Source organism: Muscardinus avellanarius (genome assembly GCF_963383645.1).
Source record: "Muscardinus avellanarius genome assembly, chromosome: 14".
Classification (NCBI taxonomy): domain Eukaryota; kingdom Metazoa; phylum Chordata; class Mammalia; order Rodentia; family Gliridae; genus Muscardinus; species Muscardinus avellanarius.
Genome location: NC_137800.1, coordinates 85,716,826 through 85,861,004, shown reverse-complemented (window position 1 = coordinate 85,861,004; position 144,179 = coordinate 85,716,826). Strand labels below are relative to the sequence as shown.

General features: G+C 46.0%; 1 protein-coding gene across 2 annotated transcripts; it reads left to right on the top strand.

The window, feature by feature from the left end:
* Positions 1-64,612: 64,612 nt before the first annotated feature.
* Positions 64,613-129,807, top strand: DUSP22 (dual specificity phosphatase 22; the record flags this gene model as incomplete). 2 transcript variants are annotated; one of them, XM_080709978.1, is made up of 8 exons in its annotated part: positions 64,613-64,633; positions 77,907-77,940; positions 85,541-85,623; positions 109,922-109,971; positions 122,710-122,784; positions 127,148-127,319; positions 127,698-127,770; positions 129,761-129,807. In XM_080709978.1, the coding sequence occupies 8 exons, from the start codon at positions 64,613-64,615 to the stop codon at positions 129,805-129,807; spliced, it is 555 nt and encodes a 184-aa protein (XP_080566104.1). The 2 variants fall into 2 exon arrangements, with proteins under 2 accessions (XP_080566104.1, XP_080566103.1); XM_080709977.1 differs by lacking the exon at positions 129,761-129,807 and having other exon boundaries at positions 127,698-127,880.
* Between the last annotated feature and the right edge of the window lie 14,372 nt (positions 129,808-144,179).

Here is a 144,179-nt window from a genome sequence, read left to right as displayed (position 1 = left end):
GGCACTGTTCTGGGCTCTGGGGGGCAGGGGAGCACAGGAGAGCAGCAGTGTCTGTTCTCTGTCTCAGAGGGGAAAAAAAGGAGGTGTGCAAGTCTGTTCAGTTCCCGGAGCCTCAGTTTCCTCCCTGATCAAATAAACAGAAGAGGCTGGACTAAAAATTGCCTGTTTTTAGAGCTTGAGAAAAATCATTTAAAATACTTATTTGTCATAAGTGGAAGCTTCTCATCAAGGCTCTGTTTTTTTGGGGGGGGGTGTTCTGGGGATTGAACCCAGAGTCATTCTACCTCTGAGCTACACCCTCATCCTTATTTTTATTTTGAAACAGAGTCTCATTAAGTAGCTGAGGCTGGCCATGAACCTATGATCCATCCTCCTGTGTCTGCCTACCAAATACTGGGATTACAGGCATGTGTTACCATAGCTGGCCAAGGTTCTTTCCTTTCTTCCATCTTTAAAAATTCTAATAAGCTCTGCATTTTACTTCTGGGTATACCCAAATGTTCCCAAACATGAAAATGTTTAAAATGATTTATCATGGAGTAAAAGGGATGCTCTGGAAACATATCCCTTGATGATTTAGTGACCTTACATCCACTAATTCCAGCTGAGGGTCGAGAATCTCTTTTCTGTCTTTGCTTGAACATGAGTATTATGTTGACTGATGATTTTTTGGTAGGCAGGGCAGGAGGCAAGATGTAGAGACACTTGATGCCTGATGTAGACAGGAGAAGTCACTGAGGGGGAGCAGATCTTCAGAAAAGGGAAGCTGGAAATGAACTTCCTAGCTGTGGCTCCGACAGGCTGTGTGAGCTGAACGTCAGTCTATGGTAGATGAGAATAGCTCGTGCCTGGTTCACAGCTCCAGATGCTTGCTATGATCTGAGGTAATTCTCATGGGTGCTCTGTGAGGGCCAGGCTTTGGTTCCTGTTGCATAGGTGTGAAGACGAGATCAAAGAGGGAAGGCAAAAGGCTGTGCATCTTCCTCAGTGACAGAGCACTGATGTAGCATGGGCAAAGTCCTGGGTTCCATTCCCACAAACCCCATCAACACACACACACACACACACACACACACACACACACACACACGCTGCAGAAATGCAGAAGGCATCGTGCTCACACAAAACTGGAACTCAAACAATATACCCTAATACCAAATTGGATGCTTCTTTTCCCATACTATGTTTGCTTTCTGAGACCTCAATTCCCTTGAAAGTGTAAGCATGGTAGAAGGGTGACAAATAGCTTTGTGTTTTGCTTGTCATCAAAAGATGAAACCAGGTAGCTAATGGAAACCAAGGGTCCAACTGGGAACCAACACATCCACTGCCCCATGATGCTTTGTTGAATAGCACCTCCTCCCCCTTGTGGTGTTTTGTCCAGTGTTGGCCTGCTGAACATATGTCCTTTCCATGGTACCCTCAGTGCCACACCTGTCCCCACTCAAGAGATTTATATGTCAGGCTGCAGAAGTCGTGACATCGTCAGCATCAGCTTGCTTAGTTTGCTTGTAGGAGCGGCATCCCAGGGAGCAATTGTCTTGGTGTGCAAGCCAGAAGGTGGCTGTCTACGAATAACACTAGCTTGCCCAATTCCCAGTGTGCAGGACGGAAAGACAGTGGCCTTTCAGATAACAATTATCTGGACTTTCTAGCCCAGGATTGTTCTCAATATACCCTTAATTTGGCTGGGTTTTGGGGAACAGAAAGCGGGCAGTTAGGGACATGATATTTTACCCTCCTTCCTTTCTTTAGTGTCCCACTGCTAAACACACGTTGCTCACCTAGCTGATTATAGCTGACCTGGCATACCCAGAGCCAGTTTCAAAGTAGCCCAAGTATGTGAACTCTGCTGAGAGTTCTATCAGAAGAGAAAAAGGAATGCTTGAGTTCTAGAGAAAGTCCAAGTGTTCCTCATACAGTGAGCCCTTTACTTTGCTGACAATTCCATCCTATGGCTGCTGGGTGGGGCATGTGGCCCCTCAGCAGGACCTGTGGAGACAATTCACAATATTCTACCCTTTCTGTCAACCATTCCCTCTCCTGCCCTTTATCTCAGGCAGAAGAAGCATCAGTTTACTAATCTGTAAAATGGGAATATTACTTGTAATGGCTTGGATTTAGAAGGTCCCCCTAAACCTCATGGGGAGTAGGCAGCAATGTATGAGGCGGGGCTTGTTTGCTGAGAAGGGATCCATAGGGCCATAGCCTTGGGGATTATATATTGTCTCTCCTTCCCTTATTCTTTCTCTTGCTATGGTCTCCATGAGGTGAGAACAGGGCCCTTGCTTTATCCTTTTCTCTGCTTCCCACTGTCAAGCCCGAGCTCTACAGACTTGGCCTGACATGGATGGAACCTCTGAAATCTCCAGAACTGTGAGCAAATAAATCTTCTAAGCTGTGTGGTCAGTTGTTTTCGATTATAGCTGTAAGAATGTTGACTGAGACAACAACCCGGCTCAGTGGTTTTTACTTTGCATTTTGAGAATGGAGCCTAGACTAACTTTAATCCTATTCTCCTTTACTGGTATGTCCCTATTTGAAATAGAAATTAACAGGTAGTTCCCAGAAAAAGTCAAGTTTGGGGTATGCATGTGGGGTGTTGGGGGTGAGGCCTACAGTTTAGATTTTTGTGACAGAAAAGCCAGCAGCTTGGCATTAAAAGCCTGTGAACAACTTGACCGCAGACTCCGGGACCACACAGCTGGTGAAGGCAAGGTCATGCCCATGGCTTTCTTATCAGAGAAGTCCTGGACTGCTCTGAGAAAACTTCCAGTAGCACAGGAAAGAAAATGACAAAGAGAATTCCTCTTAGGCACACAAGGGAGCCTTTCTCTGGGGAAGGGAAGATCATAAAATTGACTGCTGTGTAAATGACTCCATGGCATACCAATTTTGAAATAATGTCAAGGTCAGTAAAAAGAGAAAGGGAAGGGGGTAACATATATCATGAAACCGAGCCATAAATAATGAAAGTACCAGTTACCCCCTGAGAGTATCTGTTTCTAACTGACTTTTATTGGTGGGGGAAGGAGGACTAGTATAAGCAAAAACAGCAAGACTAAAGCCACGGTGGGTTTGCCTGAGTAAGAACTGAAGATTAAAAGATATTTCTACATGAATATATAGGAAGAGCCAACTACCAGCTGAGGCCCCCCTCCTTGAAGTTGAGTAAAGGCTCTATTCCGTTGTTTTCTACCCTTCTGGAAGGACAGAGCTCTCTGGATGTCTGTGGGTTTCTCAGAGGCTGGGTCCCCAGCCACCAAGACTCCCTGGGGTCTCAGTTCCCATTCTACCTTCCTCTCCTCTACACAGACCTAAGTGTGGAACTCATCTCTCTTGTGGTTCAAGCATGAGAGGACTTCCCAGTGGACAGTCACAGGCTCACTCTGTGGCTCACTCCCCAGCTCCTACCTGTCTCCTGGGCCAGGCTACTCTCCTTCTCAGATGCCATCCCTCTCCCTAGCTGTGTGCCAGCCCCGCTCACTCATTTCTGATTCAGCTCCCCATCCAGCCTCTTTCCCAGTCTCCTGGGCCCAATTTGACTCAGGCTCTCTCTCTCTGCTTATCAAGAACTCAATAAAATCCCTGCTAAAACAAATGGCTTTGCCCATTAGCAACATGGAAAACCTTGTGTATAGAAGGTTCTGGGTTTAATTCCCAGCACGCACACACACACACACACACACACACACACACACACACACACAGAGAGAGAGAGAGAGAGAGAGAGAGAGAGAGAGAGAGAGTTGTGTATTTTTTTTTTGAAAATTTTCACTTTTTATTTCCCCTCTCTCCCAACTGTTTCTGTCTTTGCATGAGGGAAAGAAAAGAAAATTTCCCCACTGGTAATGATGTTTGCTATGCCCCCTTCTCCAGATTGCAGATTATATAAAACATTGCTAGTTTTGAGCTCATCAAAACTTTTTTGTTCCTTTGATAAGTGAAAATAATGACTCTTAATAATGTGCTGATAGCCAGGCATGGTGACACATGCCTGTGATCCCAGTACTTGGGAGTCTGAAACAGGAGGATCACAGGTTCAAGGTTCAACCTTAGTAACTTAGGGCTGAGGAGGGAGAAGGTGAATAGAAAGACCTGAGTTGGACTGGAGTCTCGTCTGTGGCACTGTGGAGGAATCAGCCAGGAAAGGAGAGTTGATGGCTCATGGTATGGGTTGGTGCTGGAGTGTCTCCCTAAAGCTCCTGTGTGGGCACCACATCAACTGTTGAGAGTTGACACGATTGAATCATGAGAGCCCTAACTTCATTAGTAATGAATCAATAATTTGATGAACAAATGAATTAATTAATTGATGAATTAATTAATTGATGAATTAATAATTTGGACTGCTGGGTGGTAACCATAGGCAGGTAGGATGTGGCTGGTAAAGCAGCTCACTGGGAGGCATGGCCTTGGACTATATCTGTCCCTTACACTCTGCTTCTCGACTGCCATGAGCTGTCAGCTGTCCTTTGTTATACCCACAATGTTTCTGCCTCGGAGCCAGCTAACCAGGAACTGAACCTTTGAAATCAGTAATCAAGGTAATCTTTTCTCCTCAAAGTAGTCCCTGACAGAGCTGTAGTCACAGTGATGATAACACTAGCTAAAACAGAAATTGGTTGGGGAATGGGGTCCTTGCTGTGACTCACTCGACTGTGTAGTTCAGAAGTCTTTGAAACTGGTTTTCAGGGGGAGTTTGGAAAGGTTGGAATATGCAGGTTGGGAAGCCTTAGACTGTTGTAAGCGGAGGTGAATCAGTGATTCTGATGGGAGCTTAGAGGACCAGAATGCCAATGAGGACGTGGACAGTAAAAGCTATGCTCGTGAGATTTTAGACGGCAAATAGGACTTCACAGGTAACTGGAGTAGAAGCCACCTGTGTTACATTCTGCAAAAGAACTAATCTGCATTTTCCCTAGGTCTTAAGATTTTGTGTGAGGCTGAACTTAAAGGCAGTGGACTAATCTGGCAAAGAAAATTTTAAGGCATCCATTGAATTTGGGCGGTGGCATAGATATGGCTAGTGGCTTTTAGCTAGGTTTGCTGTGATAATCAGGAGCAGAAAGCAGAAGAGAAAGATATTTTAAAACTTCTAGTTTGGGGGGGCACAAAGAGCATGTGCATATATGTCATTGTTAACATGATTTACACTATGATGTGAGACTATAATGCACCAACAAAAGCATGCACACACACACACACACACACACACACACACACACACCCCTTCTAGTTTGGCCAGAAGCTTTTGAAAAATTGAGACCAAGAGCTGGGCACGGTGGTGCATACCTAGAAACCAAGTACTTGGGAGGCTAAAACAGGAGCATCACAGGTTCAAGGCCAGTCTCAACAAGGTAGTGGGACCCTCAGCAACTTAGCAAGACACCATTTCATCTCAAAATAAAAATCAAAAGGGGATGGGGATCTATCTCAGAGATACACAATCCCCAGTTTAAAAAAAAAAAAAGAAAATCGGGGCCAAGGAAGGCGTGGCTGCTGAGGAGATGACGACCACAAAGAGAAGTTAAGAACTTTGCACAAAGATAATAGGAAAGATGACTTGAGGGCATTTCAGGAATACCACCCATGGCAGGTTCAGGGGCCTAACAGTGGAAACTTGTTTGAAAGAGGTTGCTTTCAGAAGAGGCCTTGGAGATCTGTTCACACAAGGACACCTAAAAACTTGTTCCCTGCAATATTTTTTACCCAGGCTCAGAGGCCAATGTAGCCACGCTTGAAGGGAACCTGGCTACTGCTTGAGTTGGCAGCAGACCTTTGCTTCATTCTCATGTCCTGACTCTATAGGAATGCAGGATGCTGGGGTGAAGGGGTCATGGAGGACTTCACAAGATTTCAAAGGAAGACCTGGGGACCCAGGCATGATATAAAGGTAAAAATCTCTGCTGGCAGTCCCTGAAGGGCAAAGCATGAAGATGTGAGAGTGACATCAAAGGTCAGTGGGGACCTTAGGAATTAAGAGATACCAGGAGTGTGGAACATCTGCAGAGGAAGGCTGGAGGCTGCAAAGGAGCCAGGCTGGGAGAGAAGCCACAGGGTTGCAACCAGCAAGGCCATAAGGTGGGGCCACCCAAGCCACTTGGAGAGCACATCTACTGGCATGTGCCCTGGATGCTGGACATGAGGTGCTAGGACTTCATGTTTACCTAACTGGATTTTGGTCTTGATTTGGTCCCATTCCTCCCTTTTGGAATGGAAATGTTTACTTGGTAGCATCGTGTATTGGAAGGACATAACTGGCTTTTTATTTTTCTAGGGGATCATGACGAAGAGTTTGCCTTGAGTCTCAGAGAAGACTTTAGACTTGGAGTTTTGAGCAATTTGTGGCACTGGTAAGGCTATGGGGACTCTTTGAGATAGACTGAATACATTGAGAGATGGAAATAAGAATTTGGGGTAGAGGAGTGGAATGTGTGAATCTAGTGTGTCCCCCCAAAGCTCATGTGTTGGGGCCTAATATTTATTTATTTGTTTGTTTATTTTTATGGTACTGAGGATGGACCCAGGGGCACTCTATCTCCAAGCTGCACCTCTAGCCCTATCTTTTATTCTTTATTTTGAAACAAGGTCTCACTATATTCAAAGGGTCTCGCTAAGTAGCTGAGGCTGTCCTTGAACCACAATCCTCCTGTCTCAGCCTCCCAAATGCTGGGATTACAAGCATACACCACCACACCTGGCTGAAACCTGATATTTAATGCAGCAAGATTCAAATGTGGGGCATGGCTGGAGGAGATGAGTTACTGAGGGCATAGCTTTGAGGACTAAATCTGTTCCTGGACCCTTTCTTACTCTTTCTCTCTCTCTCTCTCTCTCCTTTCCAGCTTTCATGAGCTGAAAAGCTGCCTTCTTCCATAACCTGTTTTCATAATTTTACTGCCTTGGTGTCAGCTGGCCACGGACTTAACTTCTAAAATCATGAGCCAAATAAGTCTCTCTTCCTCTAAGTTGTTCTCATTAGGTATTTGGGTCACAGCAACAAAAAAGTTGACGAGCAGAGTCTGGCCACAAGAGAGAGGTGAGACATGGAACAAGGACCACTGGGAGGATACGAGAGGCTCATTGCCAACCCACTTCATGTTGAAAGTACGGAGTTGATTGATTCATTTGTTTGCCCTAAAAGAGTCTTGAGGTGCTCAGCAGGAAAAGACAAGTCATCTTCAAGATTTTAAGATTTTAACTCACCTAAAAACATATACATCAGCACTGACAAGTTCCTGGGCAATGACTTCATGGGTCCAAGCATCAGTTACCTCATATGTAAATGGCAGCGAAAATAGTACTTCCTTCCCAAGTGATGCTTGTAGGATTAAATCAGAGTACTTTTCATAAATCCAAGTAGTGTTGACAAATGGGAAGGCTTTGCCAGATTGCAGCTTTTCGTATGCTTCAGATGATGATCAAGGCAGGAGCCGTGGCCTGGACCAAGATGAAGCACAACTGGTCAAATTAAGGGAATAACAGGTTAACTAGGCAAAGGGACACACACCAGCCGAGGAAGCCATTTGAAGTACCCTGGATCAGAAAGCAACTAGCCGGCCATTAGCTTGGCTTTTCCCCCTTGTAGCCTCTGGTGGCAAGTGTGGGAGATCCTGCCGTCTTCCAGGAGATTGTTCTAGCCACTAAGGAAGAGCACACAGAGTCCTTTCTGCAAAGACCACTCTGGTCAGCAGCAAAAACAGAAATTCATAGTGCCTGCCAGCTAGGTTTTACTGCAACAAAAATACCTGAGAAAATAAACTTACGAGGGGAAAAGGTACATCTTGGCTCATGGTTTCAACCCATGGCCACTGGACCCTGTCATTCTGGGCCCATGATGGCACAGTACACCGTGGTGGGAACCTGTGCTGGAGGAAGCATGTTTACCTTACCTTTCCCAGAAAGATGGGACGCAAAGAGAGAAACAAGAAGGGATCAGAGACCCGGTACCCTCTTCAAAGGCAGGCCCTAGGGACCTCATTTCCTTCACCTGGGCCTCACTTCTGAAGGTTGCAAGCTGGCAACTGACCCTTTGAAACTTAGGCCTTTGGGCCTAAGTAGTAGTAGTAGTACTGTAGTAATCATGGCCACTGCCCAGTCCACTGGCCAAAAGAGACAGAAGGGATTCTCCCAGGGATCATTGTGCTTCCCCAAATCAAAAGCTTGCTCAAGGGGCCAAGAGGGTAGACAGGGGCCTCTGCTTGCCAACCTGTGGCAGCCTGGCTACATTTCAGGCTGCCTCTCACTATGAGCCTCTGCTGTAGCACAGGCTGGCATGTGGCTCCCTCACTGACTCAGAGAACCGCTTGTGACCTTCTGACTCACTGGTACCTCTTATGCAGCCTCTCTGTACAATGACTTCCCTCCCCCAAGAGCTAACCAATGATAAAACTCACAGCCAACAGTTATTACACATGCCCTAAATGTCAAGTGCCTATGAGGTGTCAAGTGTTGTGTTATCATATTATCACTACAGCCTGAAAGGTACATTATCCCCGTGTTACAGAGGTCAACACCAGGCTGCCACATTTGGGTAAATTTCCTATGATCAAATGTTGTAGGTAGCAGCAGTTAGAGTGCAAATCCTAGCTCCATGGCTCCAAAGTCCTTAACTACTGCACACTGGAGACTGAGAGGATCTCCACCCAGGCAACTGAGGGTGAGGAGCAATCTTACAGTTAACAGAGTATAGAAGTGCCTCTGTGGTCTGATTTCAAAGGTAGAAAATGACTATTTATTTATTTTGTGGCACTGGGGATGGAACCCAGGGGCATTATACCTCCAAGTGACACCCCTAGCCTTATTTTTTATTCTTTATTTTGAAATAGGGTCTCATTGAGTTTCAAAGGGCCTCACTAAGTAGCTGAAGCTGTCCACGAACCGCGATCCTCCTGTCTCAGCCTCCTAAATGCTGGGATTACAAACAAGCAACAACAAAAATGCCATCCAAATTTCCTTAAACTTTTTTAAATTACTCATATCTTTTTTTTTTTGATGGTACTGGGGATGGAACCCAGGATCATTCTACCTCCAAGCTATACACTTAGACCTATTTTTTATTTTGAAACAGGGTCTCACTGAGTTGCAAAGGGCCTCACTAAGTAGCTGAGGTTGTCCATGAACCGTGATCCTCTTGTCTCAGCCTCCCAAATGCTGGGATTGCAAGCATGGGCCACCACAGTCACTCAGTTACTCATATCTTTAGGCCAACACTTTGAGATTCTATGCAAATGTTATTTTCTAGGGAAGGAAACTCTATCTATTAAATATGTACCGCAGTCAGCTCACTGTGCTGAGCCTCCTAGATGAGCCTTAAGCACATGAATGTTTGAGAACCACTGCCCTGAGGCATGTCTTCATTCTTCCTTCAACCATCACCCCTTGTGGGCAACCCTGAAACTCTCTGTCCTCTTTCCTGAGCTCAAAAGACAACATTCATAGAGCATTACGATATCTTCACCCAGCTATCCCTCTGGCTCTTAGAAGCCTCAAAACCAAGCTTGTTTTCTTTCATGGTAACCAGGTCCTCTTCTGCTTTCTCGATTTTAATCAGCAACATTTTCTGAGTCACTCAAGATGGAAAACTATATCATCCTAGATTCTTCTGTCAGTTTCTCTTTCCACATCCAACCCAGGACCAAGTCCTATAGATTCTACCTTTGGAATATCCCTTGAAGAAGCCTTCACTTTCTTTCTACGCCTATGGCTTTATCCTTGTTCAAGGGCTAACGCTGCCACCGTCGTTCCCTCCCATCAGCACCACTGGGCTCGGCTGGTGCCCTGTACTGACGGCCTCCTGTCTGCCTCTCCCCATCTCCATCCGTCTTCTCTTTATATTACTACAGCACCAGGACCTTCGCTAGGTTCTGGCTAGCTCCATTCCAGAAATGAAGCACAGGTTTAGGGACAGGACTTCTGAGCCTGAATTCAAACCTTCCACTTAGCAGTTGGGTAATTATGTAGACACAAGCTTAAAAATGAGATTAAAACTCAGTGATAGATGATGATCTGGAATAATGAACATCAGGCTGACTTTGGAAGCCAGAAAGACATGTGTTTGAATTAAATTTTTGCCCACTGATAGCTACCTGGATAGGGCAATTTGATTTTCTCGAAAGACCAAAAATAGGATTCTCTTTTGGAAGACTGTTATAAGGATTAGAATTCACCAATGTCAAGCACTTAGGACATGACCCCCTGCATTAGTATTTGTTATCATCTCTTTCATAATGCTTCCTGTTGTGGTTTGAATTTAGAATAACTCCCTATCCCTCATGGAAACCAGTCATCCTTGTTAGGGGTGGGGCTTGTTTGCCAAGGAGTGGTCCCTGGGGATAGGATCCTTCTCTTCCTGCTAACACTTTTGCTTCTGGCTCCATGATGTGAGAACAGAGTTCTTGCTCACTCCCTCTCTCTGTTTCTCCCCATGTTTTGAGCTCCAAAGACCTGGCCTGACATGGACTGAATTTCTGAAATCTCCAGAACTGTGAGCAAATAAATCTTCCTTCTAAGACATGCGGTGGTCAAGTATCTTGAATTATAGCAGTGAGAGTGCTGTCCAAAATACTTGTCATTCGATAGTTTCACCTAAAAATAGAAAAAAAAAAATTCTCTGGTAAGAAAGAAAGCAAAAAGAAATATTGAAATGTTATCTTTAAGTCATCAAAAGCTTGGTATCAGACAAATGAAACTGTTATGTGAGATTATCATTTTTAATTTTAGATAAATTGCCATAATACTAGATGTCAACTACTAAGCCAAGCATGGGAGGGAGGGATAGGGAGAGAATGGGGTGGGGATTGGGTGGGGGCTGACTGGGAAAAGTGTGCATGTATGTCTACAAAAGTATGTATCCTACTATGATGTATGAATACAGTGCACCAATAAAAATAAATAAATTAAAAAAAAACAACAACAAAATACTTGTCATTCTACAAAGCCTCACACGCACACTTGCTGTAATTATCTCCTACCTGTCGCCCTTTAAAGCATTTCTCCATTTTTTTCTACTTGTTTTAAGGTTGTCTTCTCCTGTGGCTACATTGCAAACACCCGGACCAGAGGCTGTTTCTATGTTTCTAACTTATCTTTCTTGCAGAACCTAGAACAGTGCCCAGCACACAGAAACAGCTGGGAAAATACTGGATTTAGTTAAATTTGGGGGAGGAAAGAGGCACAGTAGGCAAGCATGGAAGGAGAGAGGGGTGTCCTTGGAGACTCTGCAGCAGAAGCCCCCCAAGCAGCTAGGGGGCGATGTGAGGACACACACCTGAGGGTTGCAGAGCAGCTGCTGATGAAGGGTTTTCAGAATCTGCCAACTCTATGATTGACCTGACTGCAGCTAGACAAGGAGGGACCCTGTGCTGCATATGTTTGTGGTGACCTGAAGGAGAAGAACCTGCAGGCTCATACTCAAGTTCAGGCTCTGCCCCACACCAGGTCCCTGAGCCCAGTTCACCCATCCACGACGCCAAATAAGAATATTGCTAACTCCACAGGGTTCTTGAGAAGATTAAACCTATGCCAAGGGACAGGCAAGAAGCTTTTCATTTTTGAGTGTGATGATGAAGAGGTCAGATGGCAAATGGCTGAAGGGTAAGGGAAGTCTTTCTAATCCTGTAGAAAGCCCACCACATGACACCATTTTCTTTGGTTGTAGGAAAGTCCCTTTATAGTCCCTGCCCTCCCGTGGGCCTTAAAAAGGGATACCAACTCGTAGTGGCAATGCTATAAATCACGTGTCAGAGTCACCTGCACGAAGGTCCCTATGGACTGAAAGGGGATGTTCAGGGAGCCAGGCTGCCGTCCCTGCTGCTTGGAGCTCAGAGTGAGCCAGGGAATTCCATCACAGTCATCTCGTTGCCCAAGTTAAGGCTGGAAGGCACCTTCCAAGCCAGGCTTGTCTGACTCTCAAGCTTACTCTCTTTTCTTGAGGCCATGAGGGCTCGAAGTTATAGGGAGCTCACAGCCCAATCTCAGCCATTGATGAAGATATAAATTCATGGGTTGATGTGAGTGGAAGGAAGGATCATTCCATGCCTTGAATGAACAGACACTGACACCAAAGAAGCCTCCAAACTCTTCACTGGTGGACAGCCTCCTATCATCCTGTCAGCTGAGAAGACGTCCCATTCCTGGTCCTTTTGTTCTTTCTTCTGAAAGAGTGAAATAGAGCAAAGATCTGACAAAACAGCCGGGCGCGGTGGCGCATGCTTGTAATCCCCGCGCTTGGGAGGCTGAGACAGGAGGATCGCGCAGGTTCGAAGCCAGCCTCAGCTATTTAGTGAGGCTCTCGGCAATTTAGTGAGACCCTGTTTCCAAATAAAATATAAAATAGGTCTGGGAGTATAGCCCGGAGGTAGAAAGCCTCTGGGTTCCACTCCCAGTATCACCACCACCAAAAAAAAAAAAAAAAAAAAGATCTGATAAAACAAAACAAAAATGCCTCCAAAACAAAAAACTCTCCCTGTCCGTTCCATCTGTACTTTTGGACAAGAAGAAGAAATGGGTATGAAAGGGCCCTGCGATCTGATTGAGGCTTGAAAGCGTAGCACCTGGAGCCCAGGGGTGCCTTAGTGAGGTGGCTAAGTCCCATCACACACACGGAGAGCATGTCTGCTGCTTTTTAGCGGGGGAACCTGATTTCTTCAGAGGGAAATGACTCTTTAGCAGCGCCATGCATGTTGACCGGGGATTCCAGCCTCTCAGGGTTCTGAGAAGCAGGCGGGGTCGTGGTTTCTCCTCGACAGGTAGGCTGGCAATTTACTGGTTTGTTGACGTCAGAGACAGTGCTTCCATGCGACATTGGCTTTCAGTATTTAAGGAGTGTAAGTTCCGCACTATAGGATCTAAATCTACAGCTTATGGATTTAACTTGCAAGAAAGGAAGAGGCTGGAGGAAACAGGCCTCTGCTGCTTACCAGTGCAGCTCTGGGTGTGACCTTTGAGATTTAGTTAGTCCAGCCCTCCTCGCCGTTCAGGAAGAGAGGTTGAGGCCCAGAGACAGGAAGGACCATGCCGAGGGTCACACAGCCCGCTCATGGCCCAAGGGGCCGATGCTCTGATACGTGCTCACTCCAGCACACGGGAGAAAGGGACACTGCAGCTACGTGGGAATGAGGCGGCTCTCACGTGGGTCCAGAACAGCCTTGCAAATACACCTGAAGCCAAAGCCATCTCCAGGACGCTTTCCCAACTGGAGCCCGGCATTTCCTAGCCTGTCCTTGGGAAGAAGGTCCTGTTGTTTCTTTCTTTCTTTCTCTCTTTCTTTCTCATTCTTTCTCTTTCTTTCTTTCTTTCTTTCTTTCTTTCTTTCTTTCTTTCTTTCTTTTTCTTTCTTTTCTTTCTCTCTTTCCCCTCCCTCCCTCCCTCCCTTCCTTCCTTCCTTCCTTCCTTCCTTCCTTCCTTCCTTCCTTCCTTCTTTCTGTGGTACTGGGGTTCCTGGAAGCCCTTCTACCTCCGGGCTACACTCCCAGACCTTTTTTTTTTCCTAATATATATTTTTATTTGGAAACAGGGTCTCTTAAGCCAGCGCGGCTGGCTTCAAACCTGCGCAATCCTCCTGTCTCTGCCTCCCAAGCGCTGGGATTACAAGCGTGCGCCACCACGCCCGGCTCTGTTGTTTCTTTTGCAGGCCCCTGCTATCCCCTCTCTTCTGTCAAGCATTTAGCACCATGCTTGGCTCAGAATGGAGAGTGGGCATGGGGGCCAGCATGATGAATCAGTGTCAGTCAGGCCAGTGAATGGGAAAAACAAACGAATGAATGAATGAATGAATGAATGAAATGGCCTTTATTTTAATTTTTGTACTCTAATCATCTAAGTTTGTAAAAATGGGTGAGCTTTTTTTTTTTTTTTCCTTACCTTGACATATGCTTATTCTTTTTTTTTTTTCGGGTCTGGGGATGGAACCCAGGGGAATTTGACCTCCAAGCTACACCCCTCGCCCTATGTTTTATTCTTTATTTTGAAACCAGGTCTCACTGGGTTGCAGAGGGCCTCACTAAGTAGCTGAGTCTGTCCACAAACCACGATCCTCCAGTCTCAGCCTCCCAAATGCTGGGATTACAAGCGTGTGCCACCACACCCAGCTATGTACAGGGGAGATTTAAAAAATATAAACAGTGGGAAAATTATTTTTTATCTGTTCACACTTATAATCATATATATTTTTTCATGCATTCAGGTTGCTTCTTATATTTTTCAAAATGTTTTTTTTAAATATACATATATATTTTTGCAGTGCTGAGGATCAAACTCAGGGCCTTTCTTTCTTTCTTTCTTTGTGGTACTAGGGATTGAAACCCAGGGGAGAGCTACACCTCCAGCCCTATTTTTATTTTTTTATTTTGAAACAGGGTCGCATTAGGTTGATGAAAGTCTTGTTACTTGCTGAGGCTGTCCTTGAACCTGTGAGCCTCCTGTCTCAGCCTCCAAGTACTGGATGGTGTGTGCACCACTCTGTGGGACATAACCCTAGGTAAGCACTTGACAGTAGCTATATTCTCAGCCCTACATGTTTTTTCTTGGCACTGGGGATTGAACCTAGAGCATTCTACGTCTGAGCTATACCTTCAGCACTTAAAAAAATTTTTTTTTTTAAATTTGAAACAGGGTCTTGCTAAGTTGCTGAGAGTTTTGCTCAGTTGGTAAGACTGGCCTCAAACCCGAGATCTTCCTATCTCAGCCTCCCAAGCACTGAGATTACAGGTATATGCCACCATGCTCAGCTATGAGATAATATTTTAAAATATAAAATGCTGGGCATGGTGGTGTATACCTGTAATCCCAGTACTTGAGAGGCTGAGGCAGGAGGATTGTAGGTTTGAGGACAGCCTCAGCAACTTAATGAGGCCCCAGCAACTTAATGAGAAACTGTTTCAAAATAAAAAATAAAATAAGGTCAGGGGTATTCTTAGAGGTAGAATGGCCCTGGGTTCAATCCCCAGAACCACACACATAAAACAGAGCATTATATCAAACAAATGCAGTTTTCCCATGAATGTTATATATGTATTTGCCCTCTGCCTTCCCAGGAGCCATTTCTAACTTCAAAGGTGCTGGTAATGCCCCTTTCATTTCCTGTAAAATGCTCCACAAGCTCGACTTGGCTTCCGCGTGAGTCTCCAGCTAAGCGGTAAGAAGAGGCAGAGTGATTGCAAGGAAGAGAAAGAAAAAGTAGACCCAGTGGCCGAACTTGAAAATGGCCACGAATTCACCACCGGGGTCATTCATGATGAGACAGAGACTATCAACTTTTACACAAGTAACAAAACTGACAGAGACAGAAAGAACTAACTTGCCATCTTTGAATTTCCCGAAGAAGTCGTTTTGGTGAATTCGGAGTAAATGATACTCTGTCTTTCAGTACTGAGATGCTCAGTTGGTATTTGAAAGCTCCGGGAATGGACTGTCCGGCCAGCGGACAGCTCTGATGACGCCCGTTGACTCAAGGCCCATTGAGGTGGTACGTGCTCCTTTGTGTGCGTGCCGTCGTCCATACTCAACTTTTGCTTAAATATTAAGAAAAAAAATAAAGTGTGGTATCTGGGGAGAGACTACACTTTCCGAAACTTTTTTCTGCAACCGGTAAAATGATAAAGTGCTTGTAATTCCCAGAGCTGAAAGAGCTCTACTATCAAAGGAAGTGAAGAACTTGTGGTTCTGTGTGTAAGATGAGTAACAATAACAAGAAAAAAAATGAATGTAAGGTGCACGCGCGTTGAGACACGGAGAGTCTACTTTGGCTTCTTAATCATTGTTTTTACTTGGCTCAATGTTTTCCGAAGAGGAAAAAAAAAAAATGCCGCGGTACTCAAGCCTGATCGAGGCTTGGTCATGAGTTATTTGTAGAGAAAAACGTTCTTGGCAAGACAGGCGTGGTGGCGCACGCTTGTAATCCCAGCATTTTGGAGGCTGAGACCGGAGGATCGCGGTTCACGGACAGCCTCAGCTACTTAGTGAGGCCCTTTGCAGCTCAGTGAGACCCTGTTTCAAAATAAAGAATAAAAAATAGGGCAGGGGGTGTAGCTTGGAGGTAGAATAATCCTGGGTTCCATCCCTAGTACCACAAAAAAAAAAAAAGAAGAAAAAGAAAATAAAAACATTCCTAGCAATTCCTAGGGGATAAATACTCTTCTGTGCCCAAGAAAGGAACCTAGGAGCCGGGTTCCCAGTTCAGGCCCTCAATTCCTGTTAGGACCACTTATCTCTTTTCGTCTGTAGCCCTCCTGTAATGTGGAAGAATGACAACCCAGCCACAACCAGGTTCCAGAGTGTCGTGAAGCTCTCTCCTTGCGGGGTCTAGCCGTGGAGAGAGAGGGCACCTTGGTGGAAGTCAGGCTAATGCTACAGCTTCCTGGGGAACCAACGTGTGCTGTCCTCTCTGTGCAACCGGTAGGCCACTAAAGCCAGGGCTGACTGCGAGCCGGGCCCTGACTCAGACACCGCGGATGCTCTGTGGTGGTGGCTGCAGCAATCTTGACAGCAGCGCCCAGGTGAGCATTTGCTGGGTGCCCTGGAATGCCCAGTGGGTATGGTACACAGAGTGAAAGACACTATCTTTGGCATGGGGCCTGCAAAGCATTCATTCCCGCTTTGGAAGTTTCTCTCTGACTGTCCCCAGCACAGCTGCTCTGGGCCTCAGCTTTCACACACACCAAGGGGGAGGGCTAGAAAATCTACCCCTCCTGATTACACAAAAGCAACTGGATCTTGGCCAGTGTCCGTGATGTCCTGCTCACCCCTCTGCGCCCCCACCCTTAGTACCCCAGCTATTGACCCGCCATCTGTGAGGACGGAGGCAGAGGCTTGCTGAACTGCGACCATGTATCTGGCAGGCACAGCGAGGCTGGAGAGGAGGGTCCCACCACTCTGGTAGGGTAGACGTTGCACAGAGTCAACTGAGGAAAAGCCCTCTGCAACTGGTCGACCTGGAATCGGAACAGATAAAGGCTTTAAGAGGTTGATTCTCACTTGGATGCTCTGCTAGGGCCGAGGGGAAGCTATGGGCCCTGCCGGTCTAGGAGATGGTGTTGGGTGAATGCTTGCTCTAGTAGCTCAGTTGGGAACTACTAGAAATGAACCAACTATGATTGGCCGATGGCTTTAGTATCTGCAGCTTGGCTTCTCTAAAATTGTTGGCTCTATGGAGGGATGGCAGAGAAACCTAGAGCTGAAATTACTCATACCGCTTGTTTTTGTCCTGCATCTGAAGATCTCAACAGGGCCTTTCTCAAAAATAGGCTCAGGGAGAGAGGGCTGAGTCATATCACTAGGCTGATTCAGGCCCTGCCTTTCAGGGCCAGGGGGCCCACTGCCTGCCCCATGTCCCCAATAGGTGGCAGAGTGGCCTCTGCTAGCCACCCACCATTGCGTGGTCTCAGGGGTTGCAAATGGGCTTGTTCTCTAAGGAATATAGCATGAGAATTCCCCAGGCACTGATTTCTTTCTCTTACCTCTATTGACCACCTGTTGGATCTTCATGGGGCAGCCGAACGGTGCTGATTTCCAGGAAAGGTTGGTGCTCCCCATCACAAACACAGGCTTGGATGAGGAGAACACTGCTCCCACGACACCACACACTGAACCCTCGGGGCGTCCACTGCGCTCGGACATGTGGCACAGGGGCTCTTCCACACATTCTTTTCAAGTATGCATTGGATGGTAGGAAATATAACAATAAACACTATTGCACAAATCCTCATTTTGGGGTCAAGCATTGTACAAGTTTCCTAACTGGTTTCATTGCCCTATGAGGTGGTTGTCACCATTTCTATTTTAGAGAATAAGAAAGGAAGAAAGAAGTGGAGATAGACGGACACAGGATACAGCAGAGAAAGCTTCCAACCCAGGGCTCTCTGAAGTCATGCACAGTGGCCTCTTTAACCCATGATTTTGTTTTCCAAGTGTTCAGTGGCCTGATATCGACCACAGTCCAAAGATATTAAATGGAAAATTCTACAAATACTCAGTTTATGAATTTTAAATGACTTGTACTACAGTGGATTATTTATTTTATTATTAGCTGCTAATTTCTTACTGTGGTTAATTTATAACAAACTTTAATGATAGGTGTGTGTATGTATGTATAGGAGAAAATTTAGATAGATAGTAGTAAAAATCACTGTCATTTTAGACTGGCCCTGGGAGTCCTGGACTCATCCCTCAAGGTTAAGGGGGGATTGCTATGTAACCCCTTATCCTGCCCACTCCATCTTTGGCGTCTCACTTTTATTGGTTCACTGGGGCAAAATAATCTGACCCCCCAACCCTAGCTCCGTATCGCCACCACAATTAGCTGAATACTTTTCTCTCACCACCATTAAGTGAGCGCCTAATACACTTTCATCGAGTAAGAGTGGCCTCTCTCTGCTCCCAACTCTCTAGGCTCCAGAGCACCCTGGGAGCCAAGAGGACCCTTCCCTTCTTTTTAAAAAATATTTTATTGGTGCATTGTAGTCATACATCTTAAGTCACACATCACCCAATTAGTCCTTTACCCAATTCCCGCCCCATTCCCTCCCCCTCCCTCCTTCCCATGATTGGCTTAGTGATTGATAAGTTTGTTTAAGTATGTGAGTGACTGACTTTGATAAGTTTGTTTAAGTATGTGAGTGATTGACTTTGATAAGTTTGTTTAAGTATGTGCCTTACAGAGTTTCCCTCTTCCCCCTCCCATCCTCTCAGTTAGGTCGCCTTATTTGCTCTTCTATAGGATCTCCTTCTTCACCTAGAGTTCCTCCTGTTACCTATTTCTTTTTAGCTTTTGCATATTAGGGAAAGCATCCGATTTCTTCTTTTTTTGTGACTGACTAATCTCACTTAGCATAATGTCCTCCAGTTCTATCCATTTCCCTGAAATTGATGTGATTGTGTTTTTATGGTTGAGTAAAATTCCATTGTGTACATATCCCACAGTTTTGTAATCCATTCATCTGTTGATGGACATCTTGGCTGGTTCCATAGTTTGGCTGTGGTGAATTGTGTAGCTATGAACATAGATACACATGCATTAGTTTGGTTTCCTTTCTTTTGGGTAGGTACCCAGAAGTGGTATTGTTGGATCAAATGGTAAGTTCATTCCCATTCTTCTGAGGATCCTCTTTACTGTTTTCCAATGTGGTTGCACTAATTTGCAATCCCTTCCCTTCTCATACTTCACACCCCTCCCCTAGCTGGCCAGCCTGAGCCTCAAGATGCTGTGGGTGTCCTGGTCACCACTGCCCACCATGGCAAGTACAGCCGTCCTGGGGAAATGTCTTGGGGAAAGATGGAGAGAGGAGAGAAGGGAGCAGGAGGAGGGAGGGGAGCACACTCATTCTCCCAACCTCTGTCACTCACCTTGCAAAGCACCGCAAATGGGGTGCAGCTTCCCCTGCCGGTGCTGAGCCTGGACCCTGTTTCTGGTTGGCTTCAGGTGTGAGGAGCTGTGTCCTGGGCTCTGCTAACCCATGGGACCAGGTCCAAAGTTGAGTCCCTGGAAGGATGCTTGAGCTAGGTCCCAGACTCACCTCTGCATCCCTTGCAAAATGAGAATATTATCTTCCAGGGGGATCGTTACATAGGTTAGACCTTTAAAAGCTTTTGCTGCATCTTTCTAATTAGTATTGTTCAATAGATGGCAATGATGACTATATTTGCCTGTGTTATTCTTTACTCCAAAAAATGTATTGGCACCAAGAGAGGGATATTTGCACACTGGCTGTGATGCTGGATCCTGGGACGAAGTCTGACAGTGACAGCCGTGAACTGCCCTCAGGAGCCAGGCTCACGCTGACTTATTTTTCAGCCATTTCCCTCAGCTTGCATCACTCCCAACCCTCAGATCCCTTGTGACCAAAGGTGAGCATTTTTCTGGAGCAACAGTCACTTTGTGAACTTGGGGGGAAGAGAGTCCTTTTCCATTCCTTAGGACTGGAAACCCCATCCCCTAGGCCTCTGTGGCTCTCGTCCAGGCCATGATACACTTTCCATGTGCAGGTCAGGAACTTCTGACAGCAGTCCTTGAGTTTGCTCCTCTCAAAAATATACTCTCATTTCAGATCCCAGATACAAGCTCCAGGATCCCTGGTGGTACCCTCCTCCTCCTCCTCCTCTTCCTACCCCACCTTCTCCTCTTCTCTTTTTGGTTCTGGGGATGGAACCCAGGGGCATTCTACCTCTGAGGTACACCCCTATCCCTTTTTGTTTTTTATTTGCAAACATGGTCTTGCCAAGTTTCTGAGGCTGGCCTTGAACCTGTGGCCCTCTTGTTTCTTCTAAGTACTGGAATTACAGGCATGCGACACCATACCTGGTTCCACCTGAACTTCTCACCAAGTGGCTACAAATATGGGGGAGTCTTACCACCCTCTCAGGTTAGAGAATTTGTTAGAGTGACTCACAGAACTTAAGACAATGCTGCACATATGATGACGGTTTTATTATAAAGGACAGAAATTAGCCAGGCATGGTGGTGCACGCTTGTAATCCCAGCATTCAAGAGGCTGAGACAGGAGGATCGTTGTTCGCGGACAGCCTCAGCTGCTTAGTGAGGCCCTTTTGCAACTCAGTGAGACCCTGTTTCAAAATAAAGAATAAAAAATAGGGCTGGGGGTGTAGCTTGGAGGTAGAATGCCCCTGAGTTCCATCCCTAGTACCTCAAAAATAAATAAATAAATAAAGGACAGAAATCAGGACAAGTCAAAGTGAGGGACACGGGGCACTTTTAGAAGGCTTCCAAAGGCAGTGATTCTGCATGCTTAAGATGCATCACCCTTCACTAACCAGTTTCGTGAAGTTCTGGGTGTCCAAGCTCTTGCTGGGGGTTCCCTTACTAGTCACGATTGATTAAGCCATTGGCCACCATTTTGCATTTGGTCTCTTGTCTGGCTCAAAGCCAGAAACCTCTAATGTCATCGCTGGTCTTCCCAGCATGACCATTCCCCTTCCTGAAGCCATCTTGGGCCTCCACCATGAGTCAGCTGATTAACATATGCTACCAGGGTCCCCATGAGTCACGAAGACACCCCATCACTTTGTCAGCATCCTCACTGCTATAATCTAAAAGACCTGACCATACAGCTTAGAGGAAGGAAGATTTGTTAGCTCAGGGCTTCCGTAGAAATTTTGGGTTTGGTCCGAGTGAGGTTGGCATCTGGATCTCATGGCATGGGGGCAGGGAGAGAGAGAGAGAGAGATGGGGGCAGGGAGAGAGAGAGAGAGAGAGAGAGAGAGAGAGAGAGAGAGAGAGAGAGATATGAGCTTTGCTCCTCACATCATGGAGGCAGAAAATGGAGACCAGCAAGGGGATCAGAGACCGACCATATATAAGTAAGATCAAGGCCACACCCCCAGGGATCTACCTTCTCCCCGCTGCACCCCGCCTGCCTAGGTTACCACCCAGATAAATCCATAAGAATAGCTGGGCATGATGGCTCACACTTGTAATCCCAGCATTCATCAGGCTGAGACGGGAGGATGGAGGTTCATGGCCAGCCTCAGCTACTTAGTGAGGCCCTTTGCAACTCAGAGAGACCCTGTTTCAAAATAAAGAATAAAAAATAGGGCTGGGGGTGTATCTCGGAGGTAGAATGCCCCTGGGTTCCATCCCCAGGACTGAAAAAAAAAAAAGGACTGGATTTATCTACTGATGAGATTATAACCCTCATGACTCAATCACATTATATCAACTCTGAAGAGAATAGTTTCTGCGGTCTTCAGGGGCATTCTGTATCGAACTATAACACTTGGGAAGTTCCAAGGCTTTAGAGACTGCCTCCCAGAAACTGGGGACAACGACTGGTGAGATGCTTTATTAGGAGGTGAGTATTATGAGCATGAATGTTCTTACACACATGTGTACATGTTTGTTCTCTCTCTCTCTCTCTCTCTCTCTCTCTCTCTCTCTCCCTCCCTCTCTCTCTTTGTGGTACTGGGGATGGAACCCAGGAGCATTCTACCCATGAGATACCCCCAGCCCTATTTTTCATTCTTTATTTTGAAACCAGGTCTCACTGAGTTGCAAAGGGCCTCACTAAGTAGCTGAGGCTGTCCTCGAACCGCGATCCTTCTGTCTCAGCCTCCCAAATGTTGGGGTTACAAGAGTGCACCACCACGCCCGGCTATGTGTTCTCTTTTATCTACAGGATGAAACCAGAGCCCCTGAGCATTTCACACAAAGTCCATCATCACCTGCCCTCATCCAACCTCTCAGCTCTCCTTCCAGCAGTACCAAACTCCTTCCCCTTCTCTGCACCACAAGCCCTCCAGGGGCTTCCCAGTGAGCGCGCCATGCCCTCATTGCCTGAAACAAGTCTCCTTCTGGTCCAATAGCACTCTGGGCTTTCCTACAGGAAGGTCTCCAGCTCCTCGGAGCAGCACTGTTTGCTCTGTCTTCAGTGTAACCAGACTTCTTTGAAAGTTCTAGAATAATAATTAACATGACTTACCAAATCTTTTCTGTTCAATACTCCTCTCCATTTGTTGGTTAAGCCTCTATATACATTAAATGATTTTGGGCTAGAAATAACCTGGCTTAAAGCACAGGAACACTTCTAGTTTACTTAAGAAGTTTGAAGATGGCTGGGACCAAGGTGTTTTAGTCTTACTGAGAACGTGGTTCTTTCTTTTCTCCACGGTTATCCTAGAGAACTGGGCTGTCTACCAAGCACTCATCGCTCAGTGTGGAAGCCAGGTGTTGTTTTTTCTCCTCTTTCCCTTATCAGGAAGGGAAATATTTCTGAGTCCTCAGCCGACTTCCCCTTACATTTCATTGACACCGGATCATGAGTCCTTTCTTAGATCAATACACTGTGAAAGGATCGAATTACTGTGCTCAGTATCAGCCACTCCTGAGTCATTCCCCTAGGAAGGAACATGTAGGAACAGTCCCACTCTTGAGAAAGACATCCAAGGCACAGAGGGGAGGGAGTACTAGAGAGAGGCAGAAAGGGGCAAGCACAGTGGTGCACAACTGTAATCCCAGTACTGGGGAGGCTGGGGTGGGTGGATCACAGGTTCAAGACCAGCCTTAGCAATGTAGTGAGACTCTCAGCAACCTATTGAGACCCTATTTCTAAAAAAATAAAAATAAAGAACAGAGACTGTAACTTGGCGATAGAATGCCCCTGGGTTCATTTCCCAGGACCACACAAAATAAAATTTAAAAAAGGAGGTAAGAAAACAAGAAAAAAAAAAAAACAAAAACTAAAAAGTAAACAGATAAATAGCTTTTTTTTTTTCTAAAATAACTGAATGTGTTTACAACTAAACTTTATGTAAGATTCGTGTTCATTGTCACAACTTACTCTAGATAAGTGTTTCACACTTTTCAAGGCAAGCAAACTTTTATATTAAAAAAGTAAGCCGGGCGTGGTGGCGCACGCTTGTAATCCCCACGCTTGGGAGGCGGAGACAGGAGGATCATGCAGGTTCGAATCCAGCCTCCCTGGTTTATGAGACCCTTGTTTCCAAATAAAATATAAAATAGGTCTGGGAGTGTAGCCGGGAGGTAGAAGGTTTCCATCCTCAGTACCACCAAAAATAAATAAAAAGTAAAACCTTGTGCTTTTTCATTGGTCAGAATGAAACAAAGGTAATCTATTTTCTACCCAGAAGTAACCTGTACCACACACTATTTGGCTAATCCTTTGTTGGCTCTAGGGAAAAATATTCCTCATCTGCCTGGAATGAGAAGCACTATCTTTGGAGACCAAGAGGGGCCAAGATAAAACTGAATAATCTGTCCATGGAAACAAGCAAACAAAAAACCCCATTTTTTTTCAAAGTTGTAATTTCCCCTCACCTTTAACAAGGGGAGTCCTGCTGAAGTGCTCCCCATTTTCTCAGGCAGGGCTGGGGGCATCTTAGCCACTGGGTTCTGTGTTCCCTCCACCATGGTTGTTAGGAAAGGAGGGTAGGATGGGAGGTTCACATCCTGCCACAGAAAACAAGGGTCTGAGATGCAGGATTGCCACCCCACCCCTGCTGGGACATCACAGCTCAGCCGGGCTGTGGGCAGGGGTGTGGATCCCAGCCAGTTTCAATGGTTTTGTCAATGAAACTCACCTGGGGTGTGTGGTTGGCTTTGCATTTCAGGTTTAGAAGCTCCTTGAAGTAAAAATAAAACCCTTCAACTGGTGTCCTGAGTGAGGCTGACCATTTAGGACCTCGTGCTACAAATCACGAAAGGGAGCACATATTTAACAAGGGGCTCCATTAATGCTTAAGCTGGACTTCACTCCTGAGGGGCTACATTAATGTCAAAGAAAGATTTTTTTTTTTTGGTGGTACTGGGGTTCCTGGAAACCCTTCTATCTCCGGGCTACACTCCTAGACCTATTTTTATACTTTTTCGTATTTGAAAACAGGGTCTTTTAAGACAGCGCGGCTGGCTTCGAACCTGCATGATCCTCCCGTCTCCACCTCCAAGCGCGGGGATTACAAGTGTGTGCCACCACACCTGGCTTAAAGAAAGATTTTAATCCCAGCATTCGGGAAGCTAAGCGGTTCACAGCCTCAACTACTTAGCAAGGCCCTTTGCAACTCAGTGAGACCTTGTTAAAAACAAAAAGACTAAAAAATAGGGCTGGGAGTGTACCTTGGAGGTAGAATGCCCCTGGTTTCCACCCCCAGTACAAAAAAAAAATAAAAATAAACTCCTGAAGCACACCTAGGGTGGCGTACCACACCCACATATGGTGTGCATGACACAATGTACCCTGGTACCATGACAATGCTAAGGTACTGGGAACAAAATTCAATACTAGGAGTCGGGTGTGGTGGCCTGCTCTTGTAATCCCAGTACTTGGGTGGATGAGGCAGGAGGATCTTAGGCTCAAGGCCAGCCTTAGCAACTTAGCGAGGCCCTGTTTCAAAATAAAAGAATAGGGCTGGATGGGGGTAGCTCAGAGGTAGAAAGCCCCTGATTTCAATCCCCAGTACTACCACTAAAAATAAAAGTAAAATGCCTAGATATGATATGGGCAATGAGTAGGCTCAGTACCTATTAGATGTAAACAGAATACATCTTCACCCTCTATGCAAGCTCCTAGCCACTTGACAGCTATAATTGTCAGCATTTGATATTTTTTGTGGTATTAGAGATAGAACTCAGGGGAATTTTACCTCTGAGCTATACTCCCAGTCCTATTTTAGTCTTATGTTTTTGAAACAGGGTCTCACTATGTTGTTGAGGGCCTCATTAAGTTGCTGAGGCTGGCCATGAATCTGTGATCCTCCTGTCTCAGCCTCCCAAGTACTGGGATGACAAGTATGTGCCACCATGGCTGGATTAATTGTTGGCATTTGAGACCAACTAGACACAGCTTCATTGGCTACAGAGCCTTGACATTCAGAACCCTCTTGGTCAAGAGACCACAAATAACATGGTTGATTGCTGACTTGGCCAGGGGTGAGGTTATTGGCAACTGTCAGGCAGTTCTTCCCTTTGGGTTCCTATCACCAGTCCTCTCAGGTTAGATCATTCATCTGACACTTCAAATTTAGCTTCCAGGGGCACATTATTTAATTTTTTTTCTGGTCCTTGTTGATGGTTTCCAAGACTGAGGTCCCCTCTTACTGCTTAAGGTCACTATTGGCCCGGGTCTGTTAAGGCACTCTGCTTTGTTGTCTACAGAGCCTTGACACCAAGGAGGGCTAAAGGCTGACTCCGCTGGAGGCAAAGCTGTTGGGAGCTGGCAGACTGTGCCTCATACTCAATGGGGCTAAGTTCTCCCAAGGTGCCTTCTTCTGATGTCGTCAGCACTTGGAGTACCCTGACGGCAACATCAGTGGAGATCAAGGAGGAATAGACTGCCCAACTAGCCTATCAGGTTGCACGAATTCCTTTCCTCTCTTCTCCTCTCCTCTCCTCTACTCTCTTCTCCTCTCCTCTCCTCCTCCCTCTTTCCCTCTCCTCTCCCAAAATACGTTTGTGTGCAGTGTTGCAGTTGTGTAGAGTGTTAACCAGAACCCGTTTTAGTCACGATAGCAATAAACGTTCTCGAAACAACGAAGACCATGTATTGCCTGTTTCCATGATCTAAGTCAGCTCAGGATGCTCGTGAACTGAAACTGAGGTACTTCTCACAGTCTAGCAGGAACCATCTCCCAACCAGTGACCCCTGGCGCCACAAGCTGATGAGCTGGCTCTGTCGTTCAGTGCTGGCTCAGGACAGAGGGCACCTTGGACCCCAAATCAAACTCTACTCATTTCAGACCTGGTCCTCTTTGCCTACCTTTTGATGTCCAGAGGTAATATAAGTCTTTCAATTTTATACTCAAATAAAATCATCTTAAATAAGTATATACACACATATTCACATATACACACCTATGTATATGGCTCAGAATCATGCTTTTCTACTTAATGATATGACTTGTCAAATTTTCTCGTACCAACTCATTATACTTAATAGAATTTTATTTTATCAAGCTTTATTTGTTGCTAGCGTTATTATGTAAGTAGCCAATAATGCAATCCTGGCATTCTGGTTTGCATTCCTTTTTTTTTTAGTTAAAGATTTTACCTGATACATAAAACACAAAAAGCATACACTTGTTTTGCATTTTTCAATCTTGAGTGTCACTGAAAAATTTGTCTTGTGCTTGGGAGTTTATAACTGGCTATTGAGAGTTTCTGTCTACTTTTCAACTTTAAGAATTGTTCATTTTTTCCTTAACAATAGGACACAGATCTTTGTACAATATGGAAAGAATCCCACAGCCAAGCATCTGTGTTGTAAAACTTTCCCTTGTGTATTGTTTCTTTTTTTGGTTTTGTGTCTTTTATTATGTTTGGTTTAAAAGAAAAAAAATCATCAATAAACTTAATTACTTCTAACATTTATGGCCTCCTTCATAATTAATATTTATTTATTTATTTATTTATTTATTAAATTACTTTTGTGGTATTGGGGATTGAAGCCAGAGGTAATCTATCTTTGAAATATAGCCCCAGCCATTTTACTTTTTGTTTTAAAACAGGATCTCACTATTTTGTTGAAAGTCTCGCTAGGTGGTTGGGGCTGTCCTTGAACCTGTGATCCTCCTGTGTCAGCCTCCCAAGTACTAGAATTACAAGCATGCGCTACCATGCCCAAGTAATTTTTAAATCACCCATTTTTTTTTAGAAATTGTATTTCTAACCCAGTGTCTCAGCGGGCATTTGCACTGCTGTGACCCAGTAAGCCTGACCACACAACTTAGAGGAAGGAAGGTTTATTTTCTCAGAGCTTTTGGAGATTTCAGGACTCAGTCCACATGGGGCCAGGTCTGAGGAGCTCAGGAGGCAGGAAAAGGTGAAGGAAATGGAAAGCCGGTTAGATCATTACATAAACATACATGTTAACAGCTGTTAAACTTCCTGGTTTTTTGTTGCAAAAGATTCCTGGGCTGTTGCAGTCCCAGTTAAGTCTACAATTAGTCTTATTCGATGGTAGTGATATTGCCTCTTAAATTAGGGTAATTAAAAACATTATTTTTTTTGCAGTATTGGGGGTGGAACTCAGGGGCATTCTACCTCTGAACTATACCCCCAGCCCTATTTTTTATTCTTTATTTTGAAATAGATCTCACTAAGTTTGAGAGGGCCTCACTAAGTAGCTGTCCATGAACCGTGATCCTCCTGTCTCAACCTCCCAAATGCTAGGATTACAAGGGTCTGCCACCATGCCCAGCTTAATTAATATAAATTGAAGGAGTCTTGTGAAGGCTGTTGGGAAGATTTCTGTAACAAATAAAAAAGTTTTAAAGATAAGGAAAGTGGGACCATCATGATTACATAATCAAATAAATGTCAGTAACATTTTTTAATATATATATATATATGTATATATATATATATATATATATATATATATATATATATATATATATATGAGAGAATTAAAAATATCTTAGCTGGGTCCTATAAGTTCCCACCATGTGTTTCTGAAGATACTGAAAGCTATCAGGAAGACTTGTGGTCAGAAGTAATGAACACAGCTAATAACTCCAGCAATGAGGCATTTCTATTCATTTGCCTTGGATGCTACAAGAAAACAAACCCCCGCCACAGACAGAGTGGATTAAGCAATAGGAGTTCATTTTCTCACGTTTCTGGAGGCTGGAAGTCTAAGAACACAGTGCCAGGAGACTGGTGTCTTCTCAAGTCTTGCCTGGGCTTGCGGAGGGGAGCCTTCCAGGAACACGCTCCCCATCATCTCCCACAGACGCGTGTCTGCATCCCAATTTCTTGATTTTATGAGAACACTGGTCAGATTTGATTAGGACTCACCCTAATGGACTTATTTTAGCTTAATCAACCCATTAAAGATCTGGTCTCCGAATACAGTTACATACTGAGGTAGTGGGAGGGGGAGCTGGGGGAGCGGCTGCCGACTGATGGGCACTATTTTGGGGGTGGGTAGGGGTGCTCTTCAGCCTCTTCCAGTGTCAGTAGCTTGTCCTCAAGTCCTTCATCAGAAATTCATGATGTTGGCCAGGCGGGATGGTGCACGCTTGTAATCCCAGTACTTGGGAGGCTGAGACACAGGAGGATCACAGGTTCGCGGCCAGCCTCAGCAATTTAGTGGTCCCTCCACAACTTAGTGAGACTCTGTTTCCAAATAAAAAACAAAATAGGGCTAGCTTGGAGATAGAATGCCCCTGGGTTCAATCCCCAGTACTACCAAAAAAAAAAAAAAAAAAAAAAAGTATGAGGTCTTACTCATTTTTGTGTTCTTTATTTTTGTCCCCAGTGAACCAGATAAGCCCAAAGAGAATTGCCATTTGAGGTTACGTCCCAAAGTATAAGTATTAATGACACAATTCAATATTTTCCAGTTAAAAAAGGAAAAGGAAAGAATGAAGGAAAAGAAAAAGAATTTGGAAATGTCCTGGGGTGAGTTAATTTTCTTTCTTTCTTGCTTCTGCCTCTGTCTCTGTCTTTGTCTCTTTCTCTCTCCCCTCTCACTTTCTCTCCTTCTGCCTCTTTCTCTACCACACATGCTCTCTCTGTCTTTTTCCACCTCCTTTCCTACTTTTTCAGACATCACAGAGCAGAAAAAGAAACTTATCTTGAGCAGACTCATCCAGGGCGGGGGCGCCCACCTACACACTGACAAGTGTGAAGCGCGGAGGTGGTTAATCATTCCTCAGAGAAAAACTTCTCTCGGGGAGAGTAGAGAGCAGAGAGGTCAAACTCTTTACTCGCCAAGACTGACAGAGAAAATTGGGTTCTCTAAGCCAATTAGGAAACAGAAATGTTGAAAGGATATGCATGACCTGTGTCCTTCTCTCTCCATGACCCTGGAAACCTAGGTCCGTGACTTATTGAGAAAGAAGGTTCTGGAAAGGGTTGTTACAATCAAGTAGGAACCTTGCATTTCTGCCCTCAAACCTATGCGGACATCAGATGGAATATTCTAGATGCTCTGTAAATGGAACCGACTTCTCTTTGACTGCTATGTCTCCTGGGGGCAGGCTCTTACTTTCAGCCATGTCGGGCCCTCCAGCTCTCTTTGTATAGGATCATGCTCATGACCTAAGGCTGTGCTTATTTTTCACAGACCCCCACCGCCTCTGGGCCTTTCGGGGTGGACAGGAAGTCACTCTACTTAGTGCCTTCCTGGCCTGGAAACCCCTGATCAGCCTTGGCCCATCTGCCCAGATACACGATTTCTATTCTTTCTTTCTCGGTAATCCCCTTTGACCCTGTGGCCATCCCCACCTGAGCCCCCCATCACAAGTCACCTGGGGCTTCAGAGATAGGTCACTGACAACAGAAAACACGGTGCCCAAGTGGATTTTTGAGCTCACAAGGGGAGGAAGTTACCCATGGCTAGCCTATTTCCTTCCTTCCTTCCTTCCTTGTCTAGGGGATGGAACCCAGGGACATTCTTCTTCCAAGCTGTACCCTCAGCCTCTTTATTTATTTTGAAACAGGGTTTTGCTAGGTTATTGAGAGTCTCGCTACATTGCTGAGGTTGTCCTGGAACTTGCGGTCTTTCTGTTTCAGCCTTCTAAGTACTGGGATGACAGGCATGTAACACCAAAATCTTGGAGAAAAATGTATAGTTGGGAAATTTCTTAGCAAAGAAAGAGGGACGGCTGGGTGTGGTGATGCACACTTGTAACCCCAGGATTTGGGAGGCTGAGATGGGAGGGTTGCAGGTTTGTGGCCAGCCTCAGCTACTCCTTAGTGAGGCCCTCTGAAACTCAGTGAGACCCTCTTTCAAAATAAAGAAAAAATAAATAGGGCAGGGGGTGTAGCTTGGAGGTCGGATGCCCCTGGGTTCCATCCCCAGACCCGCAAAAAAAAAAAAAAAAGAAAAAATAAAAAATAGGGCTGGGGGGGTGTAGTTCAGAGGTAGAATGCCCCTGGGTTCAATCATCAGTTCTGAAAAAGAGAAGGAGCTCTTACTATATAGCATTATGTTACTATATTAATATTAATAGTAATATTAATAGTAATTTCGAAAGAATGTACTTCACAGAAACAATAATTTTTTATGTTGAATAAACTGAACTGAGAAGAGAATACATTTATTCAACATCAGGAATTAATTTTATCCTTGGTTTTCTTTGTGATAATTCACTAGGTTGACTTTAAATTTTTAATTAGATGATGTGTGTGAAGATTCTTACTTTATGAATAAATTGTCCTTTAATAAGAGGCAGAAGCTATAGGCATAAGCCCTACAGTTACCATGTGGGTGGTAGTGAAGGTGACTACTAGAATTTCTGATTCTTTAATATTTCTAGGATTGACATTCACTCATCCATCTCTAAGACTACAATTCATTCAATGTAGTCAAACTAAACTTCCTTCCTTCCTTCCTTCCTTCCTTCCTTCCTTCCTTCCCTCCTTCCTTCCTTCTGTGGGGATTAAATCCAGGGGCATTCTACCTCCAAGCTACATCTTTAGCCCTTTTAATTTTTATTTATTTTTTGTTTGGAAGCAGTCTCACTAAGTTGCCGAGGCTGGCCTCAAACCTGCAATTCTCCTGTCTCAGCCTCCCAGGTACTGGGATTACACATGTGTACCACCACACTCAGCCAAAGTATTTTCTTACTGTGGAACTATCAGGAGAAGTAACCACCATTTTTGGCTGTTTTTTCTGGTGCCTGGAGATCTGGCTCTAGGATTAGTCCTTGACCGCTCTAGGACCTGGTCCCTTGTTTTCTGGAAATAACAGTATCTCATGGTTTTCTCCATATTGTTGAAAACTCAAAACAGTACAGTGAACCTGGGTATTGTTATTATTTGGTGCCAGGAGCTGGTGGCCACCAGAATTTCTACAAAGAGCCTTCAGAATGAGTGATTTTGACATAGTTTGGCTCTCACTTTCTGATTGAACCCAGGGGCATTCTATCTCTGAACTACACTCCCAGACCTATCTTTTATTCTGTATTTTGAAACAGGGTCTCACTAAGTAGGTGGATGGCCATTGACAAGTTGGGAAAAATTTAAAATTCATTTCAATATTTTTCAATCTGTGGCTCTCTGTCACATTTCCCCCCTGAAAAGTAGAAAATTAGAGCTGGAATGATTACTCATTTTATTTATCCATTTATTATCTATCTATCAATCTATCTTCATCATCATCATCATCATCGTCGTCATCATCATCTCATCATCATCATCGTCATTATCATCATCATCATCATCTCATCATTGTCATCATCATCGTCATCATTGTCATCATCGTCGTCATATCATCGTCCTCACCACCATCATCATCATCATCAACATCATCATCGTCATCATCACCATCATCATCGTCGTCACCACCATCATCATCATCATCAACATCATCATTGTCATCGTCGTGATCAACATCATCATCATCATCATCATCATCATCTCATCATCATCATCGTTGTCATCATCATCATTGTCATTATCATCACCATCATCTCATCATTGTCATCATCATCACCGTCATCATCAACGTCATCATCGTCATCATCGTCATCATCATCATCATCATCATCGTCATCAACATCGTCATCATCATCATCATCATCACCATCACCATCATCATCGTCATCATCAACGTCATCATCATCTCATCTTCCTCCTCCTCATCTTCCTCCTTCTCATCATTGTCACCATCATCTCATCATTGTCATCATCATCACCGTCATCATCAACGTCATCAACGTCATCATCGTCATCATCGTCATCATCATCATCATCATCATCATCAACATCGTCATCATCATCATCGTCATCATCATCATCATCATCATCGTCATCAACATCGTCATCATCATCATCATCATCACCATCACCATCATCATTGTCATCATCATCGTCGTCGTCATCATCATCATCACCATCATCATTGTCATCAACGTCGTCATCATCGTCATCATCATCATTGTCATCATCATCATCATCTCATCTTCTTCCTCCTCCTCCTCATTGTCATCATCATCATCGACTATCTTATTTAGTTTGTGGTACTGAAGATTGAACACAGGGGCATCATACCTCTGAGATATACCACCAGCACTTTTTATTTTATTTTTGTTTTGGAATAGGGTCCCTCTAGGTTGTTGAGAATCTCACTAAATGGCTGACGCTGGTCTCCAACCCGCCATCCTCCTGTGTCAGTCTCCCAAGTCCTGGAATTATAGGCGTGCCCCACCATGCATGACTTGATCCCTCACTTTATGGTGAACAAACAGAAACCCAGAGGAATGAAGTGGTCCTTGTTCCATGGCACAAGTAGTCGGAATCGGAGCCCGGCTAGCATCTCAGACTCCTCTGTTTTCCAGTTAAAAACTTGTCACCACCACAGTAGCTTGAGGTCATGCTTCTTCTCTTGGGAAACATTTAGCCTTGAAGGTCATTTAGGTTCCTGAGGTCTTTGACTCACTACCTTTGGCCCAACAGGAAGTGAAATGTCTGAGGGGCAGGTGCCATAGCACAGGGCTCTCAGGAGCCATGGAATCACAGTGGATGACCTCACTCTGGACCTTTAGCTACCACCATCGTCTATCCATAATCACTGATCCTGATAATCTTGTGTTTGATAGCTTGTAACTCTTGGTCATCTTTAAAAAAATTTTGGTACTGGGGATTGAACCCAGGGGCATGCTACCTCGGAGCCACACCCCTAGTCCTTTTCTTATTTTAAATTTTGAAACAGAGTTTCCTCTCACTAGGCTGCTGAAAGTCTCACTATGCTGATGATGCTGTCCTCAAACCTGCGATCTCCTGTCTCAGCCTCCCAAGTACTAGCATTCAGGCATTGCCACTGTGCCCAGCGGACACTAACACTGGCTCAAAAACATGCTCATCCCGTTAGCGGACCTCAACATGGCAACGATTCTGAGAGGTCTTCTCGAGTCTCTTCAGAGGGTCGAGTTGAAGCTTGAAATTTTCCTATTTAACTTTTTGGTTGGTTGGTTTGCCTTAGGTTTTGAAGAAAATAATTTTCCGATATGAACTTTTTTTTTTTCCTGACTGTTTGTTCTCTTTCTACCAAAAGGGAAGAGGAGACAAACAGAAAACCCGTATCACACTTCCATTGAACAGGGCTCCAGAGATTCTGAGCTTGGCTCCCCTACAGTTTAACACACGCACTCCCCTCCCCGCCCCTCACCACACCTGCATAGCCCCACCCACGTCCATCAGGGGTGAGGTGCCAACCCAGATGCTAATGACTCATGCGTATGGGAGGAGGAGACGCTGGCCCCCATTCGTAGTGAGTACCACACGTGCCTCAGTTTCCCAGTTCTGCTGAGTCATTGTCAAGGTTTCACCTTCTCCCCTGCATCTATGTGACCTTCAGACACAAGTCCTGACCCTTAGAAATGTCAACCCATTTATGAAACATTTGGGCAGAAGGGGAAGAGGAGTAATCATCGGCATAGGACACCGTGGTTGGTGACCTTTATTATTACCTACTGAGGAGCTTGAATTTTCTCCAAAAATTAGGAATGGGCAAAAACATGCTTCCTACCGGGGTGGCTGGGGTAGGAACGTGAGGCACACAGGAAATAAACACAGAAGGCCCAGCATGATGGGGGAACACAGTAGAAATGATACACACTCCCCCACCACAGTCGCTTTATTGAGATATAATTTATATACAACAAATAAAACTTTGAAAGTGTGAAATTCAGAGGTTTTCTTATTATATTGAAAAAAATTGTATAACAGTTGTCACTATCTAATTTAGAACAGTATTGCTATTCCAATAATATCTTATATTGATTAGTTACTATTTTCCAGCCCCTGGAAACCATTTAGTTATACTCGGTGGGGGCCAGGGCTGGGAGGGTGACTGGGGATTGAACACAGGGACATTCTAACTTCCAGCTGCACCCCTAGCCCTTTTTCTTTTTTTCTTTTTGGCTGAGTATCTTGCTACGTTGCTAAGGCTGGCCTGGAACTTGCAACCCTCCTGTCTCAGCCTCCCAAACATTGGGATTACAGGCATGCGCCGCCACGCCCAGTTTACTAATTTACTTTCTGTCTCTAGAGAGCTGCCTGTTCTAAACATCTCTTGTACAGGGTCTCATTCAATATGTAGCCTTTTGTGTTGGGCTTATTTCACTTAGCGCAATGTTCTCATAATGGGGTAGTGTGTATCAGAACTTCATTTCTTGTAAGGGCTGCGTCATATTCCACTATTAGATGTCACATATTTGTTTATCCATTCATCACTGGATGGGCATTTGCGTCATTCTTACTCCACTAGTCGTGAAGCACGTTGCACATTCATGTCCAGGTTTTATGTGGACATGTTTCGTTCCTCTTGGGTATATGCCAAGGGATGGAACATCCACGTCATGAGAGAGTTCTGTTTAATATTGTGAGAGACTGTCAAGCTACATTCTAAAGTAGCTGGGCCACTTTACATCCTCACAATAAACTAAGAGTGTTAAAATTCTTCTGCCTCCTTCTCAAAATTTGTTAATATTTGTCTTCTTGTTTATATTTGTCCTAATGGATGTAGAGTAATATCTCGTGGTTTGGATTTTCAAAATTTCATTGGCTAATGATGTCGTGCGTCTTTTGCAAAATTTCATTGGCTAATGATGTCGTGCATCTTTCATTGGCTAATGGTACTGTGCATCTTTTCACGAGCTTATTGGCTTGTTATGGTTTAGATCTAGATGTCTCCAGGAAAAGCTCGTGCAATGTATTGGCAATGCAAACAACTGGCGAGGTAAAATAACTGAATCATGAGGGTTCTAATCTCATTAGTGGATAAATCCATTGACCGATTAAAAATATATATATATATTTGTACTTGGTTCAACCCAGGGGTATTATACCTCTTAGATATACCCCCAGCCCTATTTTAGTTTTTATTTTGAAATGTGACCTCACCAAATTGCTGAGGCTTGCAAGAGTTAACACTTTGACTTGTTCCTGATTTTATGTTGAAAACACTCAGTCTTTTACTATATAGTATAACATTAGCTGTGGACTGTTTCTAGATGGTTTTTGTCAGGGTATTTGAGGAAGTTGCCTTCTATTTTTAGTTTGTGTGTGTCTTTGTTGGGAAAGGTTGTTAGATTTTATGCAGTGCTTTTTCTGTACCTCTGGGAACCTTGGGGTTTGGTTGTTTATTCTTTTAATTTGGTTTTCAATCTCACATCAGCTTTATCTTCCTTGGAAAAAAAAATCCCACTTTAGATTAATTATGCCACTGGACTCAGTTCATCAGGATCTGTTGAGGATTTTCGTGTCTGTATTAGTGAGGGATGCTGGTTTGCATTTTTCTTTCCTTGTGATATCTTCGGCTTGTGTTGATATCAAGGCAACGCTCCTCTTCTGGGATAAATTAGGATGTTCTTTATCCTTTTCTCTTTTTTGAAAGAGTTTGATGCTTAATCTGTTAAAACATTTAGAATTAATCTTTTTATTGTGTGTGTGGTACTGGGGGCAGAACTCAGGGGATTTTCTACTTCTGGGCTATACTCCCAGACCTATTTTTATATATTTTTTGGAAGCAGGGTCTCACTAAGTTGCTGAGAGCCTCACTAAGTAGCTGAGGCTGGCTTTGAACCTGTGCGATCCTCCTGTCTCAGCCTCCCAAGCTCGGGGATTACAAGGGTGCACTACCATGCCCAGACTTAGAATTAATCTTTAAAAAACGTTTTGGTCACTAATTGAATCTCCTTGCCTGCTATATGTCTATTAAAATTTCTGTTTTGTTTCCTGTTCATATTAGTAGGTTGCATCTGGTGTACATGTTAAATGGAAAACATTGATTTGGGCCAGGGTGGTGGTGCATGCTTATAATTCCAGTACTTGGGAAGCTGAGACAGGAGAACTGCAGGTTTTAGGCCAGCAACGTAGCAAGATCTTTAGTGACTTAGTGAAACCCTGTTTCAAACAGAAAATGAAAAGGCTGAGGGTGTAGTTCAGAGGTAGAACACATCCCGATTCAATCTCTAATAATACAAAAAAAAAAAAAGACAGACATACATACGGGAAGAAGGAAAGAGGGAAAGAAAGAAAAAAATAATTTTACTGAGATTTGAATCTACTTTGAACGGCCACATAGACAAAAAAGAGAAATATCAAATTTCCTCCAGGGCCCAGCCCACATGAACATCTCAAGGCCCTTATAGTATATAATTGTTTGCAAATGCTATGTGATGATTCATAACTTCAGCAGAATTGGGAACATTAAATTCTACATTTCCTTCCTCCTTAGAATTTAGAATTTTTCAGAAGAAATGTTTTTTTATGTGTGTGGTACTTGGGATTGAACCCAGCCCTTTTTTTTTTTTTTTTTTTTTTTTTGCGGTACTTGGGATGGAACCCAGAGTCATTCTATCTCTGACCTACATCCCCAGCCCTATTTTTACTATTATATTTTCTTGAAACAGGGTCTCACTGAGTTGCAAAGGGCTTCACTAGTAGCTGAGGCTGTCCACGAATCACGATCCTCCTGCCTCAGCCTCCTGAATGCCTGACTGCTGGGATTATAAGTGTGTGCCACCACTCCCAGCTCTGAACCCAGCCTTTTTATTTTTTATCTTTTTATTTTTATGTTTTTGTGGGTCTGAGGATGGAACCTAGGGACATTCAACCTCTGAGCTACAGCCTCTGCTCTATTTTTCATTCTTTATTTTGAAACAGGGTCTCACTAAGTTGCGGAGGGCCACACTAAGTACCTGAGGCTGGCCTAGATCCACGATCCTCCTGTCTCCACTTCCCAGATGCTGGGATTACAAGCATACTCCACCATGCCTGGCCTTTTATTTTTATCTTGAAATAGGGTCTTGGTAAGTTGCTGAGAGTCTGGCTAAGTTACGGAGATGGGCTTTGAACCTGTGATCTTTCTGTCTCGGCCTCCAAGTACTGGGATTACTTGGAGTTTGTGCCACTACATCCAGTAAAATTGTAGTTTTCAAAGTTTCTTCCCTTCTTCTTTTTTTTTTTTAATAAAATGTAACCTATCTTGATGAAGAATCACATTCACAGGTAAATAATATTATAAATTTTAAAAATCCATAGCAATTGAATAAAGCAAGGAGATAATTCATCCTTTCTTCTTTGCAACAGAGGCCTCAATTCTGTTCTTATTAGAAAGAGAGAAATCATTTCTCCCCCAGTGTACTTAAAAACAAGGACAAGAAAAACTCACTACCTTCAATAACAAAATCACCTTTTCATCTTGTGCTCAATAGCAGTGAGGAAAACTATTTTAGCAAAGTTAGGATTTTCCTGGTATTGTCCCAACCCGGGATTTGAGTTTTCCAATGACCATGACATGTGTGGTTATTTGTAGGGGCCCAGGAGTCTTTTGTGCAAGCTAATCCCTGTGGGCTCTTCCTTGTGCACCTCTGTGTTGTGATGTGCGGTGTGTCGGGAGTTTTCTCTTTCTAACAGATGAAGCTGGCTTGCTGTGTTTCAACATGGAGTGGTTCATTGCACAGAAATGACCTCGGTGCTATTCCCTGAAAAATTTCACTGCATCTGAACTCATTCTAAATTCTTCTCACTACTGACAACTATTGAACTCCTCTCTCTCTCTCTCTCTCTCTCTCTCTCTCTCTCTCTTTCTTTCTCTCTCTACTCCCTCTTTATTAAGATTACTGGGATTGGACCCAGGAGCATTCCACCTTCAAGCTCTACCTCAACTCTTTTTATTATTATTTTCTGTCTGTCTGTCTGTCTGTCTGTCTGTCTGTCTATCTATCTATATTGGTGGTACTGGGGTTTCTGGAAGCCCTTCTACCTCCGGGCTACACTCCCAGACATATTTTATACTTTTTTATTTTTGGAAACAGGCTCTCTTACACCAGCGCGGCTGGCTTCGAACCTGCAGGATCCTCCTGTCTCCACCTCCCAAGTGCGGGGATTACAAGCGTGCGCCACCACGCCTGGTTGCCTCTCTTTTTAATACAGGCTTTTCTATTTGCATTGTTTGATTAGCAAGTTAACTAAAGGCAATTTAAGTTTCCTATGCCCTATTCAGGCATGCCTTCATACCACTGTATTTGTGAGAATATTTTTGCTTGTCAGTTTGGGGGCAATTGATTTTACATTAATTCATCTGACTGGCAAAGGCAGAAAATAATAATCCCATCTCACCAGGTTACAAAACCAAGAAGTCCTTCTGTGGGCCGCCTTGGTTATTTCAGGTTGGGTCTTTTTCAGGACACGCTAGCTTTGGGCGGCTCCTCCTCTACTTATGGTGTAGTATCTGTGGCTGGCTGAGCCCGGCGATGATCAACGCCATGGCTTTCCTCTTTGAGAGCTTTTCTAAATGATGGCTGAACTAAGAACCTGTACCAAGGAAGTTTTAAAAAGGGGAGGCGGGCTGTGGGGGCTCTTGGCTTTTTTGAGGTCAATGGAAGTCTGTTCAAAAGAAAGAGGGCATCACACAGTATTGGAAAGAGCGATGGATTGAGAGCTTGGAGATGTGAATTGTAGTTTCAGTTCTCCTGTTAACTATCTGTGTGACCTTGGGCAAAAAATTATTTAATCTCTCTGGGCCTCAAGTTCCTCTTCTGTAGAATAAACACTTAAAAATAAGAAGATATCTAAGGGTACTTTCACACGAGGAGCCTGGGGAAGGATGGATTAGTAACCCACCCAAAATTCCACTAAGGTTCCTTTGCTCATTGTAGGGTCAACATACATTCCATGGAGCTCCTACACCGTCCAAAGGTACAGATACCCAGGACACTAAGATTTCTGGCTCAGGAGCCCAGAGTCCTATCACACTGTGAAATATCATATCGTGTATTTTTCAGCCTGTCTTACAAAGTTACTTACTTTAATCCTTAAGAACAAGGACACTTTCTTCAGACTCCGAATGTAAGCAACAGAAGCACACTCATGCTAATTAAGGAAAAGTAGTGATCTGTTGTAAAAAACACAAGGACATGGACATGTTCGTAAAAGTTAGAAGAGGAATACAACCGGGCCTCAGTAAAAATACTGAACTGTGTTAAGGGAACCCAGAAACTCATCTCTTTCTTCCTCTAACTCCATCTCTCTTTGTCTGCTTGATTCTTTTTTTTTTTTGCAGTAGCTACTTCTTGGTAGAAAATAGCTTTGATAGTTGGGTGGGGAAGCGCACCCTTGTAATCCCAGCATTTGGGAGGCTGAGACAGAGGATCATGGTTCGCAGACAGGCTCAGCTACTTAGGCCCTTTGCAACACAAGAGACTCTGTTTCAAAATAAAGAATAAACAATAGGGCTGGGGTATAGCTCAGAGTTAGAATGCCCCTGGGTTCCATCCCCAGTAACACACACACACACACACACACACACACACACACACACACAATAGCTTTGATGATGGCGGTGTAAGTCCATATAAAGAGACAAACTATTTTGACCCGTAGTGTATTACATGGAAAGAGACAATCTGTTTTTGTTTCCATTCTGAATTTCAGGGAAGATTGGTGATTGGCCTGTTTGTGCCAGTCCAGGCTGGAGTGGAGGATAGAGAGGCCTCGTGTGCATCCAATCATAAGAATAGGAAGGGAGAGACACAGGCCGGGAAAGGTCCTCGAGTCTCTATCTGATGAGACCCATGGCTGGCGCTGGATTACCTGACTTGTTGAGCCTGCCTCTAGCCCAGGGCGAATTCTCACCGGACGCTTTCTGAGTGAATGCAGAAATGAATAGCAGCCACTAAAAGTGAAATCATGGGAAAAGAGAGGTTCACCAAAGCGAACCCCGCTTTTGGCTTTAAAAAGAAACTAAAAGAACAGCAGCTGAAGAGAATGAGCCACTCAGTTTTGAAGCGTGGTTCCTAGAAGGCAGTGAAACTTGACCCTAGACGCCGAGCGTGTACGATCATAGATTAGCACCATGTAGTAGAGAGCGAACAGTTGATTATGACTCTTGGAACAAGTGTGTATTTTTCGTATAAGGCATCGAGCCAGAAGGAAGTGATAATGGGATGACATCTTTTTAATGAATTGTTGGCGACTTTGAGGTCTTTTTTAGACTTTCTCACATCCTTTTAAAAATACTGACATCAATAAATAAAGGATGGATAAGTCCTGCAGAGAGGCCCCTCTTGAGTTTGGTCTCTTGCCACGGCTTTAAGTCTGAAGAAAGTGTCAGAGGGACAGTGGTGGCATTTTAGAGTTCAAATGGGCCTAATCCAGCATCTCATCCTCTTCTCTACTCACTAACTCCTAGAATATTAGTGCTCAGTGCTCTGGAAAAGTCCAATCTTCAGTTGCCCTTAATGTTATATGTCTACAATACCTAAAGGCAACTCGTCACTCAGAGCTAATAGCAGGGCCAGAACTAAATTCCTAAGTCAGGACCCTCAGTGGTTTAATGACCACAGATGCTGGCTCTGATCTGGACGTACCTGTGGTTGAACTTTGTGTTTGTACATCAAGGTATTTGTTTGGAATTTTCTCAATTAGTTCTGCTCTGGTGACATATTGGCCCGATTTGGCCTGGACGGTCCTTATTCTCCCAGGTTTGGCCAGAAAATGCTATGTCAAAGCTGAGACACGAGGGCCTGAGTCTTGCTGGCTCTGGGGTGAGTACTTACGAAGGTCACTCGTTATTGGTATTTGCACTGACAGCCAAAAGAGAGAGAGAGTGGTAGAGAGCTGTACTGTAGTATATTAAATTATGTTTACAGAAAATTTATCTCAGATACTAATATGACTGCATTTATTATGTATGAATTTACCTTAACATTAAATTATACTTAATATTTAATATTACACACATCTACATGTTTTGGGCAAGTACACGCTTTTCATAGAGTTCATCTCTTTCATGTTTTATGGGCCTTTTTAAGGAAAGGAATCAGCCGGGAGTGGTGACACACTTTTGTAATCCTAGCACTTGGGAAGCAGAAACAGGAGGATCTTGGTTCGGGGCCAGCCTCAGCAACTACTTAGTGAAGCACTCTGCAACTCAGTGAGATCTGTTTCAAAATAAAGAAAAAAAAACAGGTCTGGGGGTATAGCTCAGAGGTAGAACACCCCTGGATTCCACCCCCAGTACCACAAAAAAAAAAAAAAAGAAAAGAAAAGAAAAAGAAAAAGGATGGAATATTTGACATTTTATTTTCAAAAATTAGCCTGACCATCATATTGAATCAGTCATCTAAAATGTTAATTTAGATCTAAAGTTCCTTGTGGAAAAAAGTTCTCACAAAAAATCTCCACCTAATAATTCCACATGAATTATTAACGTACAATATTTAAAAAGTTAGTATATTTTTTTTCTTTGAAACACTAAAGGTATTCTAGAAAAAGCATACTTCCTGAAGAAGTGGTTTCCTTTTTAAGATTAATTTTATCTTCCTCTGACTGTTTTTGGTTGACTAATCATGAGAAACCTCCCCGTGATGAGGTAATTCTACTTCTGCCATTATCACCATGTGAGAAAGCTTCCAATTTTTCCTTAAGAGGATGTCAGTTCCTCAGATGAACAATCGCTTCCCTGGAAGAATAAAATCTCCTGATAAGTGGAATTATTTAAGCTTAAAAAAAATCTTCACTTGTTTAAAAAACAAGGCTGTTGCTAGAATTGATAAGGTTGGCACAAATTCAAGATTACGTTTATAAGTTAAATGCTAGTATAGAAAGAAAATTTTATGATGAAACTGAGTGTTGGTGGGGGTTTTAGTTACTTTTTCATCAAATGTGCCCCCCAAAACCTGACAAGCATGATGTAGAAGAAGAAATATTTATTTTAGAGTTCATGATTTCAAAAGATCAGCCCATGATCAGCTGTGGGCAGCAGAAATGGCTCAGAAGCAGAGCTTTAGAGCACACGGGGAGAGAAGGAAAAACCACCCTCAGCTCAGGGCTTCAGGGAGCAGAGAGTGAGCAAGCCACCAGGGACAGAGAGAGCCCTGGCCGTGTCCCCGGGGTCCACCCTGCCCAGCCATGCCCCTCCTTCAAGCCTGGCTGCGTAGTCTAACGCATGAGCTTTGGGGGGTATTTAAAATACAAGCTATAGCCGGGCGTGGTGGTGCACACTTGTCATCCCCGCGCTTGGGAGGCAGAGACAGGAGGATCGCGCAGGTTCGAAGCCAGCCGCGCTGGCTTAAGAGACCCTGTTTCCAAATTACAAAAAAGTATAAAATAGGTCTAAGGGTGTAGCCCAGAGGTAGAAGGGCTTCCGAGAACCCCAGTACCACCAAAAAAAAAAAAAAAAAATACAAGCTATAGTAATGGGGTGTATATATATATATATATATATATATATATATATATATATATTTTTTTTTGTGGTACTATGAATGGAATCCAGGGGCATTCTACCTCCGAGTTACACCCCAGTCCTATTTTTTATTCTTTATTTTGCAACTGGGTCTCACTGAGTTGCAAAGGATCTCACTAAATAGCTGAGGCTGTCTGTGAACCTCGATCCTCTGGTCTCAGTCTCTTAAACGCTGGGATTACAAGTGTGCTCCACCACGCAAATATATGCGTTGTATATTATATCTTATATATAAATATATAATATATATATTATATATATATATATAAATATATAATATCTATGGGCTTGGACATTGGGTACTAGGAAGAACCTTTAAAATACTCCTCAAGACTTCACGAAAAAAGAAATTCAAATGGCCAATAAATGCATGAAAAAATGCTCAACATCATTGGCAATCAGAAAGATGTAAATCATAACTACCCTGAGATTTCACCTAACTCCAACTAAAATGGCGATCATTCAAAACACAAACAACAACAGATGCTGGCGAGGATGTGGAGAAGTGGGAACTCTAAGACATTGTTGGTGGGATTGCAAATTAGTGCAACCACTTTGGAAAACAGTATGGAGAATCCTCAGAAGAATGGGAACAAATCTACCATTTGATCCAGCAATACCACTGTTGGGTATCTACCCAAAAGAAAGGAAACCAAACTAGCAAACTAATGCATGTGTATCCACGTTCATAGCTGCCCAATTCACCATAGCCAAACTATGGAACCAGCCAAGATGTCCATCAACAGATGAATGGATTACAAAACTGTGGGATATGTACACAATGGAATTTTACTCAGCCATAAAGAAAAACTCAATTACATCATTTACAGGGAAATGGATGGAACTGGAGGACATTATGCTAAGTGAGATTAGTCAGTCACAAAAAAGAAGAAATTGGATGCCCTCCCTAATATGCAAAAGCTAAGGAGAAATGGGTAACAGGAGGAACTCTAGGTGAAGAAGGAGATCCTATAGAGGAGCAAATAAGGTGTCCTAATTGGGGGGATGGGAGTGAGGAAGAGGGAAACTCTCTAAAGCACACAATGGCCGGGCGTGGTGGCGCACACTTGTAATCCCGGCATTCGGGAGGCTGAGACCAGAGGACACGGTTCTCGGACAGCCTCAGCTACTTAGTGAGGCCCTCCACAACTCAGTGAGACCCTGTTTCAAAATAAAGAATAAAAAATGGGTGTAGCTCGGAGGTTGAATGCCCCTGGATTCCATCGCCAGATCCACAAAAATAAAATAAAAATAAAGCACACGATACATTTAAACATATCAAAGTCAATCACTAAGCCAAGCATGGGAAGAGGAATGGGGAGGGAATAGGGTGGGGAAAAAAAGATGCTCCTCAAGACAGTAGAAGATGTGGGTCAAGTGCTTCAAAGTGGCCCTGAGAATGTTCTGCAGCTCGATCTGGTCATAGTTACCTGGGCTGAGTGTAGACACACACAGAAGCCCATAGCCTGAAGTATTGTGCTCTTTACCGCATGGAAGTTACACCTGAGTAGAAAAGGCAGGGCAGGTGCATGCGCAGTGCAGACCTCTCTCTATTTCCCGTTGGCCTCTCCCAGTATCCGACTCTTGTTCCTGACTCTGTCCTAGCCAGGCATGTGGCTCCGCTTTGGACGAGTTACCTGAAGATGCCTGGTCGGTGGTCTGGGCCATTCTTACCCTGGCCCTTGTTGTTAGAGCGGGGAATGCTCACGACTCCTCTCCTTCCCTTCCACACGGAGGACTGCCCATCAGTAGAGCAATCCGGTTGCTTTCCACCCATTCCACGGCACCTGACTGTTTAGCAGGGAGAAGCTGGAGATGCAGAGCTGAGCCCCTCCTTCCTTCTCACTCATTACGAGATGCTCTCAAAAGGACCGCGCTCCCCACTGCTCCTATGGCGAGTCTTGCAGGGGAAAATCTTCCTGGAGCAGGTGAGTGGGGTTGCTGTAATTTGGATGTTCTGTTTTTTCTCCCACCAAAATCTGATGGGGATTGAACCTGTATTGATTGCTAATAAGAGCTGCATTAATTGCTAGTAAGAATAAGCTTTCAGAAAAGTATGGACTGGTTTTTACTTTTTCATTTCTAAATTTCTTCCATGCTTAAAGAAAATCAAAACATTGTTCAGGTTGTGGTCTGAGAAGGCTAATTTATCACATGGGGGGGGAATGTAACAAATTCAAGTCTTTAAAAACTAGTGGAAAAACAACGAAATCCTTTTCTCTGCCTCTAAGCTGTCAGCCAAGAGCTGCAGCCAATATTGACCTTGGTCAGCTAAAGATTGGCTGTTAACCCAGCTGAATACTAAATGTTAAAACACAAACACCTGCACTTAGAAGAAGTATTATATAGATTTTCACAATAGTTTAGGCTAAAGTTGAAAGATGAAAAAGCAAGCTATATTAACCCAATATTAATTACTAATTACACAAAAGAATTTTAGCCCAAAGCCTCCATACTTTAAAGGACTATATCCCTGTATTTTTTCTCCCTTCTCATCATTGTAAGTTCAGATGTAACTGAACTTACAATGTAATAAATAAATTCTAGCAGATAGAGATAGAAAAAGGCTAAAAATTCACCAAGGACATAGGTGGACAATACATGCCTTAAACTTCAAAGCGGGCATGTGCCATGTAACCCCTGACCTTGCTAACCAAGTAACAGGTCTTCATCATTAATCTAACACAAGAGGCAAAAAATAATTGACGAGCCTGCACCTGAATTGAGGAGGAAAAGAAAAACTATTGGCTAAGCAGGATGGGAGAGGGGAGATAATGAATTCTTGTAAAAAATGTATGTGTTCAAAAACTTTAGTGTCTTACTTTCAAGACACTCCACTGCGTCCCTCCGATGCAGTGCTTCGATTGTTCTGTCCCTTCTTTCTACCTTTGGAATAATAAAATTTGCTTTAGCTTGCAGCAGTATAGTTCTGGCTATTTTTTCTAAACCAAGAATAAGGACCCACGTCGACATCTCAAACCGTTACAAAACCCATGTATAAATTTGGTTGTCAATGTGGTGGTGTTGGCAGGTCGGACTTTTAAGAGGTAGTTAGGGCATTCAAAAGGAATTCGTGTCTTCCTCATAAGACTGGATCAGTTATCTCAAGAGTGGGTTGTTACAAAGCAAGGTTCCCCCTCTTTTATCGTGTGTCCCCTTTCTCTTTTACTTTCCACAAGAAATCAAAGCAGCAGCCAAGCAGGCACATCACATGCTTTTGTGCTCCAAATCTGTGAGCCAAAATAAACTTCTTTATAAATTATCCCACGTCGGGTACTCTGTTACAGACACAGAAAATGGACTAAGATGGGGGCCTCTGTCATTGCCCATCACTGGGCTGGAAAGCCTGTACTTGCATAAAGTTATATTATGCGTTTATTACTATTTTCCAACTCATTAGTCTAATTTATTTAGCCTCAGGTGGGAATCAAGATCCAGCGGCTAGGATCCCACGAAGGTCTCAACATTGGCAAGAATCTGTACAATTCCTCAGCTTCTCCAAAAACTAAGCCTTGCATAGCTGACTTCAGGCTCACCAAAGGACTGGAGAATCATTACAGAAAAGTATGGACTGGTTTTTATTTTTTCACTTCTAAATTTCTTCCATGCTTAAAGAAAATCAAAACATTGTTCAGGTTGTGGTTTGAGAAGGCTAATTTATCACATGGGGGGAATGTAACAAATTCAAGTCTTTAAAAACTAGTGGAAAAACAGGTACAGATAACTAGATAAAAACCAGATACAAGTCCATGTATTGATTTTACTTTTGGTAAGCCCGGGTTAAAACTCTTGCCTTTGACTCAACGCCCAAACGATCTTCTATTGAACTTCCCCATACCCACCCGTCCACAGGCAGGACAGCAGCAAGCCTACCTGGCTCAGGGCAGTATGTGACACTTTGGCCCTACCCATGGGGGATCCTGTGACCAGGATGTTCAAAAGGATGACAAGAGAGAAATCCCACCAATGAGGGACAGAGGAACAGTGACCTATGGTGACCCCAACCCTTAGTGGGCAGCAGAACTAGTCATCTATGCTGAGGAGTTACAGAAGGTAAAAAGGAGAAGTAAAAGGTTCTTTCCAATACTTATGAAAGGTCAGAAGTTTCCTTTTCCTGGGCTGAAGCAGGATCAAGTAGGAGGCTGGAGAATATTCTTCCTTTGACTCTTTAGCTGGTTATTCCAGCAGGTAACTGAAAATGTCATTCTGGGTCAAATCTGCAACTCGACCTTTCTTACTTTATTGGATCATTTGTTTCTTTGCATTCTTGCCGCATTCCAGGGTTCTTTGTGTATGTCGTGGATATTAAGCCTTTATCAGATGCACATACAATTTACATACCCCCCCCACGTTGTAGTTGTCTTTTACTTTCTTGATAATGTCTTTGATGTACAAAACTTTGGACAAAGTCTAATTTGTCTATTTCTCTCTTGTGGTTTATGTCTTTGGTGATCTAGGACTCCATTAGCAAATTCAAGGGCACGGAAATTTATTCCTCTGTCGTCCTCTAAAAGATTTTTCTTTCCAAGACTTTATTATTTTTAGAACAGTTCTAAGTTCACAGAAAAATTGGGAGAAGGTTACAAAGATTTTCCGTATAGTCCTTATGTCCCTCGTTATCAAAATTACTCACTAGAGTGGTACACAAAATGAGCGAACCACCATGACACATCATAATCAAAGTCCATAGCTGGCCCTGAGGTTTGCTTTTCAAGTTATGTATTCTACATGTGTCTATCGCTGCAGAATCGTACAGGGTATTTTAGTGACCCCCTCCAGTCCTCTGTGTCTTCAAAGAGTTTTATGGCTTTAGCTGGTATCTGAGTTAACTTTTGTTTGTGGCATGAGGTAGGGTTCCAACCTTATTCTTTTGCATGGGGATATCCAGTTGTCCTTGCACCACTTGATAGAGACTACTTTCCCCAATTGAATAAACTTGACACCCACGTCAACAACCAACCAGCCATAGATGTATTTTCAGACCCTCACTCCTGTTGGTTGATAGCATCTGTACCTGTGTTAGTTCTACACTGCTATGATTATTGTCGTTTAGAAATCAGGAAGTGAGTTCTCCAACTTTGTTTTTCTTTTTCAAGATTATTGTGGCTCTTGTGGGCCTCTTGCAATTCTCTACAAATTTGAGGATCAGCTTTTCCATTTCTGCATTAAAGGTTGTTGGAACTTTAAGAGGAATTGCATTAAAACTGGACTGAGTATTATCAGCGCCTTAACAATATTGAGTTTGCCAACCCATGAACACATAACGTCTTTCTATTAATTTCGTAAATTTTTTTCAGCAAAGTTTTGTAGTTTTCAGTGTGAAACAAGTCTTTCCTCTCCTTGATTAAATTTATTCCTAGGTATTGACTTTTTTAAAGATATGATCCTAAGTGGGATTGCTTTTTAAAATTTGCTTTTATGGCTGAGCGTGGTGGCTAACGCTTGTAATCCCTGCACTTGGGAGGCTGAGACAGGAGGATCACACAGGTTTGTAGCCAGCCTCAGCTACTTACTATGGCTCTCAGCAACTTAGTGAGACCCTGTTTCCAAATAAAATATAAAATAGGTCTGGGAGTATATCCCGGAGGTAGAAAGCCTCTGGGTTCCACCCCCAGTACCACAAATGAATGAATGAATGAATGAGTGAATAAATAAATAAATAAATAAATAAAATAAATTTGCTTTTATGATTGTTCATTGCTGGTAAATAGAAACAAAACTGATTTTGGGGGGGGCTGGTTGATCTTATAACCTGCAGTTTTGCTGAATTTGTGTGAATTCCTTGGAATTTTCTATATACAAAATTATGCCCTCTGGGATTGTGGCGCACGGTTATAATCCCAGTTCTTAGGATGCTGAGTCAGGAGGGTCACAGGTTAAAGCCCAGTCTCAGCAACTTAGCAAGACTCCCAGCAACCTGGTGAGACCCTGTCGCAAAATTAAAAATAAAAAAATGGCTAGGGCTGCAGGTAAGAGGTAGAATATCCCTGGGTTCAATCCCCAGTAACACACTCACAACAAAAGTTCTCTACAAATAGAGTTTTACTTCTTTTTTAATTTGGATGCTTTTTTCTTTTCTTTTTTTCTAACTAATTGCTCTGGCTGGAATTTGTAATGTAGATTAGCAGGGGTAAATGTGGTCTTCCTTATGTTATTAGAGGAAAATTAGGGAAGCATTTCAGCCTTTCACTACCGAGTCTGATTGTCGCTGTGGGTTTTTCATAAGTGCCCTTTATTGCATTTGGAGAATTCCTTTCTGTTTCTAGTTTTCTGAGTTCCATTTATTACCAAAGTATGTTGAATTTGTCAAATGCCTATTGCATCAGTTGAGATAATCATATGTCCTTTTCCCTTTGTTCCATTCATATAATAAATGTATTACATTGATTGAGTTTAAAATTTTTGAATTACATTTGCACTTATCTCAGTAAGTCATGGCGCATAATCCTTCTAAGATGCCATTTGGTAGGATTTTCTAGACTTTTATTGAGATCTTGGCAGCTACAGTCATCCAGCCACCGTTTTCTTGAGATGTTGTTATCTGGTTTTGGTATCAGGGTAATGCTGGCCTCCTAGAGTAAGTTAGAATATATTCCCTTCTCTTTTTTACTTTTTTTTTTTTTTTTGTGGTACTAGGATTCCTGGAAACCTTTCTACCTCTGGGCTACACTCCCAGACCTATTTTTATACTTTTTTTTTTTTTAAATTGGACACAGGGTCTCTTAAGCCAGCGCGGCTGGCTTTGAACCTGCGCGATCCTCCTGTGTCCACCTCCCAAGCGTGGGGATTACAAGCGTGTGCCACCACACCCGGGTCTTTTTTACTTTAAAAAATATATTTTTTAAGAATTTGCAAAGAATCGGTATTCTTTAAACTTTTGGTGGGATTTATCAGTGAAGCTGTTTGGTTCTTGGATGTGTCTTTGTTGAAGGGTTGATTTCTGATTCAGTCTCTTTACTTGTTACAGATTTGTAGCCATTATTCTATCTTTTTGTAAGTCAGTGTAATTAATTTGTGTGCTTTTAGCAATTTATCCATTTTATCTAGAATATCTAATTGGTTGGTATACATTATTCATAATATTTTCTTACAATCTTTTTATTTCTTTTATTTATTTATTTATTTATTTTTTGGTGGTACTGGGGTTCCTGGAAGCCCTTCTACTTCTGGGCTACACTCCCAGACCTATTTTTACATTTTTATTTGGAAACAGGGTCTCCTAAGCCAGCGCGTGCGGCTGGCTTCGAACCTGCGCGATCCTCCTGTCTCTGCCTCCCAAGCGCGGGGATTACAAGCGTGCGCCACCACGCCCGGCACAATCTTTTTATTTCTGAGAAATTGGTGCTCATGTTCCTTTCGTTTCTGAGTTTTGTTATTTGTGCTTCTCCTCCCTCTTTGTCTAGCTAAAGATTTACCTATTTTGCTGAAAAGCCAACTTTAGGGTTTATCAACTCAGTTTTTCTGTTTTCAATTTTGTTTCTCTTCACTCTGATATTTATTACTCATTATTACTAATATTCATTATTTATTTTTTATTATTACTAATAGTCATTATTATTCATTATTACTAATATTCATTATTCATTTATTATTCGTTATTACTAATATTCATTATTTTTTCTAGCCTTACAGAAGGAAATTTAGTCTTCTCTTCTTGTTCTAGATTCTTGAAGGTTTATCATTTGAGAATTTTCTTATTTCATAGCATAGGCACGCGCAGCTCAGCATTCCCCCTGGAGTACTGCTTTCTGTGCAAGCTTTGATTTGGGGGCATTGTGTTTCACTTTCAGTCCTCTCTGAATGTTTTCTAATTTTCTTTGTGATTTCTTCTTGGATCCATTGGTTTTTGAAGAACACGCTGTTTAATATTTTCTCATTTTTTCTTCTGTATTCTAGCTTCATCCCATTGTGGCTGGAGTAGATACTTTGCATCATTTCAATCCTTTAAAACGTGTCCCATTTGCTTTATGGCTTCACATGTGGTCTATCCTGGGGAATATTCCACATGCGCTTGAGAAGAACATGAATTTGGTTTTGCTGGGTGGCGTGATTGGAACGCGCCTTTTGGAGCTAGTTGTTTGCGTTCTCTATTCCCATATTTATCTTCTGTCTGGTTGTTCTATTCATTATTGAAAGTAGGATATTGTAGTATCCGAATCTTCATGTAGAATTAGCTTCCCATCACTTTGGCTAATGTTTGCTGCATCTATTTTGGGACTGTGTTGTTTTATGTATATATGTTTATAATTGTTATATTTTATTCATGAATTGTCTCCTGTTCCTTTGCCAACACACATCTTTCTATCAAATTTTTAATCTCTACCAACATTCCTGGCTTACTTGAATTTTTCTTATTATGAGTACAATTAAGCATCTTTTCATATGATTAAAAGTCATTTCTCCTTTTAATTTCTCTGTTCATATCCTGATTTTTCTGATTTCTAAAAATTATTGCTAAGCCAGGCGTGGTGGCGCATGCTTGTAATCCCAGCATTCGGGAGGCTGAGACAGGAGGATCGCGGTTTGCTGACAGCCTCAGCTACTTAGTGAGGCCCCCTGCAACTTAGCGAGACCCAGTTTCAAAATAAAAATAGGGCAGGGGGTGTAGCTTGAAGGTCGAATGCCCCTGGGTTCCACCCTCAGACTGGAAAGATCAAAACAAAAAGAAAAACAAATTGTTGCTATATAAAATCTCTTAATTTACTAAGGGAAATTAATTCTTCCAGTCTGATTTTCAAATATTAGTTTTCCAGTGTTTCTTTTGTTATTTGACTCTGTTTATGATGGTGTGTGTGTGTGTGTGTGTGTGTGTGTGTGTGTGTGTGTGTGTGAGAGAGAGAGAGAGAGAGAGAGAGAGAGAGAGAGAGAGAGAGAGACAGACAGACAGATAGACAGACAGACAGACAGACACCTGGGATGGAATGAGGGCTAAAACCCCAGTCCTTTTTTTTTTTTTTTTGGTGGTACTGGAAGCCCTTCTACCTCCGGGCTACACTCCCGGACCTATTTTTACATTTTTATTTGGAAACAGGGTCTCCTAAGCCAGCGCGCGGCTGGCTTTGAACCTGCGCGATCCTCCTGTCTCTGCCTCCCAAGCATGGGGATTACAAGCGTGCGCCACCACACCCAGCAACCCCAGCCCTTTTTAACTTTGTTTCGAAATAGGGTTTCACTAGGTTGCTGAGGCTGGTTTTGAACCAGCAATCCTCTTGTCTCAGCCTTCCAAGTACTGGGATACAGTCCTGTGCCACCACGCCCAGCTTTATTTTTGTGGTACTAGGTGTGGAACCCAGGGGTTTTTCTACCTCCGGGCTATACTCCCAGACCATATATATATATATACTTTATTTGGAAACAGGGTCTCACTAATTTGCTAAGAGCTTCACTAAGTATCTGAGGCTGGCTTCAAACCCGTGTGATCCTCCTGTCTTAGCCTCCCAAGCGCTGGGATTACAAGCGTGTGCCACCACGCCTGGCCCCCGCCCAGCTTCTGACATGCTGAAATGATTGATTTTTGTGTATCTGAATTTATACATATTTTTAAAATTGTGTATAATAGTTAGCCAGGGATTCTTCACTCATAGGTTATTCAGAAAAAGCGCTTTTTCTTTCTTTCAGTACCTTATTTTAATTTTTCCTGGCTATTATGTTCCTTTAGAACGTGAGCTGGTGAGATGGAGTCCATTTAATTTTCCAGGTGGCCTTTCAGGGATCCCCAAATATATACTGAGAAGTTCATCTATTCAATTACCTTTTTTTTTTTTTGGTACTGGGGATGGAACCCCTCTACCTCTGGGCTACACTCCCAGACCTATTTTATATTTTTATTTGGAAACAGGGTCTCTTAAGCCAGCTAGGCTGGCTTCGAACCTGTGTGATCCTCCTGTCTCCGCCTCCCAAGCAGGGGGTGGGGGTGTGGGGGGAGGGGTGTGGAGATGGGGGGGCTATTACAAGCGTGAGCCATCACGTTGGCTCAGGAGTTCTTTATGTGTTAAATTTATTAAACCCTTATTCAGGTTTGATTTTTAAATATTTTCTCCCAAGTGGGTTGCCTTTTGTGTTGATAGTGTTTTTTTTTTATTGTTTGGGAGGATTGTTTTTGTTTTGTTTTCTTTTTGTAATGGAGATTGAACTCAGGAATGCTTTTACCGCTGAGCCACACACACCCCCCCCTTATTGTTATTTTATTTTATTTTTATTTTTTTGGTGGTACTGGGGTTCCTGGAAGCCCTTCTACCTCCTGGCTACACTCCAAGACCTATTTTTACATTTTTATTTGGAAACAGGGTCTCCTAAGCCAGCTTGCGTGGCTGGCTTCGAACCTGCGTGATCCTCCTGTCTCTGCCTCCCAAGCACTGGGGGTGGGGGGGGAGGTGGGGGGGGAGGTGGGGGGGTGGGGGGGAGGTGGGGGGTGGGGGGGTTACAAGTGTGCGCCACCACGCCTGGGCCTGGCTCTTATTGTTATTTTAAAACAAGATCTTGCTAATTTGCTCAGGCTGCTCTCAAACTTGTGATTCTCCTCAGCCATATATGCCAAATTCAGTGTCATGAAAAATTTCCCTTATGTTTCCTTCTGAGAATTCTGTAGTTTTAGCTTTTACGTTTCTATCTTTGCTCCGTTTCGAGTTAACATTTGAAAAGTGGAAATATCAATAAAGACAGGAAATGCGTAAATGGGAGAAAAAAGGAATTCTGGAGTTGAAGAGTAAAATAACCAAAATGGAAATGTCACTAAAGGGATTTAAAAGCAGTTCTGGGGCAGGCCAAAGAAAAAAACAATCGCTGGACTAAAAAATAGGACAGTTGAAACTATTGAGTCAGGAACAGAAAGAAAAATATTGTAGAAAAGTGAACAGAGCCTAAGGGACCTGTAGGACATCAGCATGCAAACCAACAGAGGCATGTATGCTGTGAAAAGACTGCTTAGAAAGAAATTTATAGCTTTAAATGCTTACATTAAAAAAGAAAGGTCTCAAGTCAACAGTCTAAATTTACACTTTAAGGAACTAGAGAAAAGGAGAACAAACTAAACCCCAAGCTACAAGAAGGAAGGAAATAATAAAGATTAGAGAAGAGATAAATAAAACAGAGAATTAGCAAAACAATAGAGAAAAATCAGTGAAGTCAAAAGATGGCTCTGAAAAATCACTTTATGCCTCAACACTAGGATCTGATGATACTAGAATCCGATGATCTTCAAGGGCCCTTCTACCTACTATAATCGATTTTCTTCAAATCGTCATGTAAATTTGTATATGTAAATTTGATTTGCTGATTTAGCTCATTAGCAACTATGTATTTAATGACCTCTGTGGGATCTTGATATGTTGCTTGGGTTGGTCTGGAACTCCTGGGCTCAGGGGATCTTCCTGTCCCAGCGTCCCACGTGTTGGGATACAGGTGTGTCCTACCATGCCTGGTTACCAACCCACCTCCCTTTTTTTCTTCTCACACCACTCTGGTTTGCAGAGCTGATGGTCTGCATACCCCATGCTAAGCCAGCACTCTGCCACTGAGCCACGCCTCCAACCATGTATATCTTGGGGGTGGGTTTCCCCCAGAAATGTAGGATAAAAGGTTTTCTTCTTCCAATTAACCTGCTTATTTTTTATTTTTTTTTTTACTGTCTAAACTTGTATACTCTTTAAGTCCCAAAGGCTTCCCTTGAAAATGGTACCTGTAAGAATCCCACAGAGGGGAAAAAAGACAGGCAGGCAGGGATGGTGAATGGTGGGGAATCACCAACTAAGTTTGGGCCTACAAGCAAGGGCACACGCTATGCGGCTCTCCCCTCCATCTGTCCTCTCCCTTCCTCACAGCTCCTTGGAAAAGAGAATTTGTGGACCACGTGCTCCAGAGCTAAGAGAGGCCATTTTTTCTATGTATGGCCCTAAATAACTGAACTTGTTAAGTTAAAACACACCAGAGCCTGTGTGTATGTTTGAAAAAACTTTGCATATCAATGGTAGAAAAGTCACAATTTTTTTATTTTTTATTTTTTATAGAAAATCAGAACCAGTTGAGGTAGAGCTAAGCAACTTTTACAAATTCAGAGAAAACCCCGTTGTATGGAAATCAGTTATGTATGCGTACCTCTTTTTTGTGGATTTATAAATAAGCGTGAGTTAAGTGTGAAGGTGGCTGGTTTTATTTCTGTATCTTGGCTTCTGGTGCAATGCCTAGAACACAGAAGATGCTTAATAAACATTGGTAGAATGAAGAAAAAAGGCACCTGAGTGCTGGAGAGGGTAAAGTGCGCAGAACAGCTGGCAGCTGGTCCCCAGGGAGCAGTAAGTGGGCAGAGGGACAGTGTGCGCGGGGGGACTTCAGAGGAGGGGTAAATGATAGCTCATTTATGCCCACCCCCTCCACTTGATGAAAACCTAAAAACGCTTCGGAGACAGTCCAGCTTCTTTTAAAAATATTCTTTGCAACACTGTCGTCTCTTCAAATTCATATGCTTAGAAAAAGCTACAAGGTTCGCATGATTATTCTAAGTTTTAAAGAAAACATTCAAATTGAACCTATGTGCTTATTGGGTTGTATTGGGGAAAATATCAAAATGTACTTCTGGCCAACAGCAAAATATTGACATTGAAGCTGGGTGTGGTGGCGCGTGTTTGTAAGCCCAGGGCTTGGGAGACTGTGACAGGAGGATTGCAGGTTCGTGGCCAGCCTCAGCAACTTGTGAGGCTCCCTGCAATTTAGTGAGACCCTGTTTCAAAATAAAGAATAGCCGGGTGTGGTGGCGCACGCTTGTAATCCCCGTGCTTGGGAGGCGGAGACAGGAGGATCACGCAGGTTCGAAGCCAGCTGTGCTGGCTTAAGAGACCCTGTTTCCAAATAAAAGTATAAAATAGGTCTGGGAGTGTAGCTTGGAGGTAGAAGGGCTTCCAGGAACCACAGTACCACTAAAAAAAAAAAAAAAAAAAAAGAATAAAAAATCGGGCTGGGGTATAGCTCAGAGGTAGAATACCCCTGGGTTCCATCATGCCCAGTTCCACAAAAAAGTATATATAATATAAATATATAATAAAATATACATAATAAAATATATATAATATATAGAGAGACATTGACTTCTCTCAGCCAACATTTTTCCTTCTGGAAAACATTAGTAGCTCATCACATACCTTGAGCAGAAGTACCACATGCAAAAGGCTGAAACTGCCTGCCCCTGGCCCTAATAGGAGTCAGCAGCTCATTTCCCACATTACAGACATGAGATTATTTGTAATGGAAGAGGAAGGCGCTTACGTGATAATTAAGTCTTTTCCTCATGTAAAGCTAAAGTCTGTTCCACCAAAGTATATCACAGATGCAGGGTAGCAGCTGTCTAGATTGCTGGGGACCAAGACATTTCTGAAACATTGGACTTTTGGTTTTAAAATCAGAAAAATAAGTCCAGCATGATGGTACACATCTGTAACCCCAGTACTTGGGAGGCTGAGATGGGAGGATTGCAGGTTCAAGACCAGCTTCAGCAACTTAGTCAGGCTTTCAGCAACCTAGTGAGATCTTGTTTCCAAATAAAAAATAAAATAGGACTAGGGCGTGTAGCTCAAAAGTAGAATGTCTCTGGGTTCAATTCTCAGAACCAAAAAAAAAAAAAAAAAAAAAAAAAACCAGGAAAATCCTGGGCAAATCAGGACAAGAAGGTCACTGCTCCCCATGATATATACCTCATAACAAGTCAAAGAACCAAATGATTCCCCCTTGTACGTGATGACCCAACACCTTAGACTTAAGAAGTGCTATTAAATTATAAAGTATAGGAAGTAACAGAGGCAAACTAAAACCATATAGATCTTTAAGGTAAACAAGAGCGCAAAATAAAGATTATTTATTTGACTTTTGTGAAATTATTGTCCTTAATAATTAGACAACAGCAGGCTCTATTTCAAAAGAATAGCCCCACTGATTGCTTAATGAGACATTTTACTTCTGCAGCCCTAGGATGCTTAGATATGCAATTCTAGCCCTTAGCGTCCAACACCTGTATCAACACTGAAGCTCCAGAGTTGCTGTTCCTCCAGAGGAAGAGAAATGGACTTTTCTAGCAAAAAGCTTCATACCATTGCCTGGGTAAAATACAGATGCTGTCAAGAGTTTCCTGTCCTGTTTGCTTGATGGTTCTGGCTGAAAAAAAAAAAAAAAAGCGAGATTTTAAAAGCAGAAGTTTACCTCAAATTGTACATATTTTTTAAGGCCTTGCAGCAAGAAAAGATGCCTGCATGCTGCATTGTCTTATATATCAGTTATCTATCTTTCTACCACCCACCCCACAAAACCTCAACAAGCATAGAGGGAACTACCATCTCAGGGTTGCAAAGTGTTCTTCTGTCTGTACAGACAGAGAGATTTGGTATCAACTTTTGAGACAAAATGCACCTTCACGAGAAAAATTTCCATTATAGACCCTCCCATAAAATAAGGTGTAAAATAAATGCTGCCGTGTGTTTGGGGGTAAGGTGGGGGAGTGGTTGATGTTATTTATTTATTTATTTATTTATTTATTTATTTTCTTTTTTGTGGCACAGGGGATGGAACCCAGGGGCATTCTACCTCCAAGATACACCCCCAGCCCTATTTTTAAAATTCTTTATTGTGAAACCGGGTCTCACTGGGTTGCAAAGGGCCTCACTAAGTAGCTGAGGCTGTCCGAGAACCCGGATCCTTCTGTCTCAGCCTCCCAAATGCTGGGATAACAAGCGTGTGTCACCATGCCCGGCTCAATGTTATTATTAAGCCAAATAAAATGTTTGAGATGGAGACGTTGTTCTAGTCTGTTCAGTAACGCCAAATTGTGCATGGACCAACGAGTGGCCTTTGCCCTGGACTCTTCGGCTCTGTCGTAGGGTTAAGGGGACTTACGAGATGTGAAAGAGAAATCGGTCCCAGCCCTATGTGACCCTGATGTACATAACTCCGGCTGTGATTGTTTGGTCCTCTTTGAGCTTTGCTCTTTCTTTGTCATTATTTGAAGGCGTTTGCAGTTGAGGTTGTGAGCAAGGGCACTCAGGTGTGACTGAGGTGGTGAAAGGCACAGGTCAACGGGCTCTTAAAGGTCTCTCAGGAAACACGATGTGCTGGTGCTAAGCTGTTGCCTTGGGTGCGACTGTCTGATCTGGACCACGGGGCAGGCTGGAGGCCCAGTCATGTTTCTTTAGAAAAAAATATGCAAGTGTCCCGTTGTGGATGATAAAGCAAAAGATCCTGGGTCTAGCCCGAGAAACACTGATGTGATTCTTCTGTAATTCTCAGGGTTTTAATGATGAATAATTAATTAAAATCATGATGGCTATTAATAAATGTAAAACCCAACGGAGAGTGTTCAATCATGACAGTGTTATGTCAGACAAAAAATGGACTTCCTCTTTCAAGGGGAGTGAAGTTTCTCTTGGGACATTCCATTCTCTGAGGAAAGCCCCTGTTCCCTCTAGGCCCCTATCCATGTTTTAGTGTCTTCGGTTCCAGTTCAATTTTGGTTTTTGCATTAAGAAGTGAATAATAATATCAACAACAAAATCAATGCTAACCTCTTCTCTAGGGAAGGATGCTGAAGTAACTCTTGGCAAACAGGTATTAATTAGGGTCTCTGAGGAGGGCTTGCCTTGCCCCGCCGTGGCTCTGAGCTGGGGCTTCCCTTGCTGTCTTGCTGCCCCGAGGCCCTGCAGGCAGCTGTAGAAGCAGAAGTGAGCCTGAGAGAGGCGGCTGGCCGTGCAGGTGCAGTAGGTACGGATGGATGGCATCCTCCAGCGAGGGATGATTAGGGGTAATCCCGCTCTCCCCTAGATTCTAGTCCTCATGGTCATTTTTAGTATGTCTTGATCAATATTCCCACTACTATAATCCCAGACAACCAACCACACAATTTAGAGGAAGGAAGGTTTATTTATTTGCTCTTTTTTTTTTTTTTTTTGTGGTACTGGGGTTCCTGGAAACCCTTCTACCTCCGGGCTACACTCCCAGACCTTTTTTTATACTTTTTATTTGGAAACAGGGTCTCTTAAGCCAGTGTGGCTGGCTTCGAACCTGCACGATCCTCCTGTCTCCGCCTCCCAAACGCGGGGATTACAAGTGTGAGCCACCATGCCGGGCTATTTGCTCTTTTTTTTTTTTTTTAATTTTTGATGGAGATTCCTGGTTCAGTCTATGTCAGGCCAGGGTCTACCAAGCTCAGGGTATGGCGGCGGGAAGAGAGTGAACGAGCTCGCTCTCACTTCATGGGGTCTGGAAGCAAGATAGCAAATAAGCAAGGGGATTCAAAGACACAAGGATAATCCCTAAAGCCACACCCTCAGGGACTCATCTTCTCCAGCCACACTCCATTGGCCGAGGTGACCACCCAGTAAAGCCATTACAATGGTTTATCCACTAATGGGATCACCACCCTCAGGACTTTATATCAACCCCGAACACGAATACGTGAGCTCTTCAGGGGCATTCTATCCCTAAATATACCAAGGGGTTTACGAAGATTTGGAGATTCTGACTACAGTAGTACATAGAAGGAAACAGTAAGGGCCCCTGGGTGTGTCCTTACGCCACGTGAGCTAGGAAAGAAGGCCCAAGCTGCATCTTACACCAGTCCTCTCAGATGCCAAGGAAAAACATGATTATTCTACCGAGACGAAACGATGTTAGTGTCTCAGACTGTGTTAGCACTTTTGGACTGGAGTCATCAACTATGAAAAGCGAGGGTCTTTTGTTTGTTTTGGGTTATTTTTTAAGCCATGAAAGGTTTTAAGTGATCTTGGTTTGTTGTCTTGGGTGGACTTTCCTTGGCAGAGCTAGGAAAACACATGGGTCGAGTCAAACTATTCCAGACAAAGAAAATAAGCATAGGAGCTCAAAGATGAGTGCACACAAGCAAGGCCTGGCCTGTGACCAGAGCCCCGAGGGCAACGTGCGGGGCGAAGGCTGCAGGTCGAGAGGAGTAAGCAGCTGTGTCCGCTTGGGTGTCTTCCCAAAAGGACTGCTGTTTGAGTCGCTTTCCATTGCTGTAACCCAAATATGCAGCAAGAACCACTTAGAAGAGGAAAGGCTTATTGGGACGTCCAGCTGAAGAGATTTCTGTCCAACAGGACCAGCTCCAAAGCGTGATGGCGGCTGGGGGCTCCCTGGTGGTCGCTGCAGAGTGCATAGCAAAGGAAGGAACATGGCTCTCAAAACATGCAAAGAAGAGAGAGAGAGAGAGAGAGAGAGAGAGAGAGAGAGAGAGAGAGAGAGAGAGAAGGGAGAGACAGAGAGAGGGGGGGAGGGAGAGGGAGAGGGAGAGAGAGAGACAGGGAGAGAGAGAGACAGGGAGAGAGGGGGGAGGGAGGGAGAGGGAGAGAGAGAAGGGAGAGAGAGAGAGAGACAGAGAGAGAGAGGGAGAGAGAGAAGAGGGAGAGGGAGAGAAGGGAGAGAGAGACAGAGACAGAGAGAGAGAGAGGGAGAGGGAGAGACAGAGACAGAGACAGAGAGAGGGGAGAGAGAGAGAAGAGGGAGAGGGAGAGGGAGAGGGAGGGAGGAAGGGAGAGAGGGGGGTCCACAGACACAGTCTCCAAGACCACACCCCCAATGACCCGCCCACCTGTCTACTTTACCACCTAGTAAATCCATTCAAATTATCAATCTAAGCTGCGGGTGGGGGCACAAGCCTATAATCCCAGTGTTTGGGAAGCTGAGAAGGGAGGATCACAGGTTGGAGGCCGGTCTCAGTAATTCAGTGAGACTCTCAGCCATCTAGTGAGACTCTGTTTCAAAGAAACTAAAAAAGGGCAAGGGGTATATCTTGAAAGTAGAATGGCTTAGAGTAACACACACACACACACACACACACACACACACACACACACACAATCTGCCAGTAGATTTATCCACTCATGAGATTAGACTTTACCTCTAAGTGTGTGTGTGTGTGTGTGTGTGTGTGTGTGTGTGTGTGTGTTACTGGAGATTGAATCCAGAGGCATCTACCTCTGAGCAAAATCCCAGCCCTATTTTATTTTGAAACAGGGTCTCAGTAAGTGACGGAAGGCCTCACTAAATTGCTGAGGCTGGCCTCAAACCTGCGATACTGCTGTCTCAGCCTCCCAAACACTGGGATTACAGGCAGGTACTATCATGCCCAGCTCAAGTATTCTACTCTTTAAGGCTTGGAGACATTGTTGATAGTCATAACAAGAGGGTGTGACTAGAATGCAGTAGAAACCAGAGATGCTTCTAAACATTGTCTGATGCGCAGGGCAACCTCCAACAATAAAAATGTACTCCGCTCAGCTGCAAATGTCAGTAGGGCTGAAGCCGAGAAACCTGGGATTACCATATGTTCAAGAGCTCATGGAAGATCGTGTAACTACTTCTGACAGTTGGGCAGAGGTTGATCTCAATTCTCTGATGCCACCACTGACACCTCTAATGATCTGGCTGACTTTAATGCTTGAGTTTCTTCTTGTTCCAATTTTAGTACATGTGCTGCTGAATCGGGCACTGAAAGCCTTCTCTTTCAACTTCTGTTCTTTATCATCTCCTCTTTTCCCACTTAAAGAAAAAGAAAAAGTTGAGAATTTGACATGACTTTTGGGCATGAGGACCTTCTAGAGCTGTGAATGGATACTGGCCAGAGTAGTATTTTGCTTGTTCAGAGACGGTTCGTGTGTGTGTGTGTGTGTGTGTGTGTGTGTGTGTGTGTGTGTGTGTGTTGTGTGTGTGTGTGTAGGGGGGATACTGAAGATTGAATCCAGGGACATTCTACCTCTGAGCTGCGCCTCCAGCCCTATTTTAATTAATTAATTAATGTTTTGCAGTACTGGGGATGGAACCCAGGGGCATTCTACCTTCAAGCTACATCCCCAGCCCTATTTTTTTATTTTTTATTTTGAAACAGGGTCTCACTGAGTTGCAAAGAGCCTCACTAAGTAGCTGAGGCTGCTCGTGAACCACCATCCTCCTGTCTCAGCCTCCCGAATGCTGGGATTACAAGCATGCGCCACCATGCCCAGCTAATTTATTTATTTTTGAAACAGGGTCTCCCTAAGTTGTAGAGAGCCTAAGTTGCTGAGGCTGGCCATGAAGCTGCGATCCTCCTTTCTTTTTTCTTTTTTTTTTTTTTTGGTGGTACTGGGGTTCCTGGAAGCCCTTCTTCCTCCGGGCTACACTCCCAGACCTATTTTATATTTTTGAAACAGGGTCTCTTACGCCAGCACGGCTGGCTTCGAACCTGCGCGATCCTCCTGTCTCTGCCTCCCAAGCGCGGGGATTACAAGCGTGCGCCACCACGCCCGGCATGCAATCCTCCTTTCTTAGCCTCCCAAGTGCTGGACATCTGAGCTGGAGGCATAAGTTTATCTAGAGAGTATGAATAAGAGAAGAAATGTTCAAATGGATGACAGAAGAAATACTGGATATGGATTTGTCATTTAGGGGCAAGCGCCAACCCACAGACTGTTTGTACTCTGAAAAGCTCATCTGGCTTCTGAAAAGATGGAGAGTGCAGAGAAACAAATGTGATTGGTTGATTGCTGGAGAGGACCTTCAAAAAGTCACAGTTCGACGCTCTCATTTTAAAGAGTTTGAAAATGCCGGCCCGGAAAATTTGCTCGTCGTGCCCAAGATCACCGGTCTCGGGACTTCCCAGGTAACTGCCAACCATGCTGTGCTGCCCCAGAGGAGGACAGGAAAAACAAGGACACGGCGATGGCGGGATGCAGAGGGGATGGGGCTGGCCGCTCAGGGGACTGGACTGCAGGAGGGAGAAGAGGGACTGAAGATGAGAGGTCCTTGAGCAAGGGGCAGAAAAGGCACTGCCCAGTCTGGGTCCCATCCTGCCTATGGAAACAACACAGGTGCGGGGTGAGGGGGTGCGGGATGCCCCAAAGATGCGTGTGTACATGGAGACAGAAGACATGTCTGCAAGCTCTTTTCAAAACGTTAGCCGACGTCATAAACCCATCACTGCTTTCTCGGCTCACAAGAATTCATTAACGTGTGTGTGTGTGTGTGTGTGTGTGTGTGTGTGTGTGTGTGTGTGTGTATGTGTTACTGGGGATTGAACCAAGGGGCATTCAACCTTTGAGCTGCACCCCTAGCCCCCTTTTAATTTTATTTTTGTTTTGAAAGAGTCTCACTAGGCTGCTGAGAGTATCCGTCTATTGCTGAGGCTGTCCTCGAACCTTCCTGTTTCAGGTTCCCAATACTAGGATCACAAGCATGTGCCACCACGCCTGCCAGCATTCATTAATTAAATTTTTTTTTTTTTGCTGTATGGGAATTGAACCCAGGGTATTCTACCTCCAAGCTATACCCCCAGCCCTTTTTAAAATTATTATTTTAAAACAGGGTCTCACTAAATTGCAGAGGGACTCACTAAGTAGCGGAGGCTGGCCATGAGCCTGTGATCCTCTTGTCTCAGCCTCCCAAATGCTGGGATCACAAGCCTGCACCATCACGCCCGGCAGAATCCATTAATCTGACAAATATTGGCCACACCGCTATTTTGTGCTAACTGTCCTAGTCCTCGGGCTACCGTGGTGAGGAATACGGACAAGGAGCTTCTTTCTTTGGACTGTGCTGTTCAGTGAGACACATAAAAGGAAGGAAATAATTCTGATCACATTCAAGGCCGGGAAGAAAACAATATAGCGCACAGTGAGAGCAAGCAAAGGGCTCGTCTTTGACTCGGGCGGTCAGGAAAAGCCTTGTTGAGGACACGACATTGGGATAAGACCTCACAGTGGCAAAGAGCTGGCAACAGCGGTGTCTGGGTAGAGCCCTGCCCAGAATCAAACCTGCCGGGGCTGACAGAGAGCTACTGCGGTGCAACTCCACGCGCAAGGAGGGGCAGATGAAATGGGACCGGCAGCCATGGGCCAGGCACGTCCGTTTGCTGCCTGTGTTCAGCAAATACTAGGCACCAGCTCTGCGCGGGTCATTGCTCAGATACATACACGAAAAAGAGAAAGCCCTAGCTCAAGGATACTGCTCTCAGGAGGAACTTAGGAATTCAGTTGGGGTTCGAGAACACCCCAAACGATTCTACCGGTTAGACTGGAACCCCGACCAGGCGTGCCTGCGCTCCCCAGGAGGAAGGGGGCTTTGGTATCCATGCACCCAGGCGCCTACCACAGCCAGTTTACATCCTGACGAAGGGGTCACACACCCATCTGAGGCGATGAGGTGTGAGGTCGCAGATCCTCCCAAATAGGGGAGGTCAGGCCTGCCCCGGTGAGTCACCTGGCCCACCTCGCCCCGCTCCAGCCTTCTGGGTCTGGGTGGGTGGGGCAGGGCCGCAGGAATGTCCCGGCCTAAATCGGTCGTACTCAGAAAACCCAGGCCGGGGAGCCCCAAGATCAGGGCTCTGGTTAGCACCTGATTCATCCAGACAGAGCTCCGGCTAGCAACAGCCCCCCTTCCCCACACCACGAGTCGCCCCAGGGGAAAAGGCCAGCAGGGACCAAAGGACCACGGACCGCTGAGCCCACCGCGACTGCTCCACTGCGCCTGCGCGTCCCCGGGAGGCGGGGGAGGGAGGCGGCGGCTCGGCTCGGGCTGCGCATGCGCGCTGCGCTCCGGCGCGGCCTTGGGGGATGCGGACTCCAAGTCCCCGGGTGCGCGCGCGGGGCGGGAGCGCGCGGGGCCGGGCGGGGGCGCGCGCGGGGGGCGGGCACCCGCGCAGCGAGACCATTTCCCAGCAAAGGCTCCGGGGCCGGTGCCCCGCTGGCGCCGGGGAGTTCCGGGGCGGCTGAGCGGAGAGCCCTGCCATCCAGGCCGGGTCCTCGGAGCCCAGCGGGTCCCCCCACCCGGCCCCCGGCCCCGGCGGGGGTCACTTAGTGTTGTCTACACCGCGAGCACGCACTCTGCCCCCGCCCGCCCCTCCCGCGCCTCCCTCCTGTTGTAACATGCCATTAGCGAGCCTGCGACCTCAGAGCTAAGGGTGCTAGCGCCCGCTCTCAGCCAGCATGGGGAATGGGATGAACAAGGTAACGTGTCTTTGCGTCGTCTGTGCTGTTTTTGCCTCGACTGCCCAGCCACCCCCACCCCCGGGGAGGCGCTCGGGGTCTCGGGGTCCCGGCCGCCTCGCAGCGCAGAGGGGCTGCCGCTGCCCCTGCCCACCTGTCTCCCCGACCCGATCGGGTCTTTCACCTGCGACTTTGACCCGGGGTGCACTTTTCCTCTTGGGGGGAGCGGAGCGGGAGGGCGGGGCGGAGTGTGGGGGTCCGCGATCCCGATGTCTGCGTTTTGGGGGTGTTCCCGTACCCCACCCCCGGCCGGCTTCCGGGTAAGCCGCCCTCCCCTGACAGGCCGGCGGGTGAGCTTTGCGGCTGAAACAAGCCTTGCCCTTTAAAAGCGTCGACACTCGCTGTGCCTCGCTCTCGAATGGCTGCGGTTTCGGCCTCTCCCCTCCCCGTGCGTCCCAAAGTAGGCGCTTGAACCTCGCCACCCACGTCGCTCGTAAACGGGTGTCGCTGGGTGTCTTCTGTAATTTCCTCTTTTCCTCCCCAGATTTTTTTTTTTTTCCGCCCTTGTGCATAGAGAAATTGTCAGGGGCCTAAGAACATAGCTGGTTTTAAATAAGGGGATGGGGGGGGGTAAGATCCAGAGTTGATTTATCTTCGGTTCTATGGCTTCCACTCCAAGGGCAACCTGTTGGCGGGCCGCGGGTGCTCATCACTCCTCGGGAATCGGTGTTGTTTTCTGTGTCCCTGTTCTGGCCTCCACCCTCCGTTCTCCGGTTTCCTGCCTCCTAGGCTGGGGCGTGAGCTGCGTTTTCCTGCCCAGGGACACCGACTCGCCCCATGCGAGGCAGTCCATAGACAGTGACCAGGGATGGGTCTGTGTCAGCCTCAAGGCTGAGGGGGTTGTGATTTGGTACTTAACTGGCTCCCAGAAAATCCTCAGGAGACTTTTCAAAGCCCCCAACCAAGACGAGCACCCCCCTGCAGGTCTTTGGAATGGTCCTGGATCATCAGACTGTGGTCTCTGGCTTCATGGCTTCCTCCTCCGGTTGTGTTTCACCCGCCCTGGTCTCCACAGACACTCGGCCTCCATATTTGGTGGGCAGAACAGCCTTCTTTGCTTGCACGTAGAAGTCAGAAATGCAAGGTGGGGAAGGGAAAAAAATGTTGTGGCTGGGACCCTGCGCTCCCCCGGGGCATCTTCTCATCTGCCCTCCTGGAGTCCACTGCGCCCGGGATCCAGCTCTCTGAGAAGCCGTGCCCTTGCGCCGAAGCCATATAACTAAGCCAAGCCACCTCTGAATCCTTTCTCTCATCCCATTATGTAAAACCAGCTCCGTTCTCCCGCACTGTAACTCACTCATTTTGGTGATTACAATTATTTTATTTCCTTCCTTCCATCCTTCGATCAAGTTTGGAAACAGTCTCCCTCTCTCTTGGGTAGATACTTAGCTGCGTCCCCATCAGTACTGGAAACCATCAGCATCAGCGCCACGAGGCTTCTCCTTTCAAAGTTAGACCAATTAAAGTGTGCGGCGCACGCTTGCGGGTTCCGTTTGTGTCCCCTTTGCTGTGGTTGCACCCCGACTTTCCTTCGGCGGTCTCTACAGTTTTTCCCACTTGAGTTCTTCAGTCTCAGCCTCTTTCTGCATTTAATTTGTATCATTTTTTAAATGTTATAATTCACAGAATTGAGTTTAGGAATATAAATGATTGCCTACCCAAGGGGTCAAAACTCATTCTATGCTTTTCAGCAACAGCCGTATTGTTTATGAGTTTTTATCTCTCAAAGTGAGTAACACGTTCCTTGGCTATGTTATTATCATAATTATCTTGTATTTTATAGAGAGCCTTGATATTCAACGTAGACATGGGGAAGCATGTACGTGGAGATATTTGAGAGACTTTGTTTTAAACATGTATGGATCTGGTGTTTACTGTGGACCAGGTGTGCTGGTTGGAGAGAGGGAGGAGTCTAATGCAAATTAGAGGGAGGAGTCTAATGCTGGTTGGAGAGAGGGAGGAGTCTAATGCAAATGACCTTCATTTGCAAATGGTCCTTCATAGGTTATACCGTTAGTATAACCAGCGCTCGTCCAATAGAAATAGAATCTGAGTCGGGCGCGGTGGCGCACGCTTGTAATCCCCGCGCTTGGGAGGTGGAGACAGGAGGATCGTGCAGGTTCGAAACCAGCCGCGCTGGCTTGAGACCCTGTTTCCAAATAAAAAAGTATAAAATAGGTCTGGGAGTGTAGCCCGGAGGTAGAAGGGCTTCCAGGAACCCCAGTACCACCAAAAAAAAAAAAAAAAAAAAAAATCTGATCCATATCCATCATTTAAAATTTCTCAGTTGCCCTAAAAAAAGTAAAAAAGAAACAGGTGAAATTTATTTTACTAATATATTTTATTTAGCAGAATATACTTAAAAATTTTGTCATTTTAATATGTAACCAATATGTAAAATTATTCATGGTATATTACTCTGTTACTCTGTATGTGTGTGATATACTGAGGATTGAAGACAGGGACATTCTACACCTCCAGCCCTATTTTTTTTTTTTTTTTAATTTGAAGAGAGTCTTGGTAAGTAGCTGAGGCTGGTCTCGAACCTGTTTTAGCCTGCCCAGTACTGGGATAATAGATGTGGGCCACCATGCCTGGTTCCACATTTATTTTTTCCTACTGACTCTTCAGTCTGGTGTGTGTATTTTATACTGAAATCACTTCTCCTTGGGGGCTAGCCATGTTTTAAGTGCTCAGTAGCTGCTGTGGCTAGTAGCTACCATGCTTTATAGCACATTGTAGTGTGTGTGTGTGTGGAGGGGGAGGGAGGAAGGGAGGGAGGGAGGGAGGGAGAGAGAGAGAGAGAGAGAGAGAGAGAGAGAGAGAGAGAGAGAGAGAGAAGAGAAGAGAACACAAATACAAGGTGAAGGACTCTCAGTTCCAAAGGTTAAGACAGGTGAGTGAGAAAACTTTTTTTGTTTTTTGTTTTTTTCAGTCCTGGGGATGGAACCCAGGGGCATTCTACCTCCAAGCCACACCCCCAGTCTTATTTTCTTATTATTTATTTTGGAACAGGGTCTCACTGAGTTAAAAGGGCCTCACTAAGTAGCTGAGGCTGTCTGCGAACCACGATCCTCCTCTCTCAGCCTCCCAAATGCTGGGATTACAAGCGTGCACCACCACACGCAGCTCAGGAAATAGGTTTTTACAGAAACCTAAAGAGGGCATTCAGTCCAGACAACAGGCCCCCAAGGAAACAAGTTTGACTTGCCATCAGAAGGAATTACCCCAAATTACAAGGCTAGTTAGTGGCCAAGCAAATTGGCAGAAGCCAGCAACTCAAAGCCTTCACTAAAACTTTCCCACCTCTTACTGTGTACCATGTAATGGGACTTCCTGTTTTCCCCAAATGTAAAAAAAAAAGCAAAAAACGAGTGATTTTTGAGAATCAGTGGAAGGTGCTAACCATAGAGATGCTTTTTTTTTTTTTTTTTTTTTTTTTTTTTTTTTTTTTAAAGAGCATGGCATAAATAAAAACGAGTGATGTTCTTGGAACTAAGAACATAACTGAGTCTTTGTACCCTGAGGTTCTTGGGACAAAATTTCTTTCTCTATACCTTACGAATGGGTTTCCCATGGCTAAAGAAGGCTCATGAACTAAATGTGGCAGCTGGTGCCCTGATTATATCAGTTTCTGTGTAGACTTCTAAGTCCCCATGGTGACCTTTCCATCCCCGTGCCCCATCCTCTTGTGTATTATTCAGAGGGAAACAGCTCTCTGTATTCTGCCCAATTAAAGATGACGAGGGAATAGAGAAAGGAGGCCCAGCAGGTTGACCTGTTAGTTTTTTAGCTTTGTCTCATGGGCCTGCTCTTTAGAGCCTCATTATAAACCTGTGAGGTCAGGCTATCTCACCCGGTTTGTCCAGGTTGAGAAATTGAGGCTTGGAAAGATTAGACAGGATGACTAAGGCCCTGCTGCAGGGGAGTGGTAGAACCAGGTTCCCGTTGATTTCAAGACAGCAGAAGTCTTTCCTTTGACCTACTGTGTCATCTCGTCCCAAGTAAATTCTGAAGTTTTTACAAAAAACAAAACAAAACAAAACAACATGAAAAAGATCCCCAGTGTTTCTGGTTGATGGTCAAATGGGCAAAGTCACCTCCTCTCTCCCTTCGTGTCTGACCTTGAGAAAAGAGGGGGTAAAAGGCGGGCAAGGAAAACTGTGTTTTCATTACTTTTGTGCAAGTCCTACATAAGTTCCCTGTACTGGCCACAATTATAACCACCAGTGAGCTTCTGGTGTGCCGGGCCCTGTCCAAGTCTGTGTAGAGTAATTCATCTGCCCCTCACCTCCACCCCGTGAGTAGGTGCTGCTAATTTCATCCCTGATTTGAAGATTAGGCGCAGAGAGTTTTGGGACCTGCCAAAATTGCTGAGTGGTGAGTGGCGGAGCCTGGACTCAGAGCCAAGTGGGCTGGTTCATAGCCTCGCTTTGCCGCTAAGAGATCAGTCTAGTAAATGTCTCCGGTAAGACTGGGGTTAGACTAGAGAGGCGGCTGCATGCAAAGGTCATGTTTCTGTGGAGCCTCTGAAAACTCCTAGTTGACTCAAGGCTCTCTCAAGAATCTGAACCCCCATATCTTTGGGGGGAGGTCCTATACACCAAACTGTCCGCACCGTCATCTCGTTAGTCGTAAGTGCTATCGCGCCCTACTGAAAACAAAACAAAACAGAAGCAAAAATCTGGTCTCTAGGCAAGCATCGTGCCCGAGAAAGTGGCCCCAAACGCCTTCTCTTGAGCATTCCTTTATCTTGATCAACCTAAATTAATGGGCTAATGTGGGTGGGAGCCTTGACCTTCTAGGGCCGGATGTGAGGACCCTCTGGCTCTGACATCTTGCCCTCCACTGACAGCCAGGGTTGGTTCAGCTTATAGGGCATGCAGCTGCCTGGTCTGTGGCCTCTCCCTTCCTCCCTGTGTCCTTTGAAAGCATCCTGCCCGGTGGGAATGGATGCTCTCCTGGCGTTTCATGGGACACTCACACCCGGTGATGGGAGACCGGCACTTCAGCCAGTCTGTCTGTTTTCCATGAGAAGTCTCCTGAGAAGGACGAGATGACAGGACAGCCCCAACGGAGACATCCCCACCTCTCTGCTGATTCGCGGGATCACGAACAAGTCACACGTCATCATGAAAGTCACGTCATCTTCCTAAGCGTCACTTTTTCTTCTTGGGTTCTTGGACCCCACAACTAAAGGACCTTCAGCGGTTAGCTTAATCCAGTCTCCTTATGTGCTCTCAGTGGAATAATATACTGATACCTTTCCCCAGGTACTCCTCGAGTTCTTAAAAGAAGCAAATGGAAATTTATTGAATGGCATTTTTTTTTTTTTTTTTTACAAATGATAAAGTAAAAAAAAAAAAAATGCTGTGTTACTAAGTGCTTTTGGTTTTGCCCACATCAAGGCTCCGGGCGATCACATCAGGCCTTGGATATGATTGACACCTGTCATATTTTTTTATTTTTTATTTTTATTTTTGGTGGTACTGGGGTTCCTGGAAGCCCTTCTACCTCCGGGCTACACTCCCAGACCTATTTTTACATTTTTTTAAAATTTGGAAACAGGGTCTCCTAAGCCAGCACGCATGGCTGGCTTCGAACCTGCGCGATCCTCCTGTCTTTGCCTCCCAAGCACGGGGATTACAAGCGTGTGCCACCACGCCCGGCTGACACCTGTCATATTTAAGGAAAGACTCTTTTTTCCTTGGGAAAATAAGAGCGTATAGTTATGGAAGGAGCTATAGTTCAAGCGGAATGTGTATCTCTAGGCATAGAGAAGAACTCCTCAACAACCCCACTGCTGAGATTTGGGGCTGGGTGACCTGTGGGAACTACCTGGTGCATTAAAGGATGTCTAGTAATACCCCAGGACTTCACCCAGTAGATGCCAATGCATCTTTTCTCTACATTGTGACAACCAAAAATGTCTTCAGACATTGACAGACATTCACTGGGGGAAATGATTCTCGTCCCCAGGGGAGACACTGGCCTTTTGTCTTGGAATCTCCTGAGGCCTGGGTGGTATGGAACTGGACAGCGATTAGAAGGTAGGCCAGGGCTGGGCGTGGTGGCGCACGCTTGTAATCCCCGCGCTTGGGAAGCGGAGACAGGAGGATCGCGCAGGTTCGAAGCCAGCCATGCGCGCTGGCTTAGGAGACCCTGTTTCCAAATAAAAATGTAAAAATAGGTCTGGGAGTGTAGCCCGGAGGTAGAAGGGCTTCCAGGAACCCCAGTACCACACACACACACACACAAAAACAAAAAAAAACAACAACAACAAAAGAAAGCAGGTAGGCCAGGGCTGCACAGTTCCAGGAGCACTGCGCTGATGTGGGAAGGAGGCTGGAGGGTCTAGCGTTGTTTGCTGGCTGCTAAATGCCAGTTTCCACCTAGCAGCAGGTAACTTGGCTACTCTTGTAATTCATTTCACCCATGCAGCAAGTTGTCTTCACTGTGCTTGATCCTGTGGCGGGAAATAAATATGAAAGGCACACAGATTCTGCTGCCCACATTCCAGGCAGCTTACAGAGGAGGCTGAACACAGCCCCGGCCAGGGATGACGTGTGGTGCTCTCTGGTCTTCTCGCCTCGACACCACCCCCTGAATGTTTTTCCTTCTGTCCTTTTAATGATAAGTTTTTATTTCATATTCACAGAAGAGATGTTTAAAGCAATGTTGGAAGGGCACGCCAGGGTACTCTCAGGTTCTTCCCTTTATAAATGCAAACTGGTTCAGCCCATGGCCAAATGGCCTTAAGAAATTCTCAGTGACATTTAACCCTTCAGGGAATCCACCAAAGGTTTCCCCTTCATTCCTGTCTTTGATGACCAGAAAGTCCTTTCTGACCTAGGGAGAATTAAGATTCCACCCTCATCCTGCTTGACCAGTTTATCTCTTACATCTGGGTGGGGACTTGTGACGGGCCCCGCCCATCAGCCAGTAAGTCCGAGAGCTAAGATGGCGCTGAGCGGAAATCTTCCCCAGAGCACTTAGGTGGTAAACAGCTTTCAGGAAGTGACGACAAGAGCATGAGATACACGGGAACACCGCATGCCATAGGGCAACAGCCAATGGACTGGCTGTTGCCATGAGTTGTGCACGTGAACAGTCTGCTGATTGGCTGTTGGGCTCTATATAAGGGGAAGATTTCTGGGGGGAAAAAGAGAGAGAAGAGAAGATTTACGGGAAGAAGATTTGCGGGAACTGTACAAGAACCTGGGGTAATAAAACTGCTTGAGGAAGATCGTGTAAGAGTCGTCACTGCGCACGACAGGGACTCTTAGATTCCATGGCATCCTGAGGTACTAAGAGAAATGTTTAAAAATAAACTGAAAATATTTCCTGCCTTGGAAGCAGTCATTCCCTGGGGTTTACGTGTGCTTTTGTGGCTCAGGATTTGGTGTTTTGCATTTCTGTGTGGCAGAGCCAGTACACCGTAAGTGTGGATGCAGAGGATATTGATGAGGGGGAGCCCTCAACCCAACCGAGGGGATTGTTAGCCCGAGCTCCCAGGGTTTCCGCAGAAAGATCCTGTCTTCGTTACGTTTGCCCAGACAGTCCTGTAACAGAAAACAGTCTCCCTGGCCAGCAGGATGCCAGGGAGCCTCTATCTCTGTGGTTTCATCACTGTCAATTCACTGATTACTTCTTAGTGTGCCAGAGAACAAGGGAGATGCGCCCCGACATCATTTAAGTGTGGTTTGCCTCCACTAAAGCTGATGTTGAGCCTCAGTCTCTGATATTATGGTATTGAGGGGCGGCGCCATGAGGGCTCTGATGAATGGATGCGTGTTTTTCCTGCAGGAATGGGTTTTCTATCGAGGGTGTTTGGCCTCCTCTTCTCTCTTCTACATACACTAGCATACTCTACCATTGGGAGGCTCTCACCAGAAGCTGAGCAGATGCCGGCACCACGCTCTGGTACTTCCCGGACCTGAGCCAAAATAAACCTCTTTCTTTTATAAGCCACCCAGGCTCAGATATTGTGTCACAGCAATAGGAAGCAGACCGAGACATGCCCCTCTTCTTCAAGGTCAAGCAGAACGTAGACAAATAAATGAAACCATTTGAGGTACTGTCAACTATGGGGTGAAGAAAATAGATTGGTAGGGAGGAGGGTGACAGGGAGTTTGATGGTCAGGAGAGACCTGCCTAGAACCCGTCACCGCAGGGAGAACCCAGAGAACAAGAGACCACCCAGTAGCGGGTGGGGGAAGGACACCCCAGGCAGAGAGAAAGAACAAGGGTTTCAAAGGCCCAATGATCATTAAGGCCAATTTTGTGCTTATTCTTTTAGAGTAGTAGAATATTCCCAAAGAGCATTTCTAAGCTTTTTTCCTTCTTTCAGACCTATCGTTGCTCCCCACCAGGCGGTGATGATTCTACTCCTATGCTAGTCTTCCTTCTGGCTTGCTGTTCAGATCCTCCCTGCATCGACTGGACAGCCATGTTGTCCCAGAGGAGCTCTCTGTTCTTCTCCAGCCTGCTCGATGGGCCATCTTTCTGCTGGAAAACCATTTTCCATTTCATTTCCTCTTTCTCTGTACTCAGAGATGAAGTAGTAACGTGACCAGTTACTTCCTCTGCTGGAGGTAGTTGGCTGCATTCCCCCCCCCCATTGTCCCATCGGGGGTTCCAGTGTGGTATCTCTCTCTTATTGGGGTTCTTGTTCAGTGGATTTCGACAAATGGAGTCCAAGGACTAATAAAGCGTATAGAAATGAAAGTTTAAGTCAAGAAATAAAAGCAGACAAAATCAGCTCCCCCACACAGGGAGAGGGGCTCCCCAAAGAAAGTAACCATTGACGTTCTTGAGAGATGAACTTTTATACCTTACTTAGGTTTCCCATCTGCTCTTTTATGATTGGTCAGAAATGAGTGTTGGGGACCCAATCTCTTTTGCTCACTTTCGGTCCTACTTGAATCGTTATTATCTCGTGGTCTGGTGGGCTCTCATCTCCAGGGCACCTCTTGTCTGCTTACTTTCCCCCACAAGTTGTGTTCAGAATGCAGCCACAGAAGGGGCTGAAGGTTTGTTTTGATTTCCGCGGCCCTTGCTTGGTCCTCGTTACCTTGATGTCTTACTAACTTTCCCTGTTTCTGTTCTTTGTCCAGATGGCCTCTTTTAACCACTTCTGTCCCCAGGTCCCCTGCCCTGCCTCAGTAATGATACCGCGGAAGTAGAAGGGTCAGATCTTTGTACTCCCAAGCTTGGCTCACGAAGCTGGCTGGTGGAGGAGTTTACTTGTGGGCTTTTTATTTATTCTGCGGCAGACCAGCCTTGCTTGATCTTGTTTTTTTGTAATTCGATAAGGAAGAGAACTGGAATCTGACTACAGGCATGAGCGTGAGCAATCCGATTTCTCTTTCTCGTCCTTGAAATTCTAGATCACACGCCTGGTCTGGAAAATGGAGTTAAAAGCACATGTCACGACTCTGTGCTCTCTTGGCATGACTGAAACGTACTTTAGACCCATCTTTCATTATTTTTAGTAAGTCGCCTCTTCCATCTAGACTTTGCGTCTTTCCTTGAGCCTCTTTGGGTCACTGTTGGCTCCCACGCCACCTCCAGCACCACTGACGTTGCTGGTCACGGTTTACCACGTGGAAACCCACCCAGCGTAGAAATGGGCAACAGCTGATCTTTCTGGCAAAGCCTGCTTCAGGCCCGGCCAGCCACCACTTTATACGTTCCTTCATCCCTTAATCCACCTGTTTATTTGTTCATTCACTCATTGAAAAATAATTTATTTGAGCACTTGACCTTGGGGAGCCAATCAAGTTTAGAAAAAAAAAATAGAGAATCAACCCTCGTTATCCGTGGGCTCTATATCCACTGATTCAAACCAGCCACCATTGTACCACCAACACTTTTTAAGTATTAAGTAATTTAGAGATGAATAAAGTATACAAGAGAATGTGCCTAGGTTATATGCAAATATGATGCCATTTTCTTTCTTTTTTTTTGCGGGTCTGGGGGTGGAACCCAGGGGCATTCGACCTCCGAGCTACACCTCCTGCCCTATTTTTTATTCTGTATTTTGAAAACGGGTCTCACTAAGTTGTGGCGGGCCTCACTAAGTAGCCGAGGCTGTCCGCGAACCGCGATCCTCCGGTCTCAGCCTCCCGAATGCTGGGATGACAAGCGTGTGCCACCACGCCCGGCTGCCATTTTCTATAAGGGACCCGAGCACGGGTTTTATCATCCTCGAGATGTCCTGGAACCTTTAGGGATAACCCAGTGACTACTGTATTTTCACGTATACTGCAGGCAGCTGCTGAAGTCAGAGTCTGGATGTTCATGGACCACAGCCATCACACACATGTGTCTCATTTGTCTTCCACAGTATTTATTTTTTTAAAGTTTTCAGAAATTGGGCTATTTCCTATTAAACCTGGATGCTGTGTCTTTGCTGTGGTACTGTGGTCACCTCCTGGGATGTGGGTGAGGCTGGAGAAGGCACTTAGGGGTAGGGCTGAGCACATGTCATCCTAAAAGTCCTCATTGCCCAAGTGTAGAATACATTTCAGGCTGGCCCGTATCTCTTTTGTTATTATTGTTATTGTTATTGTACTGGGGATGGAACCCAGGGGCATTCTACCTCTGAGCTACATCCCCAGCCCTTCGATATTTTTTTGTTTTGGAACAAGGTCTCACTAGATTGCTGAGAGTGTCACTAAGTTGCTGAGGCTGTCCTCAAACCTTGGATCCTCCTGTCTCAGCCCCCCAGGCACTGAAATTACAGGCACTAAAGCAACACCACACTCGGCTCTGCCCATTCCTCTTGAACTGCAGGTTCTCTGAGTGTCACTGCCTCCTAAAAGCCCTCTGTGACCACATATGACAGGAATAAATGCTTGACCACCTGGCTGTCCTGCGACGCTGGTGTGAGCAGAGAATCCAGCCGAGCCAGCGGATGGAGCATCCCCAGCCCATACCCTCACCACGCCCCTCTCCCTCCACCTGTCATGTGCCCACATATGACAGGAATAAATGCTTGACCACCTGGCTGTCCTGCGACACTGGACAAATGCATGCTTATATCATCATCTGGTATAGTTGTCAACTGTCTGGGGATGGAGCCACATGCCATCACGGCTAAATAGAAAAGTTATTCTGACACTCGGTGAAAGTGGCCGGGAACTCTTTCTTACATAACGGAAGAGATGGGTCCAGGGGATCTAAATCCCGGGGGTGGGCAATGTTGACATGTTGGGGGTGGAGGGAGAGGGGCGTGGTGAGGGCGTGGGCTGGGGATGCTCCATCCGCTGGCTCGGCTGGATTCTCTGCTCCCACTAGACTCTGGTGGCCAAGGATACGGCTAGTGGTGAGGAGGACGGGAAGGAGTCAGACACACATTTGATCGGAGGGAGTCCTCGTCACCACCATCCCAGAGAACCTTTAGTATCTAACAGCACACCCTCATAAAGGCAGGGAGGCGCTGGGGAATGGGAAGCCGCGGATGCAAAGCTGTAGGCCCCCAGAAACTGCCCGAGAGCATGGGCTGGGCCCTTCCGCAGACCAACGCGCAATGCATCATTCTGATGTCTTCAAACAGGCGCGATGAAGCATCTCTCCCACCCTTCCTCCCAGGAGACTCCAGGAGACTGATTGTGTTTCAAGAAGGACCCAGAAAGTGCTTTAGCTCCTTGGCAGTGGACACCAGTGTTTTCTTCTGAGATACTGTTTCACGTGTCCTTAGCTACAGAGCTAACCCGGCCTGGCCCCTGCCCTGGCTTCCATCAGGAAGGTGGTAGGCTTCGGACACCCGTCAGACAGTCAGGGCTAATTTTGTGGCCCTGGGTATTGAGTCACCCAAGGCCGTCACCTGCCCCCCAGCCCCGGTCACTTCTGGGTTTTGCCTTTTGTTTTCAAAGTGTCTTTTTTCGTTCCCAGTTTGGTTGAGATGTCGTGTGGCATCTTGGTCTGGCCACACAGAGGAAAACCTTGTGGCTCTGCCTGGTGACTTCTGTAGTGGCTTGACCTGGGCTGTGGGTTTGTAGCCAGGCGGCCAGTGGGCAGGAAGATGCCCGACGAAATCAGAGAGACACGACCGCTGATATCATTTGGCTTTCTCCGTACAAGTGGACAAAAATAGGGACCCCGAGAGGCCTGGGCTGAGGAGGTGGGGTGGTGCTGACGGGGGGGGGGAGGTGTGGTTGGAGCTCCCAGGCATCTGCGATGCCTTCATCCACTTGGAAATCATAGCTGTGGGGGCCTCGATGTATTTTTAGCTTCCAGAGCAGTGACCATACTTGGCTTGCACAGTGTCCCTGCAAAGGCACTGGCAAGATAGGAACTTTGGAGCAAATGTGTGTTCTAAGTAGCCTGTGTATGTTTATGTATTCACTTGGTAACTCTTCAGTGAGCAACTAGGCTTGGGGGCGCACGCCTGTAATCCCAGTACGTGGGAGGCTGAGACAGGAGGATCTCAGGTTCAAGACCAGCCTCAGCAATGTAGTGAGAGTCTCAGCAACCTAGCAAGACCCTGTTTCAAAACAAACAAACAAACAAACAAACAAACAAACACAAACAAATAAGAAGGGTTGAGGGCTATAGCTCAGAGGCAGTATGTCCCTGAGTTCAATCTCTAGTACCAACCAACCATGCAACAGCAGCAGCAGCAGCAACAATAACAAAAACTTTAAACCCTTTATTGAGTGATGACTACACGGGCCCAGAGCTGGGAGCTACCCAAGGGGCTCTCTGGCCCAGCAGAGGGAAGGGCCTAGCCACGCCACAGCATCACCGAACAGGGGGGGCACAGGGCTGTGTGTGCTGAAGCTGTGCCGCCACCCCAGCCTTGGGCTCAGGGTATGAGTTAGCTGCCTGGGGGTGGGTACAGCATGTTGCAAAGGCTGCAGGCCGCAGAGTATGGGCTTGCCGGGGCCCAGATGAGCGCACAGGAGGGGAAGGGTGGGCAGGAGCGCAGGGGTAGTGGACTCCCAGAATGCCCCAGAGCGCCGAGGAAGGGCGGCACTAGAGCCCGGTGTTGAGCTCAGCGAGCTGATGGGCCCCGTTGTGGAGCTGTCTGCGGGCCTCTGGGGCAGCTTTGCTAGTGGCTGTGGGAAGGCTGGAGCCTGAGGTGGAGGTGGGGGTCCCTCCCTGGGTCTGGGGGGGCTGGGACGTGGGCGTGGCAGGTGACCTCCGGCATCTGCTCGGGTGAGCCTCCAGCTCCGCGCAGCACCGTCCCCTTAGGGTCGGCGACACTCACGTCCTGTGTCTCTCCTAGATCCTGCCTGGCCTGTACATCGGCAACTTCAAAGGTGAGTTTTCTCTCTCGTTTTAATTATCGTGGTAAAATTTGCACCCCCCCAACACTTGCCATCTTAGTAACCGTGTGTAAGTGTGTAAGTGTGGCCAGTCAGCGGCGTTCAGGAGTCCCATGATTGTGTAAATATCACCACCACCCATCTCTAAAATTTTTTTACCTCTTTCCAAAATGAAAATCTGCACCCATGAAACACTAATTCTCCATTTCTCCTCCACAAGCCCTATCACTGCGAGTCATGCAGAGGAGTTTTCCTTGTGGAAATGGTTTATTTCACCTAATGTTCTATCTAGTTCATGCATATGGTAGCATGTGTCTGAATTTCCTTTTTTTTTTTTTTTTGTGGTACTGGGGGTGGAACCCAGGGACTTTTCTACCTCCAGGCTACACTCCCAGACCTATTTTATACTTTTTTTAAGGGGTTGTACTGGGGTTTCTGGAAACCCTTCTACCTCCGGGCTACACTCTTAGACCTATTTATATATTTTTTTATTTGGAAACAGGGTCTCTTAAGCCAGCACGGCTGGCTTCGAACCTGCGCGATCCTCCTGTCTCCACCTCCCAAGCGCGGGGATTACAAGCGTGTGCCACCACACCGGGCTATTTTATACTTTATTTGGAAGCGAGGTCTCAGTAAGTTGCTGAGAGCCTCACTCAGTAGCTGAGGCTGGCTTCGAACCTGTGCGATCTTCCTGTCTCAGCCTCCCAAGTGCTGGGATTACAAGCATGGGCCACAATGCCTGGCTTGGAACTTGGGATCAAATCAGGGATGCTCTACTTATTTATTTTACTTTATTTATTTATTTATTTATTTATTTTTGCGGTACTGGGGATGGAACCCAGGGGCATTCTACCTCCAGGATATACCCCCAATCCTATTTTTCTTTCTGGTACTAGGGGTGGAACCCAGGGGCTTTTTATACCTCTGGGTTATAGTACCAGACCTATTTTATATTTTATTTGGAAACAGGGTCTCTCTAAGTTGCTGAGAGCTGCACTAAGTAGCTGAGGCCGACTTCTTCGAACCTGTGCGATCCTGTCTTAGCCTCCCAAGCTCTGGGATTACAATGCCCGGCAGAATTTTCTTCTTTTTAAAGCCTGAATATAAATATCTCATTATGTGGTTTCTGTGCATCTGTCCATGGACACTTGGGTTGTTTTAAGAAAGAAGTAAGTTCACACTTTTGTGTGTGTGTGTGTGTGTGTGTGTGTGTGTGTGTGTGTGGTACTGGGGATGGAACCCAGGGGCATTTTACCTCTGAGATATACCCCCAGCCCTATTTTTTTATTATTCTTTATTTTTGAAACAGGGTCTCACTGAGTTGCAGAGGGCCTCACTCAGTAGCTGAGGCTGTCCACGAACTGCGATCCTCCTGTCTCAGCCTCCTGAATGCTAGGATAACAAGTGTGCGCCAGCATGCCCGGCAAGTTCACTTTTTAAGAGGTCACCTCTAGACTTCTCGCATCTGACTGACAGACAAGTGTAGATTGAGTCTACACACAAGCTCTCTGGAAGGCCATCGTGCACACCGTGCCCGGCTCCTTAGCCAGCACCTGAGGGGTGTGAGCCGCCGACTTAATCTCTAATCTTGTGGAACACGATAATGCAGCCAGCAGAGAGTGAGCCTGAGGCGTGTTCAACGGCCGCAGAATTCATTGACATTTTTGCCTTCTAGTTTTCCAACTGTAGATAATAAATTTCCAGGAGCCTATTTTTAAAAAAATCATCCAAAAAACACGAGTGACAGCTTGGGGCCCGGCAGACGATCCTCATCTCACCGGTGTTGACTTTTCGCACAGTTCTCAGCTGATGGCCCCGTGTTTACTGACTCCCAGCAGCCAGATCTTGCTTCTTTAGCCTTCACACCTCTCCAGAACAAGGCAGAGGCTGCTCACCGAGCTCGTGTGCGTGGGGAGAAGACGCTGGGCCTCCTGCCTGGTGACATCCTGGGCTTGTATAGGTGGAAACACTGGTTTCTTAGCAGCGAGACGGGTGTTCTTCACAGGATGGACAGACCGAGGCAACTTGCCATAAGCCCTCACTTGTCTGGGGTTGGAAGGGGCCAAAGCTCACCATTCAAGTCCAATTCTCTTCTCTCCAGCAAGCCAGAACTGGAGCCGAGTCAGCGCGGCTCATGTCTATTTTCTGGCTGTTGTTTGAATTTTGGGGTTTAGATTCGGGCTGCTAGTGTATGCAGGCTTTATGATGTCCCCACATGGTGTTTATTTCCCTTCCTTCCACCTGCTGTGAGCTCCCAGTGCTGCTAATTGGCAAAGAAAACTGAGCAAAGGGAGATGACAGCTGCTAATTGCTACTCAAACATGTTTAAAAATACTCCCGGCGTCCCCAAATTAGTAGACGCCGTAGTTCTGAAAGCGCTTTGTGGTAGGCAGGCTGGGCTGCGTTAACTGAGCAGAGTATCTTCAGAGAGTGACTCGGTGAGCTATTATTGACTGCTTTTGTGGGGGAGGTCGTGTTCAGGTTAGGACTTCTTAGAAGTAGATTTGATCCGTGAGTATATTTGCAAATGAGAATTTTTGCTGAACATGAACCCAGTTCAGGACCTCTGCTGACGGTCTGTGAGCATTTTAGCCTGACTCACGGAAAGCTATCTTCTTTTACAGGGACGGGCCTGTGCCGCATTGAGAAGACATTTGAAACTCCTACTAAAACCTGTACCTGTCTTCTAAATGTTCAGGGGCACAGGAGTCCCTCACAGTTCCTAGATTCTTGCTTTGTGGTTATACCTGTCAAGGAGCCCACAACCAGCCCCTGTTCAGATGGTCGATGGTGTCTCCTTGCCTTCAGTTATCCTGATATTAGTATGTGATTGGGTTGTATTCCCTCTCTAATTTACCAAACACTTATCACACCCTAGATGGAAGGCATATTTAAAACCAAGGAATGAGCCAGGTGTGATGGTGTATGCATAACATCCCAGCAATTTGGGAGGCTGAGGCAGGAGTATCACAAGTTCGAGGCCAGCCCAGGATGGGGCTCAGTGGTAGAGTGCCTCTGAGTTCAGTCCCTCAGAAAATAATAATGAAAAGCTGGGCGTGGTGGCGCACGCTTGTAATCCCAGCATTTGGGAGGCTGAGACCTGGAGGATCGTGGTTTGTGGACAGCCTCAGCTACTACTTAGTGAGGCCCTCTGCAACTCAGTGAGACCCGGTTTCAAAATAAAGAATAAAAAATAGGGCAGGGGGTGTAGCTCGGAGGTCAAATGCCCCTGGGTTCCATTCCCAGACCTGCAAAAAAAAAAAAAAAAAAAAAAAAGAGAAAACAATAATAAAAATTAAAATTAAAATTAAAGGTGTGAGGGGCTGGGGGTCTAGCTTGGTTATAGAGCACTTGCCTAGCATGCTTGAGGCCCTGGGTTAGGTCTCCAGCACTGCAAAAAAAATTCAAAATGGATGAAACAGAGGAATTATAGTGCTGTACACTAGCAAGAGGCAGAAAGGAAAGACAGCGCCGTGCCTCTGCAGGGCTGTGACCTGTTCATCCCGCACGCTCACTGGAGACACTGTGTGCTGAGAGCTGGGCGTGCACAGGTGCCTCATCCGACAGGAGTCGGGGTCCAGGGACAGGCGGGCTACAGGAAGGGGTCCATGGCGGAGCAGCCGGCACATGGCAGCCTTGGCATCCCAGCCGCCCTTCTGCTCAGGAGCCAGTCACGTGCCCACAGCTGGGCATTCAGATTTGGACAGTAATGTGGGCCAGCCGAGAGCCAGGTGGGACCCGACTGGACAACAGGGTTCTGCTCCCAGCCAGCTCAGCGGCACACTATAGGCTGTCGCTGTCCTGAGAAACAGTAATACTCACGAAGCACGGACGCCTGGCCAGGCCTGCAGGCGCCTGCTGGCGGGAGCCTCACGGACAGCCAGCCTTTCTCCTCCTGGGAGACGAGCACAGCTGTCCTCTGTGTTTTAGCCTGTTGACTCCTTTAGCCACCCATCCAGTCTTCCATTTAAATTAAAAATGGCACCGTGAAGCCGGGCATGGTGGCACATGCTTGTAATCCCAGCATTTGGGAGGCTGAGACCAGAGGATCACACAGGTTCAAAACCAGCCTCAGCTACTTAGGTCCTTTGCAACTCAGTGAGACCCTGTTTCAAAATAAAGAATAAGCCGGGCGTGGTGGTGCACGCTTGTAATCCCCGTGCTTGGGAGGCGGAGACAGGAGGATCGCGCTGGTTCGGAGCCAGCCTCGCTGGTTTAAGAGACCCTGTTTCCACATAAAAAGTAAAAAAAAAAAAAAAAAAAAAAAAAAAAGGTCTGGGAGTGTGGCCCGTGGGAATGTATCCCAGAAGTAGAAGGGCTTCCAGGAACCCCAGTACCACAAAATAAAGAATAAAAAGTAGGACTGGGGGTGTAGTTCGGAGGTAGAATGCCCCTGCCTGGGTTCCATCCCCAGTACCCCCCCCCAAAAAAAGGTACCTTGAAATTGATGGTTTAAGCAATGTTAGGTAATACATGAAATTATCAACACTGATCTCAGCATCGTGTCTGGGGGAGGAAGATGGGGGATCCGAGGGCTGCGTGCATGGACACCCATCACTCGACACCTCAGGATGGCGTGCTGTCACAGTGGACCAATGAAAGTATGGCAGTCAGTGAATGATGAAAACCAAGACAGGATAAATCGCAAAGGAAACAAGCCTACTGTAACACAGCAAGCAGCAGAGACTTGCATATAGGAGAACGAGCCAGGCGCGGTGGTGCAGCCGTCCTCACAGTCCTTGGGAGGCGGAGACAGACGGGCCACAGGGGCAAAGCCAGCCTCAGCAACTTAGCGAGACCCTGCTTAAAAAAGAAAAAAGGGCTGGGGTGTAGTTTGGAGGCAGAATGGCCCTGGGTTCCATCCCCAGTACACACACACACACACAAAAAAAAAAAAAAAAAAAAAAAAAAAAAAAAAAAAAAAAAAAAAAAAAAAAAAGAAGAAAGAAAGAAAGAAAGAAAAGAAAAGGAAGGAGAAAATTAAGTCTCTCCCTTCTGACCCATTCTTCTCTCCTCTTTTTCTTCCCCTTCCTTCCTTCTGCCCTTCCTTTCTTCCATCCCTCTCGCTCCCTCCCTCTTGTAGCAGGGTCCCTTCCCTATCCCTCTGCACTCCTTCAACTTTGCCCCAAATAATAAACAGTTTTTCAATTCCTGGAGATTTTTCTACCACAAATGAAGCCAGGTGCCAGAGCCAGGTCTCGCTGCCACGCCGAGAGCCCCTCAGCTGCGGCAGCCTGTGCCCGCGGTCCTGCCCAGCTGCGGGGTGTGGGGGAGTGGGGAGCAGAGGGAGGAAAGAGCCCCCTGCCTGGGGTCTCTGCTTTCTCACAGTTTGCCACAGGCAGACGTGAATGCCAGCTGACAAAGAAAGCCCTCATTGTGCGAAGATGTTCCCAGAAATCTAGACGAGTGGGAACACGCCAGGCACTCCGTGTCGGTGCTGAAGTGCACGGAGGCGGTATTGGGGTCGCAGAGCTTTGCTCTGCGTCTGCCCGTAAGGTACACATTCCGGGTGAGATCCCAGTTGCTCAGATAAAGTTGAGTGGGGAAATGACCACACAGGAGGCTGAGGTGGTCTGCTCTCAGCTTAACCGGGGGAGCCGGGGAGGACGTGGTGGGTGGAGGAGAGCTGGGGTCAGGTGTCTTTGCCATCAGTGTGGAATTGCCAACATTCAGCAATGACCGGATTGAGAGGCTCCTGCCACAGCCTTGGGAATTCATATGATTGTGATAATAGTAGTGATGATGTATCTGTGTGTTTTCTGTTGCTACAGCAAAATACCTGAGGCTGGGTACTTTATAAACAAAAGAAATTCATTTAGCGCTCAGTTCTGGAGGACCAACTGCACGGCACCGGCATCCTGGAAGGGCCCCTTTGACTGTCACAATATGGTGGAGATATAGGAAGGAAAGTGGCCACTGGAGAAAGGGGCAAGTGTGCGAGGTAGCCTCGCTTTATACCAGCCTGCTTTCAGGAGAACGAATTCACAAGATCAGAACGAATTCAGAACTCTAGGGTTTACTACAAGGCACTAACTGTAGACATCACTGAATTATCTTCTCAGGGGAAACTAGAACGTAAAGCGAGATTGGAATCTCTTGCCCATTGGTCAGCACATTCTCAATTTGGGGGGTAAGGTTCTCTGGGCATGATTCAGCATCGGCCTGAGCTGCAGAGCCAAGCTGGGGTGGGGGCAGGTCTATTTAGTACAGAGACTTCCCTTGCCCTCCTCCTGCTGCCTGGCCCCACCGGAGTCCCTGAAGCAGTGTGGCAGGTGCTCTGAGAAACACTGACAAGGAAGTTCTTTCCTCGCAGGGGTCCATTTCTCTAGGGTGTGTGTGGACTGGGTCATTTCTAACGGTTGCTCCAGTATGGTTTTATTAGTTGTATTCAGAGGTGGTCCTGCTTGTTTTTTGCCAAACCAGCTCATTCCCCATGGCCACCCTAGCATATACCCTCGCCTTAGGACTGGGCTGTCCCTGTCCCCTTTATCTTATGAGCAGAAAGTGCATGGTGGCACATGCCTATAATCTCAATACTTGGGAGGCTGAGACAAGAAGATCTGAGGTTTGAGGCCAGCCTCAACAACTTAGCTGGACCTTCAGCAACTTAATGAAGCCCTGTATAAAAAAATACCAAATAAATAAACACACGAATAAAAATAATGTGGGCCAATCAGTAAAACAAACAACCTCAAATCCAAATATGATGGATGTTAAAGAGAATGGGGTGTACCGTAACCCTACATCCCAACACAACCATGGCTAATGTCCCTCTAGCTTTTTTTTCCCATGTGACTTCTAACTTGGAACCTTCCGGTTGGTTTTCTTTAGATGGGTTTGTAGCATTTGTGATTCCAAGTGGCTCTGAGTGGCTTAGGGGGTTAGAAATAGCATCAGGACACCAGCTGGGAGCAGGGCTCCAATGGTACCAGTTTCAATGCAAATTCTCTGGGTCTCCATGTTAGGATACCTCTGACTTTCTGGGGTTCTTCTTTTAATTTTTTTTTTTTTTGTGTGTGTGATATGAGGATTAAACCCAGGGACATTCTACCTCTGAGTTATACCTCTAGCCTGTCTCAGTCTAGATGTGGCCTTGCTTTTTATATCAGAGTCAAGAAATACCTGGCAGCTTCCTCTGTCTTCTATAATAAGAAGTCTTTTGTATTCAGGTTAGATTACTAATCATCGGGAGATCGTTTTTATCTGAAATATTGTAAATATCTTCATTGTTACGTGTTGTATGTAAACGACAGAGGTAAGGATCTTTGGCTTACACATGCTGACTATAAAACAGCCTCATAAAATCACTTCCTTTGAGCAGCTACCATCATGGTCTTAATGTTGATCAATCTAAGTGCATTTCAAATTTAACACTTTGGGGTCCAAAGATGTGCCAGTCAGAAGAAAATCTAAGCAAAATACATAAAGGCAGAAGCCCTAGATTCCTCAAATCTAGATTATTCTGGATAGAGCCAATGACCGCATTTGCTGGAAGAAATCTGCAAGTCACATTACGCTGTCCCCTGCCTTGATGTTAGGAGTCATTAACGAGCAGAGAACATTAACCGTCCCATCCCCTTTTCTTCGATGACAGATGCCAGAGACGCGGAGCAGCTGAGCAAGAACAAGGTGACACACATTCTGTCTGTCCACGATAGTGCCCGGCCCATGCTGGAGGTAAGAGCCACTGCAGGTGTGTGAGAGTGAGTGTGTGTGTGTGTTCATTTGTAGCTGGTAGGTGTGACATCAGTGAAGGCAATCACAGTGTCTCTGACAGTCTCTGACACCAGTGTGCTGTCTTGTGGTCATTGGCGGGATTAGTTTTGTGCTCAGGCCGAGTTTCTGTTTACGCCCCATCTGTGGCCTGGTGGAAGGGTCTGTTCGTTTTCTGATTGTATTACTGCTGTATTTTTAGCATGGCTCTCTTGAGTAAATGCCAAAGAATAAGCTGGTGCTCTGTTTCCCTCTGGAGCCTAAGGACATTCAAACCCTGTTTTTAAGATCAGGAATATCTATAGCTCATTGGTAGGGTGCTTGATTTTTTTTTTTTTTTTTTTTTTGTGGGTCTGGGGATGGAACCCAGGGGCATTTGACCTCTGAGCTACACCCTTCGCCCTATTTTTTTTATTCTTTATTTTGAAACCGGGTCTCACTGAGTTGCAGAGGGCCTCACTAAGTACCTGAGGCTGTCAGCGAACCGCGATCCTCTGGTTTCAGCCTCCCGAATGCTGGGATGACAAGCATGCGCCACCACGCCCGGCTTGGGTGCTTGCTTTGTATGTCTGAGTCCCTGGGTTCAATTCCCAACACTGCTGCCGGGTGTGGTGGCACACGCTTGTAATCCCTGTGCTTGGTAGGCGGAGACAGGAGGATCATGCAGGCTTAAGAGACCCTATTTCCAAATAAAAAAAGTATAAAAAATAGGTCTGGGAGTGTAGCCCAGAAGTAGAAGGGTTTCCAGGAACCCCAGTACCACCACCGCCAAAAACAAAACAAAACAACAACAACAACAAAAAAACCCAACACTGCAAGAAAAAGGCAAATAAATAAAATAAAACCTATTATTCTTACAAACTTTCCTCCCCACCACCTATTTTAGAACCCAAAGGAATCTAGGCTGATCATTTCCTGATTCCCCCCACCCTCTTTATAACAAGATGGAATATTTACTGTTTGAATTCAGGACTGAAAGACAGCAGAAAGAGAATTGTCCCTGGTAATTTTCCAGGGTTGCTCTGGAACAGAGACTGTCAGTGTAGAAGCTGCTGTTGTGTGTTAGTTTTTTGGGGGTAAACAGGGTGTGTCCACTTGTACACTAATTCCAGAAACCTCTTCAATTTTACCCCGATGGACGGTTTGAGCCGTTGGCCAGGAGTAAAATCTATTTCTGCTTATTAGCCTCGACACAGCCCAAGTTACCTCTTTTTAGAAAATATTGCATATGTGTTTTTCTAGTTTAGGGTGGGGTGTTGGAAAGGGAGGGGTGCCTTATTCTGAAAGAAATAATCCTGGTTCAAGCTGTTTTTACTGAAATTCATATTACGCAAGAATAGGTAGTGATTTTTTTTTATTTTAAATTTATCTAGCCATTAAGGCTGATAGATTTTGGTTAGTATATAACCAGCTAAAGCAAACAAGGATATAGAATAGTAAAGTATTCTATTAAACATCAGACAGTCCTAGGTGGTGGACAAGCCTCAGTGTGTCCTTTGAGACCTGGGAGCTCATACCTCCTATTGTTTTAGCGCCTAGTTTTTAGTTTAAGGTGCTTGAATTTGCGTCGCAGCATGATTCCTATCAGAACTTTGTTTAGCCCAACAGTTCTTTTGAAAAAAGTTACTCCATCTTTTAAAAATCTATTGGTTGGTATTGAAAACATAGCAAAGCTCTTGCCAAGTTAAAGTGCAAACTGGTCATGTTTGACTTCCTCTGAAATCACAAGAGGAGGCCTGAGGTTTCCTTTGTTTTAATAGACTCCTTAGAGGCTCTTTCAGCCCTGCCCACCAGGCCTGCTGTGCTGTTTTACCCTCCACAAAAAACATCTTTACACGAACATGGCCCTTAAATCTTTCCACATGGCAACATCAGTGTAGATATGAGATCTTGGTGTTAGAGATGAGTCAGCTCCAGCCCTGGTCTGTCTCACCTCCACTTTCTAGAAATCATGGCTGGCAAGTAAAACAGGAGAAGTGAATGTGGAGCCCAGTTTCTAGGCCCCTCTGGACATCTCAGAGTTATGGGGACAGAATAAAGGTTCGGCACTCTTGCAATTCAGACATGTATTTATTGAGTCTTTGTGAGCAGGGGTCCAGGATGTGTGTGCATGCGTGTGTGACAGACCACCTGTAAACCTCGAGGCATACCGGAGTCAGCCCTAAACTCAGATCTGGGATTCTCAAGACCTCTGGCTCCATTTCTCTGCCTACTGCCTTTTGTCTGAGGTAGAAATCCCAGCTGATTTCTTAGCATCTTAGAGATCATCTCGTGCGAGTTCCATCATTGTGTGGACAAAAAAACCTGAAGTTGGCAAATGGGAAGGGACTTACCAAGCCCCCACAACTGGTCTAGAGTGATAGGAGGCCAGGTCTCTTCTCCCAGGCTAGAGATTTTCCCAGCATGCCTCTCTGCCTTGGTCCCCTCCTAGCGTGGCTGATACACTGATGGCAGTATTAGTATTGCTTGATCAACTTTGAGGTTGACGCTTTTGTACTTTTACTAGAGTGTATGAAAGTGACTGTTTCCTGATATTGCTAGCACAGGATTTCATTCTTCTTTCTTTTTAGTTAACAAGAATTTTGTTTGGTTTTATTTTTATAAATGCCCCCCTCAATGTTTTCTTCCCTTTCTAAGTCAGTCGTTCCATTTGAAGGCAGGGGGTTAAATGCTTATTCTTGTCTTGAGTTCCTCCCATGTACTAAAGATGACAGAAGAAGTGAATTTATCCCAGTATCTGCCCTGGCATGTATTTTGGCAATTTTATGAATATTCATGATCACCACTGTCCAATGAGAGAAGAATCGTAGCTCAAGGCGAGGCGGCACATCCAATAGGAACAGAGTAGAAACAAAGCCCGGAGATCGAGGTCTCCCTCCGTCCTGTAAATTTGAAAGTGTTTGCAGTGAGCATGCATTGACCTGGGTCTTTGGCAAGCTGACCAGGAATTCGGAAATCTGGTTCGTGATGTTACAGCCAGAAGAAGGCTGGCAGAGAGGGAGAGAGAGAAAAAAAGAACGCCAGCGAGCCGAGATGTGACTTCCTCTGGGCGGCCCAGGCTTTACAGCACAATCTCGTTGCTCCTCCAAGAACTGTAAGCTGAGCAAAGCCAGTGACATTACCTGGGCATCTTATCACCCGCTAAACAGTGGCATAGCCAGGGCTAGAACTGGAGATATCGCACTACAAAGGCAAGGGTCTTTGTGCCCATCACATCCCTTTAGGACTGCACTTTGGTATCAGAACTTTGAAGCACGTGATATCCGTGCATTATGGGGAAAAATCATTGCTGCGTATGTTAATTTCAAATACAGAGTAAGCCCAGACCTGTCATTGTAGTGTTCAGGGTTATAGCCGCTTCCTCAACCTGCTCCCATGCTCAGGATATGGGTCTGGAAATTGCATTTCCTCAGAAGTCTTTCAGTATATTTGGGGGGGGGGCAGGAGGATGTGAGCAGGTGTCTTCAGTGTCATTGATTGCTGCACCTTTGAGTGGGAGTGAGAGCCCCTCGCTCAGAGAGGGCAGTTTTTAAAATCCGAAACCCGCTATTGTTTGTAGGTGCTGAGGAAGTGATATTGAGCAATAAAAGGTTTCTCCCTTCCCCTGAAAAAAGAAACAGAATTCTATCTTTCTAATGTACAAAATTTCAGAGTCCGTTTCATTTTTCATTCTATGTATCTAACCAGAGCACCTGCAGGAAGCAAAACTATTTTTCACTATTAACAGAAACGCTTTACAAAGCAGTCTCAGGCCTTCCCACGGCAGGCAGCACAAAACATTTTAATTTTGAAAGGATGCCTCATATAGATTCAGTAGAGAAAATGCCAATTTCCTCACATGTATGCAACCCAGGATATTATATGTAAGCCAGGTAAATTTTATGAGCTGGAATGCAGCTTGGGTATTTTCTGTTTTTTTTTTTTAATATCTTGAACCATTGAAGTATGTATGTGTATTTTCAAATAAAAGAATGTTTTCATAGGCCGACGTACATTCTTGATGATTCTGCTGTTTTCTTTAATACTAAAGACACTGTTTTGAGGTGCTTGTGCCCATAATTTGAATTCGTGAGTCTCGCTTGGAGTTGGCCACTTTGAGTTTTAATGTGTGCCGTAGAGACCTAGAGGTCTGCAATCTTCACTTATTTATAAGCAAATTCTCACCATGATGAGATACCCGGTGGGCTTGGATGGTCCAGTGCTTTCAGCCTTGGTCAGTGCTCAGCAGCTGCATGCACCTGAGACTGAGGACCCCCCCCCAAAAAAAAGGGACCCTGGTCCCTGCTGTGTTTCTCTCTGGTGACCCTTCCATTGCTGTTAAGCCAAAGATTTGCTGGCTTCCCAAATATAAAGCAAACCAGAGCTAGGAAGGGCAAGTGGTACTTATAGTTTAAGAATGCTGACTCCTATCCACTCTGCTTCCCTCTTAGTCTCCCCGTTTTTAAATTTTGATTAATATGTATTGATTGTACCTGCTGATGGGGCTCAGTGTGATACTTCAACACATATATTCAGTTTGCACGGATCAAATCCAGTCTTCCTTTATCCATCCTCCCTCTGTCCCTTCCCAGCCTCTCATAATCACCCTTCTACACTCAGGTGGGTTTAACTTCCACATACGTGCGAACACGAAGTGCCCATCTTTGTGTCCTCTCCTCCTTCCTCCTCAAAGCTCAGCCCCAGCTCTTCTTCCCCTGAAGAGAGACTTCAGTGGTTCGTCGAGGCATGAATTATCTCTGCTCTGTGAAAGCCCTTGCACTACTTCAGTTACCTCACTTCTGTTTGCCATTCCGAGTCTTCCTGGCCCCTGTCAGTTTGCTGAGCTGCTCTGCAAGCCCATAGCAGCTGGGTGCCACCCTGGGGTTTCTGCAATCCCTGCAGCACTCAGCTTGGATCTAGGACTTGGGGCCCGCTCTCCGTGGATGCTTGCTAATGAACAGAGAGCCCTGTGCATTTTGGCTCCATCCCAGAGTGAGAGAACCTGTATTTGGTCTGACTGGAGATGTGTCAAGAATGAGCTGTGAATCCTAGGTAATTTAGGAAGCCTCAGGGTCTGTGACTGTGATGCACTCTCCCTGCGCATGGGCTGATGGTTCATGTCCTCGTTCCTCAGGAAACACTGGCATAGGTGGACGTGTGGTTTTATGGAGTTACTGTGGCCTCTAGCCCAGAATGATCACCTACTACATTATCATAACCCAGCGCACCCTGCGAAGCTTCTGTGATTCTGACTGCTCTGAGATTCATGCTCTGGCCTGTAAAGGGAGAGCCCGTGGCCAGTCGTCCTTTGCTGGTGGCCACTTACCCTTAAGGTGTCACCTCCTGCTCTGCCCCTCCTTCTGTCACCCACATAAGTCCTTAGTGCTCAGGACCCAGAGCTCTTCCTGCCCAAGTCATGGAAGCCACAAGTCACTCACTTTTCTCCTGGATTAAAGCCCAAAAGCCTATACATTTTATACACACAGAGGTGTACAGATGTTCGGGTGTATAGAAGTTCATGGAAGCTCTGTTGGTAACGGCCAAAAAATTGGAGCCAACTCACCTTTCTGCAGAAGGATAGTGGCCAATTATGGTTTATCCATATTTTAAAATACTTGGCAGTAATTCCAAAAGAAGAAGAAAATTTCCATGTGTTTAGAGGGAACAATCATTAAGAAAAAGAAATAAGTTGTAACATAATACTCATAATATAATCTCATTTATGTAATTTTTTTTTGTGGTACTGGAGATTGAGCCCAGGAGTGTTTTACCTCCAAGCTACACCCCTGTCCCTTTTTATTTTTTGTTTTGAGAAAAGGTTTCACTAGGTTACTGAGAGTTTCGTTAAATTCCCAAGGCTGGTTTTGAACCTGAGATCCTCCTGTCTCAGCCTCCCAAGTACTAGGACTACAGCACCACCACACCTGTCTCATTTATGTAAAATTTAAAATCAATGATGTATTTTTGGAGCTGCCTATGTTAGGATGTAAGTGCACTGATAAGGGTTTGAAAGAACCATACCAGACTCCTAAGCATGGCCATTCTCTGGGGGAGGGAAGAGGATGGAAAGAGGGTGAGAAGGATGATTTGCAGTGTTTCCTCTATGTTTTCTTTTTCAATCCCTGAATATATTTGCCAAATGAGACTATTTCTTGGAGCGAAGTGCGGCAGGTGGTGGGGCCGTGCTCTTGGTGTCTGAGTATTGAAGTTCTGGCAGATGAGCATTCAGGATTGGCTGGAAGGGAGGCTGCGTTTGACACCACTGCATCCCATGAGCCCCTGTGCGGTGTGTGACATCATCCTTGTGGTCCATGGTGAATAGGGACAAAGAGAGTACACCCTCCACTTCATTCACATCTTCTTTATCATCAGAGGGAGAAGACAGCCCGAGACACACATACTGATGTTTTCAGCATCAGCACGCTCCACTGCTGTTTGATAGATTGGATATAAAGATGAACTTATGTCCTTTTTTTGGGGGGGGCAGTGTCACAGATTCCCCTAGTGATGGCGGCTTGAAGCCTTAGGCAAGATTTTCTATTTGGATTGACCATTGTTTCCTCCGGTGTGGGCGATTTTGGTTACCTCACCGGTCCTGTAGAAACACCAGACTAGAAAGTTGCTGGTGAAATCCAGGACCTTTGAAAACAAGTCATGGTTTGGCCTGGAGTGGTTTTCAGCTGGATGGCTGTTTCCAGCAAATCTCGGTTGTTTTCACTTCTCCAGGAGCGTCTCTTTGATGTTGCCCGAGAACCCGTGGTACCTACTCCACCAGAGGCTTGCAGCAGCTCTCATGTGTCAAGGCGAATTTGTTTGAAGCCAACCCCAAACTTAAATAGATGTGACTCAAATAGAAATGATGATGGTGGGTATCGAAAACTGTCTAGTAATCGCTCTTTCTCGAATCAAGCTCTGAGTTTCTTGTGTGTAGGCAGCCCCGTGCCTGAGAGGGTGGTTCCATCTGCCTGGCGGCCCTTCTGCCACCAACCCACTTGCAAATGGAGCTCTCGAAGGAGAAGTGCAGCATGCATGGATTCAAAGGACTTGAAATCTTCTGGCATTGAATTGATTCTAGGGAGGAAACTGTATAATCCGTCTCTAAATGAAAGAACTCCGTGTTTCCCGTCCTTTGGCCTGGTTTTCTAGCGGGACCTTGTACTTTATCTGTGGACTTTCTCTTGAGTTGCTCATTCTGCCCAGCCTCTCCACGTAACTGAAGACTTTTGTGGAACTCTTTTCCTGATTTGTTTTTCCTTCAAGTCCTGCTCTAGTTTCCTGAATATTTCCCACTAGGCCCCTTCTTGTCCCGGTTCTCCCGACTCCTTTGCACCATCATGGCTTAGGCGTGTGCTGAGGACGCTGTTCTTAGAGGGGATTTGCCCGGTTTCATCCTTCCCAGTCCTCAGTAGTTATCAGGTGAGTGTCAAGATCTGCCAGGAGACGCTGGCGAGGGAGGATTGCAGGTTCGAGACCATTGTGTGGAACTTAATGAGACTCTTTAAAAATAAGAAACAGAATAGGGCTAGGAGTGGGGCTCAGAGGTAGAATGCCCCTGAGTTCACCTCCCAGTAACACATACACACACACACACACACACACCTGCCAGGACCTCTTTATTGGGGGTTATCTGGGGATGGAACCCAGGGGCATTCGACCTCCAAGCTACACCCCCTGCCCTATTTTTTATTCTTTATTTTGAAACAGGGTTTCCCTAAGTTGTGGAGGGCCTCACTAAGTAGCTGAAGCTGGCGGCGAACCGCGATCCTCCAGTCTCAGCCTCCAAAGCATATGGTCTCCTCTGTTCTGATTGAAGAGGGGTATGTATTGACACAACCACAACAAGACTGCACGCTGGTGCTGAAATGGCGGTGAGGGCTCTCCTAGTCTACATTGGTCTGCTTACCCACAGGCCGAGGAATCTGGGGAAGAGATTCTGTAGAGGGGTGTTATCTGGGTATGGTGGCACACGCCTGTAATCCCAGTACTTGGGAGACTTGAAACAGGAAGATCGCAGGTTCAAGGCTAAACCCAGAGACTTAGTGAGACTCGCAGCAACTTAGCAAGACCTTGTTTTTTGTTTTTTGTTTTTTTTTTTTAAAGGTGGGGGGATGTAGCTCAGAGGTAGGATGACCCTGGGTTCCACAGCACCAGAGAGAAACAGACAGACAGACAGACAGACAGACAGTAGAGGTGGGTGTTGAAGCAGCCTCATAAAACTAATATGATGTATGGTTTGAACCAGTGGAGATGGAGGGGGAAGGGTGTGTCTCCAGTAGGAGCAGCCCATCAGGGCTCCAGAAGCAGTACCGAGTCCCGGGGGCATAAGGGATGCCCCAAGGGGAGAAGATGGTCCAGATAGTGGGACAAGAGTGGTGAAATCAATCTTTCTTTCTTTCTTTCTTTCTTTCTTTCTTTCTTTCTTTCTTTCTTTCTTTCTTTCTTTCTTTCTTTGGCAAAATTAGGAGTTAAATACTTGTTGAGCAGCTACCTTGAAGAGAGGATTAGGGATGAAAAGCAAAGAGAAAAAGGAGTCCTATAGTAAGAAAAGACAGGTTCCTAAGTCCTTACAACACCACAGAGTTGCAAATGCATGCCAGAATTCCCCAGGGCGTCACCGGAAAAGTGACAGTCGGGTGTAGCCCCGAGTGGAAAGAGAAGTCTGTGGGCCCTGGTGATGAGGAGGGACAGTTGACGTGACGTGGGATGTGGTCTGTGTAAGGAATACGGCACGTGCAAAAAGCACAGGGGGTGTTGGGGCGTGGGGTGTGCAAAGGCAGGGTGTGTCCCCGCGCTAAGGGAGGTGGAGCAGGTGTGCGGTGGTCAGGCTGGTAAAGCAGGCTCAGAGCGGATAGGGAAGGTCTTGCGTGTCAAGAAGAGGAGTCTACGCTTTATTCACATTTATGCACAGACCCAGGTGACGCCTTTGGGTTGTGTTCCCAGTATGTTGACTTGGAAATGGAGTGAAGTGGAAGAGGTGGATATCCCAGAGACCTTGGGAAGCTCTTGCCACAGACCTGGTTGACATGATGGAGGTTTTATCAGGAGCACACGCAGGGAGGAAAGAGAGAGAGAGAAAGAGAGAGAGTTTCTAGAAGCGAAGAATCAGATTGCATCTGGAAGCCTTTTACAGAATGGCACAGCAAGGTTGAAAATGAAAGGATCGGAAAAGATTCTGCAGCAACCGTGAACCAAAAGAACCAGGGCACTGCAGTAGTTTAACTAGACAGGATGAAATTTAATTTTATCAGACATGATAAAATTTAATTTTCTTGGACACAGTAAAATTTAAAGCAAACTGAAAAAAAATAATTGGGGTAAGGAGGGAAGCTAGATAAATGAAAAAGAAAAGGAACCCACAAAGAAGTCATAACAGACGTGAACTTGTAGGCACCTCATAAAACAGCTTCGAAATATAGAAAGTAATTTCCCAGGTGGAATAAATAGGGATTGTCTAGTGATTAAGTGTGGGGGGATAAAGAAAGACAGGATGCGGTGTCCAGAGCTCAGAAGAGAGGTCTAGTAATAACATAATGGTTGAGAATTATCAGTGTATATATGTAGCCAAGCCATTGGGTTGAATAAAATCCTTCAAGAAAATGATTGGGCGGTGATGGTGGTACCACGGTCCCCTCCTGCTTATATAATGTGCTGTTGGAACGTTCACAGGACCTCGCAAGCCACCTGTTACACTGTGAGGTGGACGTGCCTTTGTTGTACCTAGTTTTCCCTTCTGTGTTCTTGCCCATCTGCACTCCTCTGGCGTAGTCCTTGGGGTTCTCTGCAGGGGCACGGTGGGTGTAGAGTTTGCGTTGTGTTTTCACCCCAAGCTGAGAGTCTGCAGTGCCTTGATCATCTGCCCCAACCCCAGGACACCCTCAGGTTTTGTGGCTGCTTTGGAGGCTAAAAAGGGGGAGTACGGGGCATAAAAAAGCAAATCTGACAAGATTTAATAGAGAATATGGTTTTGTTATGGAGTTTCAAAGGGAAGAATGGCATAGTTTCAAGGACACAACTTATGGAGAGAATCCATGGGGGAGGAGAAGTTGTGTTTCTGGCTCCGGGTCTGGGTAAGAACAAGAGATTTCACAAAGCAGGCAACTTTGATTTGTTCCTGCCCCACCACTGCTCGGCTGTGCCTCCTCCCAGGGCCAGGACAGCCCAGAGCGACCTATGGACTACTCCACTGGGGCATAGTTTCTGAGAGTAGGAGTCTTGAGCCATGCCAAGTCTGTGGTTGGCAGGCTAGCAGGAGAACTCCAAGCATGGTGGTGATAAGGGGGCGACATCCCCAAAGGCATCCCAAGGGTTCTGGGCCCCTTGGGTGGAAAGGCCTCCAAGCCTGCAGGTAGAAGTGAGAACGGGGAGGTCAAGAGGGCCAGTAGGTCAGGAGCCAAGGCAGGGTTAAGGGTCTCCGTGGGCACCGCTGTGGTTTTTAGCCACAAGAAACGATGATTTAAATGTAGCTTGGTTTACTGAAGATTGGGTTAAGCAAATTAGCTGTTTTCAGGTGCTCTTAACAATGCCTTGCCCGGCGGGCGCTGCAGGTGGACCTGCGTCTGTCCACACCTGCAAGGGAAGTGTTCCGACCTTATTTAAAATTCTGAGAGTGCAGCAACAGCACTGTGTTGCTTTCATCACCTCCGTGTAGACCAAGTGAGCAAGCTGTGTCTAAGTCTAATCTGCTTTTTGAAATACATTCCTCTCTGTGGTCTGACTCCCTGCACTGATGCATCTACGTGTGTGTGTGTGTGTGTGAGAGAGAGAGAGAGAGAGAGAGAGAGAGAGAGAGAGAGAGAGAGAGGGAGAGAGGGAGAGAGGGAGAGAGATGGCATCCATTCCTGAGTTTGAATTGAGAAATGATTTCTCTTCTTTGAGTTATCACCCCAGCTAGGGCAGATGTCAGGTTTCAACCTTGATCACAGAGCAGGTCCGTCATCAGCTCCCTCGTGCCCTCCTCTCTGATGGGAAAGAAATGAGACGTGGTGAAAGTTCTAGCAATCCAGATTGTAGGTGGTTTGCAGTGTTGGGCTGGGGCAAGGAAATGGCTGCGCCTGAAATCAAAGTTAGAACCTCTCTCGCGTGACCCAGATTTATACCCAGCTAAAGGCTCCTGGCCCTTTGCGGACTCTACAGTCACTGCCAGAGTAAGGGAAGCGCACATGGGATGCAGCCAGCAGGCTCTTTTTCCGCATCTTAAAACAACTGTAAAAAGGCAGGCCGAGCTGAACGTGGTGGTGCATGCCTGTAATCCCAGTGCTTGGGAGGCTGGGTCAGGAGGGTTGCAAGTTTGAGGCCAGCCTTGGCAACTTTGCAAGGCCCTCAGCAACTTTGTGAGACCCTGTTTCAAAATAAAGTAGGGCTGGAGACATAGCTTGGAGGTAGCATGCCCCTGGGTTCAATAAACTAAAAGAACAGGCTGATCTGTCGCTCTGTAATTTCGAGTGTGGCCTCTTGAATGGATAGAACTGAGACCAAGCCTGGCTTGAGACTCCAACTCGTAGAAAAGTGGTCCTAGGCAGAGTAGGTCATAGTTCATTCCAAGCTATGCTAGCCAGGGAAGGAGGCAGAAGCTAGCCGTGGAGGGGCAGATACAAACTGAATTTGTCTGCTTCACGAGATGCTTTGTCCAGGGACCAGCTCCATAGCACCTAAGGAAGGAAGGAAGTGCCAGATCTCCTCTAAAGGACTGTCAATTTTAGTTGTATGAGCTATTTCTGTTTCTATAGCTCCATAGTATAATTTGAAATTCAGCATCGCTCTTATTGCTGAGATTTGCTTTGGCCAATCTGGGTCTTCTGTTCTTTCAAAGGAATTTTAGGATTGTTCTCTAGTTCTGTAAAGAATTTTGATAGGGGTTTTGATAGGGATTGCATTGCATCTGTGGATTGGTTTTGGTAATATAGCCATTTGGACAAAGTTTATTCTGCCTCTCCAAGGACACGGGAAAGCTTTCCATCTTGTAATGTCTTCCCCAATTTCTATCTTTGGTATTCTATATTTTACATTATAGAGGGTTTCTTTGTTCTTGTTTTCCTCCTTGGTTAGATTTATTTCTAGCACAACTTATGACAGCCAAATTATGGAACCAATCTACGTGTCTGTCAACAGATGAACGGATAAAGAAAAGGTAGTTTGTACACACAGTGGGGCTTTACTCAGCCCTAGAGAAGAACAAAATCATGTCATTTACAGGAAAATGGATGGAACTGGAGAACGTCATGATAAACGAGTCTCAGAAAATCGAGGGTCCCATGTTTCTCTTATATATAGAAGCTAGGGCGAACAAAAAAGAAAGAGAAGGAATCTCATGAAAATTAGGAGACAGACCAGTAGAGCAGTGGAAAGGAGTCACAGGGAAGGACACAGACCAAGTAACGCTATGTTCAGATGTGAACGCATCACTGTGAATCATGTAAAAGTACAGTGCACCAAAAATAAGTAAAAACTATTAGCAAAAAAAGTAAAACTATTAGCAAATGGCCCAACCCTATGTTCTAAATAATTCTTTAAACGCCTTAGAGTCAGCCAGGCGCATACTGTAATCTCAGTGATAGGGAGGCTGAGGCAGGAGGATAAAAGATTGAGGCCAGTCTCAGCATCGTAGCCAGACCTTCAGCAATTTAGCAGGACCCTGCCTCAGAATAAAAAGGGTTGGGGGTGTAGCATAGAGTAGAACACCCCTGGGTTCAATCCCCAGTACCAAAAGAAGAAGAAGGAGTATGAGGAAGAGGAGGAGGAGGAAGAGGAGGAGGAGGAGGAAGAGGAGGAGGAGGAAGAGAAGGAAGAGGAAGAGAAGGAAGAGGAGAAGGAAGAGGAGGAGGAAGATGAGGAGGAGGAAGATGAGGAGGAGGAAGAGGAGGAGGAGGAAGAGGAAGAGAAGGAAGAAGAGGAAGAGGAGGAGGAGAAGGAAGAAGAAGAAGAAGAAGAAGAAGAAGAAGAAGAAGAAGAAGAAGAAGAAGAGGAGGAGGAGGAAGAAGAAGCTGCCTCATAGCTAACAAAGTAGGAATAACGTTTCTGAGCGTTGTGTTCCGTATTTTTGTTTGTACTGTTCCTTCAATCACAGGTCTCCCGCCTGGGTGGTGGCAGTGAGGCTGACCGGCTTCCACTGGAGGCCCTGAGGTCCTGCTGACCCCAGCCAGGCTCCGGCCTCCTTGGTAGCCGAGGCTTTCTCTGCCCCGTGTTTCCCGCGTGGGCTTTGACCGAGGTGGCCTGGGGCTCCCTTCTGCACTGCTGTGCAAGAGGATGCAGCTGTCAAAATAAAAATAGCTCCTCAGATGGCGCTCCATGACAGGTGTGGGGGCAGGGCAGGGGAGCGCTGCCCTGCAGAGGAAGGGCCTGGAGCTCGGGCCCTTAAGCAGGGAGAGAAACGTCCCCTCCTGCCACACTTGCTGTGTGTGAATGTCGGGCATTGCCACAGAGCATAGCAGTGTAGCCGAGCCTCTAATAATTCACGTTTCTCTGCGTTGTCAAGGGAGGAGAAACGGGAGACTGTCGTCCTCTGCCTTGCTTCTCCCCACACTCCCGAGACCCCGGGCTTTTTTCTACCCTGAGTTCCATGGCCCTTCTAGTTTGGCCCATGCGGTGGCTTCTGTATGTCACGAGGACTGGCCAGTCCTTGAAGAGTGGCACTGTGCTGTGGGTCAGTGTTTGCCTCATTCCCAAACATTTCTAGGGTCTGATCCCTAGAGAGCGAGACAGAAGAGAGAAGACAGAAGACACGATGTTAGGTTAAGGGTTTCCTAGGCCTACAAAGGCAGAAACTCACGTTGTGGTTGATTTATCATCCTGTCACAGCTGTGATAGGATGATAAAGCTATCACTGAGAACTCGCGGGTTTAGTCATCTGCAAAAGAAACACAAATCACGTTCAAAGCAGCGCTGCGCGCTCTGGATAGCCGGTGCTTGCTCACGGCCTGGTCTGTTTGTAAAAGTCCTATGTATTCAAGGGAAATCCCTCTGTCCCTCTTTCCAGCAGAGTAAGGAAGGGAACCAAGCACAAGTATCAGTTAAAAAGGTTGAAGTTCACCCAGGTTTCGTGGCACACACCTGTAATCCCAGGACTCTTAGAATTTTGTCCCCATCCAGTGTGCTCTAAGATCCTCTTGGCAGGCCAAGACAGGAGGATCGCTGGTTTGAGAACAGCCTGGGCAACTTACCAAGACCCTGTTTCACAATAAAATAGGGTTGGGGGTGTAGCTTGGAGGTAGAATGGCCCCTGGGCTCAGTCCCTGGTGCCGAGAAAAAGAAAGAAAAGGAAAACTAAAAGGAAAAAGAAGGTTGGAAAATCTAAGATATTTAAATGGAAGGATGACATGCAAAATGAGCTTCGGGTTGTCAGAATGCTTGGTGAAATGGAGCTCCCTGGACAAGGGCTCAGCATACGTTTGTCTGTCAAGGCCCAGAGGGTCAGGACTTGGAGATTCGGGGGCTCTCTTGCAGCTCATCCCTCTGTATTGTGATGCACGGAACCGCAGACAATACCTAATGAACAGGTGTAATGGAGACCAGCAAACACAGGCCTCAGTTTACCCACCCTGGATTCAGAGGAGCCTCTGTATCTGGGCAGGCAGGAACCTGGGCTGGGCTTGAAGTTTGTGACCATGTTGTCTTTGTGTTTAACATAGTCTTAAAAATGTCCAAGCATCTTTACCTGTATTCACCTGTTATGATTTTCTGTGGTTATGGAGCCCACTCACCGCCTTCTGCTGAGTCCACTGGCAGCATGTGGTAAAGGTGGGTGCGTAGGCCTTGTAAGAGTGCTTATGCTAGCCTGACTCTGGGGTCAACAGCAGGTCCCTGGGCCAGCTCTAGAGAAGTGCTCTTAGGGTACATTGGCTGGGTATAAAATTCTAAAAACTCACCTGCTTTCTCATGCATTCTTTCCTTACACTATAAGCATTTATTGATGATCTCAGAGAAAGTAGGAGCTAGGAGACTGATAGAAAGATGATTACTGTAGGACCTGACCATTCCAGCAATTTGGGGAACCAGGAATTTGGGGTCTAATGGAGATACTGGTCATTTACAAGCATACCTCGTCCTCTGTGCCAGGCTATGGTACCTGTGTGCTGGCGGTGTCGTGGGGTATTTAGAACGTGGAGCTGGAGTCTTTGCAAGGAGTGGAGGCCGAGGAGGGGAGGGGAGGCTGTCTAGAGAGACTTTCAGGGGAGGGTTCACTGAGGACCAGCTACTGGGAGGAACCCTAAGAAGGAGAGTATTTCAGAGAGAGAAAACCACAGGAACTTGGGGATAGGGGTTGCAGGAAAGTACAGGACGTTTGGAGAGACTCGTAAGCAGCCCAGTGTCCCTGGAGCTGGGTAAGCTGGGGTTGAGGAGAGGATGGAGGTGAAGGTTAGGAAGGGAGGTTGTGAACAAGTAGTGACAGGTTTTATTTTTTTCAGATAAGGAGGAGCCACTGAAAATTTTTGTAGGATCAGATAAAAATAATTATCTTATTATCTTTTACAATGTTCATCCTGAATGCTATGTGTGAAACACACCTGAACTCTTGGCTACTGATTTTTCCTGCTGATCTCTAAGCAGCAGTTTTCATTCATAGTCATTTAAAAATATATATTTATTGGTTAGCCGGGCGTGGTGGCGCACGCTTGTAATCCCCGCACTTGGGAGGCAGAGACAGGAGGATTGCAGCCACCCGTGCTGGCTTAAGAGACCCTGTTTCCAAATTAAAAAAAATATATATAAAATAGGTCTGGGAGCATAGCCCAGAGCTAGAAGGGTTTCCAGGAACCCTAGTACCACCAATATATATATATATATATTGGCACATTATGGTTTCACATTATAATGCAATTCATAGTGTCAAAGTGACAGTGACTTGGTGCGCTTCCGCCGGCTCCCTCCAGACCTCCCTGCCTGGTCATTCTTTGATGTAATCATTTAGCAGTCACCTTGATGAAGGTGTGGACGCTGCAGAATGCCTGGGTTTGGATCCAGTTTTTTGGCACAGGTATGCACATCGGTGGCTAGTGGATCCTTACAGTGAACCCAAAACATGGCACGGGGTTTCAGTGGTAAGACGGAGCCGGCGTGAATCTCCTCTCTTCCTTCCCATAACCCACCCCACGCTGGCTGAAGGAAGTTCGCCATGCTGACGAGGCCCACCGGACCCTTTTGTTGAAATACCTTGGACAAAAATAAGCATTTGCAGCCTCATCTGTTGATCTGACGAGTCAAATGTACATCGTCTTTTGACTAACCTGAAAGAGGCCACCAGGTGCACGGGCTTTCTCATTTGCATCTTGTCTCACAAAATCAAACCTAGGGCTAAATCTTGTCCCTCCACTCTGACCTCCCGCCCCCTCCCTTCCCCACCGCTGACCGCAGAGTTCTTGGAAGTTGTTATTTGCGGCAGTGTTGCCTAAATTTAGTGCAGGCAGGAAGAATCGATGGCAAATGGGGGCTTTAAGAAAATACCTCTTTAGTTCAGAGCTCAGACTTAAAACGTGTGTTATGTAGCATAACTCCGGGACCATATTTTCTGTAGCAGTGATGTTTCATAGTAATTTCTTTGAGATTTCTTTTTGCTATGATGCTGCTAATAAGAAAGAGTTGGCCAAACATATCACTCTTTTGACCTTACCTATTTGTTATTTTTTATGCTGGCTTCCAGCTATTAGTCTGTAAGCATACATAAGTGTTTCCATATGTAATATCCCTGAGGGTATAATGTATTTAATTTTTAATTTATTTTTGGTGGTACTGGGGTTTCTGGAAACCCTTCTATCTCCGGGCTACACTCCCAGACCTATTATATATATATATATATATATATTTTTTTTTTATTTGGAAACAGTGTCTCTTAAGCCAGTGCGACTGGCTTCAAACCTGCGTGATCCTCCTGTCTCCACTTCCCAAGCGTGGGGATTACAAGTGTGCACCACCAAGCCCTAAGGGTATAATTTTGACATCTAAGCTTTCTCTCTAATATGACATAATTTCAATAAATGGAGAGTGTGTAAAAATGTAGAGAAACACCAATAAAAATGTATAGACCTGCTGGATGTGGTGGCACATGCCTGTAATCCCAGCACTTAGGAGGCTAAGATAGAAGGATCATGGGTTTGAGGCCAGCCTCAGCCATGTAACAAGACCCTGAACAACCTACTGAGACTTTGTTTCAAAACAAAAAGTAAAAAGGGCTGGGGGTAGTTTGGAGGACTGCCCCTGGACTCAATCCCCTGTAACACACACACACACACACACACACACACACACACACACACACACACAGGTGAGGCCCTGAGTTGGCTTGCCCATACATGAGATGGCAGTCTTTCTGGAATAGAGACACACTGCAAAGAGAGGCGTGTATAAAGAGACTAAAATGGTCCAACCTGGAGCGCACATCTGAAAGTGATCAAGTTAGCAACTAGCATCCCTTGGGCCTCTGACCTTCAGGAGTCCAGACCAAGAGTTTCAGAGTTTACTTACCTTAAGGTTTGTACGATGGTATCGAGGTAGTCAAATTCAGAGAGATATAAAGGAAAATGGTGGGTTTTCAGGGCTGCGAATAAGGAGGAATGAGAAATTAATGTCAGATGAGTACAGAGTTCCAGTTCTGGAAGATGAGAAGGTCTGTGAGATAGATCATGGTGACGTGACATGTGGATATGTACTGAATGCCACAGACCTGTATGCCTTAAAAATGACCAAGATGGTGACAAGCCTCTGTGCTGTACGCCTGGAGTCTCAGTTGCTTGGGAGGCTGAGGCAGGAGGATCACAGGTTTGAGGACAGTTTCAGAAACTTAGCAAGGCCTTCTATAACTTAGCAAGAACCTGCTTCAAAATAAAAAATGAAAATAGGGCTGGGAATGTAGCTCAGAGGTAGAATGCCCCTGGATGCAATCCCCAGTAAACAGACATACACAGACACCACACAGACACACAGACACACAGACACAGACACACACACACACAGGCACGCACCAATATGGTGGCTGGGGTACAGCTCACTCGCCCTTCCTTCCTTCCTTCCTTCCTCCCTCCCTCTCTCCCTCCCTCCCTCCCTCTCTCCCTCCCTCCCTCCTTCCCTCTTTCCTTCTTTCTTTCTTTCTTTCTTTCTTTCTTTCTTTCTTTCTTTCTTTCTTTCTTTCTCTTTCTTTCTTTCTTTCTCTCCCTTTTGTCTATTTCTCTCTCTTTTTCTTTCTTTTGTCTTTCTGTATTTCTACTACTGGGGATTATACCTAGGGGTGTTCTACCTCTGAGCAACACCCTGGCCATTTTTCATATTATTTTTTTGAAACAGGATCTTGCTACATTACCGAGGCAGGCCTTGAATCCGCAGTCCTTCTATCTCAGCCTCCCAAGTCCTGGGATCATAGGAATCTATCTGTCCCAACACCCAGCCTCTTTTATTTCTAAACAGACATATGATAATTATAAATATTCATGGGGTCCAGTGTAACATTTCAATCCACGTATATGGGTTATGCATAATGGTTAGATCAGGAAAACTGGCATGTCCATCTCCTCTGACATTTATTTCTCTTTGTTGGAAATGGTTAAAGTTCTCTCTGCTAGATTTCAAAATAGGCAGTTAGTTGTTGCTGACTGAACCATGGTTATCTTACTGTGCTACAGCGATCAGAAGGGATTCTCCCTCTCCACCTGTGCCCGAGTGTCCACTCTCCACTCTCTCTGTTGCCTCCTCTCCCACACCCCTCCCTGCCTCTCGTCACTGCTCTCTGCTTCTCTGAGGGCCAGTATTTAACCTTCCATGTGTAAATGCAGTTATGTGGCACTTGTGTTTATGTTCTAATTTCCTTCCACCTCATCCTCCAGATCCATCCACGTTGCTCTCAACACGGGGACACACATCTACTCCATGACGTCTTGCCCTTAGCTTTTCTGGGAAAGAGAAAACAGCTTCCCTGGGGCTGGATTTTTCTTTTGACAAGGAAACTCTCAACTGGATACTTTAGAAGGCTCTTAACATGTTTCAGAAAGAAGAGCGCATGTTTGAAATTGGACTTGAAACCAGCGAGAGTTCGATCTCTGTTCTAGTCCTGTATTCACAGTCCCAGCCCTACTTTTCAAATTCATGCCTGTGTTTTGTTTTAAGTACAATCTTTAGTTTCAGGACCAAAGAAAAGCCCAAATCTTACTTTTGGTGGTTACCATACTAGTTAAAACAGAAAGCTGAAAAATATTAGAACGTTAGAGTCTATGGACTTAGACTCCCTTGACCTTTGGTTCAAGCAGAACTAAATAGTGGAATACTTTCTGAACTTTCTTCTTGGCCCAGTCATATCTAGCGTGTCTTTCAAAACCTAAACATGAAGGTATTTCTTTTTCAGAAAGCCTTCCTTGGCCGATCCCGCCTAACTCTTTTTACCTCGTTCTTGTACTCTCCTAATTTATTTATTTATTTTTTTGCTACCTGGTTTAAAACTAATTGATATGACGATTGGTATCAGGAATATTCAACATCTGTGCGGCCGCCTGAAAGTAGGTAGAGTTGCTTTTAATTCTCCCTTTCTCCTCCCTCTGGTGCCTGCTTCCCAAGTGTTGCAGAAATTCTGTGCACATGTTAGACCGCTCAAAATGCCATGTTGTCCAAAGAAATCAGCTGTGGGTCTTTCTTTAGCCACCCCCAGGAACCACGAGGGCTAGAACTCTATTATCCAGTCCTGGTGTTGTATTCCAGCGCAATGCAGAACAAGTTCTACACATCGGGAAGCCATAAGTTGACATTTGATAGCTCCATAGACGTTTAACGTCGCTAAGTGATGCACAGGCGGTGATGCACGCCTGTAATCCCAGCTACTCAAAAGACTGAGACAGGAGGATCGCAAGTCGGAGATCACCTTGGGCAACTTAGCAAGATCTTGTCTTAGAGTAAAAAATACAAAAAGGCCTGGGGATAGACTTCAGTAGCAGAGGTTCAATCTCCATTACCGAACAGGAAAAAAAAAAAGTTTTACTGTTATTGGATTCCCATCAGTTCCCTTTTTTTGAAACATCATGAAAATCACTGAGTTTTTATTGGGAAACAATTTTATTTCAATGAAAAAGATAATCAATTTTGTTTTTGTGGGTTTTTTTTTTCTTCTTCTTCAAAATACAACAGGTATTTCCAGGAAGAGGCCACTATGTAATAAATGTCTTCCACTGAAAATATTACTGATTCTTTTATTACTTATAAATCTTTTTAGATCTTTGTAGAATTTTTACAAGCTCTTTCTTTTAACCTTTAGGTTTGCTACACTTTCCACACTGTAAGTACACACATCTCTGTCTTTGTCTCTACAAATCTCACCACCTGAGAATGGCCCTTTGCATAGTTCCTATTCGAGAAAATATCTGTTCCATGTCATCTTTTGTACAACTGTATGTGTCGGTCCCAGGATAATTTTAAGTCAGCTCAGCTTCCTTACGGCCCTGGGGTCCATGTGCTGCTTTCTGAATTAGTAACTAACTGCCACGAATTGTGCACATGTGTGGACATCTGAAACCTTTTTTTAGGTAGCTTGAGTTCTGTCGTCTGTGGCCTCAAAGAGATCCGTGCTTTATTAATGACTAAGTGAGGATAAATAGGTGTTCTTGGGCGGCCAACAGCTGAACTCTTTTGACGGTTTGAGCCGTTCAGTTTGCATACTTATCCGCGTAGACCACGGTGGAGCACTTTGCATCTCCTTGGAGTGGACGGGGGCGGAGTGACGTCGCTGGAGCATCTGCAGACGACGACATGCCTTTCACGGCGCGCGTGGCCGGCTCCCAGGAAAAGGGATGCGTGCTTCACAGCTTTCTCTTTCCTTGCACCATTCTCCTGGCAATTGATGGATGGACCCTCCCCTTGTTCTCGCCACTCAGTAGACTTTTGGCGAATGCCTACTGGGTGCCAGACATCATTCCAGGGATTTTTAAATTTTTACTTTTTTGCGGTACTGGGGATGGAACCCAGGGGCATTCTACCTCTGAGCAACACCCTGTTTTTTTTATTCTTTCTTTGGAAACAGGGTCTTGCTGAGTTGCAAAGGGCCTCCCTCACTAAGTAGCTGAGGCTGTCCTCGAACCACAATCCTCTTGTCTCAGCCTCCTGAACGCCGAGATCACAAGGGTGTGCCACCACGCCCGGCTCCCAGGGAGATCTATGACTGTCGTTCTTACTCTGTCTTTTGACACAGCAGGATCTTGTCTTAAGGTGTATATTTAATCTGTCCTGTCTTAACAGTAGGGGGGCCCTCGACTTGTACTTGGGAACCCCTTGGTTGGTTCCTCTTTAGAGCGTGACAGGTAGCCATGGCTGTCACTTGCTCATCCTGGACAGGGGGGTGTGGGCCAGGCAGGGCCCAAAGTCACCCCCTCATCTGCGGCCCACAGAGGGGGAGGACCCTTTGCCCTCTGTGGTTGGCATGTTCTGTCTCCACAGTGGTGTTCTCTTCCTTGGCGGGGCCAGCCTCTTTTCCTTTTGGGCATCAGGTACCAGCTAAGGGGGCCGGGGCCTCATTTGGGGACTTACTTTTCCACTCGCCCTGCTATTGCATTTGTGGAGGATGGTTCTTAGTAGGCCGAGAGCCATTGACGACACCTCCGTCCATTGTCTTTCTTTTCTCCCCCTGCATAGACGGGGCTACTTTTAGATTTCCAGCAGAATGAAGCGGTCATCGTCAACACTGGGGTAGATGGGCGTTTCCAGGCTGTCTCACAGGAGTCTACTTTATGCCCTTGCTGAGTGGAAGTAGTTGGGCTGTGAGGCAGTCGCAAGGGAGGCGGACACTTGGACTTCTTCTGCCCCCCCCCCCCTGGAAGTGAGATCTGAAAGGAGGTGTGAGGAAGAGATGTCACAAGCTCCCTGGCCCCATCCAACTGCCAACTCTCACTTAAAAGAGCCAGCAAGTCATCTCAATGGTGGCTGGAGGAAACGGTCCTGCATGCGTCCAGACCACCACCAAGCATGTTTAGCCCCCATGGAGGGAAGGGGGAAAATGACTCGTTTTTTTCTTTTTACAGTAGCACTTTTTTTTTCAATTGTCTTACCCTTTGAATCACCTCATAATCCCTCTTTCAGTTTAGAGATGCTTAATATTTTTATTTTCTTTTTTGTGTGTGTGTGGTGCTAGAGATTGAACCCAGAAGTGTTCTACCTCCGAGTGACACCTCCAGCCCCATCTTATTTTATTTTATTTTTTGTTTGGAAACAGGGTCTTTGTAGGTTGCTGAGGCTGGTTTTGCAATCCTCCTGTTTCATCTTCCCAAGTACTGGGATTACTTGCTGGAACTGTCCTTGAATCTGTGGTCTTCTTGTCCCAGGCTGCCATTGGAGAGACTTCAGAATGAGAGACTGTGTTCAGCACTTCCTGCAGGGCGCAGCCTTCAGGGTCCAGGAAAAATTGGGAAAAAGTGGTAATCCAGGTCATGCTTCTAATATCCACCCTTCCTATAGTTTCACGTTGGTTGTTTCTCTAGTTTCTGATATCTCTCCCCTTATTGTCCATGACATGGTGACAAGAGTTATAAAATTAGGCAATTTCCAGAGGAAGAGTTTTTCAAATGGCTCATTTAATTCTTTGTAAACTCACAACCTCTTGCTAAGGTTACTGAGATTTTTAATTAACATTGAAGGTGTGTGTGTGTGTGTGTGTGTGTGTGTGTGTGTGTGTGTAGCACCGGTTATTGAACCCAGAGGTATTTTACCTCTTAGCTAAATGCCCGGCCCAATTTCATTTCTTATTTGGAAATAGGGTCTCGCTAAGTTATGGAGGGCCTCACTAAGTTGCCGAGGCTGGCTTCAGCCCTGCGATCCTCCTGTCTCGGCTTCCCAAGTACTGGGATTACAAGCGTGCGCCACCACGCCTGGCTTTGTAGACCTTTTAAACTATAAGGTGAATCCATCTGATTGAGAAGCAAACTAGGTTTTTTTTTATAAAACAAGTTTAGCATGATTTATTTTTGTGTGTGTGTGTGTGTGTGTGGTTGGGACTGGGGATTAAACCTAGAAGTGTTCTACCTCCAAGATGCACGCTAGCCTCTTTAAATTTTTTTGTTTTGAAACAGGGTCTCACTAGGTTTCAGAGAGTCTTGCTAAGTTGTTTGGGCTGTCCTTGAACCTCAGATCTTCCTGCCTTAGCCTCCCAACTACTAGAATTATAGACATGTACCACCATGCCCAGTTTAGCATGATTTTTTAGCATAAATTTACATAAACTTTAAAAAAATTTTATATAAGACTAGATGAAGTTAATTTTTTAATATTAGGGCATTCTTGTTATATATCTCTTAGTTTGGTACATAATACATAAACGTGTGTGTGTGTGTGTGTGTGTGTGTGTGTGTGTGTGTATGTGTGTGTATGTGAGACTAGGGATTGAATTGAGGGACCTTCTACCTTGAGCTATACCCAAGCCCCATTTTTAATTTTTAATTAATGAATTAATTAATTTTATTTATTTTTTGGTGGTACTGGGGTTCCTGGAAACCCTTCTGCCTCCGGGCTATGCTCCCAGACCTATTTTTTATACTTTTTTATTTGAAAACAGGGTCTCAAGCCAGCATACACGCGGCTGGCTTCGAACCTGCGCCATCCTCCTATCTCTGCTTCCCAAGCGCGGGGATTTCAAGCGTGTGCCACCACGCCTGGCTAATTTTTTATTTTGAAACAGGGTCTCACTAGGTTGCAGAGGGCCTCACTAAGTTGCTGAGACTGGCCTCGAACCTTTGATCTTCCTGTTTCCGCCTCCAAAGCACTAGGATTACAGGTATGCACCACCATGCCTAGCTGTCACAGGAACTTTTACTGTTCTGAAGAGCAAGCAAAATAAAGCAAACTGTTTCTAGCAGGTAAAGCTCCTCATGGTGAAATTGTAGGTGTTGTGATGCTAAAATTGATCCCGGAAAACTATAACATGATTTCACAGTTTCAGCCTTTATGTTAAGGTTTTAACTAACAGCATTTTCTTTTTGGAGATTCAGGGGCCTAAATAAAATACGTACAACACGGAGAATATGTGAACAGGCATCTGAGATGATAGTTTGAAACTTGACACCTACTGAACTCTCACTTTTTTCTTGTACGCTTTGAATTTTGTTTAAACCTATAAACTGAAAACTAGAACATGAATATTTGTATGTGCGGCCACAGAATAGAACCGGGAACTTTAATTAAAGAGTTTTTCTTCAGTTCCCTGGCAACAAACGACGAATAGAAAACTTCTCCTTTTTATTTTTATTTTTTTTTTGACCTGGGTAAATAGTTCCTTTTCTCGACGAAGTATCATCTTTTTATTTTTACTTATATATATACTTTTATCATCCCACAGGGAGTTAAATACCTGTGCATCCCAGCAGCGGATTCGCCATCTCAAAACCTGTAAGTTTTTTTCCCCCCAAATTAATTTTACTGTATTCTTTGGAGATGTTAAAAATGAATATGGGACTGTAAAGTCAACTAAGTAAAGGATTGTGAGTGCCCAGAGCAGCCTCCCGCAACAGCTGCTATCCCGTGGAGGGAGAAGGACGTATCCCATAGAGCTTCAAACTGGCCAAGCGTGTGGAACTATGGCTAGAAGCACCTTGTAGCTTCCTGGTCCTCCCAACATGCAACGGGGTAGATGGGGTGCCCACTCCAAGGGTCTAACTCTTACAAAGGTGCCTCTACCTGAACCAAACCTTTAACGTGCTCGTCTTTTCTGTGGCAGCCAATTCTTAGAGAAGTTACTGGGTTGGGTCTAAAGTAGAGTGAGCCGCAGGTGTGCCAATGCGAACCCCTCTGGAGGACATTGTGTTCAGTGAGATCAGCCAAGCACAGAAAGAGAAGGGACATATGTTTTCTCTAATACGCTCAAGCTAGGGAGTATTAGGGATACCAGAGGGACTCCAGATAATGGGCGGGGGGAGCCGGGAAGAAAGGGCCGAGGAGGAAGGCTGAGGTTCATTAATGGAAAAGCTACACGCGACTATTTGATGTGACTATAGCATTGTTAACCTGGGCCCTCTGTATCGGGAAATGGGGAAGCGGGGCTGGGGTGGACATCAGGAACCATGTGAGTGTATGCCGTTATCAACAGGATCCGCATTAGGGTGTGAGACTATAGTGCACCAATACAAATTTAAAAGAAATAAAAATAAATAAACAAATGTCCCGGGAGCCACCCTGCAAAAAGCAGAGAAGCCTGCAACACGAATGCTAAGAATGTATTTTATTTAACCAAGCACATCGAAATAGGAGCATTCCAGGATGTGCTCAGTGTTAAGAAATTCACACAGATACTTTGTGCCCTGGTGTGCTCTGTTTTATTTTTTCAGTACTGGAAATGGAACCCAGGGGTTTCTACCTTCAAACTACACCTACAGCCCCCCCCCCTTTTTTTTTTCGGTAATGGGGATGGAACCCAGGGGCATTCTGCCTCCAAGCGACACACCCAGCCCTATTTTTTATTCTTTATTTTGAAACCGGGTCTCACTGGGTTGCAAAGGGCCTCACTAAGTAGCTGAGGCTGGCTTCGAACCTGCGCGATCCTCCTGTCTCAGCCTCCCAAATGCTGAGATTACAAGCGTGCACCACCATTCCCGGCTCTTCAGCCCTATTTTTTATTCTTTATTTTGAAACAAGGGCTCACTGAGTTGCAAAGGGCCTCACTAAGTAGCTGAGGCTGTCTGCGAACCATGATTCAGCCCCCTGCATGCGCCACCATGCCTGGCTCCTGGTATGCTCTTTTACACTAAGAGCCCATCTCCCCTTGGTCTGGCTGAATTCCATGTGCCTGGTGGCACTATATGGGGTGATGTATTTTAGAAATACTGTTTCCGAGTTGAGCCAGGCATGGTGGTGCATACTTATAATCCCTACTACTTGGGAGGCTGAGACAGAAGGATCACAGGTTCCAGGACAGTCTCAGCAGTAATAAGACTCTCATCAAGCTATCAAGACTGTTTCAAAATAAAAATAAAACAGGCCTGGGGGTGTGGCTCAGAGGTAGTATTTCCCTGGGTTCAATCCCCGGACACACGCACACACACGCACACACGCGCACACACACACACAATACTATTTCTAAGTTGAGCGAGTAGATCTTTTCTGGTTTAGGAAAGTCTGATTCTCTATTTCTTCACAGCTAAATAAAATTGTTATGTTGTTTTAACCCTCTTTATACCCATCAAGAGAGATGGATAATGGTGACCCTTTTACAGAACTCAGTAATCCTATGCAGGGCAGCAGGCTTAGACTCTGGCTAGTCAGGGGCAGGTTTCTGGAGGCCCACAGCACTTGCAGATGGGACATTCGCTTGTGGATATTCAGAAGTGATTCAGAAAGATAAGGCGTGGAGTCGGTTACAGAATTTCTGAAATGTGGGTTTGACCCTTGCAAGGTCAAATAAAATATTTAGCCACACCATGAGTCTGAATGGGCCCAGTCTCTGGTCCCCAGACTGGCCTTATGTTGGACTTTGGGGGTCAGAGGCACAGCAACTTTCCTAAAATTACCTGACATTGTGTTTCACCAGGGACATTTTAAACCCTGGTTGTGTCCGGGAGTCCGCGGGCTTGTCAGGATTTGTCTTTCATGGCTCTCAAGTGCTAGGGAATACAGACCCTACATATCACCTGTATAAACCAGGGCTGGGGTGTAATGCAGTGGAAGAACACTTGCCTAGGACGTGGGGAGTCCTGGGTTCAGATCCCCAGCACCACCACCATAGCAACACCAAAAGAAAAAAAATCCAGTGGTGTAGACCACCTAACCATGTTTTCTTCTGAAAAATCATCACATTCTGGAACACTAGCCCACCTTCCAGTAGGGGAGAGCAAAGACATCATGGGTCATATAGTAATCTTGTGAGATCTACCTACTAGGGGAAAAAAAAAGTAAGCCAGAATCGGATGGGTTGAGGTGGGGAAGGTGAGGCTGTAGGTCAGGTGGGACACAGCTGAACCCAGGAAGGACACAGGTAGGTGGGGTGTCTCCCGGGCCCCACACTTCCACCCCGACTCTTGCTATTTCACATAAAGGTGAACCTTTACTACTGACAGTGGTGGGGGAGGGCTTTTACCAGGAACACGACGCCATAGCCCAGGCCCGGAAGGACGGGCAGCAGGAGGCTTAGAGAACTTCCCTGCTTACTCCTCCGTGTTAAGAAACAGAAGTGGTTGGACGAACACGGTCTTTACGGAAGGAAACAGGCCACTGCCTTTCTCTGAAGATGGCAGCAATCTCACACCCATGTTTTGGTGGCTAATTTTAGGATGGCCGCTTTGCTCTTATCTCAAACCGAGAATCTACCATCCTGTCTGGACTGGTCAGTAACCAATTGGCGGTTTGATTCTACAGGAGAATCAAATTGTAACCCATTCTGGGTGTCTGCTGTCAGGGCAGATGGCCACCTGTCCTGCTGTCCAGGACTTCGGCTTTGCCAGGGGATGTGTGCCATCTTTGACATCCGTGGCAACAATCTAAGCATTGAAGGGTCCTGCAGTTCAGACACCTAAGATTAGACCTGGGTGTCAGAAAAATCTCCAGTCCCAAACTGATTCCATCTACCTCAGGCCATTTATTTTAGCTCACTTAGACTTTAGTTTTATCCACTGAAATATGCCTCCCTGCAGGGTTTGGGGAAGCAAGAGCAGCTTATGTTTGGGAACAAGTTCTTCACGAATGCTAAGCACTTCCAAAGTATGAGCATATTTCTCAGCCGGGCGTGGTGGTGCACGCTTGTAATCAGCATCCCTGCATTTGGGAGGCTGAGACGGGAGGATCACAATTTTTAGACAGCCTCAGCTACTTAGTGAGGCCCTTTGTACCTGGTGATACCCTGTTTAAAAAGAAAGAATTAAAAATAGGGCAAGGGGTGTAGCTCAAATGTAGAATGCCCCTGGGTTCCATCCCCAGTACTGCAAAAAAAAAAAAAAAAAAAAAAAAGTATATTTCTACCCAAAGCATATTGATGTCTCTTGAGAGTTACAGAAAGGGATACTGAAATAAAAAGTTTGGTACCCAGGAAGCCCATTCATTACTCGGAAGATATGCCCATGTGGAAGGTCAAATGAGACAGAGGACACGGCAGCTTTCTTTCTTAACTTCCGGCATCTTATGGGTCAGTTCAAAAAGCCACCCTGGAGGCTGAAGAACTGTCTATGAGTTTAATTAGTCCTTTCCTATCCCACATAAGTATTTATTTATTTATTTATTTTTGTGTATGGTACTGAGGATGAAACCCTTGGGCTTTCTATCTCTGGGCTATACTTCACAGATTTATTTTATATTCTATTTGGAAACAGGGTCTCACAAAGTTGCCGAGAGCCTCACTCAGTAGCTGAGTCTGAGTCTGTCTTTCTTTCTTTCTTTCTTTCTTTCTTTCTTTCTTTCTTCTTCTTTTTTTTTTTTTTGGTGGTACTGGGGATAGAACCCTTCTCCGGGCTATATGCCCAGACCCATTTTATATTTTTATTTGGAAACAGGGTCTCTTAAGCCAGGGAGGCTGAATTTGAACTTGTGGGATCCTCCTGTCTCTGCCTCCCAAGCGCGGGGATGACAAGCGTGCGCCACCATGCCCGGCTAAGGCTGGCTTTTAACCTGTGCAATCCTCCTGTCTCAGCCCCCAAGTCCTGGTATTATAAGCATGCGCCACCACGCCGGCTCTGTCTCATATATGTAAAAAGGTCCTGTGCGGCTTCGGCTTCGTGCTCAATATCTCTCTCTCTCTCTCTCTCTCTCTCTCTCTCTCTCTCTCTCTCTCTCTCTCTCTCTCTCACTGAGGATTTAACCCAGGAACATTCTGCCTCCAACCTACATCCCTCAGCCCTTTTTTATATTTTGTTTAAAGACAGAGCCTTGCTAGGTTGCAGAGTCTTGCTAAGTTGCTGAGGCTGGTCTCGAACCTGCAGTCCTCTTGTCTCAGCCTCCCAGGCACACACCTCCATGCCTGGCTCATGGGCTGCTCTATTAACCCCTTCCTCGCACTGGCATGGAAGTGGGCCCATGGACGCAGGTGGTGGCGGCAGCACAATATTTGGGGCCTGCGTGCGGAGGATGTGCTCAAATTGCCGCTTCTAGTGAAGTCCTACAGCATGAGACTTCCGCTTCAGTTGGAAAAGGAAGTCAAGACTATAATTCACCAAAAGAGGAAAAGGTGGACACACTGCCACTGCGAGTCATGCTTATAAGCCCTTGTGTAGCAAGTTAGGACAACTTTTGTTTACACTCCATTGGCAACAGGAAGGCTTATGCATCGGGAATGCTTTGAGCACACAAACGTTCACGGCCTTGACGATCTCCCGGGGCGGGTCTGAAACTCGGAGTGTACACGTTTGGTTAAGGGACAGCTCAAGCAAAGAGCTTGAGTGTCACGTGTGTGGGTGCGGTAAGTGTTCCGCTGGGAAGCGTGGCATGCCCTTTAATGCCCGGCAGCTTAGTCTATTTTCTGCTGCTGTAACAAAATATCCGAGGCTGGGTATTTTATGCAGAGAACAAGTTCATTTGGATTCGCGGTTCCGAAGGCTGCAAGTCCAAGACTGTGTGGCCATATCTGGTAAGAGTCTCATGCTGCTTTTGTGATAGAGCAGAGAGAGGATGAACAAGCCAAGCAGAAGAGAGAAAAAGGGGGCCACGCTCAAGATACCCCCCACTCCAGGCATCAGTCTGTTCATGAGGGTTCTCTCCCCATGACCCTAACACCCCCACCTTCTAACATTGCTGCATTAAGGCCCCAACATGTGAATTTTGGGGGGGACACACTGAAATGATAAAAGAGCCTTTATGCTCTAATCCAAGATTAGCCCAAAGTTTGTAGACAGAACCTTGACTCTCTATGACCTATCTCATTTAGGGTATCATGTATTTATTTATTATTATTTAATCTCTTTTTTTATGTGTGGTATGGGAAATTGAACCCAGGGGCATTCTACCTCTGAGCTACCCTTCCCCACCTCGGCCCTTTTTATTTTTTATTTTATTTTAATTTAATTAATTAAAATTTTTTTTGCAGTACTGGGGATTGAACCTAGGGGGATTCTTCCTCTGAGCTACACACCCAGCCCTATTTTTTTTTTTTATTCTTTATCTTGAAACAAGGTCTCACTGAGTTGCAGAGGGCCTAAGTAGCGGAGACTGGCTGCGAACCGTGATCCTCCTGTCTCAGCCTCCCAAATGCTGGGATTACAAGTATGTGCCACCATGCCTGGCTATTTTTTATTTTGAAACAGGGTTTCACTAAGTTGCCGAGGCTGGCCTTGAACCTACGACCCTCCTGTCTCAGCCTCCTAAATCCTGGGATTATAGACATATGCCACCATGCCAGGTTCTGCATATTTATTACCTTCTAAATAGTAGGAGCTGACGATGAACCTCTACTTTCAAACATTCTTAATTCTCTGTGTAACACAGAACAGGTGAAATTATGCCTGCCACTTGTAAAATGTGCTCTGAGTAGCCCAAACAATTAAAAATGAGCTCTTCACTGGCTACATTCAATTCCCGATGCCTAAGAATTCTCCCATTCAATGTCAACAAATTCTGGAAACCTGTACTACTTACTCTTTTGAATGTAGGTATCAACCTTTAAAAAAAAATGGTTTCCAGCTCTGAATATGTAATTTAACACTTTTTATCCTGAATCTTTCTCTGCACGTTCTTGAGCCAGTAGGATTTCTGGGTAATCTGCTTAGTAAAGGTTTGTGACCTTTGAAACTGGCTGCTGTCGGTTGACGGTTGCTAAAAACTGCCCAGAAAGGTCAATTTTCTGTCTTGGCCTTAATCCTCAAGAATCTCCCTCTCTGATCTTCCAGGAACTTAAAAAGGCAGAAACCTGGTTTGAGATAACATTAACACAAAAATTTTCGTTTGGTTCCCCCAACCACTCCAGCCAGCCTTGCTGAGGCAGGAAATGTAAAAGTTCAAGCCCTCGTTGCCCTAGTAACCATCCCATACCCTGAGACCCGGCGTCTGTGGGGTGTCCTGCAGAGCTCTCATGTAATTATGGACATCCTAGAGTGGCACTGCACGCGTGCACTGCGCGCCCCCCCAGTGGCCGATGTTGAAGGGATTTGTGTTTAGGATTTGGGAAACATGAATTTGCTTTCCCTTTCTTTCTGGGCTTTCCGAAGCAGCTTGTTTTAACCTCATTTCTCTCTTCTACAAAATGCCTATCTTGTGGGATTTTTATAAGTATGAAGTAAGGTGGTGATAAGTGAAAGTGTTTTGTATGAACACGAGGCAGGTTCAGAAATAAGATATTTTCTGTCTACTCAGGTAAGGGTGTTTATGTAGTTTGTAGTTGTTTTTTTTTTTTTGTAGTCTGGCTGGGGCATATTAACTTGTGTTTGCCGATGCCTACTTTAGTGGATATTAAATCAGTGTTCACTAAGTAAATAGTTATCTCTTTTTTCCTTCTCTGTCCTGTTGACAGGCGCTTGGTGTTGTAGGGCTTGGAGCTGGTCAGGTCGCATCATTACAGCAGTCTTCGTAACACTCAGTGGTCCGAGAATCAAGCAGGTCCCTGAATTTCTAGAGGTTTTTTTGGGGGTGGGGGTGGGGGTGAGGAGCATTAGCGGTACAGAGCTTCTGTTTAAAAGATCAGGAAACTTCCTCGCCTTACGCTTCCTCTTTATCGTCTTTTCTTTGTTTTAGCAGACATCGTTTGCGATTCCAGCTCTTTCTCTCTTCTTTTCCTTTCATTTAACTTCTCCTTTAGTTTCATTTTATCAAAAAGCAATTCTGCAACATGGAAGCTAGGTGGGCCTTTACGTTACTATGGTGTTCCGGACAGTCCCCCAGGCCTCGCCAGCCCACAGTGACACCCTCCTGGTCCTGGACCAAATGAGAACTCTTCTGGAGAAGGTGCAATTAGTATTTTTGTTTTGTTTTGGTTACTGGGGATTAAACCCAGAAGCATTCCACCACTGAACTATACCCCCAGACCTTTTTTATTTTTCATTTCGAAACAGATTCTCACTAAGTTGGGAAGGTTTCTCTAAGTTCTTTTTTTTTTTTGTGTGTGTGTGTGTGCGCAGGTCTGGGGATGGAACCCAGGGATATTCGACCTCCAAGCTACACCCCTTACCCTATTTTTTTATTCTTTATTTTGAAACCAGGTCTCATTGAGTTGCAGAAGGCCTCACTAAGAACCTGAGGCTGTTCGCAAACTGCGATCCTCCAGTCTCAACTGCGATCCTCCAGTCTCAGCCTCAGCTGGTATTACAAGCGTGCACCACCATGCCCGGCTTCTCTAAGTTCTTGAAGCTGGTCTCAAACTTGCAATCTTGCTATCTCAGCCTCCCAAGTATTAGGAATACAGGCACGCGCCACCATGCTTGGATATCAGTGTTAATGTACTGTCATTTATTCAACTCAAGGGACTGGCTTTTCATCTTACACTATGGTTAGACTATGTCCTTTTTTGGTGTTGAACGATTCTTTTGTGAAATGATGTTGTAGATGGTAGACAGGTGCTTGGGGTTTTATTGGTTTTCATTTTCAAGTTTGCTTTTCAAATGACCTTATCTGACAAAATGAAAAGTGGTCTATGCATCCACACATTTGCTTGTGTGTGTGTGTGTATACATGTGTGACATGCATGGTGAGGATTGAACCCAAGGCTTCATGCATGCTCAGCACACACTTTACCACTGAGCTACACCTACAGGCACCAATTTTCCAAGACACTAGCAGTGCACAGGGTAGAAATGCCAGGGATTCACTGGCACAGATGGGAGTTCATTCTTTGTGTTTAACGTTGTGGGCTGACCGAACAACCCACTCAAGCCCATATGGTGAGGAATGTTCCTTGCGCTTGTTTCTGTGGTGGGGGGAGGTAGTGGACTCACTTCAAAGTTTTGGCTGAAAGGTGGGCTGGGGCTGGGCCTGGAGGCCTTGATCAACCACAAGATAATCAAGCCCTTTGATCTGGGTCACTTTTTATTTTTATTTTTTATTTTTTTCTCTCTTTTGTCTTTTTTTTTTTTTTCTGGATCACTTTTTAGAGCCTGGCCCTACATATAGCACTTTACCCATTTGCTGTTGCTGCTACTGCTGTTCCTCTTCTTCCTTGTCCTCCTCTTTTAGCATTCCTTTCTAAGCAAAAAAATAAATCTAAGGATACTGTCTTTTATTTTTGTCCTCTATACACCACACACCCACGCGTGCACGCATGCCTACACCCTCCTATGCAGTTTTGAGGGAAGGCAAGTGTCCTGTGTTTCTATGATCTTTGCTGTCATTACAGCCCAGCCTGGCGCCGCTGGCTCTGGGGTAAGGCTGTCTGCCATTCAAGGTCTCAGCCAAAAGCCCGGGCTGCCACTGCTGCAGGCAAAGTCCTCCTGAGCAGGACAGGACTGTGCCTGGTCCCACCTTGGACATCCCGGCCTCCAAAACTAACTCTCTTGGAGCAAGACGTCATTGGCTTTGGAACGGAGCATTACGTGGTGTGGTTTAGCAGAACCATCCACCACCCTTCTTGGGCTCTCAGGAGGTCAGGAAGGGCCCTGTGGCCACTGGCTCTTGGCCTCTGATGCAGAGGGAGAAAGAGGCAGGGGTACTGGTCAGTGATTAGGAAGAAGGACAGGCGGCCACTTCCTGAGTCCATTCAGGACATCCCACCCTTCATGGAGCGTCCCTAGTGTCCACAGAGGGGTCCTCCAGATCTGTGGGCAGGAGCAGGGTGTGCTAGCCCCAAGATGGGTGCTATTGGGTGAGTGTGTAACATCCCTGAACGTCCTGCTTCCTTTTGGACGTGTTTAGCTTGCTTTTTGAAGCCAGAACGGGTAGCACACATCTCTGTATGGAAGTAAATATTCACTGCAGCCCAGCAAGAAGCAAGAAGAGGGAACTCTTTTTGATTGAAACAGCATGCGGTGGCACGGGGCCTCAGATTTGTGCTTCTGCTTCAAATCGGAGTTGAGCAATAGAAGAACCCAAGCCGTGGGTATTTCCCACTGTGGAGGAGGGAGCTTAGTGACCAGAGCTTGGGCTTATGTCATGAGCTTCCCTGGAAATAACCCACACACACATACACACTTGCACACATACTCTGCAACACATAGTATATACCAAAGCAGCAGCGAGCCCACCAGTCTCCTGGGTTCTCCTGGAAAAGGCATTTCTAGGAATGTCTGTCTCGCTTCGCCTCTTGTCTGATGGTGGGTGAGTCAGCCTTCACAGAGGTGGGGGGCTCTGAGCCCCACCCCTGGGAGATGCGCCCCTGCGGAGCCTGCGAGTGACTGGCCCTGTCATGGATGTCTGCTCTGGGGCCTGTGTCCCCATATGCTAATAGATGGGAGTTGTGTCTTGGTAGATGGGTAATGGTTGCCCTGGACTTCACTCTGGTTACAGCTGAATCAGGAGGAGGAGAGAGGCAGCCAGAGCCCAGGCTGGGGACACGTTCCCTCTATTTCCCAGGCTCCTTCGCACACCTGCTTCAGGCTCAGGAAGTGGGTTTGGTTGCTGCCCGCTGAGCACCCCTCCTTGTTTTAAAGATGTGGCGAAGCTCCCCCTTGCACCCAGGTCCAACCCCACAATCCATAGGAAGCCCAGTTTTATCACATATGAGATTTGCAAAGAGCAGGCGTGAAAACAAAGGAAGAGAAGCAGCTCTGGCCCTGAGGCTTCATCTGGGCTCTGTGCAGGACCTCCATGAGCCTGGAGAGTCAGCCATGTCCCCAGACGCCAAGATCCACCCTTGATCAAAGGCTCTCTGCTCACCTTTGTGTTGCTGTGGCCTTTCCCGGTGTCTTCTGGGATGCCCTCCTCTAGGGTTTCTTCTTCACCGAGGAGGTCATCATTCATTTTTAGATTTGCTTTTGCTGTTTGGGCTGCCATGAAGTTCCTTGGCTTAGCTCAGAGACCCAACACTCCCCGACCAGGAAGAGACCCACCAAGAGTGGGCAATGCCAGGGCTGCAGCTGGGTGAGGGGTTCCCGGGATGTTGCAGGGTGGACAGCCTGGTGGACAAGGGAAGGTGCCAGCTGACCAGCCCCTGCAGCCAGGCGATCGGGAGAGTGGGAGGGAGGGAGGGAGCCTGGGGTCTGGATAGCTCTGGGGCCTGTCTGCTGGCCACAGTGGCCTGCAGGGAGGGCCAGCTACATCGTCTAACCATGAAACAGATTGCAGACTGGCAGCCTGGGGCTATTTCTGGGCTATCTAAGTGGGGTCAGGGTTTTTTCTTTGTTTAAGTTCTTGGATTTGTTGCTCATGCCAGGGAGAACGCATTTGGATATAAGTAGAATACTCGCCATGTTCTCAGGGATGGGCACCTTTGCTAGCAAGCCTGGTAGTGGATGGTCCTGCCAGGCCTGGCCCGCGGGTCCCTGGTGTCGTCCAGGAGCCCGGCCTTCCCTCCCGGCTGCCCTGACACTGTGGAGAGTTGACACTGTGGTCCCAGGTGGCTGATGCAGCCTGGAGCATGATGCTAGAGGCAAGGATTGGGTGCTCTTCCAAAAAGCCCTACCCGCAGCCTTCTCCTTACGTCTCTGTGGTTGACATTCCCAGAGACCCTGGGCTTTGTTGCCCCAGGCAAAGCCAGGGCAGCTGGGTAGTGCCAAGTCATATACCCAGGGCTTCCAGATCAGAGGCCGTCACTGCCAACTCCAGGTGGCTGGTTTTCCTGGAGGGATGGGACGCTCTGCCAGCACGGTGCCTGCTGTCTCCAAGCCCTGCCCGGGGCCAGGCTGCCCCAGTCCCACCTCTCCACCTCTGTGCACTCAGCTTTGCTGCCTGGCTGCCTTCTGCTCTGAGGTGTCGTAGCACCAACTTCAGATTTCAGGGTGATAGCAAGAAGCCTCTCTTGCCTTTTGAGTTTCTTCTGCCATCATCAGCAGGGTGAGTTTGTGCATATGTGAGAGTCCCGCTCTCGTCCTGCAATCAGACGCTACATCTTGCCCACTGTGGAGGCGCATGCCTGTAATCCCGGCAGGAGGATCGCGGGTTTGGCAGCAGCCTCAGCTACTTTGTGAAGCGCTCAGCAGCTTAGCGAGACTCTGTTTCAGAGATAAAAAGGGCTGGGGGTGTAGCTTGAAGATGGAATGTCCCCTGCGTTCAACTGCCAGTACCCAATCTCCCCCCCAAAAAGAAACTACATCTTTTTTTTTTTTTTTGGTGGTACTGGGGATGGAACCCTTCTATCTCCAGGCTACGCTCCCAGACCTATTTTATATATTTTATTTGGAAACAGGGTCTCTTAAACCAGCGCGGCTGGCTTCCAACCTGCGCGATCCTCCTGTCTCCGCCTCCCAAGCGTGGGGATTCCAAGCGTGCGCCACCGCGCCCGGCAGGAAACTGCATCGTACCCATCACTGCTTGTCTTGTAGCTCATGAGAATCTCTGGCAAATGATCAGTACTCAAGTAGCGTTGAAAGGAAAATGAATTTAGGTGATGGGCAGCCTCGGGTGTTTTATGATCTTAGAAGCCATTCAGAGGTAGAATATATCAGGAAAGCAGCTACTTTGTGCCCAGGAATACTTTCAATGAACCAACGAACCAGTCCGGAATGTCGTGCGCGTGGCGCGGGGAGTACACACTGGTTGGGAACTCGGGAAAGTGGAGTCTGAGGCTTCCCTACCTGTGTCTCTCAAGGGAATCGGCATTTGAACTTGAAAATGTTGGAAAAGCTGCTCAGCCAGGAGTGAGGCAGTGTAGACCACTCTCTCTAAACGTCCAGTGAAAGGAGCTCCCTGGGGACCCGGAGGAAGAAGGGCTGTGGCTCCCAGCACCATTCAGATCTTTGCAATGATGGGCCGGCCAGGCCGACCAACTTCCAGGGAAACCATCGTGGGGAAGGCATTTAGGCTCCTCAGATTGGCAGACACCGCCCAGCTTTCAAGACTTGGGGATCACGTGTGATGTAGACACCGTTTTCACAGCCGGTGTGACGCCCTGATTGCGCTCTTGACCCCGATTGAACGAAGAGGGCGGAGCAGGAGCCTTCCCCGGGGGGCGGCGGCATGCCTGAGACCAATTTTAAGGTGGGGGCGGCCGGTTTCAGTGTAGAAACCTAAGACCTTTCGAGAAACCTCAGGTGGATTTTTGTTTTTATCATATGTCAAGTCAAGGAGAGAAATGTCACCTTTCTTCTTTTGTTTCCTTTCTTTCTTTCTTTCTTTTTTCATCCCTCTGGTACCCAGGACAAGACATTTCAAGGAGAGCATTAGGTTTATCCACGAGTGCCGGCTGCGCGGGGAGGGCTGCCTGGTGCACTGGTACGTACGGCTCCGCCTGCAGAAGGCCATTTCTCATCAGTGGTTTCCGGGTGTGATTGCTTCATTTCCTAATAGTTCTCTCTGAACTCCGAACCTCAAACATACACTCTACTTCTTCCTCCCTGTGCATCAATCATTGTTTTTATTTTTTGGGGGGTGGTGGTGCTTGGGAGTGAACACACGATTCTACCTCCTGGGTTACAGCCCCAGCCCCTTTTGTTTTTTATGTTGAAACGAGGTCTTGCCAAGTTGCTGAGGCTGGTCTTGAACCTGCGATCCTCCCGTCCCAGCCTCCTAAGTACTGGGATCACAGGTGTGTGCCACCACTCTGGCCTTCATTTGCTTTTGTTGAAAGAGAACCCTAACTGGTTTTGCTTTTGTGTTTTGTTTTTTGTTTTTCATTTCACTTGCTGCAAGGATTTCTTTGGGGACTGTCAAGGTCACTGGACGACAGGCACTAGACACTGTCCTTTGGTAGCCTGCCTCTCACCCTCACCACAGCGGCCTCTGCAGGGGGCTCAGGCTTTCCAGGATCAGCCCTGGAGCCTCAGTGGCCTTTGCAAATTGTTCTTTCCCTTTCTTTCTTTCCTTCTTTCTTTCTTTCTTTCTTTCTTTCTTTCCTTCCTTCCTTCCTTCCTTCCTTCCTTCCTTCCTTCCTTCTTTCTTTCTTCCTTTCTTCCTTTCTTCCTTTCTTCCTTTCTTTTTTGGTGGTACTGGGGTTCCTGGAAACCCTTCTACCTCCAGGCTACACTCCCAGACCCATTTTTATATTTTTATTTGGAAACAGGGTCTCTTAAGCCAGCGCAGCTGGCTTCGAACCTGCGCGATCCTCCTGTCTCCGCCTCCCAAGCGCGGGGATTACAAGCGTGCGCCACCACGCCCCGGCAAAATTGTTCTTTTTTTCTGGAGAGTTTTGATTTCAAATGTGGGTGTTTAGCAGTGCATTACAGTAACACCCAAATGACCAGTTCTTTTTCATTTACAGATTGGGGCCTGTATTTGTGTTTAGTTTACTACTTTGCTTCAAAACACTCTAAATATGCTCTTATAATTAGTTTAGCCAGGTGTGGTGACGCAAGCTTATAATCCCAGTATTTGGGAGGTTGAGACAAGAGGATCGCAGGTTCAAAGACAGCCTCAGCAACTTAGTAAGGCCCTCCACAATTTAGTGAGACCTTGTTTCCAAATTAAAAAACAAATAGGTCTGGGGGTGTACCCTGAAAGTAGAAGGCCCCTGAGTTCCATTCCCAGTAATACACACACACACACACACACACACACACACACACATACACACACACACACTACCACCACCACCACCACCACCACACCACACACAGACAAAAGAACTAGTTTATTTACCGCTATACACCTGCATTCTTCTATACTTCTATACTTGGGAGATATATATATATTTATACACACACACACACACACACACACACACACATATATATGTCAATGTATATATACTTTGGGTATATAGTTTGAGTGTATACTTTGGGTATATACTTTGGGTATATACACACGATGCATGTATACTTTGGATGGATATGTGTGTGTGTGTGTGTGTGTGTGTGTGTGTGTATGTGTGTGTGTGTGTGTTTGCGCGTGTACATCAATGTATATATCTTCAATGCTGTATTTATTTCCAGGGGTTCTGAAATCACAAATTCACCCAATTGTGAATCAAATATCTTCAGAAAAAACTTGCATCTGTACTGAACACATACAGACTATTTTTCTTGTCACTATTCCTTAAGTAATACAGTATAACAACCACTGACAAAGCACTTGCTTTATATTTGGTATTATAAGTAATCTCGAGATAATTTAAAATGTACAGGAAGATGTGCGTAGGTTCTATGAAAATGTTATGCCATTTTGTATATGGGACTGAGCACCTGTGAATTTTGATATAGGGGTGAGTCCTGGAACCAGCGTCCCATAGATACTGAGAGACAACTGCACACACACACACACACACACACACACACACATACACACACACACACACACACTCACTCGCTATGGATAAAAATCTACGCTAACATACTCAACCCAAGGACAGAACATATAAAGCCCTTGGCATCATACCTGGTAAATTGCATACCAGGCACAAAGTAAGTTCACAGTGAATGCTGACATCATTTGTATTACCCTAGTAATATAACAACCTGTAGTATAACTACCTGGCCAGGGAACTGGTAGCCAACCTTCGAGACCCAGGGCTCTGTTGTCTGGTAAGGAGCAGGTCGGACGTGGCCCTCTCTGTCTCATATGAAATGTGACAATCAACTGAAAGCCCCTGAACCTTTCAACTCCCCCCCAGTGCAGCCGCTCTAGCAGCCGAGCTCTTAGAAAATGTCAGGGGAACTTGTGGGAGCGTTGCTGCTGAGGTTGGCCGCAGCCCTGCCAGGGATCCAGGCCTGGCCATTTGAGAAGCCATCAGGAAAACTGTCATGTGTTTTGAGAGCCAGTAAACAAGACGGGGGAGGAGGGACCTGAGAGATTCTGATGACTTTAAGAGCGGTATTCTGACAATTTATGAAGTTTTGAAATAGTGCGATTTTTAAAATTTTTACTCTTCGGCTGGGCGTGGTGGCGCACGCTTGTAATCCCCGCGCTTGGGAGGCAGAGACAGGAGGATCGCGCAGGTTCGAAGCTAGCCGCGCGCCTTGGCTTAGGAGACCCTGTTTCCAAATTTAAAAAAAAAATGTAAAAATAGGTCTGGGAGTGTAGCCCGGAGGTAGAAGGGCTTCCAGGAACCCCAGTACCACCAAAAAAAAAATAAAAAAAAAAAAAATTTTACTCTTTGAAAGAGTAGGAAGCGTAAGAAATACAAATGGTAGTGTGTGTGTGTGTGTGTGTGTGTGTGTGTGTGTGGTGCTGGGGATGGAAACCAGGGGCATTCTACCTCCGAGCTACACTCCCAGCCCAATTTTTTTATTCTTTATTTTGAAACAGGGTCTCACTGAGTTTTAAACGGCCTAAGTAGCTGAGGCTGGCTGCGAATCCACATTCTCCGGTCTCAGCCTCCCATTCTCCGGTCTCAGCCTCCCAGTACGGGGATTACAAGTGTATGCCAGCATGCCTGATTATTATATTTGACACTTTAAAGCACTTCGGAGTGTAGTTAGAAGGGAAATAATGAAGTTTAGAAACTCTAGCCACTGGGTTTCTTTGGCTCCTGGTGAATTCAAAGCCCTAGCAGGTATATTTTTTGTAAAACTCCCTTAGTGTTTCTGATATAAAGCCCTAGCAAAGAAGGTTAGGGTTGAGAGCAGGGATAGTATTGTTGTTGCTGTTGTTGTTGTTGTTATTATTATTATTAATTTATCTGTGAATGCGTATAGGCTGGATATTCTAGGAATTCACCTTTCCTGTACATCTGAAGATAAGGTTCTTCTGAAAATGAGACATTTGCTAAACTTCCCCATCTGAAACTGTTGCTAGGACACTTTAAATCTGACAAGCACAAGCTTTGTATAACTGCCCCAATTTGCATATGCATTTAAAATTGGTCCCCTTGCTCAGCCTGCTGGAGATAAGCAACCAACGTTGTCTGCAGTGTGCCCTGACCCCAAGCCTTGACGCACAGGCCACGTCCCTGCTCAAAAAGAATACAAAACTGAGATTTGGCAAGGGCTTTGGAATTTTGGGGTTTTAAAAAATCATAGATTTAGCCCTCCTATACAATTGCTAAAAAATTCAAGCTTTTTTTTTTTTTGTGTGTGTGTGTGTGTGTGTGTGTGTGTACGTGTGGTACTGGGAATTGAACCCAGGAGGACTCTACCTCTGAGCTATATCCCCATACCCATTTTATTTCATTTGAAAACACAGCCTCACTAAGTTGCTAAGGGCTTCGCTAAGTTGCTGAGGTTGACCTCAAACCTGCAATCCTCTTGTCTCAGCCTCCCAAGTACTAGGATTACAGGCGTGTGCCAACCAAGGTTGGCCGAAGCATCGGCTATAAATAGATTTGTTTCATAGTATCAGAAGTCTCAAGTCCCCTTGGTGTACTTCAGTTATTTTAATTGTTGGAGAAAACAGAAAGTATGCAAGGAGGTGTCCAGAAGCCATGGGAAGTCATACAGGAGAAAGGCCTGGAATCAGGTCCTATAGAGAATCAATGTAAGCAGAGGCTAACATCCTTAAAGCATCCCCGCGACTCCAGTGTCTTGTAGTAGAGGGAAGCTTGGATGTTTCCAAGAGGTTTCCTGGTACTGTACTTGCAAGCTGCCTCTACATAAGCAAAGGTGGAAAGATTCTCTAAAACGAAGTCCTGCAAATCGCCCGCGCCAAATGGTTTGGGTGACAGATCTGTGGGTCCCGAACTCACCTGGGGCTCTCGGCTCCACAGCCTGGCAGGGGTCTCCAGGAGCGTGACGCTGGTGATTGCTTACGTCATGACCGTCACCGACTTCGGCTGGGAGGACGCTCTGCGCACCGTGCGCGCGGGGAGGTCCTGCGCCAACCCCAACCTGGGCTTTCAGAGGCAGCTCCAGGAGTTTGAGAAGGACGAAGTCCACCAGGTAAGCAGTTTTGGGGGGGCTTTCCAGATACAGGCAGCTGCCCTGGAACAATTCCCTGGCTCTCAGAATCAGGGAGGTTGGAGCTGAGAAGGTCCACAGAGGACCTCGGGCCTTAGGGTGCCCACCTGTATCCCGAAAGACGTCGTCACCGGTCCCTGGTCACACACATTGGTCAGGCGTATTTTCACGTCCCCAGACCCACACCATGCGGGAGCAGTTGTTCCCCTTGCTTGACACTGGCCGGCTGGCCACAGGGCCACGTTGTCCGGTAGCCTGTGACGTCCCTGTTCACCTGTGCCACCTCTACTCTTAAGTAACACTTGAAAGTCTCTGTGCATGCAAACGTGTCTATGTGGGATTTGTCCCCAACTTCTCCAGTATCGCCAGTGGCTGAAGGAAGAATACGGAGAGAGCCCTCTGCGCGATGCAGAAGAAGCCAAAAGCATCCTGGGTAAATATAAAGAGCAGGGGCGCGTGGAACCCCAGCCTGGCGGCAGGCGGTGGAGCAGCTTTTCGGGCCCGCCGCCTCTGGCCTACAATAACTACACAACAGAGACCTAACGCAGAGGGAGCCGGTGCCTCCCGTCCCGCCGCTTGTCTTCCATGCCTCCCATGGGCGCCGCGTGCTGGTGTGCTGGTGTGCTGGGCTGCTGCCTCCGAGGACTGCAGGGGAGGTGGCCGCAGCCCAGATGGACTGCTCAGGGCTCCTTCCCCAGAGACCCTACCCGGCCCTGCTGGGGGCCCCTTTCACCCCAGGAACCTTTGCTCTGACCTTGGACCTTGGCCCTAACCTTGGACCTTTGCCCTAACCTTGGACCTTTGCCTCACCCAAGCTTGCCACACCAGGATGCTCAGTGCTGGTGCCGGTGCTACACACCAATGTGTGCACATGCGTGTGAGTGCATATGTGCCGCACGTATGCACGTGTAAAGGTGTGTGCCTATGAGTGCGTACAAGCATGTGCATTGTGAGGGTGTGTGTACACCTGAATATGTCTGGGCAGGCTGTCCTAAGATCACTGCTGCCGGGGTTGGTTGATGTGGCCGTCTTTGTCTTTGGGTCCTGGTGGAAGGCCTTGGAACTTGACTTTTGAAAAGTGTGTGTGGGCCTAGAGCAGTCTGTGCCTGTGAGCACGCAGAGATGGGAGGAGAACTCGGGGAGGAGCAGCTGGAGCAGCGGCCTCTCCCAGGACTTGGGGTGGTGGGTGGGAAAGGGAGCAGGCCCCAGGGGCCCTGGCAGGTGCCTGTGTTGGGGGTGGAGGAGGGAGTCCCTGCATGGCCTCGGGTTTAGCAGTAAGGGCACCAGGCCCTGGACTCCCTCTGTCTCCAGTCGAGGCCGCTTTTCAGCCCATCTTGTCCCTGAGTTCTCCTTGGGGTTTGTTCTGTGTGGGACCAGCTGCATGTGAGTTCCGTGGTGAGCAGGGGAAGGGCCCTCCCTGTCCCTCCTGGCCAGCTTTGCACACTCACTCCCAACCTTGCCTTCTCCCTCTGCAGGGCCCCTTCCCAAGGTTTGCATGCACCTGCAAGAATGAGCAGGAAAGGAGACTTGTCAGGCACTGAAGCAGTTTGCATTAAAAAATACCTGAGCATTTATTAAGCTCCTGGGTATATGCTATGGCTTTAATTTTGATCTCGGCTACCTCAGTAAATATTTTCCCCCAAAGTTAGGTGGATATTATTATTATTATTATTATTATTATTATTATTCCAGTCAATTCTGCCTCGTAGTTGAAAATGTTCGGTCATGATTGCTTTTGAAGCCAAAGGGAGAGGCATGAGTACCATTGAACGACTTAAAGTTCCCCATCTGGGTTCCCATCATGCCACGTCAGGCCGTGAGCCATCCAGTGTGCCGCTGGGGGAAGCGGGCACCTGGGGGTGCTGGGCGGCACCTGTCAGTGCGCCAGCCCTTCACACCAATTCCCGTCTCTTAAGCACGCAGAGCCACACGATTGAAAAAATACACTCGACCCCTCCTTAAAAGGATGTCTCTGAATTCCACCACAAAAAGAGCCCCCGAATAAGAAGAGAAGTTTTCCTGTGTATGTAGAGGGCGTGGCCCAGGTGAGCTCTTTGGGGGCGGGAGAAACTCTGCACTCAGTCACAGATATGCAACAAGAAAGGGAATTGTAGCCATAAGAAACCATCGTTCATCTTTCGCCAAAACAATTTGCCTATAAAGAACATTTTTTCCTTAAACCAAAAAAGAAAAAGTAAATATGCTAGCAGAAAAAAGCATTTAAGAGGACTGAGAGTCTAGTGAGGCCCTGGGTTCAATCCCCAGCACTGCACCAAAAAAAAAAAGGAAAATATTTAGGATATTAAGAGTGAATGTCTAAATATATGTGCCCACTTATAAATGACCACATGTATTCCTGTAAATTTTGAAAATTTTGAAATGTCTTATTACTATTTGTTTCCAGCAATGTTCTTTTTCTGCAGCGTCTTCAGGAATTCTGAAGCACTGGGCCTTTCTCAGAAGATTGTAATGTACCTGAAGTTTCTGAAATATTGCAAAGTTTAGTCTGGTGCTGCCAAAAAAAAAAAAAAAAGGAAAGGAACCTAGAGTTTATTTTTTAAGCATCCAGCCATGATTTGTAAACTTGTTTATTTGTTGTTTGTTTTCATCTTAAAGTGAATCCGCACATAATTGTGTTGTAATGTGTCAAAGCGGCGGACATCCTTTGGCAAGAGAATGTCTTTTTACCTTAACTCCACTGCCATGGCCGTTCCTCTAACCCGACTTTGATTCCCTCAGAACAATCTCAAGAGCCCTGCTGCTGCGCTGCTTGGGTCACTGTTTACTAATCGTAAATGGCTTCTCACGAACAGCTACCCAAGAAGGAAGTTGGCACCTGGGGCTTGGCGTGAACTCTGCCCTCAATGTCCTTAAGTCCCCCTGCTCGGGAAATGTCTCTTGGTCTTTGTTTTATCCATGGTTTGTGTTCTCCATGGTGGAATTTACCGAAAGCCACTCATATTTGTTAATAAAGGGCAACTTCAGCAAGTTCAGCATGGCATGCAGTTCATTTTTCCTTGATTGAGACATTTCTGTCTGTGAAAGCTCACGCTGCATGATTGCACCGGTCTTGGCTCAGAGGTTGGGTTTTCCTGAGGAAGATAGGACACCCAGGCATGGTGGTGCACGCCTGTAACCCCAGTACTTGGGGAGCTGAGACAGGAGAATTCAGGTTCGAAGCCAGCCTCAGAAACTTAGTGAGGCTCTCAGCAACTTAGACCCTATTTCCAAATATAAAATAAAATCAAGCTGGGTGTGGTGGTGCACACTTGTAATCCCTGCGCTTGAGAGGCGGAGACAGGAGGATCGCCCAGGTTCGAAGCCAGCTGTGCTGGCTTAAGAGACCCTGTTTCCAAATAAAAATATAAAAAATAGGTGTCTGGGAGTGTAGCCCGGAGGTAGAAGGGTTTCCAGGAACCCCAGTGCCACCAAAAAAAAACAAAAAAAACAAAACAACAGTCTGGGGATATAGCTTGGAGGTAGAATGCCTCTGGGTTCAGTTCTTAGCACCACACATGCATGCAAAAGAAGGTAATATAGCAGATACTACTAGACAAGGTGAATTAATGTATTCCTTCATGACAGAAAAATGGATCCTTGAGCCTGGGATGTAGGTCACGAGTAGAATGCTTATGTAACATGTACAAGGCCCTGGGTTTGATCTCTAGCACTGCAACACACACACACACACACACACACACACACACACACACACACACGCAAATGCACAAAGAAAATTTGATCTTTAGTGCATGGAGGGTGAAAGAAATTTAGATTCTAAAGTTGTGTTTTCCTGCCCAGGGTAAGAACTGAATGTTTGCCCCACCCTGGATTACAGCCCACATATTCCATGAACATTGGCTACACATTATTGGATACAGTTACTTTTAATCCGCTACCCATTATCGAATACACTTACTTTAATTGCATGCTTAGCTTTTAATTTGAAGAAACACAAACCTACTTGAAGAGCAACGTAAACCCATTTTCTGAATTTAAGTTGCCTAAATCTGGTGAAATAGAAAATTAAATTCCTCCTGAAGGGATAAGGTCTGCTTGAGGGAAAGACGGGTGAAGTTGGGAACTGATTCAACGTGGGCTTCTGACTGGAGGCGGCAGGCCGAGCACCCTCTGCTTGGAATGCTCGGGACCCTAGGTGCCCATCAGCTGAGAGATGGATTCAAGACAATGGGACATACGTGCAGTGGAATGCTATCCAGCCATAAAGACGTAGCGGCATGTCTAAAGGACTGGAGTGGCTTTGGGCATGTCTAGCCTGAGATGTCACACTGCGTGCATTCCAATCTGAACGTGGCCACTTTCTAGTCATGAGACCAGAATTCAATTTCTTCATCTGATGAATGAGGCCAGCACCAAGGCCTATCTCACAGGAGTGTTGGGAGAACAGGGCCTCTGCGCCGGCTCTCGTGGTGTACCGGGTGCCCCGTCACACCAACAGGTGACTGTCCTGCCATTCCAACAGAAGGCCTTTGGAACCAGAAGGAGTCTTTTCAGACCCATAAAATGGCACCCAGGAAGGCTGGCTCCGACCACATCATTGTACCACTAGACAGGGTGCTGCTGGCCCCTCTCATCCCTCCTAGGAAGTTTCTTTTTGTCAGGCTTGGGTAGAAGTTCCCCTTGTGAGTGGGCTGCCTCCTTTGGGACTTCCCAAGGTATTCCAGAGAAACGGGGCCACACTGGACCTCCACCAGGCCTCCTGGCATGTGACTCTCGGGTCCACCTAGCCTGTACCACCAGGGTCTGCAGGAGGAGGGTGGGGGAAGGGGTCCTGAGAGGCAGGACACAGGCCCCTCAGCTGTGAGACGCTGGCTTCGGCCTACCCTGCGGCAGCTTGCTCAGGTGTAACTGAATCTGCCAGCAGCCGGGGCAACGCTTGCTGCCAGAAGCAACGTTGCTGCCAGAAGCAGCAATGCTTCTCACACCTTCCTGCCTTTCTCTCCATCACCACATCAGCACGGCTTAACACAAAACCAAGGAGGACCCAAGAGCTGGCCCCTGGCACATGACAGTCCTCTCTCAAGACTCCCGTTCCGAGGGAAGCTCTGCCCCACTTGCTCTCAGAGCCACGAGAAACATACCCTTTGCAAAGCAGAAGGTGACCTTTCTCTGGCTGACAAACAGCAAACCTGTTCACCAGCCAAGCATGGTTCCTGTTGGCGCTGGCTTGGCCATTTCTGGGGTTGGCAGCAGAGGCTTGGGCAGGGCTCTCCCGAAGTAAGCGGGCTCTGAAGAGGGAGGGGACTGTTGTCCATCTCTGGCATGCTGTGTTCACATGGCTGCCTGTCACGACATGCATCGTGGGGGGCTAAGTGACTAGTGGCAGGTCCTCGCAAGCTGCTGGGCTATGTGGGGGCAATGCCAGCGTGAGTCCAAAACACAGCCTCAAATGACATTCCTTTAAGCTATTGTGAAGCCCCCCAAAGAAACTGCCCAGTGATGTGTGCATGTATGCCTCTGCCATCTTGTAGCCCAGTAAGATGTATAACAACAATGTACCAAGAAAAAAAGCGCCGCCCACCCCCAGCCCCTTGCTGTCTATTTTTCTCAATCAGATCTTTACACACACACAAGACATGCCCAAGTATCACCCCATCCAAAATGTCTCTTCTACTCAACCTACATCTAACCCAACAGCCACCACTTGTAACTGCTAGCCAGGCGTGGTGGTGCATGTTTGTAATCCCAGCCTTTGGGAGGCTGAGACAGGAGGATCGTATTTCGTGGCCAGCCTCAGCTACTTAGGCTTTTTTAGCTACTTTGCAACTCAGTGGGACCCTGTTTCAATATAAAGAATAAAAAATCAGACTAGGGGTGTAGCTCAGAGGTAGATAGAATGCCCTGGGTTCCATCCCCAGTACTGAAAAAAAAAAAAATGGAACTGCCCCCTACTACTTTCAAGCACCTGCTAAACGAGTCTAATATCTGAACTCTAAGCTGGAAGGAAAGTTCCCTGTGAACTACTGCTCTCATGATCCACAGTTTGCATAGGGACCTGGAGCCCAAACAAACCCTCAGCTTGCAGATGTTCAAGCACGCGCTGGCAGTTCTTTCCCCCGATGGAAAGAGACCCACGCTCAGCTCCCACAACCTCCTCAGACGTTCACTTCAGCTGCTTGAGCCCCAGCTGCAAACAGGACACTACTTGTGATACCAGCTCGCTGAAAATAATAATGTCCTATTATTTCCTGTCTTGGGTCTGAAACTCATCTGCAGGGGTTGGGGAAGAAGGAAGCGAAGTGACCAGCCCTCCATGCAAGAGGGGACTCTTGGCTGTGTCCTGGTGTGTCTGAGGACGACTCCATTGCACTGAATCCATCAAAGGAGAATGCAGCTTCTCAGGGATAAGCCAAAGGCGGTGTTTGGGTTTGGTTTTGTTCTCTTGCTTTCCCTGTTTCTCCCTTTCTCTGGGCAAGAAAAAGGAAAAGGAAGAGGAACCACCCTTTGCAGTCTTGGTGAGTTCTTGTTAAGTACATATATAAGTGTGTTGAAAGCACATTCTTAATAAGATTATTAATAACTCAGGGTCAGGATGGGAGGAGCCATCTGATGTGGGATGGCAGGGGTGTGACTCTTGGTGTGTTCCCTATTTCTGTGACCAGAGGCTGGCGTGCAGAGCGCTACTTGCTGAGCTGCTCTGGCCATGAACGAAATGTGGGCTCAGATGTGCCCCCGGGGTAACAGCAGGCAAGTGTTGTCTGAGCTAACTTAGTGTCCAGGGCCTGAGCTCAGCATGCTCCAAGACATGCCACAGGGGACTCGCCTGGAGGCTGAGGAATTCTGTGAATCCCAGGAAATTCAACTGAGAATCAATAAGTGAGACTGCATCCAATTGAGAGTGTGGAGAGAGCCTAGAGAATGGGAGGTCTTTGCCAGCCACTACTCTGATAGAGGACCAGTATCTAGAATCTATAAAGAACTTTAAAGCTTAGTTAAAAAAGGTAACCCAATTAAAAAAAATGGGCAATTGACTGAGACGGGATGATCACGGTTCATAGACAGCCTCAGCTATTTAGTGAGGCCCTTTACAATCTAGTAAGACCCTGTTTCAAAAGAAAGAATAAAAAATAGGGCTGGAGGTGTAGCTCGGAGGTAGAATGTGCTGGGTTCCCTCTCCAGCACTGCAAAAAATAAAATAAAAAATAAGGCACTTGAACAGAATAGATGCTTCACAGTGAAGAAATACAAATGACCGATAAATATGTGAGAAAATGTTCAACATCATTAGCAGTCAGGGAGGTGCAAATGAAAACTGCACTGAGATTCCGTCTAACTCCAGTTAGAACTGTAGTCATCGAGGATGCAAAGAATGACCGATGGTAGCGGGAATGTGAGAACAGGCACTCTTAGCCGCTGGTGATGGGGGTGTACATTAGTATAGCCGCGGTGGAGATTAGGAAGTGTAGGGGTTCCTCAAAGCCTGGGAATGGAACCGGCACCTGACCCTGCCACACCACTCCTCTGTAGCTTTCCAGAACTGAAGTCCGAATTCCACAGGGATGCATGCACATCTTTGTAGCACCCTGATTCACACATAGCCCTTCACAACTCAGTGAGACCCTGTCTCAAAAAATAAAAAGACAGCCGGGCGTGGTGGCGCACGCTTGTAATCCCAGCATTCGGGAGGCTGAGACCTGAGGATCGCGGTTCGCGGACAGCCTCAGCTACTTAGTGAGGCCCTCTGCAACTCAGTGAGACCCGGTTTCAAAATAAAGAATAAAAAAGAGGGCAGGGGAGCCGGGCGTGGTGGCGCACGCTTGTAATCCCCGCGCTTGGGAGGTGGAGACAGGAGCATCGCGCAGGTTCGAAGCCAGCCATGCTGGCGTAAGAGACCCTGTTTCAAAAATATAAAATAGGTCTGGGAGTGTAGCCCAGAGATAGAAGGGCTTCCAGGAACCCCAGTACCAAAAAAAAAAAAAAAAAAAAAAAGAGGGCAGGGGGTGTAGCTCGGAGGCTGAATGCCCCTGGGTTCCATCCCCAGACCCGTAAATAAGTAAATAAATAAATAAATAAATAAATAAATAAACAAATAAAATAAAAAGACTAAAAAATAGGACTAGGGGTGTAGCTCGGAAGTAGAATGGCCCTGGCTTCCATCCCTGGTACTGTAATAAATAAGTAAATAAATAAAACCACATGCTTCCCCATAATAGATGCAATTATTTAAAAATGCTTAGGGATGAATCTTTGCCTCTCAGAGGGAGGGATCTAAGAGGTTTATCCGCAGATGTGGTGGCATGGTGTAAAAGAAGGTCATGATACTGGGGGGTGTTACATTTCATAGAAAAGGGTTCTGGGATGGATTCTCTTTGGAGAAAGGTCCCAGAAAGGGCCACTTCCTCCTGGGGTGGAAACCGGCTTAGAATAAATGGGTGCATTCCAGAGAGAGAGAGAGGGAGAGAGGGAGAGAGGGAGAGAGGGAGAGAGAGAGAGAGAGAGAGAGAGAGAGAGAGAGAGAGAGAGAAGGAGGAGGAGGAGGAGGAGGAGGAGGAGGAGGAGGAGGAGGAGAAGAAGAAGAAGAAGAAGAAGAAGAAGAAGAAGAAGAAGAAGAAGAAGAAGAAGAAGAAGAAGAAGAAGGGAGACAGAGAAAGAGAGGGAGAGAGGGAGAGATGAGAGGAGAGAGATGGGGGAGAGAGATGAGAGAGAGAGAGAGAGACAGGGTGAGAAAGAGACAGAGAGGGAGTGATGAGAGAGAGGGAGAGATAAAGAGAGACACAACGAGAGACAGAGAGACAGAGGGAGCGACTGGAATGGGCTGAAAACAGGCATGGAGCAAAGTTACATCCCAGAGAGAGAGGTTCTGGAGTAGTCCATTTCCAGGAGCAGAAAATGGCTGAATCTTGGTCTCTTGAGCTCTTTTTTTTTTTTTAAATCAAGCCTTCCCACTAGTATCCTAACTTCATTTGATTCTGCCTTCTAAGCTAAAAATATAAGCCTGCACTGACACGTTCATTTTCTTTTTCTGCATTCGATCAGTTCATCACAATTCCTGGCAGCCCCGCTCTACCTGGGGCAGCGTGACAGACATCCAGCCAGTGGGTCCGTGCACCCAGCGAGGGATGAGGGCGGCGCTTGGGTGCAGGTGAGGGGCAGGCTCAGTCTTCTCCGTCCATGAGTTGCTTCTGCAGCCCCAACTCCAGCTGCCCCCTGGCTTCCCCTGCCTTCTCCTGGCTTGGGTTTTTTAAGCTAATTCTATTCCTTACCATTGCATTGACCTTTTTTCTGTCCCCCTCCGCTAGGACCCATACACTGACTATCTGATAGCCTCGTCAGTTTCCTGGGTTGTTTCGTTTCACTCCAGTTTCACTCATTTCTCAGGAGAACTGGAGGGGGTTTGCTAGAAAACTAGCTCTCTGAACAGAGTTCGCTATACCAGTGGCACTGTTATTTGAAGCAACTTTTAGAGATATTCGCTCTCTTTTTCTTCCTTCCTTTCTTCATTTTTCCTCCCTTCCTTTCTGGCTGAGATACCTAACTTCTGAGCTTCTACACTGCTCTATAAAAGAGCTGCGCTGCCTGGCGTGAAGGCACACACTTGTAATCCCAGCGTTTGGGAAGCTGAGACAGGAGGATCATGGTTTGCCAACAGCCTCAGCTACTTAGTGAGGCCCTTTGCAACCCACTTTCAAAATAAAAAGAATAAAAAATAGGGCTGGGGGCATAGCTCGGAGTTAGAATGCCCCTGGGTTCCATCCCCAGTACTGGAAAAAAAAAAAAAAAAAAAACCCTGCAGTAACACTGGGTCACTTGCTCGTGATTACCAAGCCCACTGGGCAGCCATGTCCCCCACGCTGGCTCCTGACTCTGACCTCGAGGTACCTTGGCTCACTCTAAAGGGCCACACACAGCGCCTAGGTGTATGAATCTGTTTAGATTGCAACTCCTGTTCACTGAGGTTTTGAGGGGGGGAAATCCAGCCTCTCTCTATTTTCTGGATACTAACTTCCTTCTGAGATTTCAAAAAATTTGTTTTGCATTCAAAATAAAAGTTCACCTTGGAATCCAGAAAATCTACTCTTTCTTGGTCAATTCTATAAATGTATGTGGTGTGTGTGTGTGTGTGTGTGTGTGTGTGTGTGTGTGTGTGTTAGTAGGGATTGAGCCCGGGGGGAGGGGGTTCTACCTCTGAGCTACATCCCAGCCCTATTTTGTGTGTGTGTGTGTGTTACTGAGGGTGGAACCCAAGGGCATTGTACCTCTGAGCTACACCCCCAGCTCTATTTTTTTCATTATTATTCTTTATTTTGGAACAAAGTCTTACTAAATTGCAGAGGGCCTCACTAAGTAGCTGAAGCTGGCCTCAAACCCGCAATCTTTCTGTCTCAGCCTCACAAGTACTGGGATTACAAGTATGCATCAACGCCTCTGACTCCAAGTCCTATTTTATATTTTATTTTGAAATAGGATCTCACTAAGTTGTTGAGAGCCTTGCTAAATTTGTTGAGGCTGGCCTTGAACCTGCAATCCTTCTATCTCAGCCTCCCAAGTACTAGGATTATAGGTATGTATCACCGTAGCCAGATTCTATAATACTTTTTAAAGTACTTTTCATTTATTGAGTACTTTTATATGTTTTAATTCTTGTTCCCAACAACCCTTCAAGACATCTAGTACTCAGGATGCAGCCCTTGGGTCTGACCCTTCTTCTGGGGCTCTTTTCTCTACACCATGTTGGGACTCATGGACAAGCTCTTCAAAGTGAACAAAACACAGGCTACTGTCTAAGATAATTTAGAAGCATTGCAAAGGTCGGGGCAACATTATCATATGACATGGTAGGTTCCAAATGGATTCAGGTATAAGTTAACAAACAGGATAAATAGCGGAGGAAGCCACAGTTAGCTGACACACGAGCGCCTTCTCACCTTTTCACATGCTTGTGCAAGAAAATCGCTTTCCCCAGGGTCATGGCTTGAGGCTACAGGATATCGCATCTGAAATCATCTCTGAGGTTTTTAGACTTGGATTGATGCATCTGGAGCCCCCATGAAGAAGCCTGGACAAGCTGGTGGCGCATCTCAGGTAGAAGAGACCAGAACGCAGACTCGGATCTATCTGGGAGTGGCACGGCTGGACAAGTCAAGGACATAACCAAGGGAATTTGGGTCGGGAAGTCTGCCAAGAGCCCGTGCTCCAGCAGGAGGATGCTGACAGTGCTCCTGGGATCACGACACAGGTGCACCGAAGCCACAGCCTCAGGACAAGTGCTGAATTATGGGTTCTATGAAATACCATGCTGACCACCAATGTCAGCTATTCAGTCTAATGTAGAACCATCATCTACCTACTACCAATGTCTTCGTGCCCTAGAATAATTGTTTTGTTCCAAAATATTTTCCAAAAATAAGATCTCACGTCCAGGTTTTGTTTGTTTGTTTACTTTCTCAAAAGAAAAGTTTGAGTAGAAAAAAAAAGCAGTGGTCCAATTAAAATCTAGATATGGTAGCCTGGTGTGGTGGCTCATGCCTGTAATTCCAGTACTTGGGAGGCTAAGACAGGAGGATTCCAGGTTTGAGGCCAGTCTCAGCATCTTAGAGCCTCAGCCACTTTGTAAAAACCACTTTCAAAACAAAAGTTTAAAAACCTCTTTCAAGCCGGGCGCGGTGGCGCACGCTTGTCATCCCCGCGCTTGGGAGGCGGAGACAGGAGGATCGCGCAGGTTCGAAGCCAGCCGCGCTGGCGTAAGAGACCCTGTTTCCAAATAAAAATATAAAATAGGAGGGTAGCCCGAAGGTACAGAGGTAGAAGGGCTTCCAGGAGCCCCAGTACCACGAAAAAAAAACAAACAAGCAAAAAACCTCTTTCAAAGTAAAATTTATAAGGGGTTAGGGGACGTAGCTCAGAGGATAGAAAGGTCCTGCTTGCAATCCCCAGCACCTAAATAAATAAGTAAATAGGCAAACGGATATAAATGCTAGTTATGATAGTAACTGTTTTAAAGAGAAAATGATTAAGAAGGGTGGCACACGTGCCTCTGACTTTCTTTGCTGGAATAAATGGGGCTTGAGTCAGCAGACCACCACCACTGCCCCACCAGTAGTTTCTGTAAGTTTACAGAAAAAGGTTTGAAAGCAGGAACATATGAAATAAAAGAGTACTTGATTCTTTGGAAATGAGCCTGCCTCGTGTCCCGGGGTGGCGAGGACACTTTTTTGTCCTTAGTTGTGCTTTTTGACCTCATAATGGCCCTTGAAAACTGTCCACAAACCTTTTTTAAATGACTTTGGAAGTTTATGTTTATTGATCTGCCAAAAAGAAGTGGCAATATTTAAGATAAAGGGGGGGGGAAACCCATCAGATCTTCTCCAGCGACGTCCCCTCTCCTACCCTGGCTTTACGAGAGCCTTGTTTCTAAAGTCCGTCGGCCAAACCCTGTGAGATCGTGGTGCTTCGCAGAGTGCTGGTGGGAGAGACCCGGCGCCCGTCGATCAGCAAAAACCAGAGACCAGGCGCTACGTGACATTTTCTAGAAACTGGCCAGATTTAATTGAGTAGGTCAGAGTCTTTTCTGCCCTCAAACCTCCAGTTTTCAAGTTGAGCCTGATCGGAATTATTATTTTTCTTCCTTCTCCTGAAGGGTTACCAGGAACTAGATGGACCCGTCAACTCCAAGGCTGTCTTCACGTTCAGACAGATCCGAGTCATTTTCAGCCCTCGGTTTACTAAGCCTTAAATAGAGTGAGGATTCCACGGAATTTCCATGCGTGGTAGTAGAGGCCTGGAGTCCCTAAAAGAAGAGGTGGGAGCTGGGCATGGTAGCTCACGCCAGTAATCCCAAACTTGGGAGGCTGAGACAGAAGGATCACAGATCTGAGGCCAACGTCAGCAACTTGATGAGTCCCTTACCAACTTAGTGAGCTCCTGTTTCCAAATAAAAAATAAAATAGGGCTGGGAGTATAGTTTGGAGGTAGAATGCCCCTAGGTTTAATACCGAGCATTTGTTATTTTTAAAAAAAGAAGGAAGTGTCTTTGTGTGACTTTTAGGGGAAATTAGATTTTTAAAAATTATCTCTTCTGTTCATTGTCCCCATAGTTTTCAATAAAAAAAGAAGGAAGAATTTTTTTTTTTTTTTTTTTTTTTTTTTTTTTTTTTTTTTGCGGGTCTGGGGATGGAACCCAGGGGCATTTGACCTCCGAGCCACACCCCCTGCCCTATTTTTTTTATTCTTTATTTTGAAACAGGGTCCCACTAAGTTATGGAGAGCCTCACTAAATAGCTGAGGCTGTCCATGAACCGTGATCCTCCTGTCTCAGCCTCCCAAATGCTGGGATTACAAGCGTGCGCCACCGCGCCCGGCTAGGAATTTTTTTTAATCATGCCTTTTCTTTATCCAAAACTTCAGCCGGGCGTGGTGGCGCACGCTTGTAATCCCCGCGCTTGGGAGGCAGAGACAGGAGGATCGCGCATGTTCAAAGCCAGCCGCGCGCGCTGGCTTAGGAGACCCTGTTTCCAAAAAAAAAATGTAAAAATAGGTCTGGGAGTGTAGCCCGGAGGTAGAAGGGCTTCCAGGAACCCCAGTACCACCAAAACTTTATGAGATTGGGTCTTGGAGTAATTTACCCAAAAGTCTCAATTTATTTATTTATTTATTGTAGTACTGGAGATTGCACCCAGAGACATTCTACCTCCAAGCTACACCCTCAGCCCTATTTTTAAATTTTTTATTTGGAAACAGAGTCTCATGAGATTGATGAGAGTCTCACTTACTACAGCGCTGAGGCTGCCCTTGAACCTGAGATCTTCCTGTCTCAGCTTCCCAAGAACTGGGATTATGGGCATACAACACCAAGTTCATCTCCAAAAGCCCCAATTTTCTTTCTTTCTTTGTTTGGTGCCAGGGATTGAATCCAGGGGTATTATACCTCTGAGCTACGCCCCCAGCCCTATTTTATTTTTTATTTTGCAACAAGGTCTCACTAAGTTGTGGAGGGCTTCACTGAGGCTGGCCACAAACCTGTGATCCTCCTGTCTCAACCTCCCAAGTACTGGGATTACAAGTGTGGGCCACTATGCCCGGCTCTCCAAAAGCCCCTAATTCTAATACACTTCTCAGTTTGCTGAGCTCTTTTGGGCTAAAGCTTTTAGAAATGTCAGGTGTTCCTACACTTAGGACTGTGTATTCAGCCAGGTAAGTGTTTATAACATGACTGGGAAAATTCCCTCAGGAGCAGACAGAGAGACAGACAGACAGACAGACACACCATTAACATCTCCAGCCAGGTCTCAACTCCCCTGAACACCACAAAGTCTCCATACAGTACCTGTTTTAACAGTAAATTCACAGCTGAGCATTCTCCCAGAAGACACATGCTGTCCCATTTGCACTAAGAGTCCCCAGAATTTCTTTGAATAGCAGCAGCTGTCATTTAATGCAAACCAAAGAAGAAGGAAAAAAAAAAAAGACCTTTTTTTTTTTTGTGCTGTGATAGAGGTTTGAGTGGGCATGGGTAATTTTTAGTGGCTTCTAACCAATTTGTATATCACACCACACTCAGCATCAGCAAAGGTCGGCTGCCCGGCGTGCCTGCGCTGCCTGCCTGCCCGCCCTTGCTGGCTGTGTTGAACATGGGTGGCCATGCATACACATTATTTTCCACAGAAAGGTACACACCAGAGCTCATGCAACAGCCCGTTGGGTCGCATCAGGTGCTAACAGACATCACAGCTGTCTGACCAGCAAAAAAAAAAAAAAAAAAAAAAAAAAAAAAAAAAAAAAGTGGGCTTGCTCTAACGGTCATCTGGACAGATCAAACGTAGGAATTTGACCTCTCTGTTTGTAGGAGACTGTTTCTCCTTCAGGAACTCACTGGGATTGGGTTTATATCTGGGTCTGATTCTCTTCTTTCATGATACATTTGCCAACCTCTCAATGTGCTCACATTTTTAAGAATGTCTTTGTGAAGGTGCAGTTTACGTAATAAAATTCACCCTTCTAACATATATATTAGATTTTTAGTATCTACCAAGTTACCTTCTTTTTTCGGTACTGGGGATTGAAGCCAGGGGGGCTTCTAATCCTGACCTACATCCCCAGCTCTATTTTACTTTTAATTTTGACACAGGGTCGGTCCCACCAAGTTGCTGAGGACCTCACTGAGTTTTGAGGCTGTTCTCAAACTTGTCTGGGGTCCTCCAGTCTCAGCCTTCTAAGTACTGGGATCAGAGGCATGCGCCACCATGCCTGGCTCATAATCTGGCTTTCAGAACATTTTCACTACCCCAGTTAGATTGCCCCTGTCCGCTTACAGTGCATTCCCACTGCCTCTGCCAGCAGGGACAGACATCAGTCTCCCTTCTGTTGCTAGAGATTTGCCATTCAGAGCACTGGAGAGGAAGAGAATCAGACAGTAAGTAGCCTTTCCTCTCTGGCTTCATTTAGCCAGCATCATCAGGTGTTTGAGATTTGCCATGCCGTAGCACATATCAGCATTTCATTGCTTTTGATTGGCTCTGGCTTGTCTTTTATGGGAATGATGGATTGAATGCTTATGAGTGGGACCGGACCGGTGGTTCTCCATGGGGGCCAGTTGTAACCCCCACCGGACATGCCTCGATGTCTGGAGACAGTTTTGGTTGTCACACTGGGATGGAGGCTGCTACTAGCATTTGGCAGATAAGAGGCCAGGAGGCTGCTGGGCATTCTAAAGTATACAGGACACCGAGCATTCTAAAGTACACAGAATCCTGCACCAGAGAAGTAACTGGTCCAAATGTCAGTAGTGCTGAGGTTGACAATCCACTTGTCATTGTGGGTGCCTGTTTAAAACGTCATTAGCAATCAGAGGTGCAAATCGAAACAACTCTGAGATTTCACCTAACCCCAGTGACAGTGGCAATCAGTAGGAGCTCTGATACACTGAGGGTGGGGGGTTGCAAATTAGTGCAACCACTTTGGAAATCAGTGTGGAGGATCCTCGGAAAAAATGAGAACCAACCTATCATGTGGCCCAGCTCTACTATCCCTGGGTTTCTACCCAAAGCAATTGAAATCAGACCACCAGCCAGGCGTGGTGGTGCAAGCTTGTAATCCCAGTATTTGGAAGGCTGAGACAGGACGATCGCATGTTCGAAGCCAGCCTCAGCAGCTTAGGGAGACTCTCAACAACTTAGTGAGACCTTGTTTTCAAATAAATCATGAACTAGATCTGGAGGTGTAGCTCAGAGGTAGAAGGCCCCTGGGTTGCATCCCCGGTACCACACACACACACACACACACACACACACACACACACACACAAAGAAAATAAAAGAAACCAAACCACTATAATCATGTTCATAGCAGCACAATTCATAATAGCCAAACCGGCTGAGTGGTCCATCAGTGGATGAACGGATCACACAATCATGGGATATACACACAACGGAAATCTACTCGGCCATAAAGAAGAACAAAATGATGTCATTTGCGGGGAAATGGATGGCACCGGAGAGCATTATGCTAAGGGAGACGAGTCAGCCCCCAAAAGGGAAAGGTCGGATGTTTCCCCTCATACGTGAAAGCTAGGGAGAAATTGGGACCCTGGAGGGACTCCAGACAAAGGAGGAGAAACCCGAGCGGAGTGAGGAAGGGGGCCTATGGGAGGGGGCGGGGAAGACTCGATGAAGAATCCTTTCAGTGGGTTTGACGCACATGCACACGTGGACCAAAGCCGATCTCAGTGTGATGCGCGGGCAGGGGAGGAGCCCGTGGGAACTGGGGGAGGACTCACCGAGCACTGTGAGCACGTCCGCCTCTGTCACCCCGAGCTTCATCATGATGTGTGCTTACAGTGCATCAGTAAAATAAATAATTAGTGCGAGATTTAAAGCTTCCTCGCCA